This window comes from Hyperoodon ampullatus (genome assembly GCF_949752795.1).
Source record: "Hyperoodon ampullatus genome assembly, chromosome: 10".
Classification (NCBI taxonomy): domain Eukaryota; kingdom Metazoa; phylum Chordata; class Mammalia; order Artiodactyla; family Ziphiidae; genus Hyperoodon; species Hyperoodon ampullatus.
Window position 1 is genome coordinate 78,673,247 of NC_136923.1, and position 144,179 is coordinate 78,817,425.

Below are 144,179 nucleotides of genomic sequence, written 5' to 3' on the forward strand. Positions count from 1 at the left end.
GGATTCTCACATGCAAGGTGTTCATCAAGCCTGTGTTAACCTGGAACGGCTTGAAACAATAATCAAACGCTTTGATGTGAGAGCCATTTATTTCCCCACATACACTGATCACTGTGAAATGTAACATTTTAAATGACTTTTTTGCAGAAAGAAGTATATTTTAATTAGTCTCTGCTAAATGCAACATAAAATATTTTAATGCTGCTAAATGAGAATGGAACTTTCATTATGTAAAATATGGTCTCAATACTCGATGCACAAGAACTCAAAGACAGGATTCTGGCAAAGCTATTCCCCTAAGTCAATATAGTCATCTTTGTCTCCTTTACTTGCCAGAGACATAATTGCTTCATAATGAACCAGGAAGAGAAACAACAATTCTAAGTGAACTGTTAACCAGTTAAGCGGATCTATTTAATTGGCATTTGGAGAGAGATTTTCTGCCTGTTCACTAAAGGGTATGTTCAAATATGGAGTGAAAACTTCCTCATATTTGAGTAGGACTAAATAGTTATTATTTTCAGAGAGTGGAAAATGCAGGACTTTGGCCTAAGACGGACATGTAGCAAGTTATTTAATCAACCTTAGCTGCAGTTCTGTCATTTATAAAACAGGAATAATTAAATTTATCTTGAAGTACTGCTGTTAGTATCAGTTAGAAGATATATAAATTTCTACAACATTGGTTGACACATAGCAGATGGTCAATAAATAGTAATATTAAAATGAAAACTTCTTTGAAAAATGAGGCATAAGTAATACCTTTCCCCAAAACCTACTTGGGGCCTTTAAACACCCATGTAAATAGAGATTAAAAGAGGCCAAGAGAGATTTTGCTCTCAATTCTTATTGTGTCTCTATTGCAATCTGTTCTCACTCTACGCAAAGTTTCTGGACCCCCTGTTAGTTTGTGAGTCAGGCTGCCTCCAAAAGGCCCCTGGAATTTTACACAAATTGAATCATTGCATTTTCACTCACAGGCCATTAGGGGAAAATGATATTTAATGTAATAGCGTTAAATAAGAATATCAAAGACCCCTAAGAAACCACAGATATTACTAAGAAGTGTGTGTTAAGGCTCAACAAATGGGAAATTGAAAGGAAGGCCTGCACATTGGATGAGTTGTCATTTTCTGTTCTTCATGAGTGAGGCTTAAAGCTCAAATTAATTTGAAAAAACCAAATGAAGGATTTAGGTAATCAACTAAGACTGGACTTTTTTTTTTTTAATTACATGCAGACATAATGTTTTATTCAGCTTCATTTAAATTCAGTTCAGAAAACATTCTTTTTTTTTTTTTTTTTTTTTTGCGGTACGCGGGCCTCTCACTGTTGTGGCCTCTCCCGTTGCGGAGCACAGGCTCCAGATGCACAGGCTCAGTGGCCATGGCTCACGGGCCCAGCCGCTCCGCGGCATGTGGGATCCTCCCAGACTGGGGCACGAACCCATGTCCGCTGCATCGGCAGGCGGACTCTCAATGACTGCGCCACCAGGGAAGCCCAGAAAACATTCTTAAAGGTCATTTCTGGGGATGGAAAAACCACCTTGATTTACACTACTTTTTTTTTTTTTTTTTTGCGGTACGCGGGCCTCTCCCTATTGTGGCCTCTCCCGTTGCGGAGCACAGGCTCCAGACGCGCAAGCTCAGCGGCCATGGCTCACGGGCCCAGCTGCTCCGCGGCATGTGGGATCTTCCCGGACCGGGGCACGAACCCGTGTCCCCTGCATCGGCAGGCGGACTCCCAACCACTGCGCCACCAGGGAACCCAGATTTACACTACTTTATATGAAGAGTCCATAGGCAAACACCTAGAAAAGCAAAGTAACATTTGTGGATTTTGAACTGCAAGAAGCAGGGAAGCTTCTAGCAGCAGAGTCCTAGCTCTACCTGTCAGAGCAGTTTCCAGTTATCCAGGACTGCCTGTTCTTTCTCACACTGAATAAAATTTAGATATAGAAAGTAATCCATCACTGAGATTACATAATTATAACACTGTGATATATATATATATATATACACACACACACATATACATATATATAATTTTTCTGTACCTACATTGAAGGCTTTGAAAATTGAGCATTAAAGCAAATAAAAAAGAATTTAATAGAAATCCAATTTTAAATCACTTTAAACATTGTTTGAAGTTTTCATTTTTCTTGGCATATTACCCAATTAATTTTTTAAATAAGTACTGTGGCTTTATAGAGTGGAAGTCTATCTTGGCTGCTTCTCTTTTTTCCAAGTCTAGACTTTCTTGTCTTCTAGTTCTGATGTTTATTGACAAAAGAACTTCTAGTTTCTTCAGTGGCTTCTAGTTTCTTTCTTATCAAGAATAGAATTAGCTATTATTTCCAGACTCCTGCTGACATTCTCTCTGAATCCAGGGGCACGTCTTCCTGCTACAGCGTCATTATCCAGGTGATTTGTTTGTAGAATATTTTTATTTTACAGCTGCTGTTTTACCCCCTTGGGCTTGAATCCATTCATAGAAATTCTGCTTTTACAAAGATTTTCTGATAAGGAAAAGCATTCTACATGGCTTCTGTGTACACAATATTTGCAGAAATAAATAATGAGAAGTATGAGATATTGATAGCTTAGCCAGGCCATCAGGAGCGATTCAGAAGATGGAAGAATCAGGCCTGAGAAGCTGCTGCCGCAACCCCTCCCCCAGAGGAAGCCAGATCTCATGGGACCTTGGGAGTTCCATAGGGGCCAGTGGGAGAGTCCTGGGATGAGGACACCTGGGTGCCCCGGGTGCCGGAGGCCCCTGTCCCAGACTCATCAGGAAGGAGTCTGGCTCCTGCCCCAGTCCTCATCCATGCCTCCCCCACCCGCTAGTCAGGTCACAGTGCAGTGGTGGCTGCCCAGGGACTAGGCCAGCTGTCGGGGACCAAGCTGTGGCCCAATGGCTGTGCTGGGGCCTGACTGTGGGGCAAGAAGGGGGAGTGAACTGCATAAGCTCAGGCTGCAAGTCTGACCTCCAGGAGGCCCAAGGCCCAAGGTCCAGGGCAGCAACTCGGTTTTCTGGTGTGGGCCTCTGGGATCCCAATCCCAGACTGCCAAGGTGCAAGGCTGCAGCAACCCAAATAGGCCTTCTGTGGCACATCCTTGGAGCCAAGTGTTCCTCTGGGCAGTGACCAGCAGCAGCAAGCAGCTTAGAAGTCATCCCAGGAGACCACAGCTCCCTGTTTCTCCAGCCTTTCCCCTGAAGAATAGCCTCAGGCAATTGCTCTCTGTTTCTGGAAATGTAAATTGGTTCAGTCACTATGGAAAACAGTATGAAGTGTCCTCAAAAAATTAAAAACAGAACTACCATACGATCCAGCAATTCCACTTCTGGGATATCCGAAAGAAATGAAAAGAGGATATCAAAGAGATATTTGCACTCCCATGTTTACTGCAGCATTATTCACAGAAGCCAAACAACCTAAGTATTAATCAATGGATGAATGGATAAAGAGGATGTGAGATATATATATAAACACATGCACATATACACACGTTATTCAGAAACAAGGAAACCCTGCCATGTGCAACAACATGGATGGACCTTGAGGGCATTATGCTAAGTGAGGTAAGTCAGAGAAAGGCAAGTACTGTATAATATCACTAATATGTGGAATCTAAAAAAGCCAAACTGGTAGAAACAGAGGGTAGCAACCAGAGGCTGAGGGGTAGGGGACTTGGGAATGTGTTGCTTAACGGTACAAACTTGGAACTAGTATGTATGTAAATAAGCCCTGAAGATCTAATGCACTGCATAGCAGTTATAGATAATAATACTGTATTATAAACTTCCAAGTTGCTAAGAGGCTAGACCTTAACTGTTCCCCATAATTATGTGAAGTGATAGGGATGTTAGCTAACGCTGCCGTGGTAATCATATTCCAATGTACAACTGTATCAAATCAACATGTTTTGCATCTTAAACATATACAATGTTCTATGTCAATTATATCTCAATAAAAACAAATTTTAAAAATAGAACTTATTGCACATTGCTGTGTGTCTGACTCTGCAACACTTTCTGTGCTTCCATGTCAGTTGGCCCCATTGTTCACCATAAGGAACATGACATCTATAATCGCAGTCGCAGTTGAGTCCTTCTGAAATGTACTGATTAGACATACTGATGCATAGATGACGCACCTGGCATCTCACACAGTTATGACCACCCTGCAAGAGCAGGCAGGACCTCCACCCCACATTCGGTTCAGATGTCAGGACATCATGCCACACACACACAGCAAAAGGCTATGAAAAAGGTTTATCACTTACATAATGGAGCTCTCTAAGGAGAGCAGAACAAACCTCTCAAACCTGTCCAAAATGGCGTGAGAGAGCAAGGCAAGGAGACTGGCCTGAGTTTTTACTGTGGTGAGGACATGGGGCTGGACTGAGAGTTCCTGCATGCAGTCTGGGGTTTGTGTGTTTTGAATCCCCCTTTGGCATCAAAGGAGGGAGCTTTTTTATCAGCTAGCCCACTCGTGGGGCAAAGGAGAAGAGGGCCGGGTAAGCTTAAAAGCTGGCAACGGTTCAACATCAAAATATGGAGTCAGAATTGCCATTAAACAGACCAAGCAATATACCATGTGACCACATGAAATGAAACTTTAATAATTATTTTCAAAAATATAGACGTTATTGTAATATTTCTTGATACCATCTATATAATACCTCCATTTTCATACCTCACCTGCAATGACAATTTTGCTGTCCTTTTGCTTGTTCTTTTACTAGTAGGTCAGTAAAATATGACACATGCTTAAGAAAAAATGTATTACTGGCATGCCGTACTCAGTTCATTCATTCACTTAACTATTATTTTTTCTATTTCTCAAACAAAGCTTGACATGTTGTGGAGTGAGAGAAGAGCCAAGGTTAAAAGTGTAGAGTTAGACATGATTTTGCAGACGACATTGAGAGGCTGAGATTTAGTCTCTTAAATAAATATATATATATATATATTTTTTTTTTTTTTTGCGGTACGTGGGCCTCTCACTGTTGTGGCCTCTCCCGTTGCGGAGCACAGGCTCCGGACGCGCAGGCTCAGCGGCCATGGCTCACGGGCCTAGCCGCTCTGCGGCATGTGGGATCTTCCCGGACCGGGGCACGAGCCCGTGTCCCCTGCATCGGCAGGCGGACTCTCAACCACTGCGCCACCAGAGAAGCCCTCTTAAATATTTTTTTAGTCATACTTTATAACACAGGAATGATATGATCACGTTTATAAACTAGAACGTTTACTTTGATGACAGCATGAAGAATTTGAAGAAGCTAAGCAGGCAGATCAGTCTTAAAATAAGTAGAGTGAATGAAAGATTATGAAAAAAATGAAATTTAGGAATTTCAGGAATAATAGAATCATGAAAAGAAAAAAGTTGTATTTGACTCTGGCTTGGATTACTTGGCCATTGTAATATACATGTATATAAATATTTATATATATAAATGTATATTTTTATATATACATTTAAAATATAAATATATGTAGGTATTTTATATATAATTTTATATATGCATATATATTTATGTATATATATGTATAAAATGCTGTCTTGACCCAATATGGGGCCCTCACACTCTGGGGCCATTATACACCTGCCTTAGTGAAAGGAACCAGACAACTAGGGACAGCCCCTATGCCCTGGGGCTGATTAGCCAATTCAGATTAGCCAATCCATGGGACCCGTGCAAAACCCTCCTCTCTTGCCCCCTACAGGTCATGCATGCTGTTACTCTGTCCCACCCCCACCCCCCAATCCCTGTGCCACCCCTGTGGCCCTGTCTGGCAATTTTCATTTGGAGCTATAAGTAAGGAAAAGTTCTGCCTTTTATCTGAATGTCAGTGTGTTGTGTCTGGCCATCAAAAAAATCTTAATATTGTATAAAACTATCACTTACCCAAAAGGGACCCTTGGATAAGAGCTCTAATACAGCACACTTGTCTCTGTTTGAGAGAGTTGAATTAAGGACACTGAGGGTCATTTCACTGCATCATTCTTTGTTTTTTTTTTTTTTTTTTTTTTTTACAAGCTGCAGCTTTCAAGTTGCATCTTGTCAGTTCCCAGAGTTTATGTGAGTCACTAACACTCACTAATTAAATGCAAAATCTTAAGTCATTATTATGCAAATTAGCTGTCATGTGAGTCTCTATTGGTTGGCATTTTCCATGAATCAGATAGGACTAATTTAGTAGTATTATCTATCAGCATACTCAACCACACAGACCAACACATATACAAATTATCACTACCAATTGTAATTGGTGCTAAGTTATAGAAGTCACAATTCATGTATCAGAGCCTGCTTCCCATAGGGCCACTGCAGTTTCTTTAATAGTAGAATTCCATGTCCTAATGTGAAAAATAACCACAGAGAATTTCATTTTCCACAACCACCACATCTCTAAGCCCTATTTTAGACTGTAAAAGAACAGGGATTCTTAACATAGAGTTTATAGATCTATTGGGTTGGATTACAAGGCATCATGAAGCCCCTAAGATGTCCACACACTGCCCACGTTGTTGCTTGCATATTTTACATAAAGAAGGTCTATAACTTTCACAAGGTTTTTCAGAAGATCCCATTATTCTGTAAGATTCACAAATATGACCCATTGGTAGACCAGTGCCATCGTACCATGCAAGTGAAGTATAGTGTTCTAAGTAAGATCCAGACCTCAACCCCCTTTCCCTCTTAGCGAACCCTATTTTACCCATTCTCACTGAACCGCTCACCTGCAGATGCTAAAAGAGCCATTGTTTTGTAACAAACAAGGTCCTGACACTCATGGCTCTCTTATTAGACATAAATACGTTTACTGATAAAATTCAACAAGTATGTGTAAAATCCACGCTATGCTAGGTCCTACGAGCATACACGGCAAAGTACAAGCAGAGCTGTACGTCTTAGTAAGGTGAGTTGGCAAACACCTATGTAGTAGGATTTTCAATACATCTAAAACACTGTTGTGCCCTAAAATACAACTTGTAATCTCACCTAAATTTTGCAAGGTCAGATTCAAGACTTGCATCTTTTTTAAGAGGAAACAAAGTAAGCCAGGAATCATTTTGTGTTTATTCATTTTATACAAGACTTGTTTCCTCTATACAGTGTAATGAGATCAGTTAACTCTGGGTAAATTAAGCCAGTAGTCATTCATATGAAGAAGAATGAATAAGAGTGGGCAAGTTTGAGCAGGATAATAATTAGGAGTCGAAGAGGGCAGATCTCATCAACTACAAGCCGTAGGGAATTTCCAGGCATTCAAAAAAGAAAGAAGTTGCCAGAAAGGAAGAGATGTAGCCAGAAAGGAAAGAAAGAGAATTATCTTGTCTTCCTTCATAGTTTTGCAAAGACCTCCATAGAGAATAAGTCAGTAATGGGTTTTCCTAATACAGAAATCACTCTGAGTGGTAGTTTTCAAGCTGAGCACTGTTCCTCTCCATGGTCCTTCTGAAGAGCAAGGATGCCAGAGAAGCAAGGTATAAAGGTAAAGGCTCTGTCCTGACAAAAGAGCAGTTCTGCTTTGATCTATTTTACATTTTGTTCCTTACCTTCTTTTGAATAACAGATTCATTATGTAGATGATAGATTATTGATAGGTGGATGGATGGATGGATGGATGGATGGATGGATGAATAGATGGACAGATGGATGATGTGTAAGTACAGTGAATATGCCTGGTTCCTGTAGGTGAAGAGGGTACATACTGACCTTCTAATTATTGGGTTTTAATCAGCCTTGTCTTGTTTTTCTCTTTCCTCAGATATGGATCTACAGTCACTTCTTTGAGCAACAAAGTATTATTTAAGAGTGATCTCTGAGCATGTTCTATATAATCACAGTAGATACAGTCTCTATTTCTAACCCTTACCATCTCGTTTCTAATACTGTTTTCCTCTTTATTTACCCTGGAAAATCCAGGCATAACTCTGTTCTAATTTTCTTCCCAAGTTCAACAACCCTATTTAATAAGAACCAAAATTCTTTAAAATGTGTAAGTTATAGTAAAAAACAATAGTTTCACATTATATTCATTTATGGAAGAAACTAATGGTTAAAAATCAATAATGAGAGCAAATACACAGGATAAAAGCCAAAGTTTCCAATCAATAAAAAACGTTTTATTCCTCTTCTTAGGTCACCTAGATATCCATTTAGATACAGACTTCAATGTTGAACAAAACATAATGGTTAATTACTTAAGCTCTCGTACTTTTCTTCTCTAAAGTGAACCCCTATTCAGAAGTCAAGGGTGAATTTCAGACCCACTCTGTGAAAGACTGTCAACTGACCTCAATATGAATGAATTTTCTAGATTTTCTGGTGGTTTGCCTCACCTGCTCGGGAAATTCCTGGAATGAAGAATAAAAATAGATATTCAGAGACCTGTGTGGTTATTTGATTCATCATCTTGTCACCAGAGGAAAATTCACATAATTTAATTCCCCACCCTCCTGTCTCTGTATTTTCTCTGCTGTCTGTCACAAGAAGGCAATGCAGATGCATAATAATGAGACCAGGCTAGGCAGCTACCCAAGGCACTTTTCTCAGTCTGGAAAGAGAGTCTTAATGATATTTACAAAAGACTCTGGGAGGACAGTTGCATAAGCATTTGTCAACTTTCTTAAGCAAGTTTAGGAGACAAAAAATAGAGACAGGTGAGATCGAGAAGGAAGGTGGTACTAAAAACTATGGCAAACAGTATTTATATTTTTTCTCAGTCTAAAATCATATGATATGATGTAAGCTTTGCAATATTGATGTATTTGTAAGGAAATGTCCTTGATCCAGACAGAGTTTTGTTCCAACTATATCTGAATATCAATAACAGAGAAAAATTAGATAAAGATATTTATTCAGAATTGGAAGAAGAGTATATTTGTGAACGACTTTCCATCAAAGACTTTATGCTGTTAATAGAGACATACTTAGAGACATGCCCACTCTCACCACTCTTATTCAACACAATACTGGATGTCATAGCAAGAGTAATTAGGCAAGAAAAGGAAATAAAAGGCATTGAAGTTGGAAAGGAAGAAGTAAAACTGTCACTATTTGCAGATGACATGATATTTATATAGAAAAACCTATAGACTTGACCAAAAAACTAAATGAAATAATAAACAAATACAGTAAGGTGGTAGGATACAAAATCAACAGACAAAAATATGTTGCATTTCTAAACAATGAGCTAGCAGAAAAATTAAGAAAGCAATCCCCTTTATAATTGCAACAATAAAATAAAATACCTAAGAATAAGTTTAATCAAGGAGGTGAAAGACCTATACAATGAAAACTATACAACATTGTTGAAAAAACTTGAAGACACAAAAAAATGTAAATATATCTCATCCTCATGGATTAGAAGAGTTAACTTTGCTAAAATGTCCACATTCCCTAAAGCAACCTACAAATTGAATGAAAACCCTATCAAAATTCTAAGGACATTTTTCATGAAAACAGAATTTATACATATATATATATATATATATATATATATATATATATACACACACACACACATATATATGATGATATATGTGATATATTTGATAAATTCAGCTGGTTAAATCTACTAGGAAGAAAACTAACCAGATTAACATGATAATAATTGAAGGCTAGGGATACTGAAGCATCCCACTTCTATCACTGAGCAGGTGACACATCCTAGCACCTGAACAAACAGGATGGGCCAGGCCTAGGAACCCAATGGGCTTCCTAAATTGGGTATATCCTCCATGTGGTTGGTATCCTGTTACTCATGCCTTACTCATGTCTTACCTATCTTTGCTCTATAAATGGTTCCCAAAGGTAGGTCCCTGATTTCACTTCTGAACATCACTTTGCTGGGCTTTTCTGTGTGGAACATGAATCATTACCTTAAACATACTACATCCCAACCACTGATACACCCTTCAAATAAATTTTTTGTTTTGCCATCTCAATTTCTAATGGTGATATTGTCATTTTTTCCATGTCCCAGGCGAATTCTAGAATTACCTTTGATTTTTCCTATTGTGAATCTTCTATTTGGTTGTTCTTTCATTCCTTTGGAAATCTCTCAGATGCATCTCTTCCTATAACTTCAGCTTCAGTCACTCACTTTCACACACTCATACTACTTAAAGGATTAAGTAAATGGACACCTCAATCTAATGCATTCTGCACATCCCTGCCAGCCTGATGTCCCTTAGTGAACATGTGAACCTATATTAGTTTCGTAGGGCTCCTGTAATAAACTTGCCACATTCTGGGTAGTTGAAAAATGACAGAAATGTATTCTTTCACAGTTCTAGAGGCCGGAAGTTCAAAATCAAGGTGTTGGCAGGCCAGGCTCCCTCTGAAGGCTATTGGAGAGAATCATGTACCCTTCTGTTCCTCTTCCAGCTTCTGGTGGCTCAAGTGTTCCTTGACTTGACAGTATAATTCCAAGCACTGCCTTCATCTCCATATGGCCTTCTCCCCTGTGTGTTTCTGTGTCAAATTTCTCTCTGCCTCTCTTTTATAAGGAATTATGTCATTGGACTTAGGGCCCCCTCTAACATCTGCAAAGATTCATTTTTTGTCCAAAGGTTTTTTCCAAACATTCACAGGTTCCAAGGGGTTAGGACATTGGCGTATCTTTCTTGGAGCCACTATTCAACTCACTACGTACAGTAATAGCATATACTACAGAACATAGCATTTCCTTGATTTCCAAGTGGTCCTTGTCTGCTACTTTGTTTGTTTATCTACAATAGCAGCTGTTTTACAGTAGTGTTGATATCATAGATCAACTGATTCCCTTCATTCTGATTTAAGATGCTTCATCTCCAAACTCATTACAGGCATACCTCGTTGTATTGCACTTCACCTTATTGTACTTGCAGATGTTGTGGTTTTTACAAATTGAAAATCTGTGGCAACGCTGTGTGGAGCAAGTCTATTAGCAACATATTTTTCCAACAGCATTTGCTCACTTTATGTCTCTGTGCCCCATTTTGGCAATTCTCACAATATTCCCAAAATTTTCATTATTATTATATTCGTTGTGATGATCTGTGATCAGTGATCTTTTTCCCATTTATTTATTTATTTTATTTATTTATTTTTGGCTGCGTTGGGTCTTTGTTGCTGTGCATGGGCTTTCTCTAATTGCGGCGAGTGGGGGCTACTCCTCGTTGCTTCTCGTTGTGGTGGCTTCTCTTGTTGTGGAGCACGGGCTCTAGGCATGCGGGCTTCATGAGTTGTGGCTCGCAGGCTCTAGAGCGCAGGCTCAGTAGTTGTGGCGCACGGGCTTAGGTGCTCCATAGCATATGGGATCTTCCTGGACCAGGGCTCAAACCCGTGTCCCCTGCATTGGAATGTGGATCCTTAACCACTGCGCCACCAGGGAAGCCCAATCAGTGATCTTTGATGTTACTACTGTAATTGTTTTGGGGTACCACGAACCATGCTGTATAAGATGGTGAACTTAGTTCATAAATGTTGTGTGCATTCTGACTGCTCCACCAACCAGCCTTTCCTTCATCTCTCCTTGGGGCTCCCTATTCCCTGATACACCACAGTATTGAAATTAGACCCACTGATAACACTTTAATGGCCTCTAAGTGTTCAAATGAAAAGTCCAGCAAACTTCACTGCTGTATTATTTTAAGAAACTGACACAACCAACCTTCAGCAACCACCACCCTGATCAGTCAACAGTCATCAGGATGGAGGCAAGACCCTCCACCAGCAAAAAGATCACAACTCGCTGAAAGCTCAGATGATGGTTAGCATTTTTTAGCAATAAAGTATTTTTTAATGAAAGTGTATACATTGGTTTTTAGACATAATGCTATTCCACACTTAATAGTCTACAGAATAGTGTAAACATAACACATGCACCAGGAAACCAAAAACTTTCTGTGACTTACTTTACTGAGATATGCACTTTGTTGAAGTACTCTGGAACTGAACCCACAATAGGTCCAGGGCATGCATGTATTATTATCTCTTGTCATTGAGCTCTGAGACTTTTTATACTATAATATATGAGAAAGCTTAAATTGTAATTTTTTTTTCATTCCATGACTTAATTTTCTTATTTGCGGAAGGAGATAGCAATAATACATACTTTACACGGTTAGTGTCACAGCTAAGTAAAACAATATGCTTGAGGTAATTTGCAAATTGAAATCAGTGTACAAAAGATATAATTAAAAGTCCAGAGGCTTCCCTGGTGGTGCAGTGGTTGAGAGTCCGCCTGCCGATGCAGGGGACACGGGTTCGTGCTGTGGTCCGGGAGAATCCCACATGCCGCGAAGCGGCTGGGCCCATGAGCCATGGCCGCTGGGCCTGCGCATCCGGAGCCTGTGCTCTGCAGCGGGAGAGGCCACAGCAGTGAGAGGCCCGCGTGCCACAAAAAAAAAAAAAAAAAAAAGTCCAATGACTATAATCAACTTATAAGCCTTTGAAGTTAAGAAAACATCTTCTGCTTTGTGGCAGTTATATAATAGTTGTCTACTCAACAGTTATCTGAACTCCACCTCCGTGCCACAGTTATTTCTGACTGGTAGGGCCTGAACCCATCCAGGGTGCCATAGTCATTCTGGATAATGGAACCCGAGGGAAAGGCCCTTGAGAGATTTGAGGGAAAGATTTTCATCCTTGAGAGAGAGAGATAAACAAGGAAAAACTACTGTGTGTGTGAGTGTGTGTGTGTGTGTGTGTGTTTGTGTGTGTATGCGTGTTATTATAATTGTGTGAATATAAGATACCCTGAGTTGTATCAGCCACTTTGTAAACACAAAGTGTTTCTGAGAAGAAAAGTCAGCAGGCTGAGCTTTCCCCAGTTGAAAGAAGAATAGACTCTGGATTTTTGATGATTTAAGTCACTATATTAATTCTAAAGCCGCACGCTTTCAAATCTCAAGTGAGAAAACACATTCTTATTGTTTAAGCCAGTATTTCGCTATTTGCTGGCCAAAGCATCCTAACTAACGTTCCCCCCCTCCAACTATTTCCTTATCTAGGCACAGATTAGATGCTTAGCATTTTCACAGATTGATTATAATTATATTACTCTTTGTTATATTTGTGTTAGCTGTTAGAGCAGTTAATATTCATTTTGTGAGACAAAGAAATAAAATCTTAAGACACTAAAGAAACATCATCCAGGTTATATGACAATATGCCTAACTGAATTTCACAGACCCAAGACTGGAAGTAAACAAGATTAAAATCAAAAGAAGACATGCTTTAAGTAAGAAAAAATAAAAGCTGATATAAAAATTTTAAGTATGCTCCAGAGCAGAGTTTTGCAATACATGCTTTGAAGATTAGAAAACAAGGTTTCACAGCTTCATACCTAACCGTCCACTATTCCCTGATTGTGGTTACTACTCAGATTTTCTCTAATCTATATTTTTCCCATCCTGACATCTTTTACGTAAGCTCAACACTATCAAATCTAAGGAAATTCTGGCATGTAGTGAACTTAAATTCAGAATCACTGACCTAACATGCTCAGGAAGACTCAGATTTATGGGTAATGCTTTCTTGGGGATGTGGCCTTAAACACTCTCAATTTTATTATTAGAATCTAAGTTACCTAAATCACTTGATCACGAGGGTTTCAAAAACTGTTTTTCAGGCTGTAATCAAGATATAAATTGCATCAAATAAATTTTACCAGGTGAGCAATCACAAGTGCTGAACTATTGCTTTCCAATTCTCTCCTAGCCAGCAATTCAGCTCTCAGCAAGAAGACACAATGTTTCTTGAATGACTGATGAATTCCCTTCTCAAATGATTGCAGGATGCTGGATGCACTGCTTGCAGGAAAGCTGCTGATTGTTTAGCGGCTAAACTGGTCTTATGACTCACAGAATTGATTAGGGACCTAGTGGATGTCCACAGCAGCTGGCCAAGCTGAAGTCAGCCCATTTGTGGTCACAGCTGGAGATGCTGAAAGCCATCTTCCAGATGTCAGGGCGGAGAAACCTGCTTTGAGACGCCAGCTGAAGTGGCTAGTGGAACTGCCTAGGCAGCTGCTGTATAGCCTTGTCTCTTTCCGCTGCTAAATTCAGCAGGATCTTCACTTAGACTTAGTTTGTGTTTTTTGTTTGTTTGTTCACTTGTCTTGTTTCTTAGATTCCACATATAAGTGAAATCATATGGTATTTGTCTTTCTCTGTCTGACTTATTTCACTTAGCATAATACCTTTCAGATCCATCCATGTTGCTACCATTAGCAAGGTACACAGTGGCATATTACTCAGCCATAACTCTTATTTCTTTGAGCCTATTTTCAGTCCTACTCTCCTTCTTTTCTCTAAGACTCTGATTCCATAAATGTCAGATCAGGGTGCATGTCCTACTCTATATAACACAATTCATCAGTAACTTAATAATGTAAAACACCTCAGATGTAGTAAATGTTAATTGTAAAGAAATTCAGAAACAACTGATAAGCAAAAAGAAGGAATTAGAAACCATACCCACCATATCTCCATCCCACTCCACAGACAATATGCTTAACCTTTTCATCTTTACCCTTCTCTCTGGAAATACACTGCTTTCTCTCCGGGAATAAACATGCCCAGGAGTATACATATAGAATCAAATAAAATGAGTTTATAGAATGAACATCATGTATTGTGATCTGCTTTTCCCACTTGACAACAGACCTTAAACTGCTTTCATGGCAAATGTCACAAATATGTTAAACTCTTTGTAAGTCATGAGACAGCATTTGGATGGATTCACCAACTTTTTTGCCCTGTAACCAGCCTTACCTCTTCTGATTCAAATCTGTCTGGGAAAATTCCCTGCAGAATTCTAAGCCCTGCTTTTGCCAAATTTCAAGCCCTGCCATTGCCCCTCAAGGTTAGCAGCTGCCTAACAAATCTGGACATGACCCTTGACATCTGCTCCGCTGCTGTGTCTCCTCCAGAAGAGTAAAATGAAGGGCAAAGTTTTCTTTTAATTTTTATTTTCTCTGCAGCACTTAAATATAGGGGGAAAAAAGAAGCATGTTATCTCTCTCTGGAGAGGTAAAATTCCATTCGATTTTTGCCACTAATTCATAAATAATGCAGACAGTGCCCTGATTTTTTTTTTCAGTTCTTAGAGTCTGTGAAAAAAGGGGTTTATAGAGCAAGTTATCAGTGCAAGTATAGCCATAAAAGGCCAGTTTAATTCCCTTATAGAGAAAATAGTTTCATGTTGTTTACATAGGTCATTTATACAAAAATTGATATTCTAATTAAGATCACTCATGTATTTTTATGAAATCAGGTTCCTCAATACTTTCTACTGGATGCCACTTCTTAACATGGATCCAATGGTTTAACCATATGGGTTGAAATCCCAGCTCTTTCATCACTTCTACACATACACACAGAAACCCACACACACCCTGAAACAAGTCAGTTAATTTCTTTGAGCCTTAACTTCTTTTTTTTAATTGAAGTATAGTTGATTTGCGATATTATATTAGTATCAGGTAAACAGCATAGTGATTCAGTGTTTTTATAGACTATACTCCATTTAAGTTTATTACAAAATAATGGCTATTATTACCTGTGGTGTACAATATATCCTTATTGCTTATCTATTTTATACATAGTAGTGTGTATCTCTTAATCCCATATACCTATCTTGCCCTTCCCTCCTTCTTTCTCCTCACTGGCATCCACTAGTTTGTTTTCTGCGTTTGTGAGTCTGTTTCTGCTTTGTTATGTACATTTATTTGTGGGGGTTTTTTTTTGTGTGTGTGTGGTACGCGGGCCTCTCACTGTTGTGGCCTCTCCCATTGTGGAGCACAGGCTCCGGACGCGCATGCTCAGCGGCCATGGCTCACGGGCCTAGCTGCTCTGCGGCATGTGGGATCTTCCTGGACCAGGGCACGAACCCTGGTGTCCCCTGCATCGGTGGGCGGACTCTCAACCACTGAGCCACCAGGGAAGCCCTGTGTTATTTTTTTAGATTCCAGATATGTGATACAGTATTTGTCTTTCTCTGTAGGATTTATTCCACTAAGCATAATCCTCTCTAGGTCCATCCACATGTTGCAAATGGCAGACTTTCATTCTTTCATGGCAGAGTAATATTCCATTGTGTATATATACCACATCTTCTTTATCCATTTGTCTATTCTACAAAGCTACAGTAATCAAAACAGCATGGTACTGGCACAAAAACAGACACATAACTCAAGGTAACAGAATAGAGAGCCCAGAAATAAATTCACACACTTATGTTCAATTAATCTATGACAAAGGAGGCAAGAATATACAATGGAGAAAAAGCAGTCTCCTCAATAAGTGATGCTTGGAAGACAGCACAGCTACATGTAAAAGAATGAGGACATTTCTTCACACCATGTACAAAAATAAACTCAAAATGGATTAAAGATCTAAATGTAAGACAGTATGGAGTTTCCTCAAAAAACTAAAAATAGAACTACCATATGATCCAGCAATTCCACTCCACTCCTGGGTATACATCCAAAACAAAAAACAAAAACCACCAAAAACAGTAATTCGAAAATATACACTCAATCCAATGTTTGTAGCAGCACTACATACAATAGCCAAGATATGGAAGCAACCCAAGTGTCTATCAACAGAGCCTGAACTTCTTTATCTAGAAATAAAGGACAAAATAATTTCAACTTACCAGGATTTGAAAATCACAAATTATAATGTATTTAGTAAGTTTTTTAAATGTGTGAAACTTTATAAAAGTGGAAGTTTTAGTGGTGTTTTAAACTAGTTCCAGTTATTCTACACACAAACAAAATAAACTGTAGTTGATTTACAGCTTTATACAGTTCAGACGTTCCCTCCATTTTGAAGGAAGTTTGACATTGCAAAGAATTAGTAAAATTATACTTATTTTTAGCAGTATAGTTATATGTGTTTCTTTAGCATTTCTTCTTAATAAATGTCTTTCACAACATGAAGCATCTCTATTTTCCTGAGTATATCACAGACAAACTAAGGCAGGAGTAAGTCCAGGATAGCTGAGTAACTGAGGAAGAGACAGAATGAAAGCCAAACTTTATAATTATGCTCTCTCTCTATATATTTGCTTTCAATGGTTTCTTACATAAAATAGGCTGCAGAAATGAGTTGTTTAAATCTGTAGTGGCCTCAGGGGAGTACCATTTTACTGGTGCTTCTGGTCCCAGATATCTTTACTATTGCTTCTCATAGAGATCCTGTATATGGTTTAGTACATGTGGTTCTCAAACGGGGACTATTTTGCCTCCCAGGGTATGTCTGTAAATATCTGGAGACATTTTGGGTTGTCACAATTTGGGAGATTTCTCCTGGCATCTAATAGGCAGAGGCAACATGCTGCTAAACATTCTGCAATGCCCTGGACAGCTCCCACAATAAAGAATAATCCAGCCCAAAATGTCTACAATGTTGAGGTGGAGAAACTCGTGGGCTGGTGGAATCTCATACATTTGTGGTTGGTTCTGAATTAGAATTAAAGGAATCCTTCTCTCCAGGGTGGTGCAGTGCCAGCCCATCAACTCAAAACTGAGGGAGGCAGTAGCAACAGAGACAGGGAATCCTTCCTCACCTTTGCACTTCAGCGGAAGTCCAAATACAAGTGAGCCAACGGGGACTTTACCTATATTTATGAGCTATCTCCTCTCTATCTATCTCCCTGGCTGCTGTTTGCTTAATAAATCAAGAACGCAGCAACTTCTCATCATCTTGTCTTCTGAGTTTGATGCAGCCAGTGCTCATTTTTCCTTGCTTGATTCAGTTGAGGCTCATTTTGTATATTTGGTTATTATTTAGAGAGAAACTAGATAGACTTGTATAACTTTAGAGTCAGGGAAGAGACTTGCTCATAGTAAATGATGAGTACTCACCAACCAAAATTATATTTCAGACACTATTTTCCTGTCCTCTTCAACATTCTTCTATGTCCCAGTCATTTTATAAAGCTGCCTACAAAATAGTCTTCTTCATTACAGTGTTTATGATAATATTCTATGATGTGTATTGCAAACACAACCTTTCTTTTTTTTATGGCTGTGCCTGGCAGCATGCGGGATCTTAGTTCCCAGACCAGGGATGGAACCCGTGCCCCCTGCAGTGGAAAAACAGAGTTCTTAACCACTGGGGAAGTTTAAGTGGAAGTTTTAGTGGTATTTTAAACTAGTTCCAGTTATTCTACACACAAACAAAATAAACTGTAGTTGATTTACAGCTTTATACAGTTCAGATGTTCCCTCCATTTTGAAGGAAGTTTGACATTGCAAAGAATTAGTAAAATTATACTTATTTTTAGCAGTATAGTTATATGTGTTTCTTTAGCATTTCTTCTTAATAAATGTCTTTCACAACATGAAAGGTATCAGAATCCTCTGTAGGCTGCTGAATATAGGACCAGTCAGGGTTCTGAGCCTTTTTAAACTACACAGGCTACTACGAGTACTAGATTCTGACACTTTAGTTTTGCAAGATTGAAAGTATGTGTACTATATTTTTTGCCAAAAAAAAAAAAATTCTGTATCTACTATGTTAATTAATAAACCCACTGGCATTGACTGGAGATAAGCAAAATTGAAAGTTTTGGTTAAGAGCCCCTTCTGAATTGTTGAAATGTGAATAGCATCTAACACTCTTCCCCAGATTTTATACTCTAAATTAGAGAATATTGAGGGTTAACTAACTATTCCTAGAGTATAAATTAAAATTAACAGATTGAAATATTTAAAATAATTACAGGCAAGTTAGCAAGAACTTAGAATACAAATATATTCACATTATTATGAAAGTTAACATTTTGAGTCAAGAATACTGATTCAAACGCTGTAATGCTGGATAAATGGTTTTATTAAATAAATGCCTAAGGCACATTCATTAATAGTTGCAGTTTATGTTCCATATATATGAATAATGACTTGTTTCCTTCTATTCTCAGAAGTCCTGTAATTTTAGTTCATTAAAAAAAGAAAAAAACGGAGGTAATATTACATGGTTACTGTGAACAAGGCAAGAAGAAAAGATAAGACTGCTTTAAAAGACAACTTGAAAAAACTATACTATCTACCTGAAAAAAGAAGCTTCATCTGAAATGCACAGACAGTTACTCAGCACTCAAGCTATTTCAGTCTGAGTCACTATCTTCGTGGAGTTGGCATTATGAAAATTAAGTGCCCAAACTTTTCAGAGTCCTGAAGACAGGTGACTACACTGAAATGTGTCGATAAGAGTTAGGTAGAATACAACTGAATAGAGAGACTATTTCCTCAGCCTCTGTAACTGAATTTAAAATATCAAAGTATTTATGGTTTTAAAGTTTATATTTTGTTTTTAATGGAAGCCACAAATATAATAACATTGGTGGCACAGAAGAGGAAAAATATTTCCAACTGATATAGTATATTAGCACTGAATATGATTCAGATCTAACAGGTCATGTATGATAAGGTAAAATTGACAAATTAAAATATGTATCCCAAAGCCCGATGTGACTAGATCTAGATTTTATTAATGGCTTGTTATCCCATGGTTATATATTATTGTTCAATTATTAGATCATATCTGGGCAGATGAAATATTAATGTATTAATGTAGATTATTAATTCTTTCAACATTCAATTAACATGTAATAATGCAAACCACTTCTCTAAAACAGCTCATTGATCTTTGGCCATTGCCTAATGACTGTAGATGATTACTGATCAGTTTCTCTTGGATCCCAAATATTAAATAGAGGTGCTTCAGGCTAAAAGAAAGGCAAAGGAGGTGATATGCTTGTCTCTCATTCTATGCTTCTATTTATGCCTACATTAAGCATAAACCTTTCTACTTTTTATCTGTTTTATGTAATAAAGGAATTCCCCATAAAGTTCATTCGTTTATCAAAAATTTTTGAGTCACTACTATGGTGTCAGATCCTGTCTTGTCCCTTGATTTTGTTCAAAAACCACTGACTATACCAACATATCCCTGCATGCCATTTAAAAGTTCTCTCACCATTCATTCATTCATCCATGTATTCATTTGTTTAATATTTACTGAACTCCTATCATGACAAAGGTGTTCACTGGAGCCTAATCACTCTCTCTCTTCCTTAATAAAGGCTTCAAAATTTTTCCCTATTCTACATTAGCACGTTGAATGCTCATGAATAGAATCTTTCACTACCTCCTCAATGCATATGCAGTCTTTAATATTTTGCTTTTTATTTTTAAATAGCTTTAGGCATTGAAATAATATTGCAAAAATACAGAGACTTTCCACATATCCTTAGCCCACCCTCATGTTAGCATCTTACATAACGGTACTGCAATTATCAGAGGCAGGAAATTAACATGGACACAATGTTATTAATGGAACAACCATGGTAGCAATATAGCCAATATTTTATAATAACTATAAATGAAGTGTAATCTTTAAAAACTGTGAATCACTGTACACCTGAAACATATATTATAAATCAACTATACCACAATAAAAAATAATAAAATAAAAATAAATAAAACAACTGGGAATCAAACTTCATGTCTTACCTTCCTTCCTCCGTCAACCAAAGTGATATGAAGAAGTGATGTTGGGCTTCCCTGGTGGCGCAGTGGTTGAGAGTCCCCCTGCCAATGCAGGGGACACGGGTTCGTGCCCCGGTCCAGGAAGATCCCACATGCCGTGGAGCGGCTGGGCCCGTGAGCCATGGCCACTGAGCCTGCGCGTCTGGAGCCTGTGCTCCGCAACGGGAGAGACCACAACAGTGAGAGGCCCACGTACTGAAAAAAAAAAAAAAGAAGTGATGTTAAAGCTGAATTAGCTGCAACCAACAGCAAAATTAGAGGGTTGAAAGAAAGTCTACAGTAACCACAGGGAATCATAGGAGGCTGAGCATCCCTAGGAGGGAGAGTTGTGAGGACTCTTCAGGCAACAGATTTTCTGTTAACAGGAATGTCAAGGGCAGTTGTGAAAGAGAAATCACAATAGTGAGACAGGTACCATCTGGTTGAATAAATAAGAGGGCTTGATCCTATCTGCTCACTGATGAAGTTCCTTTCTTACAGAATGAGATAGTGTATGTCACCTTCTCTCCCAACATTGGTTTCGTTCATGAATTTCTCATTGAGCTCCTTAATTCTAGCATGAAGGTAGGATCCCCCTCCCACCACCTAGGGTTCAGAGAAAACATCTTAATTACAGTACCCTGTAGAGGGTTCTAAGTAGATAAGAGTATCCCATGGAGACAATGTACCTTTAAAAAAAAAACTTTATTCTATAAATTTCTTTATTTATGGCTGCGTTGGGTCTTCGTTGCTGTGCACAGGCCTTCTCTAGCTGCTGCGAGTGGGAGCTTCTCGTTTTGGAGGACGGGCTCTAAGCGCTAAGGCTTCGGTAGTTATGGCATGCAGGCTCAGTAGTTGTGGCTCAAGGGCTCTAGAGTGCAGGCTCAGTAGTTGTGGTGCACGGGCTTAGTTGCTCTGCGGCATGTGGAATCTTCCCAGACCAGGGCTCAAACCTGTGTCCCTGCAATGGCAGGTGGATTCTTAACCACTGCGCCACCAGGGAAGCCCCAAGAGACAATGTACATTAGACCTGGGCAATCACTCTAGGCTTTTCTGGGTCTCCTGATCTCCTGATTAAGGAGAGGGGGCATCCTCAAGTCTCTGCCTGTGACAAAATAAGAAACATATATTTGATCTCTGTCCCTGAATTCTGACACAGAGCTCCTAAAACACTTATAATTTCCTTAGTGATTTGGGCTGATCAGAGCATCTTACACAGAACTCCTAAATTCCTGGGGATTTTCTGGAGCATCTTTTATTTTAATGAGATGACCCCCGGCGGGCTCCTGGATGAGGGACGGTCACCAGAAAGACTAAGCACGATTAGAAGCTCAGAACTATCAGCCCCACACCCCATATTCCAGGGAGGAGAGAGGGGCTGATGACTGAGTTACTAATTGATCATGCCTACATAAGGAAGCGTCCATAAAAAATCCCTGAACTGTGGGATTCAGAGAGCTTTCCAGGCAGTGAACACATCGACGTGCCAGAAGGGTGGTGCCCCCAACTCCACGAGGACAGAAGCTCCTGCACCCCAGACCCTTCCAGACTTCATCCTATGTACCTCTTCAGCTGGCTGTTCATCTGTATCCTTTATTACATCCTTTATAACAAACTAGCAAATGTAAATAAGTGTTTCCCTGAGTTCTGTGAGGCATTAGAGCAAATTATCAAACCTGAGGAGGGAGATATGGGAACCGCTAATTTATAGCCAGTTGGTCAGAAGCAAAGACTTGTAACTGGGCCTTGCAGCTGGCGTCTGAAGAGGAAGGCAGTCTGTGGGACTGAGCCCTTAACCTGTGGGGTCTGCACCAATGCTAGGTAATTTGCATCATAGTTGAATTGTAGGACATGCAGTGGGTTTTCAGATAGTTGGAGAATTGGTTGGTGTGGTGTCCAAAGTATTGAGAGTAGAGTAGGGAAGGAGGATCGCTTTTCTTTCTTTTACTGCCTTAGGCTCTATTCTATTCTATCTCATTTGCCAAATACACACTGAAAAATCTAAAGCTGATTTTATATTTCATTCCAAACCCTGATCTCTACCTTACATAATCAATTCTAAGATATTTTTTTTCATATCTTAACACCTCTAAAATCTGGGTACAAATGCAAGTTAGTTATTTTTCCATTTAATAGCTATATAAAATGATGATTCATGTCAAAACCAAAGTCATTTTACTTCCAAAGATGTACAGCAACAACCTGTATATCTGCTTGGATGTATCAAAGGAAATTCAGACTTAGGTGGTCCAAGATTAACCTTACGTTCCTCCCTTCAAATCAGATCCCCTTTCTTTTTTTTTTGTACTCAGAGGCTTTTATTTTAAAGCAAATTTTATAGACCTCATTCAAACCTCATGCCAAGTTTCTACAATGAATAGAAATACTATTATCCTACATGGAGACTCAAGGAACAGATATGGAAAGGTTAAGGAATATAACCTTAAAGATACAACTGAGTAGAGGCAGTTACAAATAGAATTTGAGCCTTTTAACTTTGAAACTCATCCTATTAAATAATATTGCATTTTTCAAACTTCTATTTCTAAATGTATTACCATTGTCCTCTCTCACATTACTTCTTAAATCTGTCTTAAAATTCTTTCAACAGAAATTTTAAATAATATTAAAGAAAGAGTTGATAAAAATGACTGAAGTTCTCAAAGGAAATAGATTAAACAGAGCCGCGAAAATCAGAGTTTAATTAACCTTATGGCTTTGTGATTTCTTCTTTTAGAGAAAGCCAAAAAACTGGCATATTCAGCAAAGTCACTGGCTTGTTTCTTGACCAGCACTCATCAATGAGGCTAATCCACCCACGGGCAACTTGGAGTTAGATAATTATTTCCAGAAGCTGAAAGTTGCCTATTCGTGCTTGCAGAAAAGAGGAATGTAGTACTTTAATCATATATTTCACTTCCTCTGAGTGGCAGAGATTTTATACACCATCTCTTTGAGAATCAAATAGTAGATGATATCTTTGGGCATGCAGATGCCCTTTCTAAGTCCCCTCTCAGAGAATGGCACCACCATCCCTCAGTTACACAGGCCCTAAATCTGGAATCCCTTCTCTCTCATTCCCCACGCCCGCCTACCTCCTGTTTCTGGCAACTTTACTTTTTCAATATTTACTATTGCCATAATTTTCCTAAGGGGTTCTCTTTGTTTTTTTTTTTTTTTTTTTTTTTGCGTTATGTGGGCCTCTCACTGTTGTGGCCTCTCCCGTTGCGGAGCACAGGCTCCGGACGCACAGGCCCAGCGGCCATGGCTCACGGGCCCAGCCGCTCCGCGGCATGTGGGATCTTCCCAGACCGGGGCACGAACCCGTGTCCCCTGCATCGGCAGGCGGACTCTCAACCACTGCGCCACCAGGGAAGCCCTCTTTGTTTTTATTATTAATTTTTATTGGAGTATAGTTGCTTTACAATGTTGTGTTAGTTTCTGCTGTACAGCCAAGTGAACCAGCTATACGTATACATATATCCCCTTTTTCTTGGATTTCCTTCCCATTTATCCTAAGGGGTTCTCTGTAATCCTTTCATTTTTAAATCACTGTCCCTTTTTTTTTAATCAACTTTATTCAGGTATAATTTACATATAGTCATCTGTTTTAAGTATTCAGTTCATTGAATCTTGAGAAATACATATGCTGATGTAACCACCACCACAATCAAGATACAAAACATTTCCATTACCACCAAAAAAATCCCCTCTGTTCATCTGCATTCACTTCCCTACTCCATTCTCCTGTCACAGCAACTAGTGATCTTCTGTAGCTCGGCTCTGTAGGTCATTTTTATCTGTTCTAGGATTTCATATACATGGAATTATATGGTATAGACTCTTGTCTGGTTTATTTTACAAGGCATAATATTTTTGAAGTTCATCCACATTGTGGCATAAATCATCAGTTTATTTCTTTTTATTGATGAATAATATTCTATTATATGCCTAGACTACTGTTTCTGTTTACTCATTTACCTGGTAATGGACATTTAGTAGGTTTTCAGTTTTTTGCAATTATGAATAAATTTAATAATAAATTTAACAGTGTGATATTAACATTTATGAACAACTCATGTGGTCACATGTTCTCTTGCATAAATACCTAGGAATGGGATTTCCTAGGACATGATTTCCTAAGAATGGATCATATTGTAGGTATATGTTTAATTTTATTAAAAACTGCCAACCTCTTTTCTAAAGCACTTATACAAAATCACTCTCTTTTGAAATATATTTCATATCATTATTTTTGTTATTTGTCTTTTTTTTTTTTTTGCGGTGCGTGGGCCTCTCACTGTTGTGGCCTCTCCCCTTGAGGAGCACAGGCTCCGGATGCGCAGGCTCAGCGGCCATGGCTCACGGGCCCAGCCGCTCCGCGGCATGTGGGATCTTCCCAGACCGGGGCACGAACCCGTGTTCCCTGCATCGGCAGGCGGATTCTCAACCACTGCGCCACCAGGGAAGCCCTATTTGTCTTTTTTTGTGTCAACTTAAATCATTTAAGTCTGTCAGATCCTTATGTATCCATGCCTTTTTCTGTGGTTAAAGTACTCCAACATCACTGTACGGACTTCATCAGGTTATGTTTTGTTTTTTTTTTTTTGCGGTACGCGGGCCTCTCACTGTTGTGGCCACTCCCGTTGCAGAGCACAGGCTCCGGACGCGCAGGCTCAGCAGCCATGGCTCACGGGCCCAGCCGCTCCGCGGCATGTGGGATCTTCCCAGACCGGGGCACGAACCCGTATCCCCTGCATCGGCAGGCGGACTCTCAACCACTGCGCCACCAGGGAAGCCCTGTTTTTTTTTAAAGATGGAAATTTTTACCCTGAAATTAATGAATTTATGTTGTATTACCAAATGTTTAGAACATTTATGAAAAATCAGAGGCTGACTGGTAAGGACTTTGACCCAACAGCTCCATGTAATAAAGAGTCCGACTTCACCTTTATTTTTGACCACTGACAGCTCTCCAGCTCCATCCTTCCCCCTTTGCTTTTTGCCTCACATCTGGGCAGGTCAGTAAGACCTCTCTCACTCAGTCTCGGTCTCTGTCTCAGTCTCATCCTCTGGGAATTCATATCACACAAACCCAATCCCATAGGTAGAGACCCCCCCACAGACACCACCTTTTAGCCACAATTCAAATCAAAGCCAATGCACCACTCCTTTCCTTCAAGCCATTCTGGACCAGCTTGTGTGTGTCCCTCACTCCCCAGAAGCCACTTGTGTGAATGATCCACTTCTTTTCAAACATTTTTGGTGTATGAAGTGTCATTAGTATCAACACACAAACCACTGATTGAAGGAGTCTGATCCCTTCACAAGGCAGCCACAAGAGTCTAGGAGCTGGTGTTAAAACTCAGAGGCAGTGTTTGGGTAGAGGCTAAATGTATATCCAGTTCACACCTTCGTGCCATGGCAGCATTTGCTTTCTTGGCATCCATACAAGTACATAACTTCAGTTATAACAAAGAGCCATATGTACTTAATCTTCCATTTCACAAAAAGTTTTTCTGTGTAAATAAGGCATGATATGAATTTCACACAAACTGAAAGGAGAAGAAATGCTGGGGGATGTATATAAGACAACAAAGGGCAAGAAATTTAGAGAAACAAGTAGCTAAGCATATGGGAATGTCGAGATAACTAAGATCAAAAGTCTTTTGAACAAGGAAATGTTACATAAGCCAGCGCAATTTAAAGTGTGGTCCCCAGGCCGCCATCAACTGGGAATTTGTTAGAAATGCAAATCCATAGGCCCCACCAGCTCCACTGAATCAGGATTCTGGGAGCAGAGCCCAGCTATCTGTGTTTTAACAATTCCTCCTGATGATTCTAAGGAAGCTAAAGATTCAGAATTATTGCTTCAGGTGACATAAAAAGCAACTGATTGACCTAGAGTTGCAAGGGAGAAAGCTTTTGCAGACAAGAGGTTTTTGAGCAGTCTCATAGGCAACCTTTCAAAAGAAGACAGATCCAACAAATGCTGTCAAAGAAAATAAATTATGAAAATAAGACATTACAAAGAAAGACTCTCTTCAGTAAAAGAAATTTAATGCTTGCATATTAAAGGTCAGAGGAAGTAAAGAAGGGATGTGCTAAGGATATTTATGTGCAGGGCCTCTGAGAGTGGGAGTTTCTAAATGGGGATTTGTGAAAGTGAATTAAGTGATTAGCAAAAGGAGGAAAGGGGTTTAATAGATTAATCAGCATGAAAGTAGAATTCTTAAAATTAAAGCACCTTAAGTATTTTAAAACAGATCTATTTCTCACTATAAATATTGAATCCTAAATTGTATATATATATATTTCTATTTCTACTGTCACTATCCTAGTCTAAGTCAACGTGTCTCCCACTTGGTTTCTGGCAACAGTATCCTAACCGGTCTTATTGATTACACTTCCTCCTCCAATCCAAACACAGCCATCAGCGTGAATTGTATCATGTCAATTCCTAGCTTATCACTACCCCGATTTTACCATTATATACAATATAAAGTAAAAATTTCTTACCATAAGATGACCCAAACTCTGCCTACTTTTCTGATCTTATCTCAAGTATGTCTCTGACTTACCTCTCTCCTTTGTTTATTTTATGCCAACAGCAGTGGCCCTCAGTAACCTCTCTCCTTGATTTACACACTGTGGGCCCTGCTCAACATTCAACTCTCAGTTTTGTTAGGGAACCGCTGGCTGAAACCACTAGCCCTGGCCAGGCATGATAATAACTGCTTGCATAAGTTGTCTCACAACAGGAGGTCCTGATAAGGGCACAATACTGACAAGCTACTGCCAAAACCAACCAGAAGAATTCGGGAGTGGCCAAAATGAGGGAGGAGATGCCAGCCCATAATATGTCCTGCCAACTTCCCAGAAATCCTCACACTTGAGTCAACCTTGACTGAGATACACGTGCCACCAGGAAGGGCCCTGAGTCGGCAGACGAAGTATGGGCAGGAGCAAGATTGGCCAGAGACAACTTGGAAGGCTAACCCCACCTCCATAAAACCTGAGACTTTGAGCCACGAAGCACAACAGTGCTGGGCTCCCTTACCCTGCTGCTCTCTGCTCGAGCACCCTTTTTCAATAAAGTCTTTTGCTTTGTCAGTATTTGTGTCTCCTTGGACAATTCATTTCCAAGTGTTAGACAAGAGTCCACTCTCGGGCCCTGGAAGGGATCCCCCCCACCCCTGTAATAGTTTTGATACCATATTTGTAGAGAGGACTTTCCTAACTACTCAACCCAATATAATGTCAATCATTCTGTATTATATCACTTTTTTTCATAATACTATAATTAGCAGGAGTTATTTTATTGATTCCTTTGTTTATTTATTGATTGTGTCTTACACCAATAGAAAGTAAAATGCAACAGCCAGGACCTGTGTGTCTATGGAACCACTTTCTCAGCACTTAAACAATAGAACCCCGGGCACATAAAAGTTGTTCGATAAATGCTTGTTGAAATATATAAAGTTCTATCTTAACACTATCCTTTTATTATTCATACGTCAACATTCCCCACTGGATTGATAGTTCTTTGAGGATAGAGTTCATGACATTTTTCTTTTGTGTGCCTCAAACCTAGAAAAATACATGGAATAAGGTAAAATTCCTGATAAATTGATATCATGGACAAATTTTTTTGCATTACCCAACGAGTGCATTTACTGGTCAATAAAGTAATTTGAAAACTATATATCACTACTTTGGGGACTTTGAATAAGCCCATTTATTCAGCTGTAAAAGGAGCCTAACAAAACTATATTATTTCCCTTCCAGAATATTTGTGTTAATGAAATAAAAGCAGTAAAAGTTATGTGAATAAATCTTATCATCAATTTTCTCTTCTTTATTTAAAAGTTATTATTTTCTTTTATTCCTGTTTCTTAGACCAGGATTGGCAAAATATAGCCTATGGGCCAAATCTTAACCATCACTTGTTTGTGTACAGCCTGAGGGCTAAGAATAGGTTTGACATTTTGAAGTGATTGAAAAGAATCAAAATAAGAATAATGACACATGAAAATTATGTGAAAGTCAAAATTCAGTGTTCATAAATAAAGTTTATTAGCACACAGCCAAAATACTCCACGTATTTCCTATAGCTGCTTTTGTGCTCCAAGGGCAAGGGTGAGTCACTGAGACAGAGACCATATGACTTACAAAGCCTAAAAGGTTTACCATCTGGTCCTTTAGAGAAAAACTGTGCAAACCCTTGGTTTAGACCACACCTCATATACATATCAGTCTACCCCTTGCATTTTATGCCAATCATGTGCTCCATGGCTGCCGATCGGCCCATATTTACTCTCATAATACCCTCTACTTCCCTAACACAACACACACTCTGCTGTATTAAAAGATCGTGGTTTTTTCATTTTCTGTCTTCTCATTTAGACTATAAACTCCACAAAGGAGAGGATGGGTGGTGAAAATCTAGCACATAATTGTTGCTCATTAATTACTATCTGTGAAAAGACTGAATAAAAAATGAATATGTGTTTGTATTTAAGATATACAAATATATAGAGAATTTTTCTTTGCCATTTTACCTAAGGGTAACTTGAAAAGGGTTTTACATTCTTACCAACAGGCAAAACTGTCACATTATTTAAGAAGTTAAACATTCTCCTTCAATTTGTCAGACGTGAGTATTTCATTACGAAAAGAAATTCCAAGTTTCCTTATCACAATATAACTATTGCATAAGAAACAGAGTTAAGTGCTGAGAGCCATCAGCTTAACTTCTCCCTTATTAATCCCATTCACACATGTAGGGCATTTAATATCTCCCTGTACTGAGCCACTTCTAACTACAAGACACTTGAATACAAGAACTCAGAATGGACAGATTGGTGTATCATTGATTATTCTGAAGTATGGTCAAAGACTGAGAGTTAAATCTTTGCAATAGAAAAAGAATCCAGGGAGCCCTGCATCCTGCTTTTCTTTTACAAAAATTATTATTTCTCATTATTAGAACTGGAAATATAATGATTTCAGCTAAAAACAGAGTTAAAGTTTAGTCTTTCTTTCCCTATCCAGAGTGACAATGATTAGTGGGGCATCTTTCAGACAATACTAGGGTTCGATTGTAAAGAAAGAGGTGAAGTAAATGAGAAGATTAAATAATTCAAAGAAATGTCAAAAATTTAGATAAATTTACTAAAGAAAGTATAGGCATCTTGAGTTTTTTCTGATACTGAGATAATGTATGGTACTATTATTCAGATATACGTATAAGTCACCTCTGAAGCTATCTTTTTTAACTTTTGTAGTACACTGGGCCTTGGACTTGACCTTGGGGTTTCCAGGGAACAAGTGAAAGTCTTGATTTTTCTGGATAAGATAGATACAGTCTATATGGTCTAATCTGTGGATTGCTAGATATCACCTAACTTGGTTAGTATGAGTACGCTCACATTCTATCCTGTTGACCAAAAATACCTACATTCTCATTGTTGATGTGAATTCTAATCTCAGATGTACATACAAGGGTAAATTATATGAAGCCTATCACACCAATAACTATTACTTTCATAGGATTTTAAAAAATATTTCCTACTCCTCCTAGTGAGATGAGCACTCTTGAGCTCCATGTCTTGCTTCTCTAAATAAGTAAGCTGAGCACCACTGTTATTCTGTCTTCAAACAATGCATTATTCCAAGTGACACCAACTTATGTACAGTAAGTCCCCTACATACAAATGAGTTCCTTTCTGAGAGCGTGTTCGTTAAGTCCACTAACCTTAAACCAGGCACCCCCATACTCTACTCATCTCTGGGCCTAGCACACCTTTCAGATCTTTTGATAACACAACACCTTGCCTAACTGCTGGTTCTTTCCGTAGATCAAAGTAGTAGAAATGAAGAATAAGTAATTAACAGATGACCATATCTCTTCTCTAGCTTCCCTTTCAGTAGTCTTGCGAACAAACTGTGTGAACAAGAGAGCATCTAAAGAAAAATCACGAGAAGTCGACAAGGCTGCACATAAGCCTGCACACAGTGGGGGATGGCAATGACTCTGACCCCCCATCTCAATGACTAACTGAGATTACTTCCATTTTGTCCCTTTAAAAAACTTTCATGGCTGAGCAGAATCTTCGGAGGTGGCTTCTGGGGGACACTGAGTGTACCATCTCCCCAAATTGCCAGCATTCTGATTAAAAGCAACTTTCTTTTCTACCAATATTTGTCTCTCTCTCTCTCTCTGATTGTTTTGAGCAGTGCACAGCTGGACCTGAGTTCAGTAAAAATCATCGGATCTAATTTTACAAGTGAGGGGAAAAAAAGGGGCCCAAGCAGGTTTAGTGACAAATGCCACATAGTAAGTACACAAACTAGAATTATTTCTTCCTATTTCATTTCAGTGCTGTCAGTTCAATGTCTAAAATATCTACTGGATATGCACCTGGTAGGCACCTGTCCTACTGGAAGTGAGTCTGCTTGTCCTAAAATTATGCAAAAACCACTACATTCATCTTATTGTGGATGGGTTTTTTTTAACCTGTGAAGCTGGGTTACAAACAAAAGGTCCCACAGAGTCAAAGGGAAAAAGAACTTACCTCTCTGTGAAGTCCAGCACTTTCCCCCGACTAAATTTTTGATTTGAGGTAAGATTGAGATTGATAGTTTTCTTTTTTTAATGTTTTAATTGTGCTTTTTGTTTATTTTTTAGTTGTCCCTTAGAACGATCTCTTTATTTTCCTAATATAAGTTAGGAAACAAAGAGTTACCATTAGATAGAAAGCCTGCTCTGCCTCTTGCTAAAGTTAGGATCTTGGACAAGTTACCTTCCTTCTTTAAGGTTCATTTGCAACGTCTACAAAATACTCAAGTGGGTATCTCAAGATTTCAAATGAGAAGAAATAGGAGGGGATGAATAGAAGATATATGCCAATAAATAAGTATCTTAATCATGAGGATGATAATGAGGAGGTGAAGAAGAAGAATGCACAGCAGATAAATAGTTACTGAGAAAGTTTAGGGTGCCTTCTGTTCTGTTCTTGTTTTTCATGACGTCTCTAGAGTTGCCTGCTTCAAAGTGACCTCCAGCTAAAACTGGAATGCTCACTTCTCTCATTTAGATTGGGAAATCAGGATCTAATTTGGAAGTCAATAGAAGTCATGTGTGGCATAAAAATTATAGAAAGAAGATGCAAATACAAATAGATCAGCTAGAAAACATATTAACTGTTCCTCAAACAATTCACAAAATGGCTCTGTCAATGCAAACTTATTTAGGAGTGACTATAATTTCTCAAAAGTTAACAGGATTGTTACTGTCCATTAATTTTGGCCAATGGTTTTTAAATGTCCTTTCATAAAATAAAATGAATTTAAAGAGCAGTTAAATTACTAAAGAAACCTGTTAACTGGGAATTTTTTAAAAGTTAATTATAGCCAGTGGAGTATTTAAAAAACTCATTTGTTCTGCTCAATTGGAGTAAGAAGATTTTGCTCCACTTTATAATTTAAATATCCCATAAATTTGTTTCTAAATGTTCAGAACAATAAAAAGGTACATTACACATTATTATAAAGGCTCCAAATTATGGGGTGAATACATGAAAAAAAAAGATTACATGTGGTAAGGAGACATCTAAGATGGTTCTTAACGATCCCACCTTCTCACTAGTAATCTTTATTTATTAAATAGTGACTAATTGTCTCTTTCACAATGTTTGCATACGAGTAAATCCAGAATGTTTTTCAAAGTATTTGTTATGTATACAGGAAGTGAAGCTAATTTTGAAATTTTATTTTGGGGAATGACATGTCATATTTGAATATGAAAAGAAATGAAGGGGCAAGTTAAAGGTTGTATCCTATTTCAAATGTTAATATGTGACAGACTGAATTAAGAAAAATGCAAATTTATTTCAACTGAATGGAAAGCAAACAATGGGATCTCAATTCTAGTTTGGTAAATCCCATTATGTTTTCTCTCAAGGGCTATTTAAATTTTCCTGAAATTTCTCCATAGCAAGTGAATTGTAATTTATTTTAAGTTAGCACCCGTTCATAAAACAAAAAACATATTTAGTGGAACTAAGATCATGGTCACAAAATCGAAATGACAGAAATAGGAATTGCTTCTGTAAATGACTTTACAGAATGAACGCCCTGTGATAGGTAACCTACCTACACTATTCTTATGCATATGATATATTTTTAAAACTCTCCAGAATTTCAATTATACAAAGAACTCTTTTGTTATACTTTTCGTAGGTTGTCTTTAATGAATGAGTGAGTTGTCTGAATGATGAGATGCTTTCTAGTTGCATTCTCAATTGAGATTATGATAGGACTGTCATCTGAAAGAGATATGATTTCAAAATTGTTGGATAACAGAGGAGGGAGAACCTGGTCCAGGAAAGCACAAGATACAATCCACCTTGGTTCTTAGTGACTTTATGATGTGCACTTCAGACTGAAGCCATTGCAGATTGATCTAAGGGCACTTCATCTATTCTTAGCCATGCCAGAAGATCAACTAAGCTTGAGTCCATGAAAGAAAAAAGGCTTTATTAATCAAGTGTATTTAAGACTGTTTTATTTCATTCTCTGTGTTTTTAAAGATATCACAGATGGCAATCTTGAAGGTTTTCCAATAATGAAAAATATTCATTTACAGCTGAGCCAGTACCCACTGATAAAAGGTGAGGCCTTGAGAGTTAGAAAAGCTGTCTTCTCTTAGGCTCCAGACAGTCATCAGTAAGACTGAGCAATGTTATGAGTGATAAAAATCCATTCAGACTCAGGTCTGTGGCAAAACTCTAAGTGAGGATATAACCTTTCCACCTATTAGTTATCATGGCTTATAGTAGCATGGGAAAAAGCAAAGCGCGGGAGAGAGGAAATAAAGAAATAAATGAGATTTGAGAAATCTACACAAGGATGAACTTTAATACATACTGGCTCATGGAACTGTGTGGAAATAGATCAAAAGCCAAATAAGTATTTGAGGCAGTTTTATTGACAGTGAAACCAGACACATGAACTAAAAAAAGCTTATGATTGTTGGAGCCTTAAGAAATCTTTACACCCACTACTGTGCTCCAGATTAGCATGGGCCGGACACAGGTTGTGAAAGCTGTGTGGCCTTCAAGAAAGGCTTCTTCCCCTTCAGATATTAACATGATATCTCAGATATTGATCAACTTCAAATATTGACATGAGAGGTGGAGAGTCATTTTCCTCATAATTTATAGAGTACAGGACCACAAAGAGGCACCTCCAGGTCTTGAGAGAGAGAGAACCTCACATTTATTATGAGATGTGGGCCCTCAATTGGGATGCACCAACTAGATGGGAATTTGGAAGATAATCCTTCCAGAGAAGGTAAGTGCGTTTTATGTCTGGGAAGAAGATAAATTTGATAACAAAAAGGTGGGCTAAGGAAGAGACTGGCCAGTTGATCACAAAATAATTTCCATTCTCTCCTGGGCACAGTATTAGACCACATTTCTCAGTCTGCCTTTCAGTAGGTTGTACCTGGAATGAGTTTTGTCCACCGGAACGTGGGCTGAAGTGATGTACACCATGTCCACATCTGGCCTCCATGCTCTCTCCTCTCCCCACCTACTGGTGGATGTTGATGACCTGGGTGACCTCGAAAGCCAAGTGTGGGAGATGCCAGAGACTGCATCAGTTTGTGTCCCTAAATGATTGCAGAGAATACAGCTTCCCCTACTCCTACCTTGACCACGAACTGGATTTTACGTGAATGAGAAATTTAGTTGTGTTATACTACAGAGATGTTGTGGGGTTGTTTTTTTTTTTCTTAGTGGCAGCTATCTTCACCAGAACTAATATAAAAACAAGTCATTTGTGGGTATATAGGTCCCAAATATTATATCTCCATGACTTTTATTTTTTCTGTATATATATAGTGCTTTTTGATTAGCGACAGTTCTTAATTTTGACATAGTTGAATTCGTAAATTTTCCCCTGTGGAGTTAATTCTGTCTGGCCTGCAGAGAAGAATCATCCCTGACCATTTTGGTGATGTTGGTGCTCCTCTCACCATTGCAGCCCCAATATATTTGGTGAATGGTTTGGCCTCTGGGCCCTCCTGTGGAACATAATCTTCTGATGGGTCTCTTGGCCTCACATAATATATCTGATTCAGGATATCCACTTTCGGGGGCTCTTGAATCCTTCCCCACCACTTACAATGGCAATTCAGGCAGCTGCCTTTCACTCACCATGGGTTACCATTTTCTCCAGGCACCCAAGGGCCACCCTAGGAGTAAACAACATATCCCAAGATATATATTCAAAACTAAACATCATATTATAACTTATCGTTAGTTTAAAGGACTTGGATAGCATGTCCGGGCTTAAAGCATTGGAATCCTTTCTGTACTACATATTTGGTTGGGGTGATGGGGTAAGGGATGGAGACTAGAGATTAGAATAGTTTCATACTACTAGTGAGTCATGTATATTTAATGGAATTTGATGTAAAGTTGAGTTCATAAGGAATTGGTAAGGTTATAGTAGAAAAACCTCACTATGATACCATGGAGGCTTATGTGCTTGGTGTTTGTTTTAACTAAGTGAACACTGATGGGTTCACTGAAATTAGCTATACTCACTTGGACCTCACTAAAATTTTGTTATGATTTGTGATAGTTATTACTGTTATATTAAATCAGTAAGACCAATCGATTTTCTCATTCCATATAAATACAAGTTTACTTTTGATAACATTAATTTTTATTCTAAGAGTTTGTCTGACTAAAGAAGCTATACAATATGAGAATTAGAAAGGAGATACAGTCCAGGACTCAAGATCTATTCCTGGTAATTCATATGATGTTAATAGTCTTCATACTTTTCAAAATAATTTTTTTTAAAGATTTAAAAAAAATCTCCTGCTGCCAATTAAATTGCCCCATCCCTGCAGATGCTGTTTTTAATTTATGAGATGTCTAATAGTGTTTTTAAAAGTATTAAACGTGTGCTTCATCAGAACCTATTTGTAATGAGATTAAAGCAATTAAGTAATTGGAAAAGCATGTCTGAACATGCTGAATAAACTCTTCTGAAAGAAATAATAACTTGTTTAATATTAATATATTAAAATAGGAATACATAGCTCATTTTTGTCAACCTCACAGTTTTTACTTACTTGGCAACATAAACTTATCCAAATACTAATATCCAAGGTAAAAGCTGGTTCACCACCCTCATCTATTTATCTCACTTCAAGTACTCACCTTTTTTAGCCACTAAGGAAACAATGTATAAACAGAAATAAGCTATTGGTACAAATACTCAGTGTTAGTATTTCAAGCCCTTTCTTTCAGGCTTATGACTGCCAATGCAATCAACAATTCATCATTCTGGATGTTAGAAATAAAACATCCAGCTTTTAACCATTTGCCTGTGGTGAGGGGAAAAGGTGGAGAAGTATCACCATATTGGAAATAGCAACATTGTTTACAAAGAGAAGTATAGCGAGAAACTAAAAAGTACGAAAGTGGTTTGTTATTCTCCTTTGCCTTTTCTGGTATCCTGAAATGGCCCTTGAACCCACATCAGAGACTACCAAGTCCTAGTAGCAACAGTCTAGTTCTTTAATGCTCTAACCTGAACCCACTCAAGTGTGTGAAACATTTTTTTAAATGATTTGTGTTTAAGACATTAAGTTTGTACTTCTGGGAACAACTAAGAGCCATACTGAGAAGGAATATATTACGGTAATGAAATGTGAGGTAAGAGCATTTTAATGTAAGCATCTAAATGTAAGACTCCTCAATAAAATTTTCCGGGAACTTCTGCAAGTAGAAACATGGGGAGTTCATTTTTATAGATCACTGAGATTCTCTATACATCGTAATGAAGAAATGTCTAAGCTGGTTGAGCTCTAGGGAGTGATTATGTGTCCTTGAAGAATAATGTGAATGTGGGTTCTTCAGTCTCGGGTAGTGGTCCCATCCGATGCCCATTCACAATCCACAACCTTTACGACGGGTCCCAGAGCAGGTCCTGAGCCAATCCTGACAGAGGCAAGAGCCATCAGTGTGTCAGCCCTAGCTTCTGATGGGGCTTCATTAACTTATCCACTTGGATTTGGTGCCTGCTGACTGATATATTTATTTTGGTCTTTGCTTGTTTGCTTCATAAGGTAATATTACTTTCGAAAATATTAAGAAATTCCTGAAAGAGAAACTGTAACCATGTTACAAGCAGAATAGTATTACTTTTACTATACTCTATCCTGGTCAGATCCCATCCCAAACATTGTGTTGAGAGTATTATGAAATAAGGAGTATTCTATAGTTGGATTTTGTTTCTAGTTAGATTAGAAAGGCTTCCTAAGTCTGGAATGTTCTGCCTATTTTTCACGCTATTTGAAATTTCTCCCATTTTACTAGAGGTCCAGATCCAACTGTATCCTCTGTGAAGCCTTCTTATTACTTCTAGCCCACAGTTAATGTTCCTATTTTTCAATTGCTAAAGCACATTCTGTTTCAACTTTTAACTGGATAATTATTAAAGAGTTTTCATTAAATTTTTATATGTGTGTGTCATCTCACAAGTGAGACTTATGTGCTAGTCTCTATTATTTCTTTTCTTCTTATTTTTTCTTTGCTGTTGCAAATAAGCAAAGCCCAAGAGAATAAATAACATATTAATTAGCGGGGACCAGATCTGAGTGGGGAAGTGAATATGAAGCCCCATCAGAAGTTAGGCCTGACTCATAGAAGGCTCCAACCTCTATCAGGATTGGCTCAGGACTCACTATTAGGGTTGTGGGTTGTGAATGCATGTAAGATGGTACAACTACCACAGGCTGAAAACCTAATTCATATTTACCTTTAAGGATTCACAATCATTCCCCAGAACTTAACCAGCTTAGATTTTTCTTCATTAGGATTTATAAAGAACCCCATGATCTTTAAAATGAGCTACCTGTGTTTCTATTTGTAGAAGTTCCAAGAAATTTTCATTTATTGGGGGGTCTTACATAAAAAAGCTCTTACCTCACATGTCATTACCATATCACGTCCCTTCTTAGCATGGCTCAACAGACTTTCACCTAAACTGTATTTAATACAGGTCTCATATATGAGTAAACGTCCTCCTATGCATTTAAATCTATGATATTTCATTCCTGGTTCTACTTACTAATTCTATAATTAAGAATGTATATGGAAATTACCTAAGGGAAGTCTATTCAAATTTCCAGAATTAACTTCTCTTATTATTGGTACCAAGATGGAAAAAAAGAGGAGAAGATCAGCCATCAAAGTGGGAATAAAATCATTTGAAAGATGTTAAAAACATAGCTCATGGTGACGGATTAAAAAAGGACCATGAATCCAGGATTAAGTTCAACTTCACAGCAAGGGACAATCACTTTTAGGTTTGTATACATTGTTTCTTATTGCTTCTAGCTTTTTGGCTATTCCACCAATTCCCAGCAGGAAGAGAAAGAAAGATAAAGGATATTTGTAATTTCACTGTGATTCTGAGAGACTCATTCTCTTTTTACCATGAATAGCAGTGTTTCTCAGACTTTAAAGTACATAAAAATGCCCTGAAGAGTTTAAGAATCAAACTCTAAGGTCCTACCCACATCGATTCTGATTTGGCCAGTCTCAGATGGGGCCTGGGAGTCTGCATTTTAACAAGAACCTGAGAATTTGAATGCAGGTGGTCACCATTAGCTCGAAGGTTTTTGCTTCCAAAATACTTCCCAAAATAATATTATTTCACGTATGACTGAACTGGCTGCACCACTGCCTGGGTATGTCAAAATATATATATATATATCAAGGATTAATTTTTTTCTTTGGTTATCTGTACGTCCCATGTGCTCCGCGTCGCAATTCTTTCTGAGGCTCAGATGGCTACCATGGCGTCAGTACAGAAAAAAACAATGAACTTAGAGTATGCTTGGTATGCTTGGTAGACATTACAGTGTCATTTTGTACAAGCCATAGATATTGCTTTTCCTTATGTAAAATAGCTAATAACTTCCCTTGCCTGGGTTGCTGAGACTAAAATAAGAAAATGTGTGTGAATCATTTTAGTAAATTTAGTACATCAAGTAGTAAATTTACAAAACATAGTAAAAGGAAAAATATTCTCCTTTTGAAGAATATAGCCCCTCTGATTAACAATGGCAAGTTTAAAGACTAAAACTTGTTTGAAAACTTAACAAAGCAACAGGTGCCGAAAATGTTCCAGACTATATTATCTGATCAACGATTAAGTATTTTACATCCAGGAAAAGTTTCCTATTACATTTTTTAAAGAGAAGCATTCACCTTAGGAAAAAATCTCTATTTTTTTCCCCCTTTGGGAATTTGCATTAATCTACAATTTATCCATTGTTATATTTTTCTATTTGAAAAAAATAATAGAGTACATAAATTTCATCAACCTGAGAGCAATACCACAATATGTTGAAACAGAGCTGAATACAGAATACACAGATATTGTTTTAACCTAATTCTTTAACCCAGATCTTCACTCTTAAGACTACTTTGGTTTTCACTTTTGAACAACTTTAAGTAATTTCTGCAAGCACATTACCAGACCAGTCAATGCACAGCTCAGGGCACAGAAAGGCCTCTGTTATAGAAAATGCCAGACCAATCTGTGGCATCCACAGAGAAGCCTGAACAGTCTTCATAGTCACAGTGAAGTACTTCTAAGAAGCGGATGAGTCTCAAAGTGACTCAATAAGGCAAATGCCAACTACCTGGCCTCAACACAGCAGGATCATTTCATATTTTGAATATTTCCTAGAGTTGTGGCTTTTAGAACAGCCCTCACAGACACATCACTTGCATTTACATTTTCATTCCCCAGACCTTTACTGTATGACCTAGGTAAGATGTCTGGGGCAGGGCTTCCCTGGTGGTGCAGTGGTTGAGAGTCCGCCTGCCGATGCAGGGGATATGGGTTCGTGCCCCGGTCTGGGAAGATCCCACATGCCGCGGAGCGGATAGGCCCGTGAGCCATGGCCGCTGAGCCTGCGCGTCCGGAGCCTGTGCTCCGCAACGGGAGAGGCCACATCAGTGAGAGGCCCGCATACCGCAAAAAAAAAAAAAAAAAAAAAAAAGATGTCTGGGGCATAGTATTCAAAAGCAAAAAAAATGAAGACAATATTCTAACAAATGTTCAAAATAAGAGCTATCTTCAGAGTAATGTTGTCTGTGACTTCAGCTGCAAAAACAAAAGCCTTAGCAAGATTTTACGAGGTGATAAGTTGATTATAAGACAACCTTTCTGCTTATAGAAGAAAAAAACAATATCCAAAGAGATTTTTAAAATTTATCCAAAAATTAAAATCTGATTAGTGATTAGCCTCTCTTGAATCTTTCTGGTTTTTTTTTTTCCTTCTATAAAGATGACTAGAAATTATTCAGGAAGTATGTAGTTTAATTTTAACATTCCAAATTCTTTAGATGAAAATTCTTTTGAATTCCACTTCTAGTATAAGTTTTACACAATTTGAACTCAACGAAACATGTTGAACTAGAAGATCAAGGCTGAGCTATTGAGTCAGAAGTTCCTGTTTTCAAACTCCAAATCCCTGAAACTGAGCTTCAATTTCCTCATATGTAAAAAAGACATACTAATCCATATGTTCTGGCATAATTTTGAGGTCCAACCGAGATAATGTATCTGAAAACATTCTGAGGCCTGCTTGATACATTGCAGGTAATAAGTGGTATTTTTCTATTTTTTACACTAATGATTGATGAAAAATTGAAAGTATAATGGAGGAATCATAGTTCAGGCATAAAAAAATGCAGCCATTGAGGATCTGGTCTCAGACACATCCCTGCACCACTGAGAACTTGCATTTTCTCTGAACTGCATAAAAACCAAGGACATCACAAAGAGAGTTTAGAACAACATCCGCCAGCTGCCACCTTATGATCTCAAGGTCCTGCCTTGTAACTTAGCAACCATTTCAGAGCCCAGCCAATCCTTGCTTAATAAGCACCCTTACTTCTTGCCAGCTCCAATTATGATCCTTGACAAACAACTTCTGTAACTAACTGTGGCCTTGCCAGTTTTGCCTTTATAAGCTTCCTCCATTTTGTAGTTCAGTGGAACACAATTCAAGTGCTTCTTGAACCTGTGTCCCCTGGGCTGCAGTCTTAACAAACCTCAAATAAAAGCCTCTTTATTTCAGTCGGGTCTCTTTCTGAGATTTTGGTTGATATGATCATATTATCAGATATAGATTTCTGTCAACATATTCTGTTTTAAAGTATAACATAACTACAGAATATCAGAAAATATAAATGGCCAATATATGTCCAGTAAACTGAGAGGAGGAAAATTTAGTAAATGAAATTCAACATAGAGAATGCTTTTCTGAAACTGAGATATGAGTGGCAGGGAAATGAACCAAGTGTGCAGGTTCCACCATTTAAGAGCTCACACAGCATCTCTGAGCCTCAGTTTTGGTATCCATAAAACAGTAATGATAATATTTACCTCTGTCATCAATCAGAAAGAAGGAAGTCTTTGTTAATTGGATACTGCTATATGAATATGCTAATTTTACCCATAATTTTAAAACTTGCAGAGTAATTTAAATGTAGGTGAAGTGAAGTAAACGTCTGCATTTCATACATTTGGACTCCATAAAATTTTTCTTTACCTCACCCCCTTTTGGGGGATTTTGTAGAACTGTAAGGGGAGTGAAATATTAATACATTTTAGAAAACCATATTTCATTATAAATTACTATAGCTCTTTATGTACAAATACAAGTTGAAATAAAAAAGTATATAAGCTTGGACACTTGTGTATCTCATTCAGTCTATTTCATAGTCTTAAGGAATGTGGTAGGTTGTATTTTCCAAAAAGCTCACAGCAATAATTTCCATCTCATATGTTCCTTTACAATGTGACCTTGACTTGGCCCCATCAAGATGGGGAGTTTAGCCCTATCTTCTTGAGTGTGGGCAGGCTTGTAACTACTTTGAGTAAGGTGGAAATGACACAGTGTTTCTGAGACTAGGTCATAAAAGGAACGAGGAGCAGGTTCCCCTTGCCTGCTGGAACACTTATCTTGGAACCTTGGCCCCCATGGACTATCCTCAGGCCAGCATCCTGTGGGGAAGTCACAAGGAGATCTTGTCTAGGTGTTCTAGTCAGCATTACTAGCCTTCGAGTCATCCTAACACGGGTGCCAGACATATGGATGAATGAGCCTTCAGAGGATCTCATGCTCTAGCTGCCAATTAACCCCCACCTTCAAGTCTTGGAAATGGAGCTCCCAGGCATTTTGGAAGCAAGCCTTGGTGTTGTGTTTGATGCTTGTTGCCTCAGGATTTGCCAGCCTGATAAAAATGGCTGTCTTCAGTTGCGAATTTTTGGTTACTTGATTATGCAGCAAGAGTTGCTGGAGCAGGATATTTAAGCACCCTAATGTTCTTCTAATGAATGTAATACAAATGCAATACTGAAGTTATTAATAGAACAAGAATGTCTTTTACATTCGCCAGAGCTAGGTCAGAAATAAATGATAAACTTACTCACTGGGTTGTGAGTTATTAAATTAGGAAAAGTGATTCTGAAATAATCAAACAAGACACATCTGAAGATTTAAGTGGTCTCTCTGGAAGGATTCAAGGAATATCTTATTAGTTAGAGGATAAATTAGGTTAACTCTAAAAATTCCTCCCAAGCTTGTGCTCCTCTGACTGTTACAGGGAGTGTGTCAAGGATCTATGGTATTCACCCGTAATGGAATGTAACACCAAGCTCTGTTTGGTGGATTAAGAAGTATAAGAGATATCCCGAAGTGTCATTTATGCTGTATCCTCAGGTGTCTCAGCATTGGGCCTGCTGGATAATAGATAGAGGGGATTTCCTTAGGTAAATATTTTCTCCTCTAGAGAGGAACTGAGCTACAATTCAGACATTTCAATAAGTCAGGACCATACATACAACATCTTACAAAGTTCACATGAGAATTGCTAGCTCAATTTGATTTTGAAAACTAATAAAATTGCAACCTCAATTTGATTTTGGATCTACAACATAGAAGAAAATTGCTTTAGGTGATGTGTATTTATTCTTTTATTCAATATTTACCCTTTACTGGCATAAAAACAGAAAGATAGATCAGTGGATCAGGATAGAAAGCCCAGAGATAAACCCACGCACATATGGCCAACTTATCTTTGATAAAGGAGGCAGGAATGTACAGTGGAGAAAGGACAGCCTCTTCAATAAGTGGTGCTGGGAAAACTGGACAGGGACATGTAAAAGTATGAGATTAGATCATTCCCTAACACCATACACAAAAATAAGCTCAAAATGGATTAAAGACCTAAATGTAAGGCCAGAAACTATCAAACTCTTAGAGGAAAACATAGGTAGAACACTCTATGACATAAATCACAGCAAGATCCTTTTCGACCCACCTCCTAGAGAAATGGAAATAAAAACAAAGATAAACAAATGGGACCTAATGAAACTTCAAAGCTTTTGCACAGCAAAGGAAACCATAAACAAGACCAAAAGACAACCCTCAGAATGGGAGAAAATATTTGCAAATGAAGCAACTGACAAAGGATTAATCTCCAAAATTTATAAACAGCTCATGCAGCTCAATAGCAAAAAAACAAACAACCCAATCCAAAAATGGGCAGAAGACTTAAATAGGCATTTCTCCAAAGAAGATATACTGACTGCCAACAAACACATGAAAGAATGCTCAACATCATTAATCATTAGAGAAATGCAAATCAAAACTACAATGAGATATCATCTCACACCAGTCAGAATGGCCATCATCAAGAAATCTAGAAACAATAAATGCTGGAGAGGGTGTGGAGAAAAGGGAACACTCTTGCACTGCTGGTGGGAATGTGAATTGGTACAGCCACTATGGAGAACAGTATGGAGGTTCCTTAAAAAATTAAAAATAGAACTACCATATGACCCAGCAATACCACTACTAGGCATATACCCTGAGAAAACCATAATTCAAAAAGAGACATGTACCAAAATGTTCATTGCAGCTCTATTCACAATAGCCCGGAGCTGGAAACAACCTAAGTGTTCATCATCGGATGAATGGATAAAGAAGATGTGGCACATATATACAATGGAATATTACTCAGCCATAAAAAGGAACGAAACTGAGCTATCTGTAATGAGGTGGATAGACCTAGAGTCTGTCATACAGAGTGAAGTAAGTCAGAAAGAGAAAGACAAATACCGTATGCTAACACATATATATGGAATTAAAAAAAAAAAATGTCATGAAGAACCTAGGGGTAAAACAGGAATAAAGACACAGACCTACTTGAGAACAGACTTGAGGATATGGGGAGGGTGAAGGGTAAGCTGTGACAAAGCGAAAGAGAGGCATGGACATATATACACTACCAAACGTAAGGTAGATAGATAGTGGGAAGCAGCCGCAGAGCACAGGGAGATCAGCTCGGTGCTTTGTGACCGCCTGGAGGGGTGGGATGGGGAGGGTGGGAGGGAGGGAGACGCAATAGGGAAGGGATGTGGGAACAGATGTGTATGTATGACTGATTCACTTTGTTATAAAGCAGAAACTAATAAAAAATAAATTAAAAAAAAATATTTACCCTTATTGCTACTTTCTCCTGATAATACTTCTAAAACTGTTTCTTTATTAAGCCCTTACATTATTTCTATTTTTGTGTTATAAAGCATGTTGCGAAAAATAATACTATCTGAATTGTTCACTTAGTATAATCATTGGGAGGGGAATACAGGGTCAAAGCTTAAAGTCTATTTTTAGTCTATCAATTTAAATATTGTTCTATGATGCTTGCAAATGAATTCTGATTTCTTTTTAGGGTCCAAAAGCTAAACACAAATTGGAAATAGACAGATTTCCCTCCACTCTGTAGAAGTTAATGACTATTTCTTATGCTTAGGTCCTAGTAAATTTGGGGTTCATGAGTATTCTATGAAATAAAAACCCAAAGTTCCTATAGTCCAGCCCAAAATACTGTGATTCTTCTTCCTTAGCTCTGATGAATGATTATACGGTCCAGACAAACCTGGAATACACATTTCTATAAATTGAATCACAGGCCAAAGTAAAAATCTTCATGATACTTCAGTTCTATCTAACTGGGTGCCTGAAACTTAACTGGGACTTCAGTGATTTTTAAATTATATGAAAGTGAAGAATTTGTATACATTATGTATTAGTGAGCACTAAACCTAAAAGACTGAGTTTGTTTCTTTATTAAATGCAGTATTTAATATAAAGATAAATGGTTTTCATTAACCAAAATTATCTGTTAAGAAATAAAATAGGATATATTTAATAATAATAAGTCTGCTAAAAACATCAATAGCAGCGCAGCAACTTCCTTTCTTACCAAAGGCCAAGAACCCTTCTAATCACATACTCATTTCATCCTCACAACAACCCTAGGGGATAAGTTACTACCCATATTTCACATATTGAGGAAACTCAGCCAGAGAGAAGTTAACTTGTACAAGGTCACCCAGTTAGTAAGTTGTGTGGCCTGATTTGATGTCAAGGAATCAGGTTTCTGAGATTACACACCCTGTGGGGCTGACTCATGGAAAAAAATGTAAACTGACAGATTTGGACAGTTAAAAAAAATCAACTACTAAGGGATAGCACAGCATTTCTCAATTGAAATTGACATTTGTTGAGGGAATTAAACCTTAAAGCCCTAAGGCATTCATTGATGCAATGAATTAACTTCTCTCCTATTCATTTAGAATGATACTAATTAGGTATCATCTTTGGAATAAATTGAGAGTATAGTCACTGCAATCACTTCCTGTGTTCTGCAACTCAAAGAATCCTTATTGAGAAAGGTGGCAGGATCTTTTGAATTAGTTGATAATTCCAGTTCATCTTCTTGATTGATGTATGTCAGGGATCTTTTAGTTACAAGTGACAAAAACCCAAAGGAGATTATGCAAAACCAGTAATTATCTGGTTCATATAGCAGGCATGAATACAGTAATTGCTCACAGAATTAAACGAAGAAATACAGCATCAAAGACTTCAGAGTCTGAAATGAGGGATTCAATTCAAAAGGAAGGTAACTCTCCCCCACCATTTCTCATTCTCAGTTGCCTCTGATCTTCTATAAATCTGCTTGTGCAATTTACTGTGTTAAATGTCCGTGATAATCTGTGACCAGGGCAGACATTTACACCTTACTACAGAGTTTCAGCAGGCTAACATTTTTTCCAGAGTGTATTCATATTCAGTTTAATCTTTACTTATACAATAAAAAAAATGTTTTCCTTGTGGATAAACAAATCGAGGAATCAAAAAGCAGATGGAAGAAGCTGTTTGGGTACATTCTATTTGTCATGAAATCAGGTCACCTTCATGAGGCCAGCACTGTTCCAATAAATGATAAGGCTTCAGTATAATTTCAGTACTTCCTTGCTAGAAGGTTCCAAAGAATATTACTCACACTGATAACTGCTCGTTAAAATTCACTGTAAAAGTATATATTTTCCTATAGACATATAAAAAGTCCTTCACCTTAACAAGTTTAATATGCCGAAGTTTATATTTGGGACTGTGAGAAATAGTAATTGGCTAATGTTTTAGGACCTGAGAATCATTTTACACTAAATGATTCCAAAAGACCTAATTTGATTAGTACCTAAATGCATGTAATTGAATGGATTTAAGGCTGAATAGAAAGAAGAAAATCAATGTTTGTCAAGCCATCTATTTATGATTATAGGGAGGGTGTGAGTAAACCACAACAATAAAAACAAATCAGAATAAAGCAGAACAGATATAAGGGTAGGCTGCTAGAATAGCATTGTGCCATTAGAGATTAGGAAGAATCCTGAACCTGAAAAAATAAGTTGTTTTGTACCATCCAGATCACAGCTTAAAAACATTTACACACAGCTCCAAAAGTTGTCTATAATTGACTTCGCTTAGTCCTCTGTGTTTGTTCATTTTAATTCATATTAATGGAATCTAGGGGAAACAATTTAGCCCCTTAGAGTTTTGTAAATACAAAAGTAGCAAATAGAACATAAAATAGGACCTAAAAGTAGAGAAAGTAGAGTTCTTCCAAAATGCCCCAATATAACTAATAAAGAGAAATAGAAAAGAAACTAATGAGAAGGAAACTTTTACCACAAATTTCTTTTAACAGTGGTAGAGTGGCATCATATACCTAGAACAATGTAATTTTTAAAGCACCTGAGCCAGGTTGTTTGGGAGGATACTGCAAGTTTGTTACACAAAATTATCTGTTTGCTATTGGAGCAGATTTTAAAAGGGAACTATTCTTCTGAAACTGGCATTAGCTATAAGATAAGCACAAATTATTCAGTTTAGGGTACAAAGATCTGAAGACAACCTGCTTTGTCATGTATTCCTTCCCCTCATTTATTCTCATTAGATATTATATTTACAGTCCTCTAACATCCTACCATCCCCTATTTCAAATCTATGGCAGATGATGCTAATCAGTCATGGTACTCCTTCCAGAGAGAGCCTAAAAATAATTTTCACCAAAATTTTTAGCAAGGACTCAGCAAGTTAGCTATGGAAGCATCAAAATAGAAAAGGCAACTAGAATAACAAAAGGAATAACACACATCATCTTCAACAAACTTAATGACAAAGTGTCCACATAAAACCCACAACAGGAAGAAGAAAAGTCCACCCACTCTCACATGGAACAGATTTTGTGCAGAAGCAAGCAGAATTAAGACAATAGAACTTATGATAGTCCTTACAGCTGAGACAGCCAGGCATTTTTCCAAATTCTCATGCTGCAAATGAGGGTATTCCCCCCACAGACAGTGAAGAACTTAGCAGAACAATCTGAGAACAACGGTTAAAACTGGGAGTAAACTTCACAAACAAGAATATCTGGGATGATAGGGTACTCTGGGCATTGGTAGTCTCCAAACTAGTCAGCAAAAAAAAAAAAAGTTTCACATTGAGGAGAAACTTCCTGGAATAAAACTCAAGTTCTTCAAGACGGTCACTATGGTTGCGGGGGGGGCAAGGAGGGGAATCATTCAGATAGAAGTGGGGATGTGGAAGAACCATAAGAAATCGATTTCAGAAAATACAAGAAAGGCAGAAGTAGTGAGACACACACTAGAAACATTTTGATGTGCTAAACAGAAAGGAGGACAGGAGCTCTAAAGCTTTGTCTTTGGACTGAGTGATTGTGTCTGCCTGAAATATGTAAGTTAAAGCCTTAATCCTTAATGTGATGGTATTTAGAGGTGGGGCCTTTGGGAAATAATTAGGTTTAGATGAGGTAATGAGGGTGGAGCCCTCATAATGGGATTAGTGCCCTTATAAGAAGAGGATGAGACACTGAATTTCCTCTCTCTACCCTCTGAAGATACAGTGAGAAGGCAGCCCTCCACAAGGCAGGAAGAGGACCCTTACCAAGAACCCAACCTTATTGACCTTGGCCTTCCAGCCTCCGGAACTGTGAGACAGAAATTTCTATTGTCTAAGCCACCTCGTTGTGGTATTTTGTTATGGCTGCCTGAGCTGACTAAGACATCTGATGCATCCCTTATCCTCTTAAAAGTAAAAGAAAACTCATTTGAACAATGTCAAAGTAATAAAAATCCCACACAAATATATTGTAGGAAAAACAAAAAGAGGATAACAATAATCTGAATAACTCACCCACAAAATGTACAAACAGATAAGAGAAAGATGGAGATAAATTAGAGGAAAACTGTTACCTAATACCATGTAATTAATAAGTTAAGGAAATTAAGAAAATAACAAAAATAATAGCATAAAACTATTAACATCAGAAATGGGATATCTAGACAACAAGAGGACATAAAATGAGCTCAAAGAGCTAAGGAAAAAATTAGAAGTAGAAGAAAAACCTTTCAGAAATGAAGATTAAAATAGTATTAAGACAAATATAAAGGGATAAAAGTACCCTCATAAAAAGAATGCAAAAATAAGAAAAAAATTAAACAGAAATGAAAGGGAACACATAGGATTCATAGAAAGTGATAGTCAAAAAATATCAAACGTTCGCATATGAATTACTGAAGAAGAGAAGCAAAGCAATGAAACAAAAGAAATATTAAAATGTATAATCCAGTGAAGCTTCCTGAAATAAAACATGACTTAAGGCTACACGTTGAAAAGATATATATGAGACCTTCTAAAGCTGATTCACAATGTTCAACATGAAGATATATTTTAGTAAAACTATTGAAATTTAAAGCAAAAATTCAAACAGAAAATAATGTCTCTAATATATAAACAAGATGAAGGAAAGTGAACAAACCAACTGCATATCCCAATGGGAAAAGACAAAATTCCAAAAGAGCTATGAACAGACAAATTCATAGTAGTTCTATCCCTTATGGTATTCCTCAATTGGCTTTCAACTTTCTAAATCAATAATGTCTTCCTTAACTTTGAAATATATTATTTTCACGTTTCTAATTTTTCTTATACGGTTTTGATGGAAATTAATAGCAGTTGGCCCAGATTTGCTCTATTTTCACATATCATTCAATGGATGTATCTAAAACCATGCTTTAGAATGGGGGCTATTTATCACATAATGTCCTCAACTTTGGGCTTTAGCTCAAATTCCCAAATAGAAAAACTGGCAAGTCCATATCACATTATATACATATACATATATATATATATTCATATATATACTTATATCCAAGGATATGCAGTGGGTTTGGATGCCAGTCTCCTAATTTTTCCCTTAATAAACTCCTGAAAATCTTTAACCAGGGTGATGAAGAGGATAGAATTTCTGTTGTTCTACCTTCTCCCTTGAATTCCTAACAATAATTAGGGCCATTATTATTTAATCACTTCAGACCAAATGTTATTTGGATTATATCTATCTACTGTAGACTAAAAAACCCAAGTATTAAAAAACCAAACACAGTGTCAAAGGTGCACCTCTGGTCTGATTATGCATAAGTATAAACAAGGCAAAAGTAGCATAACAAGACAAGGAGAGTATAAAAATGTGGCCTCCTTTTGCGTCCAAGCTCCAACACAAATTTGCTCTCAGTTTGGATTGGTCAGTTCACTGTGTCCACCCCTCTTCCCTTCTGTAATGGAATTCCCCTCTGCCACTCAGGACTGAGATGGGAAGTTTTGGAAATTTCTTTTATTATTCTGTAGTTGTATGTCTCTTTCCAGAGTTACAGTCAAGATCAAAATCAAGAAAAAAATGTGAAGGCAATTTTAAAAGGGATTGAAGCCCTGTATAATTTTAAGGTATTAACAGTGTTACTTTGACAGAAGGAAAAAATAATAAATTGGTCAAGTCCTAAGGATATGGCTTGGGTCTTCCTTTTTTCCACTTGGTGTTTCAGGCCAAGAAGAACACAAAAGTGCTTGTGATTAAGACTTTATAATATAAAACTAAAGAATAAAATACCACTTTTAAAGGCCTTCTTAGAGGATGCTTTTTTAACAATCTCATTAGAAGGTCATTTATACAGATGTCCTAGGTCTCATCTAAGTGATCAATAAATGCTGATTTCACTGGAGCAGGACTGGATTACAGTGATAGGCAATAAACTCCTTAATAACTTAGGTTCCGATACTTCACTCTTCCTGAAGCTCCTAAGAACATGAAGAATATAGATCCAATAAAAGTGAGCTTGTATTTTTAGTCTTGTTTTGGTACTCTTACTCTTCAGGAAAAACACAGGGGGTGGGGGTCAAATGTCATGGTTTAACATCTGGATAAGAGTTGGAAATGGATTTTGGCTGTGTGATGAGAGAACTTTTCCAGATGCAGCAATATACTGTTACAGATGACTTTTATGCACCTTCCTTGCTGTTACCCAGCAAGGATCTCATTCAGATTCGATGGAGAAATCAGAAGCTTTACAGAAAAGCAAAAGCTAAGAGAATTCAGCACCACCAAACCAGCTCTACAACAAATGCTAAAGGAACTTCTCTAAGTGGGAAACACAAGGGAAGGAAAGGACCTACAAGAACAAACCCAAAACAATTAAGAAAATGGTAATAGGAACATACATATTCATAATTACCTTAAACATGACTGGATTAAATGCTCCAACCAAAAGATACAGGTTTGCTGAATGGACACAAAAACAAGACCCATATATATGCTGTCTACAAGAGACCCACTTCAGACCTAGGGACACATACAGACTGAAAGTGAGGGGATGGAGAAAGATATTCCATGCAAATGGAAATCAAAAGAAAGCTGGAGTAGCAATACTCATATCAGATAAAATAGACTTTAAAATAAAGAATGTTACAAGAGACAAAGAAGGACAGTACATAATGATCAAGGGATCAATCCAAGAAGAAGATGTAACAATTATAAATATACATGCACCCAATATAGGAGCACCACAATACATAAGGCAACTGTTTACAGCTATAAAAGAGGAAATCGACAGTAACACAATAATAGTGGGGGATTTTAACACCTAACTTACACCAATGGACAGATCATCCAAACAGAAAATTAATAAGGAAACACAAGCTTTAAATGACACAATAGACCAGATAGATTTAATTGATATTTATAGGACATTCCATCCCTAAACAGCAGATTACACTTTCTTCTCAAGTGTGCATGGAACATTCTCCAGGATAGATCACATCTTGGGTCACAAATCAAGCCTCAGTAAATTTAAGAAAATTGAAATCATACCAAACATATTTTCTGACTACAACGCTATGAGATTAGAAATCAATTACAGGGGAAAAAAAACCGTAAAAAACACAAACATATGGAGGCTAAACAATACGTTACTAAGTAACCAAGGGATCACTGAAGAAATCAAAGAGGAAATCAAAAAATACCTAAAGACAAATGACAATGAAAATGCAATGATCCAAAACCTATGGGATGCAGCAAAAGCAGTTCTAAGAGGGAAGTTTATAGCTATACAAGCCTACCTCAAGAAACAAGAAAAATCTCAAGTAAACAATCTAAATTTACACCTAAAGGAATTAGAGAAAGAAGAACAAACAAAACCCAAAGTTAGCAGAAGGAAAGAAAACATAAAGATCAGAGCAGAAATAAATGAAATAGAAATAAAGAAAACAATAGGAAAGATTAATAAAACTAAAAGCTGGTTCTTGGGAAGATAAACAAAATTCATAAACCATTAGCCAGACTCATCAAGGAAAAGAGGGAGAGGACTCAAATCAATAAAATTAGAAATGAAAAAGGAGAAGTTACAACAGACACTGCAGAAATACAAAGCATCCTAAGAGACTACTACAAGCAACTCTATGCCAATAAAATGGACAACCTGAAAGAAATGGACAAATTCTTAGAAAGGTATAACCTTCCAAGACTGAACCAGGAAGAAATAGAAAATATGAACAGACCAATCACAAGTAATGAAATTGAAACTGTGATTAAAAATCTTTCAACAAACAAAAGTGCAGGACCAGATGGCTTCACAGGTGAATTCTATCAAACTTTTAGAGAAGAGCTAACATCCACCCTTCTCAAACTCTTCCAAAAATTGCAGAGGAAGGAACACTCCCAAACGCATTCTATGAGGCCACCATCACCCTGATACCAAAACCAGACAAAGATACTACATAAAAAAGAAAATTACAGACCAATATCACTGATGAATATAGGTGCAAAAATCCTCAACAAAATATAGCGAACAGAATCCAACAGCAGATTAAAAGGATCATACACCATGATCAAGTGGGATTTATCCCAGGGATGCAAGGATTCTTCAATATATGCAAATCAATCAATGTGATACACCATATTAACCAACTGAAAAATAAAAACCATATGATCATCTCAATAAATGCAGAAAAAGCTTTTGACAAAACTCAACACCCATTTGTGATAAAAAGTCTCCAGAAAGTGGGCATAGAGGGAAACTACCTCAACATAATTAAGGCCATATATGACAAACCCACAGCAAACATCATTCTCAATGGTGAAAAACTGAAAGCATTTCCTCTAAGATCAGGAACAAGAAAAGGATGTCTACTCTCACCACTATTATTCAACATAGTTTGGGAAATCCTAGCCATGGTAATCAAAGAAGAAAAAGAAATAAAAGGAATACAAACTGGAAAAAAAGAAGTAAAACTGTCACTGTTTGCAGACGACAAGATACTATACATAGAGAATCCTAAAGATGCTACCAGAAAACTACTAGAGCTAATCAATGAATTCGGTAAAGTAGCAGGATACAAAATCAATGCACAGAAATCTCTTGCATTCTTATACACTAACAACGAAAGATCAGAAAGAGAGATTAAGGAAATAATCCCATTCACCATTGTAACAAAAAGAATAAAATACCTAGGAATAAACCTACCTAAGGAGGTAAAAGACCTGTGCTCAGAAAACTATAAGACACTGATCAAAGAAAGCAAAGATGACACAACAGATGGAGAGATATATCATGTTCATGGATTGGAAGAATCAATATTGTGAAAATGACTATACTACCCAAAGCAATCTACAGATTCAATGCAATCCCTATCAAATTACCAGTGGCATTTTTTACATAACTAGAGCAAAAAATCTTAAAATTTGTATGGAGACACAAAAGACCCCGAATATCCAAAGCAATCTTGAGGGAACAAAATGGAGCTGAAGGGATCAGACTCCCTGACTTCAGACTATACTACAAAGCTACAGTCATCAAGAAAATATGGTAGTGGCACAAAAACAGAAATATAGATGAATGGAACAGGGTAGAAAGCCCCAAGAGAATCCCACGCACCTATGGTCAACTCATCTACGATAAAGGAGGCAAGGATATACAGTGGAGAAAAGACACTCTCTTGAATAAGCAGTTCTGGGAAAACTGGGCAGCTACAGGTAACAGAATGAAATTGGAACACTCCCTAACACCATACACAAAAATAAACTCAAAATGGATTAAAGACATAAATGTAAGACACAACTCTATAAAACTCTTAGAGGAAAACATAGGAAGAACACTCTTTGACATAAATTACAGCAAGATCTTTTTTGATCCACCTCCTAGAGTAATGGAAATAAAAACAAAAATAAACAAATGGGACCAAGCGAAACTTAAAACCTTTTGCACAGCAAAGGAAACTATAAACAAGAAGAAAAGGGAACCCTCAGAATGGGAGAAAATATTTGCAAATGAATCAACAGACAAAGGATTAATCTCCAAAATATATAAACAGGTCATGAAGCTCAATATTAAAAAACAAACAACCCAATCAAAAAATGGGTGGAAGACCTAAATAGACATTTCTCCAAAGAAGACATACAGATGGCCAAGAGGCACATGGAAAGCTGCTCAACATCACTAATTATTAGAGAAATGCAAATCAAAACTACAGTGAGGTATCACCTCACACCAGTTAGAATGGGCATTATCAGAAAATCTACAAACAACAAATGCTGGAGAGGGTGTGGAGAAAAGGGAACACTCTTGTACTGTCAGTGGGAATGTAAATTGATATAGCCACTATGGAGAACAGTATGGAGGTTCCTTAAAAAACTAAAAATAGAATTACCGTATGACCCAGCAATCCCACTTCTGGGCATATACCAATAAAAAAACATAATTCAAAAAGACACATGCACCCCAATGTTCACTGCAGCACTCTTTACAATATCATGGAAACAGCCTAAATGCTCATCGACAGATGAATGGATAAAGAAGAAGTGGTACATATATACAATGGAATATTACTCAGCCATAAAAAGGAACAAAATTTGGTCATTTGTAGAGACGTGGATGGACCTAGAGACTGTCATACAGAGTGAAGTAAGTCAGAAAGAGAAAAACAAATATCGTATATTAATGCATATATGTGGAATCTAGAAAAATGTTACAGATGAACCGGTTTGCAAGGCAGAAGTAGAGACACAGATGTAGAGAACAAACGTATGCACACCAAGGGGGAAAAGCGGTGGGAGTGGCGGATGAATTGGGAGATTGGGACTGACATATATACAGTAATATGTATAAAATAGGTAACTAATAAGAACCTGTTGTATAAAAAATAAATAAGATAAAATATAAAAAATTAGGCAATATATTTTGTGTGTGTGGTTTTCGATATCTGATTTGTTTTACAATAACAAATGTAAAAATAAAACTTAATTCATAGTACTCTTTAACATTTTTGTAAAGAACATAAAATCTGTAGAAATGATGGGTTATTTCATGGTCCCGCCCAACTCCTAAGTTTAGAAAAGTGAAGTGACACATGAGATCCACAGTGTTAGATGGCACATGCAGGGTCACGTAGATGGATAAGAACGGATACAGTCCTCGTTTCCACTTCTCATTTCAGTGCTTCCCCTCCTACCTTATGCTTTTCCCATTACTCCCTTCCCTGGATGAGCAGGGAAGTCTTTTCTGCTGAGTAATATGTGAAAACGCGTCCAAGTTTAGAGTGAGGCACCGAGCGCTGAGCCTGTCACCCACCACTGATCACACTGGGGTACTGGGAGACCTAAGGGGTATTCCAAGAGTCCCAGAGCCCAGCTCAGCTTCGCAGACTAATAGAAAATGGGCAGCTGTTTCAATCTATGTAATCTCTGAAGCAGGACCATGCTATTTGGGTAAAATGGCAACTTTGCTGAAAAAGTTATTTCTACAGGTCAGTAGGGGAAAGGAAACATTTAAAGTCATTATCAGGGACAACATGAGAGCGAAATCCAGGAATGTTACTAAATGGTAGATAGTTTCAGGTTAGCGGCAGTAAAACTTCTTTTATTTGTTACTAAGGTTTTTGGTAAAAGAAGAATTCCAACTCCCTACGGCAATTATTTGAATTAGTACTTACAGTTTCCATATTAACATGCAGATGCTTAATTTGCATCCATCTTTTCTGAATACCTGCCCTGTAGGTCATCACCAACTTTCCTATACCCACTCTGTTTGAATATCAAGGACAGAACATGATGAGATCTTCACTGCTAACCCCTGAGAGTCCATTCTGAGCCAGGAGGCAAGGAAGCTTAGGGTGGCTGAAATTTGTGTTGTATTTCTTCTACCGTCCATGATAATTTACAGGATTGTTAGAGAAATTGAAAACTGCACCATAAGTTTGTACTGGTTTGATTTCAGTAAATAGGACAAAGTAGAAGAAAAGTCAGGAAAAACTAAGACTAGAACAATAAGCATCCCTTCTGAAGCCAGCTCTTGCAGTTCTGGTAAGTTTCTGAGGGTACATTCCAGATAAGAACTAAAAGGTTGCCACCACAGGGTGCAGAAGGGTCCTGCTCCTTGCTGTAATCAATTTTCCCTTTTATTTAAAATGACTTAAAAGATAGACATTGGTAACTTTGGTCTGGATCCTGATTCTCACTGCCACCAGAGTGCCTTTTTTTCTAAATGAAACCTCCAAAAGGCTTCATTTCCGTCCAATGAATAAGCATTTTCTTTTCATTTCTTTGGTGGTATCCTTGATTTTCCTCTTTCCTTCCAAACTTTGCCTCCTTTTTAAAAAAAAAAATATATTTATTATTTATTTGTTTTTGGCTGTGTTGGGTCCTCGTTGCTGCGTGCTGGCTTTCTCTAGTTACGGCGAGCAGGGGCTACTCCTCGTTGCAGTGCAGGGGCTTCTCATTGCAGGGGCTTCTCTTGTTGCAGAGCATGGGCTCTAGGTGCACAGGCTTCACTAGTTGTGGCACGTGGGCTCAGTAGTTGTGGCTCGCAGGCTCTAGAGCACAGGCTCAGTAGTTGAGGTTCACAGGCTTAGTTGCTCCGCGGCATGTGGGATCTTCATGGACCAGGACTCGAACTCGTGTCCCCTGCATTGCCAGGTGGATTCTTAACCACTGTGCCACCAGGGAAGCCCCAAACTTTGCCTCCTTAAATATGTTTTATGTGGCCTGTTGAAGAACTTTCATGTTCTTTAAACATCTCCACCTTTACTGTCCAAGTCCAAACTTTCAGTAAGTCACACTTAGACTTTGTAGGAGTCTTCTGATGCAGGCCTGCCTCCAGTCACCCACTACCCCAGGTGTTGCCAAACCATTCTTTACAGAGCTGCCAGATCCATGGTCTTAAATGTCACAACAGTGGAATTCGTAGCAGATGGCAGAGTAGGAAACACCAGGAAGCAGCCTCTCCACCTAAACAGTTGCACTGGAAGAATGTCTGATGTATCCAGTTTGCAAGTTCTAGAGGAAGACTTGGACAGTAAATTGCTAGTTAATTTTCATCAATTTCAGCTCTTAGCACAGTAGCAGCTAACCTATCCCCAAGCTGCATGCAGCTTCCAGGAGCCAGGGTGGGCTGAAAGGACCCAGTCCTCCAAATGTGGAGGATCTGTGCTCTCCTAGCTGACTGCTACTTCTGATCACAGAGGTGCAGACAAAGAGGTAGGCCGCCATTGTTGTTGTACCTCCCCTAGGTGTTGCAAGCCCCTCCCCCAGTTGTTGCAAGCCCCTCCCCCTCTGGCTGCAGTGACTGCCAAGGGATTTAAAGGGCCAGCACCCTCTTTTTCCTCCCTTCAATTTTCTCTTTTGAGAACCAGACCTTAAAGACTAGGAGATTCAAAAACAACTGCATATGCAGGGAAAATTAGAAAGTGACCATGCATGCCCAGGGAAAGGCTCAGAAAAGACCTGAGAAGACCTTAAGTTTACACCTCAGACTGACACTAGGCAAAGAGACAGCCTACAATTTAAAAAAAAAATCAAAAAACAATAAACACAAAGACTAGCAAAAACAGCAAACCCTGGGAAAGAAGCAGAGTCTGATTTCTAGTGCCTCCCTACGAATGGACACCAATGGAATGTGTGCATGGGATGCAGCAGTCTTTTCCTACTGGGGTCATTTCATCCTGCAGAGCCAGTGAACTCTACACAGGAGCTTCATCCCCGCCCCCAGGGTTCCTCTGGCTACACAGGTTAGAGGCCCTAAGGACAAGTCGTCATATATTTATAGATCACATACCAAGTCATCCCTTGGTATCTTCAGTGGACTGATTTCAGAATCCCCAGCAGATACCAAAATCCAAGGGTGCTCAATTCCCTTTTCATAAATGATGCATATAACCTACGCACATCCTCCCATATACTTTAAATCATCTCCAGATTACTTATAATGCCTAATACAATGTAAATGCTGTGTAAATTGTTGTAAATACAATGTAAATACTATGTACGTAGTTGCCTACAGCAGCGAATTTAACTTTTGCTTTCTGCAATTTTTTTCGAATATTTTCCATCCATACTTGGTTGAATCTGCAGATTTGGAACCCATGGATACAAAGCCCTGACTGAATTTAAGAGAACTACAAGACGTATAAACAGCAACTTTCTCCTTCTTAGAGGAAATATTTTGAGGAAATTAGAACATGAAACAGACACAGAAGTGTGAACATCTAATTCAGTAACTACAATTAATGTGTTGTTTTCTTTTAAAAAAAATAGTAGGTCAAACTAGAATAGTGGCTCTTTATTTTGAGGGGATCAAGGATACCTTTAAGAATCTACTGGAACTAGGGATCCTTCTGCTCAGGAAATGCTACATCTTCACATATGCACCATTTACATACAATTTACCTGTAATTTCAGGGGATTACTGGAATTAGCTTAAAGTTGTCTTCCTTCTCTGACAATTTTTTATTCTGCCATCCCATGATCAGTGATGATATTTCCAGGTAATTCATGAGGGCAGGAGATATATTCCCTAACAATATAGATTAAATAGGATTGAGAGCCACTCAAATTGTCACATTTAGCTAGAAAAGGCAATTAGGTCCTAGAAAGTTGACCTGTATGCTCTACTCTCCTCTTCCACCATATTCAGTGATTCACCATTTCAATGGTAACCAGAAAAAGCAATACAGAGTAGGTGGGAAACTTTGAAGACAATGGAAAATGAAAAAAAAAAAAAAAAACCAGAATGTAATCTGAATACAATTACTGAGTATATTAAGGCCATGTTTTCCTTGCCAAGTAATGAGATTTGAGGTATACTCATTTAGATAATCCAACAGCACACAGACACAAACCTACCAGGCAGTATGAAAGCAAATGTCACTACTGAAGGTCAGGAAGAAAAACATATTATATTACGCAAAGTATCTATTTTTTTAAAATAAATAACAGCTGTTCTTGATGTTTTGGAAGATAAATATACAGGGAGATAGATCCCTCACTAACTCTGACCATAAAAGAATGTAAAAAGACATAAAAATGCAAATGCAAATCATCTATCCAATGAAAGATAGCTTATTGTACAGACAAAATCCTAGTGTCAGTGGGTCATATTTTATAGAAGACATATATGGCAACAAACTAAAGATTCTTACAAAAATAGCTTTAAAGGAGGATTGAGAAAGAAGATAAGCTAATGGTAAAATCGGAAATGAGTCAGGATGTAATACAAGAATCTCTGAAGAAAGGCAAAGACTGAAAATGATGTGAAGCCCTTCACCAATCATTATAAAAATTTTCTTGGTAATGAGTAAACATCAGGAAACCTATTTATAAAGAGCTCAAATTCTGCAACCCAGGCAGAACTACCTTTAAATATGTCTTTAAAATGTACAGATTAGATATGCAACTACTGATAATTTAACATCATCAATGAATGAACAAATATTTGCAGAACAAAGGGAGGGAAGGAAAATGAAGAGGAGTTCAGTTTAGTAAAAGGTTATTAAAGCTACCTTGTTTTTGACACTGTACTAAGCAGGGTATCACGTTAACTTGTTCACCAGGATTTCCATGCTTAGCATAGCATTGGGCTTTAGTGTGTCCTCAACAATTCAGTGAATGAATGCATAACTCAAAGAGCTACAGAAGTGAAGACCTGTGTCCTGTGCTCTAAGGAGCTTACAGCCTTGGCATTGGAGCATTTCAGCCAAAACATGGATGCCTTCATTTACACAGCGTTGTTCCCATCACTGGCATCTTCCAATACTGTGCACTTATTTTTGGGAATCACAACTCTGAGTAGTTCAATTTTAGCTTTTTTGGGTTTTATCGATTTCAATTTTTCTACTCAAGTCCTCATATCCACACATATTATATAGTCATTGGTAAACAAAATATTTATTGTTAAACTGGCTTGCTTCACAGACACTGTTAATGCTTGTGATCTTAAGCAGCTGTCTACTCTGGCATCTGGAGACGTGCCCATATTCCAGGCAGAAGCAGCACCCATCTCAGAGAGACAGTTATCTGAAATATTTTGATTGATGCCTAGTATTCAAAAAACCATTTCTGCTAAATTCAATAAATTTACAGGAATAGGGATGCCCTGCTAGTCCCCTGTCCCCTGTCTAGAAATAGGACCATCTATGTGATTCTGATACCCACTTTCCCACACTGAAAATCTCTGGCTTAGATAATGTCCACAGTCCCCCTCCTTGACATCTGGGTTAAGACGGTAGATATCTTAAAACTTAATTTAACATGCTTTCAATAATAACAAAGTTGTAAAGGTTCCTAACATACTGGACTTCCTAGGTTAGTAAAATTTCAAAAAGGGAAAAAAAAAATCTTTATGTTACATCCAAAACACCTGCAGGAACATTTAGGAAATGCTCCTGAAAAATTCCAGAAAAAGGCCTTGTCTTATTCACAGCTGATCATGAATAGCTTTAGAAACCATAGGATGCTGCAAACATCTCTAAAGGAATTACTAGAACATCTTGGAATGAGATAGGAATCAAACCTCTCAGCTATAATGCCTTTCTGGCTTTTGAATATAATTATTACTTTTGTTATTATTATTATTTCTTTTTTGCTGATACGAGTCTTCTGGAACTTGGTAATTGTAAAATAGCAAAAAAAAAAAAAGTGGTAGAAACACTGTATTCGACAAAATTTTAACTTACGTTCTTGAGTGTTATCTTCAATATTTACAAGTTCTAAATTCTATTTTATTCTTTCAAGTAAAAGAAAAAGAAACACGTATGTAACATGTTTTTCGTATGAAATAGGTTCGCAGTGCCATAATAACAATGATAAAATGGGATTCTTCTGTTTCAGGGGCAGTTTGGGGAGCTTTTGCAGAGCTGGCATTCTTCTGAACTGCTTGGGAGGCCTCCAGGGGCTGTCTCCCAGGTGGTCATGGCCTCCTGATTGCACTCATGGGATCTATCATCTTCCTTTTTCTGATCCTGATGTTGGCTTCGCAGGAAGCTGACCAAGAGGTTGCCACCCCCCCACCATTCTCACAACTCCTTTCTCTGTGATGCGAAATGTGTCTTGCTACCTCTCCTCCATCCTACAGCTTAATTTATTTACTTCTCGGAGGCAAAGCAAATATCACCAATCTCTATACAAAGGTGGCTGAGAGATCAATGCTGTCTAGGTCACTCAGCTCTTACAAAAATACTAAGGATGTGGCTCTTTTAGTCTTTCTTGAAGAACCCTCTCCTGAAGACCCTGGAATGAATCACAGAGAGCTTGGCTGGCAAGTAAACTGAGTCACACACGATACTCTATGGTAAACATCCGTCCTTCTCTTGGCTAATGACCAAGCTTGTCTTAGGACAAGCTTATGGACTAAACCATATGCAAATGGCATAAACCAAGCTTATGGTTTCCATTCTGGTATAGAAGAATTTCTTTCCAGAATTTCAAAAAATAAATGATTAGGGGATCTACCCTAAAAGTTATCCAGACATCCCTGGGCATGCCCACATTTACAGTGAATGTAGAATGACCCTTTACTTCAACAGACTTCAATATATTTGTTTTAATCTATTTACCCCTTTTATGTACAGTCAAAATGTAAATAACACTTAAATGAGCACATAAACTCCTCTATGTCTTTAGATTTACACTCACAATCCTAGCTACATCAACCGGCTGAACCTAGAAAGAGGAAAAATGGAGTTCTGGTCCCATGCCTAATATGAATCATCCACACATAAAAACCGGAAAGAACTGTAAAATGTAATACAAAGAAGAATATGGTTTCTAAGAAACTCTCTCTTCATTTCTGACAAAAATCAATGTGAATAGAATTTGGATGCTTGCAAACCTCTGGAGAACTGATCCATCAATTTACCAAATAGTCCCAGGCCTGTATAAAATGGAGTGAGATTGAAGCACAGGACAGATACTGTTCTGGAAGGGCCAGGAAACATTCTTGACTGCCAGACAACTTAAGCATCTGAAAAAACTGATATTCCACAATGTGTGACGGCAACCTGTAATTGTTTTATTTCTGTAGCAAACTGACACTTGACATGTGAGATCTATTACTGGACATCCCTAAATAAAAACAAATCACAAAGTCCTGTAAATACAGTTTGACAAGAAGGGAAGACACAGCACAGTTTTAAGCTTATGGTGGAATGCCCCTCTGCATTTAAATGTCCATTATTGTATAAAAAATTGGCTTCGTCTGCTATATAGATGGAGTAAAGTTTCTAGAAAGCAAAATGTTGAAATGTTTTCAGATGATCTATAGTATAGAAGATCTTCCTCTCCTTCCTTCTGTTTTTTTTTTTTTTTTTCTTTTTTTGGCTGCACTGTGAAGCTTGTGGGATCTTAGTCCCCCCACCTGGGATTGAACCCGTGCCCTCGGCAGTGAAAGTGTGGAGTCCTAACCCCTGGACCACCAGGGAATTCTCCCTTCCCCCTTTTTAATTTTCCTGGTTCTTACCTTTTACCCTCCCTCCATACCTTCTTTCCTTTCTTCTTTTCCATTTTTTGTTTGTTCCAGAAAGGACGCAGAAAAAAAAAAATACGCACAAGATGACCAGATTGCGTAATTGAAATTGCCCAGAAAGAGAAAGAAGGAAAAATAGATTGGGATCTGGTTCTGGGTAAGAAGGAGTAAACACACATGTCCTGTCTGTCCCACTGAATGCAACTACAAAACCTGGAGAGAATGCCTGGAGCAGCAATGTGAGGGCTCTGACAAGTAAATATGGCAGGTGGGCTGGGGAAGGAGAGCAGAATTCCAAGTAGCACTGGACCAGTGGTGTGTTACCATTTCTGTATTTGTTTTCTTTCCCCCAGTTTCCTAAGGCTTCCACTCAACGCATGCGAAAACCTAAAAGTGGGCATCAGTGTCCTCAGAGACCTCAAAGAGCAGCACTTTAGTTCTGACTTAAGGAACAGAAAGGGGTCCTTTAACACTCAGAGAGCGTGGGGAAATCGCTCCTGTGTTTCTCTTTTCTCCATTCTCTAGTGCCCCAGCCCCCAAGCTATCTTTTGGTAGCAGCAGGAGTGACAGCAGCAGCAGCAAGAACTCATAGGAACCTAAAACACTGAAAGAGGGAAACTGTCTTCTCTGATGAGAGGCACTATGGTCCCACGAGGATGAGGTGAAACCATGTTGCTTTTCTCTTTTTTTTTTTTGACAAATGCTTACCCCCATCACCACCCTCCTTCCCCCCAGGGAGAGGTATTTCACATGCCTAAGTTCTGAGTTGGCCAAACACAACAGCTTTGCAAGTGGTCTTCCAAGGAACCACGAGAGAGGTCAAATAATAATTCTCTGGGAACAGGGCTTTGAACAAGCTGGAGCTGACCTCTGCCCCCATCCAGCGCTTCTAGGCTTCCAGTTTTCACCACAGTTGTTGGCTCTTAGTTTTTGAGCCTCCTGATAAACCTGAAAGCAAGAGATGGAACTAGGGTTGCTGAAAACACCACACTGCTCACTGGTGTTATCCGGCTTCAATCACTTTGCTTGATTAAATGCTCTCTAGATTGCTGCAAGCCTTGAGTGAACTTCTGAAGTTCTAATAATTTCAACTCTGATCATTCTTTTGCAAGATTTATTTTGTTGCTTTTATGGAAGAGGGGATTTTTAGATGTCCATCCTCCTCCATTTTCACTAACATCACATATATAAAGACTTATATCTGTCATAAAATTTACTGTTTTTACTATAATTTAGGTCTTCTTTCTGCCACTCTGCGTCCTCATCTTCTTTCCTAACTTCCATTTCTTAGACTGAAATCTCTTCTACCAGCCTAAAGTTACATATGATTTTGATTTTCTCCTAGAGTTTACCCCTAACTTACCAAGAATACAAAATAGGACTTTTTTTCTGCCCTTTTTCTAAAGTTTACTTTTTGATTTATTTTTTAACATTTTTTGGCTTTGCGGCTTGCAGGATATTAGCTCCCCGACCAGGGATTGAACCCTTGCCCTGGGCAGTAAATGTGTGGAGTCCTAACCACTGGACCGCCAGGGAAGTCCCTTTCTGAAGTTTTCAATGTTCATTTCTTCCTCACAAAAATGGCAGATGTAACACAACTGTACTAAACTACTTTTGTTAGCTGACTGTAGCGCATGACCAGCCTGAGCTGTTTCCATGTTCTGCTTCTCACCTGGTGAAACCCCATCACTGACACCTAATCAGGACCATGCCTGTATAGTCACCTGGGTTTCCCAAGCTCTAGCCTCTGCCAACCTCTTTGATGTTATTGCCCAAGGCTCTCTATTTTTTTGCTCATGGCACTGGACCTCATTCACCTTCCAATCTGATGGCCAAATACTCTAGTTCTTTGCTTCCCCCATGGTCTTTGCACTGTTGTTCCCTCTGCTTGAATACTTTTCCTCTTCCCACTGTTACCTTATTAACTGATTCTGCTACCCTGTTCAATGCTGAGATATGACAGTAGTCTTCAGATGGAAGAAATTTCCCTACTCATTACACTTATAAAATAGCACCATTGAAACCATACTATGTTCCTGCAGATGAGATCCAGTCCTCTGGTTTGTTCAGTTATATCCTATATGAAATAGCCTATTTCATGGTTACTTGACTCTGGAGATTACTGTCATCAACTCCCGATTTTCAATAAACTTTTGTTTAAAATTAAAATCATCTCTTTCATTTGTTCTGCATTACCAAGATGCAGATCAATGTCCAGTCATAGACTACGTCTGATATTAGTGTCCTGCGATCGAAATAAGCATTTTAAGACTTTTCTCCTTAGAATTCTGTGGAAAATTGAGGTATGTATCCAGTTAGGACACTACTAGGTTTTGAATGCTGTAGCTTCTTTTCCTCTATTTCTTTTCTAAAGCTGGATTCTGGAACCAGAAAAAGCAAAATGCAGCTACCTGATATATTTTTTCTCTTGGCGAGTTCACACAAACAATAATTAACCTGGACAGGAGATATGTAGCCACAACCAGAGAATATAACTCTTTCTATCTATCAGGGTAAATGTTAAGTCCTTCATTATTTAAAGTTGTCTCTCTATTTTCCTAGCAGCCTGCAAACATTAATTTTAAATGCTAATGGGAATTACTAGAATGCTCCTAGATACAGAATAGATTCCAAATTTAGTCTTAGCAGCTGTAGGCAATCATCAAACTGAATTACCTCGAGGGATCTGGGAAGATGGCAGATGCTGGTCAATTACCATAACCTAATTGTAGCAGGGCGCCTGGTTTAGACAGGATAGTAAAACTTTTATTAGGCTGGAAAAGAACTATCATTTGGGGGATCTCAAGCAGTTTCTGTTTACCAGGGAGGAAACTAAAATTTGCATTTGGGGAAGACTCTTCTGAGAGAGCTCTTTTTGTAATGCAAGTAAGTACCTACTTATTATTGGGGGGGGGGAACTTCATATACAGGCGAAAAACCCAAATATATTATAGATGCTTCAGAATGAGCTTAATAAAATGAACTGAAGAGCTTTGACAGGACTATAATGCATGAGAGTTACAGATGTGCTTTTCCAAATCTGAATTATAGCTTCCAATTGCCTTAAAATTTTTTCTTGTTCTCAGTAAGTTTTGTGATTCCTATTCAAGATAATTATTCTCTAGAGATCAGGAATACGGATATTGAAAGACGAATGTAAAAAGGAATTTACTTGGCTTGACCCTGAAGACTCTAATCGCAATGCTGTCATTGAAGGCTGAATAACCTAGATTTGTAAAATGTACCACAGTGATTATTCTGTCTGGGTCATTGGGAACTCACAGGAATGGATGGGGTTTGGGTTTCTCTGAGAAAGGATAGATATTTTAGTTGTCAATCACGCTCAGAAAAGTTTAATTATGAGACAGAAAATAAAGGACTAAGGAAGAGAATAATTTCCTTTTTCTGCTGCTGGTTGGGAACAGTTCAGCCTGTACTCTTACGTACAGAGATGTTAGAAGCATTCTTGATTGTGGGGTGTTGACCTTCAGCTGAAAGTAAATCAAGAGCAGGGAAAGAGGTGAATTCTCAAAGGACTCCATGGTCAGCGTTCCTCTCAGCTTGACTAAACTTTAGAAAGGCTTCTCCCAGATTCTAGGTCCTTCCTCTCCCTATTTTAGAGCATTTACTTTAGAAAATGTATAATTGTATATTCTTTCTCTGCCTCTTTGAAGTGTAAATATTTTAAAAGCCTCTTACTTGTTTTGCATCCCAGGACTATCTTTCTCAAGGACCTGGGAGCCATCCATTTGAAAGGTAACCATCAAGGAAAATGTGGCCTCTTCCAGTTTGTGGGAGAATAAGAGCCCAACTTCCACAGGAGCCTTCCTCCAAGTTTTAAACCTTCCTTCTGTCAGTAAGATAGGGGAAAGTTTACTTTTCCTTTGAATAAGGCCACTTAGGGAACACAGATGGCCTATGATGGCCTCTCCCACCAACCCCAGCTCTAAAAACCTCCCCTGCTCTGCCCTTTGTTTCTGTGGAGTTGAGCTCAGATTGAGTTCTGATTTCTCTCCCCTACAGCCATTGCTTTGATAAAGCCTTCCTTACCTGTTGAACTTTGTCCAGTGTAATTTTGCTTGGACCAGATTGGTTCTTTCTAATGTTAGGATGATACTATCTAGCAGTGTGTGCAATTCACTAGTAATGTTTAGTACTTGCTTTGATAGGGACTGGATCTTATTTTACAGCTGTGGAATGGCGATGCTGGCCACATGCATTTAATCTGGGTTTGTCTCCAGGGTACTGCTGACACTAGCAGACTCAGAGTCACTATGCACTTGGTTTTGTTAAACTATTTAGGGATTTTGTACAAAAGGAACTTGGGCACTGGCAAGCACATTCTTTCAACTTCACTTTTCAAATAACTGCTTAGTAAATATGACATCACCATCGTCTCTCAAAATGTGCGGCCCTTGCATGAAAGGTTTTAGGTTGACGGAATTATTGGGTATCTTGATGACATTGTTACATGGATGTTTACGTTCCTCATACTCACTGAACTATACAATTAAAATAGGTGAATCTTATTGTATGTAAATTGTACATTTTACTAAAGTATAAAAATTTTAATAAAGTAGAAAATAGATTTTTTAAACTAACAAAAAGCTACGAACAAAACAACAGAACAAAAAGTTTTAGCCTTTGTTGTGTTTCTTTGGCTTCTCTTTCCTCAGGTATCGATATTTTATAGAAGCAATCAGAATAAAACCAGTTGTCATGTCTCTCCAAAAATACTGTAGCAAGTAATAAACAACGAATTTATAGGAACTAATTTCCAATTTTTTAATCTATTGTAATTCTGTCTGTGAAATGTAAAATAAATAGCCATCAGAGAAGATACTATTTAATTAATTTGAAAATATGCAGTTCTCACTTGGTTCTCTATGATAAGGAACCATAATGATAAGATTATGTTATTTCTCATATTCAGCAGCTTCTCTAGAAGAACCATGGTAAGTCAGCATCAATTTTTCAGTATCTTCTGATTTCATATTTGGTAAATAACACAAATATCTGAAAAAGCAGGGATAAAAAAGGTGCTTACCAGTGCCCAAAGCACCTTTCTTTCAAAATTAACAGATATTATTCCCATTTTTCAGGGTTGTTCTTCCTATGTCCCAGCTTCAGCAAACAACTTTGTCTGTCATTATTTTTCATTTTCTTTCTTGTAACCTTTCATTTGTAACTGAGGGAAGTATGTTATGTAAGAACTCCCTGTTTAAGAGCCTAAGTGAGATATATGCATTTTGCTAATTTATGTGGCATATGTCTAGATGAATCGTGCCTAAAATTTTCTTAGTTATGACCTTTCGTTTTGATTATGTAAGTAGTTAAAAGCACGATCTATTCAATTTTTAATTTCACAGACTACTGTTGTATGTTTTTGATTATTCTAGAGACACAGCATCCTCTGTAGTTTCAAAAAACTAAAATACAAAAATTTAAACTATTCGTAGATTGAATTAAATTGCATCATTAAAAATATTCGTATTTTTAAAAAGAGCAAAGGAAAGCTGTATTTGTTATTTTGTTTGCAAATATAGTAGAAAACGACCACATAACAATTTGTTTTGGAGGAAATATCTCACAATAGGGTTTCAGGTATGGAGACTGGGGATTTAAGTCCCCTGTACTGATATATGCATAACAAAACATATGAATTTGAAACCATAGCATAAGGTGCTAAATAAGATATTACAGGGTTTACAAAGAGTGACCAGAATATTGTGGGGAACATATTGTATGAAAAACATTTGGCAAAAGTTGAGAGAAGAAAAGACGCAGGAAGAATAGACATGGCAAAAACACAAATGTGTTCTGTGTGGGCACAAATGATAGATGAAAAGAAACGAGTGTGAGTTATAGGGAAGCAGATGGCAGCTCAATATAAGAGGAAAATTTTAACAGAACTTTCCAAAGATGGAAATGGCCACCTCAGATGTTGATAAATTTTCATAAACTTCCTAATGCTAAGGTATTCAAGAGAAGTTTGTATTGCTACTTATTAATGTTATAGAGAAGATTCAAACATTGGATTCTGTATAAATTAATGTCAAACGGACCCTCAGCATTCTAACAACCTCTCAGGCAGGGTTGCCCAAGCTCATTTGTTCAAGTGCTCTGAGACTATTTCCTACTGTCTTGGAGACCACGATGAGAACGCCTTTAAGCTCCGTGCTTCATCCAGGAAAGAAGAAATGGGTTCAGACACCTTAGATGGCAGCAGATTCACTATCTCCAGTCTCTGCTCTGAACTGCATAATTCTATGTCTCTTGTGAAATCCCCTATCCTTTTTCTAGTCAAGGAGTACCCTGAAAATGGACTAGTGCAATACCCATAGCTTACCAATGCTTAGGTTCTATTTATTTTTAATATAGCATAAGTAGATGTCAATTCCCATATGAGCTGTTAATTGAACTTAGTTCCTCTAGAGATGACTATTAGTCATATACAAGCCAAATAGATTTGAGTGTCAGGTTCACCCAAACCAGACACATAAACAAGACCTGGGCTTCTGCTCTTTTCCTCAATCATCTCTCTCTACTCCTCTTTCTTCCTTTCCTTCTGCCATCCCATTATTCTTTTCTTCTCCCAAACAAGTTCACTTTTCAAACCAAAAAGAGAAAAATAAAAACATTATCTCTTCTTCCACAACATTCCATCTCCAGTTCATTTCTGTCTTCTTTCCTATGGATGATGTCTTCACATTTCCTTATACTTTTCCTAGAGTGGATCTAATTTCCTTCCTTTCTGCCTTCCTTCCCTGAACACTTAATACTGTTCAGGTACACAAAGCGGGTCACAGTACACCTTCCTTTCTCTGTGCCCTTATGTGAGGGAACACTTTTAAAAGATTAGAGTGGGAAGAAACAAGCCCATGGGCAGCAAGGTGTGGGCTGACTTTTTAGTGCAAAGAGCAGTGAGCCCCAGGCTTGCCCCATAAGATAATGATTCTTTTTCAGGATGTTCAACATTGTGTATTGCCTCAGAGAAATAAGTTCCATGTTGAAAATACAATGCATTCTGTGCTTGGTTAAGTAAATCAGCGTGGGTTATGACAGATAACTTACTTCCTGCCCTGTTCTTAACTTTAAGAATAGCATCACAGAGCTCTTGAAGATGACTTGTTTTCATTAAAATCACTAAGCAAGGAAACTGAACTATCTCTAACCGACACTGAAGATATAATTAAGTTGCTAGATGTAGCCTTGAGCACAAGGACAACTGTTAAACTGCCCTGGCTCTCTGGCTATTTTCAGCACCACAGAGGATGAAAGGGTAAATGAAAAACCAGTAGGTGGTTAAACCTCATCAAGGAGAAACCTCCATTCTCACTAACTTTAGTCTCTGTCTTTTTTTTTTTTAAGTAACAAAACATTTTGTTTGCCTCTCACATTCAGTATTCACTAAGCTCTGATGCACTTACTCTCCAAGTTTTCCTGTCTTCATTGCCTTTTCTGCACTCCTATTAATATCCCACCTGAATTCTTTATCTTCATCATCTCATTCTTCTACATAATCTTTTGCATTATCAACTAAGCTCTAGTCCAAAAAGTCTTGAAATATTTCATTCTAAACATCAAACCTTTCATGACCAGTTGGTGTATGAAGTTACAGGTCAAAATCCTTTACAGTATTTGCACTCTACAACCTCAACCAGCAAATGTTTACTGATTATTTTAATAACTATCGCTCATGGTGCTAGGCCAAGGCCAAGGCAATGCAGTAGTGAGCAAATAGACACAATAGACTTGCAGGCTAATGTAAGAAAGATACATTAATCAAATAATTGCAAAAATAAAATTTAACCAAGAGAAAGTACTTCCTACTTTCTCCTAGGTAGGAAGGTATTCCTGAGGGAGTGATGCTTGATCTAAGAGCTCAAGGGAGTAGGAGTTACTCAGGGGCAGAAGGAAAGGAAGGAATTTCCTGGCGGGAGAAGCCATCAGACTGCAAAGCACACCACACAGTGCCCCCAGCCCCCGCAAAGCTCTGGAGCAAAGACTGCTTGTTAGAGAAGTTTTTCATGGGAGAAATGATGAAGCTCTGTTACCACCTCCTTGTTCATCATTAGCCAGGAGCTGCCCCCTTCCCCCAAAGATAAAGTGTGACCACGGTCCAAAAGCTGAAGCAGACCCTAAAACTGTGAACAGCTGGAGGCTCTCAGATAGCTATGTTCCTGGTAGGTGGACAGGGAGTCCTTTCCTCAAGAGGGATCTGAGCAGTGCTTCTCCGTGTTGTAAAAAATAAATAAATAAATAAACGGAGTAAATTTTAAAGGTCTTATTTGCCCAACGCATAGCAAGGCAAATGCTGAGACGCAGAGGTTTACAGCCAAGAGTTTATTCACAAAGCAGCCAAGTGAGGATACAGGAGGAGTCTCAGATCTGCCTCCCAGAAGGCGAGGGGGGTGGGATATTTGTGGGATAAGCAGGGTGGTCTTAGGCATGGGGAGAAGTGATTGGAGGCAGGGAAAATGTGGGGTAACTGGTGTTCTGAGCAGGTGCATCTGCATTACTTGCTTCTCCATATTCAAGACGGAGGGGTTAGCATGATCTGAGGGTGGTGTTTTCCAGTGCTCTAATGTAAAAAGCTATTCCTCAGATGTCTACACAGGCCCAGTTTTAGCCCCAGCCGGTTCGCACAGGCCAGGAGCTGACACCCAAGTTCCTGTAAAACAACTGGGCTGCGTGAAGCTGGGAAGGTCATTTACAAGCCAAGTAGTTTTTTAACAATCTGTTCCCTTACCTACTGTTCAAGAATCTCTATTAGTTACTGGCTTCTGTTAACTCTATGGGGCATGGTGTCAATAGAAAGGAGCTCCAAGGAGCTGTAAAAAACGGAACACTTTTACCGGGAAGCAGGAAGAAGAAGTTGTACTGGGCAAAAAAAAGTGGATTGTTATGGCAAGGTTACTTTCCTTTATGGGATGGCACAGGGGTCAATCAGGTAGATGACCTAACTAGTGCCGATAAGGTGATTCCTGAATGACTGGTTTAAGATTCCATTTCTGGGAGAGCTGAAAATGTAATTAAGTCTCGGTTTGGTGATGTGGGGCTTAGCATAAGCGACTACATTTTGGGAGTCCTTTTGTCTTGTTTTTAACAGTGCCTCCCACAATCCCCAATAATATACAATACCAGAGAGCAGGAACATTTTAATAGCATAATAGGTGCATTTATAAAAAAAAATAATAAAGGCTTAAACCACTGTTTAAAAAATCCACTCTGGTGGTTAAGTGGCAAAAACTCAGGACTGAACCCAGATCTACATAACTCCAAAGTCCATCATCTTTCCTTTGTTCAAATTCAACATGTATATATTCTGAGCACCTACTTGGTGCCCAGCTCTGTCCTAGACTCTGGGGATACCACAATGAACAAAGAGGCAAAAAGCCTGAGTTGTGGAGCTAAATATCTTTTCCTTCAAGATACTAACATAACTTGCAGGTATGTTCAGAGCCACCATTGCAATCATTTACAGCCCATGAAGAATAACAGTGTAAGTAAAAGTTAAAGGTGTTAAATTTTCCAGTTCTCATGGAGAGGAAAAATAAATGTAGTTAGACAAGTAAGCTTGACATTAATTTATGAAAATATTCTAGAATGCATTTTAAAACAGATGGTTAAAGAGCACAAAATAACCATTAAGTAATGATAGGATTTCATTAAGAAGAAATTATTCCTAGCCTGTCCACTTCCTATTGGAGCAGGGAAATATAGGCAGAAAGGATCTTCATTTCAGTGCAAAAGGACACGTTTCCTATCTTTTGAAGAAGATTAAATATCAACTGAAAAATAATACGGTCAACCAGATTTACAGCTGGTGGTACCACTATTCTGCAAAATATATCTATAAAGAGAAAGTTGTTCCACCTGACAGACGGCTTTACATCACAGGCTGAAAAAGCTTCTTAGTAATCTTGCTCAGTATCTTTATCCAAATGTAAATGAGTATAAGTTATGCTCACTACATACGCAGAGTGGCACAAATCTAGGAGGAATGATTAACCTATTGAGGGATAAAATAAAGCTTAAAAATTAGCTCAGTGCACTGGAATAATGAGCCTATTTGCACAGGATGGGATAGGTTCTCACAGGGCTGCAAAAAAAAAAAAAAGAAAATCAACTTTCTTAATTCCGAATGGATGATATCTGGTTTGGCAAAATTCATGTGAAAAAAAAATTGCTTAAAAAGTTTTAGTTGGGGCTTCCCTGGTTGCGCAGTGGTTGAGAGTCTGCCTGCCGATGCAGGGGACACGGATTCGTGCCCCGGTCTGGGAAGATCCCACATGCCGCGGAGCGGCTGGGCCCGTGAGCCATGGCCGCTGAGCCTGTGCGTCCGGAGCCTGTGCTCCGCAACGGGAGAGACCACAACGGTGAGAGGCCCGCGTACCGCAAAAAAAAAAAAGTTTTAGTTGACCACCAAAAAAAGGCTAAGGTGACTATTTACTATGGGTACTACAGCAGCATGTCCTAAGCTGCATTCTTAGAAGTGTGGTTGAGTCTGTGCCAGTCAGAGAAGAGTAGTGAGTTCGAAGTAGAGAGCAAGATGCCTACCCTGTAAGGCTCCTATCCTCCCATAGAAACTTGGAGACAGGGTGCTGTCTCCCTTGATGTGATGACTCTCAGGTCCTTGAGAAAGCCATTCCTGACTTGTAAAACTTGCAATGGAAACAGAGCAGGACCCTGTAGGGCTTTCCTGGAGAAAGACCCCCGTGTCTCTCACCTCTTGTTTATAGAAAAGCTTTTGCCTCCTAGGTCTTCCCCTAGTTCCAAAGAATAAATTTAATCAGAGAAGTGAGAAAATGCAGAAAACAAAGGAAAGCAGTCATGCAAGACAAAATAATAATAGTGTAGCCATAAAACAAAGTCAAGGGCCTTTTGTTCCTCCTCAAGGGCTATAGATAATATCCAGGGCCATATCCTTGAGTTGTTTTGCAGATACTAAAACCCCTACCAGGTGGAAGAAGTTAACTGCATGCTCACCACCAGCACATAACCCCAGACCGGTTGGAACCAGAAGGTTGACGACTGAAATTCTCAAAACATCACCCTGTTACCTCACCATCAACCAGTCAGAGAACTGTGCACAAGCTGATCATGCACCCTGCGACCCTCTCCCTCACTCTGTCTTTAAAAGCCCTTCTGTGAAAGACGTTGGGGAATTCAGGTCTTTTGAGCATAAGCTGCGTGATCTCCTTGCTTGGCCTTGCAATAAATGCTATACTTTCCTTTGCCACAACCCCGATTGGCACTGCTGAACGTCCGGCAAATGGACCCAAATTTGGTTCAGTAACATAACAGGCATTTTTAAAAAGATGTACACACATCTCAAAGGTGCAGAGAGTTTATAAGTTTACAAAAGAAAATGTTCTGAGAAAAAGGAAGAAGGAACATCTTTTCCCTTATACTTACTGGGAAGAATTAAGCCTCTTATGTTTAATTTTTGTATGTCCTTAGAGTTGATTGGGAATGTATATATACACTTTAACATAATCCCTCCCTTTTTATATTTTCCTCCTTTTTTAAAAAATTTCAGTAGGAAAAACAATTCATCACTTCCTCTCCCCTTATATTCCTTCAAATTTTTCCAATTAAAAAAAAATGAGGCTAAACAAAACAAAAAGACAACATACAAAAAGACAACCTGAGGGGAAAAAAAAATGAAATAATGCCATTTGCAGCAACATGGATGGAACTAGAGATTATCATACTAAGTGAAGTAAGTCAGACAGCGAAAGATAAATACCATATGGTATCACTTATATGTGGAATCTAAAATATGACACAAATGAACCTATTTACAAAACAGAAATAGACTCACAGACACAGAAAACAAACTTACGGTTACCAAAGGGAAAAGGGGGTGGGGGAGGGATAAAGTAGGAGTTTGGGATCAGGAGATACACACTACTATATATAAAACAGATAAACAACAAGGTCCTACTGTACAGCACAGGGAACTATATTCAAAATTCAGTGATAGACCATAATGGAAAAGAATATGAAAAAGAACATATATGTATGTACAACTGAATCACTTTGCTATACAGCAGAAATTAACACAACATTGTAAATCAACTATACTTGAATAAAATAAATTTAAAAAGAAAAAAGAGGCTACCCAAAGGCAAGGGCTTTTTGGGCATAATACCCTGCTTTGAGGCAAGCAAGAAATGACCTTACTTCTCTCTTTGCTAGTCAGTTCCTCTGGCCCCTAAGGTTTTTCCTCCACAGGGAGTAGTTCCTCTTTGCTGGTTGGCTACATTCACTAGGCAGTTGTAAAGGTGTGATATTACAGAACTACCTGATAGTGTAGGGGGCCAACGATAAGCTGCTGCAGAACAGGCTCCACTGCAGACATGCTTGCCTGATGTCATGGTTTTCTTCCTGATGAGATTTTAGTGGGACGGAAGCAGCAACTGAGAGGTGGCGGTAAGGAAGCAAACACTGCTGAGAGCTCAAGAAGCTTTCTTAGGTCTGGGATAGGTTTGCAGCCATAGTAAACTGAGACACAATACATTGACTCAGAGTAGTTAGATGATTGGAGGGAATGAAAGAGGCAAGGGTTCCAAGTGAAAGCTCAGACCAGAGAATCACAGTGACATAACCAGTGAACTGTTACTATGAGAAGGAGGGCAGTACAGCAGTCACTGGCCCAGTCCGGATACTGCAACCTTGACTAGTGCAAAATAATAATCTTTTTCTTTTGAATCAATTTCTTTTGAAGTCACAAAAATAAAGGATTCTGTTACCCCAAGACATAAAATAAATGTATATGAGAAATCAATCAAATTTAGTATTAGTGTTTTGTAAAAGTTAAGCATATGTACAAAAACAAATTTTGTAACTATTGTTATGACTTTTGTTTGTCTTATCTGAGTTCATGTTGCTGAAAGCACTTAGGAGAGAGAAGGTGGTATGTGAGACTCAATGTTACTGATATGTTTAGAAGAATTTGACTAGTTCAGTTTGCAATGTTTAAATTCTTAAGAGATTTAGCTTTACAAAATATTAGTTTCTATTTATTAATTATATAATCAGTATTAAATATTGAGAGGAATAATTTAATATATTTTAAGTGAAATACATTGAATTTCCAACAAACACAAAAATTCAAAAGCCCTTTGGATGTTTAAGGTTTCACCAACATAGTTAAGCCAAGACTGGCACTCCTACCTGCTGAGGGGTCAATTCTAAGACCCCAGGTACCTTCTTTGAGGACTGAAGTTCTCACACAAAATCAGTCATTTGTATTTCTCCAAGTATTAGCAGTATCAGAGCCAGCCAGCACAGCACCTGGCACAAAGCAACTGCTCAATTAAAGTCAGCAGAATGGCTTATTTTACTTTAGACATATTATGTACCTGAGCTCCTTATTCTGAGCTAGAAGTCAGGAATACAGTAGCTGGGAAAGGTCTCATCACCAAGAATGGACATGTCAGGACTAGAACACATTTGTGGTTTCAAGTGCTGGTGAGAGCAAAAGTTGCTTCTGTGAAAAAAATGTAAAAGAAGAAACACTCAGTTTGGCTATTTCTCTTCCCATCCCAGGGGTTTCAGGATCTAGGGCCCAGCCCAGTGAGACCCCAACTCCGATCTCCACTTTCGTCCTGCAGGTGCAGACATGGCCAAGTCCAAGAACCACACCATGCACAACCAGTCCCCAAAACGGCACAGAAACAGCATCAAGAAACCCTGATCACAACGATATGAATCTCATAAGGGGGTGGACCCCAAGTTCCTGAGGAACATGTGCTTGGCCAAGAAGCACAAGAAGGGCCTGAAGAAGATGCAGGCCAACAATGCCAAGGCCATGAGTGCACTGCTGAGGCTATCAAGGCTCTCTTAAAGCCCAAGGATTTCAAGCCCAAGATCCCAACAGGCGGCAGCCGCAAGCTCAGTTGACTTGCCTACACTGCTCACCTCAAGCTCGGGAAACGTGCTTGTGCCTGCATTGCCAAGGGTCTCAGGCTCTGCCGGCCAAAGTCCCAGGCCAAGGCTCAAACCAAGGCCAAGGCCGCAGCTGCTGGTGCAGCTGCAGCTCCAACTCCAGCTCAGGTTCACGCTCCCAAAGGTGCCCAGGTCTGCTCAAAGGCTCCAGAGTGGAAGCCTTATCTGCCAATGTGAGGACAGAAGGACTGGTGTGACCCCTGGGCTGCTGTCTGCATGGGGCTGGTGTCCTCCTGGGCTATTTGTACAAATAAACCTGAGGCAGGATCTGTCAGTAAAAAAAAATAATAAAGAAAGAAATCAGTTTGATTCGGCTATTGTCCAGTTCAACTGCAGTCCTGTCTATTGTCTATCTGATTTGATCATTTACCTTGGGCAGGAGCCTCCCATGCTGGTAACTGGGAGTGAGTATGCTCGTTGTACAGTTGTGCATAAACTTGAGCAACTCCTAGAACTGTACACTGTACACACTGCAGACACAGAGGGTGTGAACCCCTCGCTAAAGGTTGGAGATAAGAATAAAAGAATCCAGAGAAAAGGCATAGAAAAGCGAGTTTAAACCAAGTAAAGTAAATGACATGAGACTGTATCCTTATAACTCTGATTATCAACAGTTTGATTCTTGATGCCCTCACACTGGTCTAAAAATTAGATGTGCACTGGAAAAAATTCTGAATGCCGCATGGAAGCAGACAAAGATGAAATTACTGTGAATGTGTGCACATCTTAAATCTTAAATTGAAAGCATTACCTGTTTTATACTTGGAGTTGCTCTGGGGGCAGAATCCCAAAAGTAAAGTGTTCTGAAGCCCTCAATCTCCTTGCCCTCTAAATCTGTATTCCCTGGCAAGGGCCAGCAAAATTTACATGAAACAAGTCTGGTGGAACCAGAAAGAGAAGATTGCTGTCTCCCGGCAGCCTGAGTGCCAGGAGATAATTCCCAGCTTATTTACCCTGCATTATAAGACAGTCACAGATGTATTACAGTTCTCCTCAATCACTTAGTTATGAGCTTATTAACTTTCCTAGCAGCTGGAGTAATATCTCACTAGTTGAGAAAGAGAGGAGATGTGTTAGTGATTAAATGACTTAATAAACAATCTGTCACTTTTTCAAGTTTCATAAACCTGAGCACATTTTTGAAGGACAAGGAGGTAGGTTCCTTCATGTATTCGATATAAAGCTTATGAGAGGTGAAGGAAGGATAATTTCAGGGTCTCTCAGATTCCCTTTCTCATTTAAATGTACAAAGCAGGTAAAAGTGAGACCTATTTAGAAAATAGGTTCCATATTTGCTATTGAGCAAATAAGGGAAATAACAAGTCCTATACACTCTTATATTCATATTACACACACACACACACACACACACACACATATCATTGAAAGTGTCTGGAGTGGGGAAACAATCATTTTTAGCTAAGGAGAAATTGCTGGCCCCAGAATGCTCAATTCCAGCTCTGCCATTTTACTTGCTGCCTGTGTGACTCTGGGCAGGTTACATACATCAGCGCTGTAATCCTCGGTTTCCTTCTCCATACAATGAGGGTAATAGTAGTACTTTCCTCATAGGGTTGTTGGGAACATTAAAATGATTTTTTAAAACATTTGGAACAGTGTCTGGCACACAAAAAAGCATGCAATAAGTGGTAACAATTTTTATTAATCAAAGGTAGCCCCCAAATTAACTTTACGACGCAAGTCAGACTTAAGTAAATTTACCATTAATTTGTGTCTACTGGAGAGCAGAGGATATTTATTTGCAATATCCTCGGTGCTACTTTGCTATTTCTCTTCAGTGGGATGAATTGGGGCCGGATCTGTTCTCTCTATAACAAATTAGCAGGGAATCTCCTCTGCTTCCTTGCCCCATAAGATCCTAATGGTGTGAAGTCAGGAGAAAACATCATTTTCCACTTTCTCATACTCTTTATAAACCAGAGGTTCTTGCGGATCTGTTAACTTTCCTGCAACATCTTTAACAGTCAAACAGAGGGGAGAAATCTTACTTCATGAGTAGGACTTTACTGTTTCTTTCTTCCACAATTGAACTCTGCTGGTTAATACAGAATAGCTGGAAGAATGAGTCCTTGAGTTACGACACCACTCTGTGCTTGAAGGACGTTTTCCAACCAACAGCAACAGCCCTGATAGTAATTTTAAATCTGGTTTCAGTGAACACAATCACGGAATCTCAAGGGTCTAAATTAAGCTGATTGTTAATTTGAATAAGAAAAAACAAAAGCATTGATCATATATGCTACTTCCTGTGAAACGTGCGACTGAGTTCCAGAAGTTCTGCTGGATCTCCTTATGTGGCTGTGATTTTTCTCCCAACGTGTGGTCAGTGCATCACTGGAAGCACAAAATTCCTCACTACGTTCCTTGCAGAGCCTGTGACATGAATGCCAATGAAGGAAAAAGGATCCAGATAACATTGCAAAGTGTCACGTTGCGCAGAACCTTGAGAGTGTGATTATACGAGAAACTGCTTGACTTCAAATCATCATGTTTTTTGTGTTCACCTACACTTGACAGAATTCCTGATAAATCTCTCTTCCTCATCTCGATGTATTGCTTAGTCGTTATTTTTAAAGATCCAGGTTATTTTATGAGATACAAATCTCAGGCACTTCCTCAGACGCCCTCAGCGCCGGCAGCCTCCTGGACCCTGGCTCACGTGTACAGCTGCCTTGCTAAATGGAGTTATGGGGTCTTCTCAATCCCCTGTCTGGGGCCAACCAGTCACCTGCCCTCGGGATGCCAAGCCCTGTACCCTTGACTGCACACGGCCAGAGTTTCTGCCTCCTCCTTCTACATCTAAATTTGGATGAAACACCATATCACAGCAGAGGATTTAAATTCTGAATTTCTACAGTAAGACCCAAATGATGCATCCCAGAATATGAGGCAGTTAACTCCCACAAAGAGTAAACTTTGACTTGTGGGAAGCAAAAGACTAGAGAGCTAAGAAGTTCTTGCTCCTTCCTCCCTCCCATAGATCCCAGTCACAGTCAGTTGCTCCTTGTCATCCTCCAGAGCAGCCCGTGTGTCCAGCAATGTCTTGCCTCTGTGCAGCCTGCCATGAAGTGGTACTCAGTCTGGCTGTGCATTCCTGCTGCTTCACCCCTGCCATTGCCTCACTTCGTTTCCCTCATCCATGCCATGCTGGGCTGGGTTTCACCTTCAGAACTGCTGCATTACCACTTTTTTTTTTTTTTTTTTTTTTTGCGGTACGTGGGCCTCTCACTGCTGTGGCCTCTCCTGCTGTGGAGCACAGGCTCCAGACGCGCAGGCTCAGCGGCCATGGCTCACGGGCCCAGCCGCTCCGCGGCATGTGGGATCCTCCTAGACCGGGGCACAAACCCGTGTCCCCTGCATCGGCAGGCAGACTCTCAACCACTGCGCCACCAGGGAAGCTCTGCATTACCACTTTATCTTTGCCCCAGGCTCTCTTTTCTAGGGAAACTGGGCAATGACAGTTCTATTTTTCTTGTATTTTGAGATAATGAGACACCTTATCATTTTACACTTTTTGTCTTCCTGAATAGAATTGTGACTTTTGGGGAGTAAGAATACTAGTATTGTAAATCAAAGTGAACTAAAATATTGCTATGAGCAATAAGAACAAATAACTTGATAGGGTCTGGAAAAAAACCCATAATTAAACGTCTACTTTCACCTTATTGGGAGACCAAGATAATTCACAGCAGAGCAATGCATCTGCTTATAAATGCTCTTAGGAGGAAAGAAAAATAATATTTGTTCAACAAGGCTCATGCCTTTTACTCTTCCAAGAAACACGGGAAGAGGCTAGCACCTGGTGGTCAGAGGAAGGATGGTTACAGAAGCAAGGATGATCATTCATAGTGCACAGAATACACTCGGCGAAGGTAGAAATAAAACGTGATTCTAGACAACGGTAAATAATTATTTACGAAAAACAATAAACACAATTTACTGACTCTACAACAAGACCCCAGTCTCATAGGCCTGCAGACGTTTGTTAGCTTGTTTGCTTTTTTGTTTCTGTCTGCCTCTGGTTTGTTTCTTGGGAAAGAAATGTAATGCGATTTGCAATCCCCCATCTCTTCCAAGTCCACTCCTTGAAGGAATCAGGAGATTCTCTGCATGGTCCTTCAGTTCCCACCCCCATCCCAACACAGAGAACCTATAAGATGGCAGCCCAACAACTACCTTTTAAAATGTCTCAAATACATAATTTAAAATGACATAACTAAATATAGCCTGACGATCAACTCTCTTCTTTTAACTGAACACAAACTATCATGAACGTCAGAGAAGAGCAAGAGGAAAACGCTCTTAGATTTTCAGGTTCACTGCTGTTCCTTATTTATTTAATAGGCAGTGACTCTACTGAATGGGCTTGCAGGAGGGCAGAATACACTACCGCCAAATATGTTACTTTGGCATAAGGATTATTTTGAGCTAAAGGCACTTAAAAAACAGCAGATGAGAGAAGGCCATTCTAATCTCCCCTCTGCATCCTGAAAACCGATGGAAAAACTCCCGTGTGAAAGATGCCCTCCCTGTACCAAGAGAACATTCTTCCATGGGGAGTCAAGGCCAAGAGACTCGTGTAAAAACAGACCTTCTTAAAATAATTCTCATCTTCCTTTAATCTCCCCATATATTTTAATTACTTTTCCACAATTGCCTCTCTTTGTTCAACCTAGTAAAAAAATCTTTAGGTTTCATCATTGCTTTGGGTCCTCTTTGCCTTAGGAAGGCTCCCACATCGCGTAAAATGTATAAATGTGTAAGCTTTTCTCCTGTTAATCTGTTTTATCTCAGTTTCATTCTCAGGTCCAGACAAAAAACCCTAAGATAGGTTTCCCTGGTGGCGCAGTGGTTGAGGGTCCGCCTGCCGATGCAGGGGACACGGGTTCGTGCCCCGGTCCGGGAAGATCCCACAAGCCGTGGAGCGGCTGGGCCCGTGAGCCATGGCCGCTGAGCCTGCGCGTCTGGAGCCTGTGCTCCGCAACGGGAGAGGCCACAGCAGTGAGAGGCATGCGTACCCCCCCCCCAAAAAAACCCTAAGATGGTAGAGGTAAAATGTTGTCTCCCCTACAAGTTCCATCTCCTTTCTCCTTCACCTTCTCTGCAGCACAATCTGACTCCTGCTAACCTACTGCTTGGGGCCGAATCAGTGACAACAGCTGCTCCCGTGAACAACTGGCATCCCCAGCAGCTGACCCACATAGAAGAGAAGCCAATCCATTGACATGGGATGCAGCAATCAACTAAATGTTCTTTACAATTCTGTGTAGGCTGTTTAGCACTAAAGATTATTTCACGGTTCCAGACTGACTAGTGGAACAACAGCGATATAAAAAGGAATCTGCAGCTTATGTATTCACATAAAAATGAAAAGTGTTTATGGCTACCTGAAATGATAAATACTTGGTCTTCATCCTACTGCAGCACTGACACTCCTGCCTTCGAAATTTTTTATCCCCACTCCCTTAAAAAAGTTCCCTCTCCTGTGCTCCCTGTAGCATATAAATGATCATAATGTATTTGCCACTAAAGCTAGAAAGGTTAATATCCTCCCAGAATCTTTCATTTCCTCCTTCCTCTTTTTTTACTGCTACTGGTCGATTCCATTCCCTGTAATTTCTCACCAGGACAATGGCTTCTAACATTTGGCCCTGCTTCCTGATTCCCTCAACCCCAATGTATGCATCCCAGTATATCAGAATGATATTTTTATAATCCATTCCCTATCATCCTACACATCTGCTCAGAAGTCACCTAGAGCTCCTCATTGCCAGTCCCACTAGCTCTCTAGTTAACTGCTCATGATACACCCATGTCACAGCACCACTGCTGATGCTATTTCTCCTGCCTGAAATACTGCCTCTCTGATTTGATAAAATCTGTGTCACCATTTAAGCCCTGATTCAAATTTCTTCTTTTCATTGAAACTTTCTGAGACTTTCTGGCTCAGGCATGATTCACCACTGCTTTCTCTATATTCCTGTAGCAATTCATCAAACCTTTTACAGATTTTAAGAAATGTATGTGATTCATGACTACATTTCAGTCTTTCTTCAATTCCTCATCAGCTTAAGTTATTGCAACTACAACCCTTCCTGAGCTCTGTAATTGGCCTATGTATATATACCAGTCTCTCTTCCTTTCTCCGTGAGAAAAAGGGCAAAATCCTCGCCATGTTCTTAATATTTATTTATTTATTTACTTTATTATTGGCTGTGTTGGGTCTTAGTTGCGGCACGCGGGATGTTTGTTTTGCAGCATGCGGGATCTTTCGTTGCAGTGCACGGGTTTCTCTCTAGCTGTGGCTCGCATACTCAGTAGTTGCAGCACGTGGGCTTAGTTGCCCCGAGGCATGTGGGATCTCACTTCCCTGCCCAGGGATCAAACCCGTGTTCCCTGCATTGGGAGGTGGATTCTTAACCACTGGTCCACCAGGGAAGTCCTTTGCCATGTTCTTACACTCAGTGTCTGCCACCAATATCTTGCTCATAGAGGGTCCTGATAATATTATTTCTCAATAAGTTTATTACACAAGAATTCAAATTAGGTAATTTGGCCTATTGTGTAGCACCCCACTTATTTTTTGATAATTCCACTTGATTGCTTAATTGTATATCTCTTACTACTCACACTTGGAAACAGACCCCAGCCTTTCTAGCCCACATGAGAAGCAACTGAATTCGATGAATATTGAGGAAGAATACTAATTTAACTAATCATATCATTCTTTGTCTCTTAATTAGAAAATGAGCTAAAAAATGCTTCCCCGAGGTGATTTTTTTTTGTATTTCTTATTTGATGCACTAGAAAAAAATTTAAAATGCACAGTTAAAATATTACCTATCTGTTTACTTACGTAATTTTATTAATTTCCTTCAATATGCCAGATATGACACCGTGGTGTGGTGAGGGTTAAAGTATGCAAAGTCAAATAAGACATGACCTCTTCCCCCGAGATATTTACAGGCTGGCACAGTCCCAGACACATCAACAACTCATATCCAAAACTGATGAATCAAATGATAAACAGGGGCACAAGCAGTGCTGTGAAAGGGCAAAATAGGAAAAAGTAGTTCAAACTGAAAGACCAGAACATAAATATTTCATGGAGGAGGTAACCATTTAGAGGATATTTACCAAATCAGGCCCTGATTGTAGGCCTATTTGTAATGATGGTAAGCTGACTTTGGGTTCTATCAAGATTGGTTCTTTTTTCCCCCCTGAAACAGCAACTTGGTTTCCTTCTGTTTCATCCATTCCATCATTTCATAGAATAATGGAAATGTGCGTATCATTTTTACTTGTTATTTATTGTTTAATTATTGCAGAATACAGTTATCTGCGGAGTTAGGCACTATTAAGCACAACTTAGCAGGAAGTGTAAATCTTTCATCAAGTTAATTCCCTACACAATGCTGTTACCTAGCATCTCTGAACTCAGGATCATTTGCAACAGCGGTTTGGAGAATAATCTCAAAGAAACACTGCAGACTTCACTGACCATGTTTTGTGAAAAAATGCCAGTTTTCCTTATGAATTGTTTAAATGCTAAAAAATTTAAAAAAATTTTTTGAGATAGTTAAATTCACTACAAGTAAATAGTACATAATATCAATCTGGTGTAAAAGTTAGTTATACATAAACAGCCATTCATTTACTGATTATAATTGGAACATTAACGGACTCACTGCTTTTGTAGACTACCTAAAATTGCTGTCCTTTAAAAAATAGGTATTTTAAAAGGGATTTCTCTAATACTGATTTCTAAAACAATTAAAGTAGTCACATTACTACTCAGTATTTTATGTCATCAGTATAAGTATATTAAAATGTTTTGAAAATGTCTCAAATTACTTACAACTTCTTCTCTGCATCCCTAATACCCTCCCAATTCCCACAATATAATTTACAACCCTTTCTCCTATAATCAATAGACAGGGAATCTTGTTCTTAGAATAAATTAAAATCTAGAAATTTATCAATGCTTATGAAATTGCTAAATTAAAAAACCAGTCTACTACAAACTTGAAAGAGTAATTATTGTGGTGGAGGAGGTGGAGAATAGAAAAAATATGCTGTGCTCTCTAAATGTATTCAATTATAAATTCCTTTGCTAAGGCTCTAAAAGTTAAAAAAAAATTCTATGTATCAGTAATGTATTTATGCCAAGGAAAGGTAAACAGTTACAGAAACTTCCTAGACAACACCCCCCAAGCAATATAAAATACAATCACTATTATTAAATAAAGCATTTGCTTCTCATTATAGGCAGTGTTGATTAACAAAAGTGTTATTTGAATCTCACTTAATAACTCTGTGTTGAGCAAAATCTGTTAAGTCTCTGCCTCGGTTTACTTAAACATAAATCATGTAATACAGTGTTGCCAAAAAGCTTCAAAGAATATAGCACTTTGTGCAGGTTTTCTAAGAGAGAGCTGCAACTCATTACAGTAGAGATCATGCAATTTTACAATAACACTCTATACAACATTTTACAATAACACTCTGTGATATCACTGCTAAGGAGAAAACTTCTTGGTAGCTTCTAATGGGACTCAGAAAAGGAAAACCAGAAAATCAGTCTGTGATAGCTTTAACATCAAAACAGAAGGAAAATATAACCAAGTTTGTATCCTGATCCTGACATCTTCATGCCATCCAACCTGTATCACATTTTTCTAGGATAGTGGTAAAATTAAGGACTTTGCAACAAAGTCACAGCTAAAGTGACAGACACACAGAGAGAAAGACAGGAATAGAACCCAGCAGGTCTGACCTTTCATACTCCTCCAGCCATAAGAAGATTCCAGAGAAAGACAAAGGGCCCATTATCTATAAATAATTATTCTTATTATAATCCATATTTATAAGGCTGTGAGGTGTTGCAAATGATTTGAAGTCATTAGTTATCTTTTTTAAATTAAATTTTAAGGTGAATTAGGATAGCCAAAATTTCTGAGCTAACCTACAGTTAAACAAAGGAAAACAAAATTTAAATAACAACCTCCTGGTCAAACCATTTGTCTTAACCCTTGGGAAAAACCATGACCTAGAAAAGCAGAATCAACTTGTGACATTAGTTGAAAAGAGACAGAAAGAGTACCCCTCTTCATTCTTAATGATTTTTTCATATTAATTTTAAGTCACCATCTTGAGATATTCTCGAATAGGAACTAATGCACAAAATTATTATCTGAATATAACTTTTCTCTTACTGCAGATGAAAAGAACTGTTGGGAGGCTACGTGATTTGATCTTTTGCATCCTTACATGCTCAAAAAATAATCTGTATGTGTGAGAAACCGCTGAAATGTTACTAGGACAACATGAAATAATATAAATAATAAATAATATACAAAAAATAATAGCAATGGCCAGGTGGTACAGACTATCTATGAAGCAGTGCAGATTCTAATCCTGAGTGAAGTTTACTCTCACCCCAGTAGGAAGCCAAAATTTTATCTAATATAATACTTATCAGAATTACAGCTTTTTGTAGCTGTCTGCGTATTCTCTCCTTCCAAAGTTAAGGCCTGTATGGAGTTATCCACAGGGGAACCAAGTCAAATTCAATTTATCCCCTTTTCCAGAAGGTCACCAAAAGCCCTCCCATACAACGAGAGGAAAATAAAAGTTAATGTGGGCATTTTTATTTTGGGGGGATTGCAAAGAAGTATACAGTTAACTCATTTTATTTGAAGAGGATGTATTCCAACTACAGAAATTTTAATTACTGTAAGGAGAAAGAATGTAATAGTTACAGAGAAATGTCCTAGTTTAGCAATTCATGGAATCATAGATTGTTAGAGCTGTATGGGACACCAGGGACCATCTACTGTCAACCCTGAGTTTATGAATGAGTCAATCAGAAACAGGGAAATTGAAAGAACATGTTTAGGGTAGAAAACTTGGCAGGTGGGGACTAAAATGAAAATTTCCTGACTACAAGTAATTTTGCTTTCATTACATTCTGATCTTTAATTCACTTCTTCAGAGCACCATCCCTGCAATACCTTGGTCTGAGCTCTTGAAAACTACTTTGTTGAAATCTTCGAAAGTTCCTTGGAAGAATGAATAGATGTGAAGTACTAATGCCACATCCAAGGCAATGGAACTGTCACAATATTCTCTGTGTATGTATGTGCGTGTGTGTGTGTGTGTGTGAATAAAATCACTGTAATCAAATCAATGTGCTAATGACATAGGACGAGAAAGGCAACTCAGTGCGACAGAACAGAGAATCCAAAAATAGATCTCAATATATATGGTAATTTAATAAATGACACTGACGGCATTTTAATTGAGGGGAAAAGATAGATTATAACACAATTAGCCAAACATCTATGGAAGAAAGTATATTTTGGCCCCCATACCTGAGAGGATTGTTTTCACTTTGAAGTAACAAAAACCTCGTGATACAGTAGCTTAAACATAGGAAGGGTTGTTTTTACAAGTAGGTCTAGGGGAGTGTAATTCAGTCTATGTCAACTGCTCAAGAACACAATCTACTTTCTATGTTTCTGCTCCATCATCCTCAGTGTTTGGGCTTTCATCTTCATCATTGCAAGATGACAGCAGAAACCGAGGGCACAATATCCACATTACAGACAAGAAAGTAGGGGGAAATGATTTTAAAAAGGGGGCTTAATGGGTTTTTTATTTGTTTTAAACAGGCTTTTGTTCTTACTCAGAGAAGAATGCCTTCCCCATGGACTTGTGCCTATAGCCCAACCAGGGTCATATGACCCCCAAACTGCAAAGGAGCCTGAGATATAAACTCTTAGCTTCTAGCTTTGATAACAGAGAAATGTCAGAGGGCAGGATTTGGGACATTGTTGTGGAATAAGCCAACCCACTGAGTCTACCACATATTTAAAAAAAAAAAAAAAACCACCACCAACAAAAACTAAATACATTAAAGAATTAAATGTAAATTAAAATAAAATTTGCTTTTTAAAAAGAGACTATACACAAATAACAAATGCTTGAGAGGGTGTAGAGAAAAGGGAACCCTCCTATATTGTTGGAGGGAATGTAAATTGGTGCAGCCACTATGGAGAACAGTATGGAGGTTCCTTAAAAAACTAAAAATAGAGTTGCCATATGACCCAGCAATCCCACTCCTGGGCATATATCCTGAGAACACCATAATTCGAAAAGATACATGCACCCCAACGTTCACAGCAGCACTATTTACAATAGCCAAGACATGAAAGCAACCTAAATGTCCATCAACGGATGAATGGATAAAGAAGATGTGGTACATATATACAATGGAATATTACTCAGCCATACAAAAGAATGAAATAATGCCATTTGCAGCAACATGGATGGGCCTAGAGATTATCATACTAAGTGAAGTAAGCCAGACAAAGACAAGTACCATATGATATCACTATATCTAAATCTAAAATATGACACAAATGAACTTATTTATGAAACAGAAACAGACTCACAGACATAGAAAACAAACGTATGGTTATTAAAGGAGAAAGGAGGTGAGGGAGGGATAAACTAGGAATTTGGGATTAACAGATATACACTACTATATATAAAATAGATAAACAACAAGGTTCTACTGTATAGCACAAGGAACTAGGTTCAATATCCTGTAATAAACCATAATAGAAAAGAATATGAAAAAAGTATATGTCTATATGTATAACTGAATCACTTGGCTGTACACCAGAAACTAACACAACATTGTAAATCAACTATAAACTTCAATATAAATAAGACTATACATCCATGTAGGAGCAAGGGAGACATTCTTAAACAATACTGGAAAATTATACATAATAAAATTAAAATACTTATATATTTTTTAATTTACAAAAAAACAGAGTTAACAAATAAAACATTCAGAAAATGTTTGTTACGTAGTTGCAAACACATACATAGAAACACACACACACAGACACACACACATAGACACGCACATGCACACAAACCCACCACAAAGAATCCTCACAAATTTACAAGATAAAAAGCTCAAATGAATAAATGGGCAAAGGGTATTGGTTGGGTAATTCTTAGATGAATAAACTGAAAGAGCAAAATAACATAACAACTTCCCTAGTTATCAGCAAAATTCAAATTAGATTAACAATAAAATATCACTTTATATTTATGAGACCCACAAACATTTTCTAAAGAGAGACAGAGAGATACCTTCTGTAGCAAGAACCCTAGCAAAAGGATATTCTTTTCCCTGGTGGTGGAAATAAGTTTTATACCCTCTTCAGAAAGCAATCTGGCAGCATCTTTTAAAATCTGAAATGAATACATCCTTGACCTCAGAAATAACATTCCTGGGAACCTAGCTCATAAAATTAGAAACATTAAGACATAATGATATAGCTATAAGAATATTAATTGCAATATTGTTCATAGTGGCAAAATACTGAGGGGAAATTTAACATCAATCAACAGGAAAATGGTTGGCTAAATTACGTTATATTCACATACTGGAATAATATGTAGCCTACTATTAAAAAACAATAAAATTTTACCAAATTTTACCAGATTTCTTGCACATCCTTAATATCTTTCTTTTTTATAGAATAGATAAACGATATCCTGGGTTCCTGACTGAGGAAAGGATTTCTATGTCACAACCTTTTTTTTCTCAGCAGTCTTCTGATTTATTCCACTATTTTAAATTTTGATATTGCAAATAAGATGTCCAACACAATCAGATATTTTCCTTTATGCAAAAACTTGTCATTTTTTTCTTGAAATGCATACATTTTTTTCTTCTTCCTTTGAATTCATGTCTGGATGTCCAGTTCATGCATCAGGCTATGTCCAGATTCATGTAATTTTAAAAAAAATCTCCCAGATTGGATTGCTAAAGCTTTTAAATTTTACACTCAGATCTTTTCTCAGCTTACCCTCTAATTGTTTAAATATTGCCTTTCCTTTACCCTTTTTTCTCTTTTTTCCTCAATCTGTATCACCCTTTTTACTCATATTGGGTCTCCTGAATTTCTTTTCCAAGTATTTTGTCTTTTTATTTGTGATTTCTTTTTCTTTATCTTTTAACACGCTGCTAGGAGGGTTTTTTTTTGGCACATGAACTTCTCACAATGATTATCTCTTCTAATTCATCTACTGAACTTTATATTTAAAAAGTTCATGATTTTTGAACCCCCAAACTGTCTTATTCTGCATTACATTTGGTTCTTCTTATATGATCTTTTGTTTGTATTTTCATGTTCATCTCCTTCCTCTGGCAGACTTATTTGATTGTTATTATAACCCAATTGTTTAATCTGAAACTCTCTTTGAAAGATGCATCAGTTTAGACCAATGATTTTTTTCCCTCTGTGTGCCAACTGAATTTTTATATTAAAAAACTGATAGCTGGATATCCTTACACCCTTTTTATATCTGATAGCTGGATAAGTAGAGTAATGGAGGTGGAGAAAGGCAGTGTGCTCTCTAGTTTTGTGTACAATTAGCTCTACCTGAGGCCTGTCTGCTTTTGAGAGTCCCACATTCCCCAAGCCTTTAAGGCAGGGAAGACTCACCCCACTTGTTCAGTTTCCCTCTAGGCATTTGAGCATCAGGAACCACTGGCACTCACATCCAGGTCAGCATCACACACACACAGATCCAAATAACAGGAACTTCCTATGATTAAACTTGCTGGTCCACGCCTTTATCTCTGCATCCATCACCAATCAATTTCTCAGCATATAAAAGGATGATCTCTGAACCAGTTCAATAGTGAAAAAGAAACTCTTCCAAACATAGAAGCCAGTAGGTCTCTACAGGTCCTGGGCTTAGGAGAGGCAAGTTGCTTGGCATCGAAGATAAAAGGAAAGGAAATCCTGTTCAAATTGCTCTTCCTGTTACTATGGAAATTAAAACCAACAAACAAAAACAAACCCCAAAGCCCAAGACGATATTATTTTTTTAAAAACATTATAGGCTTCCTATGTGTTGAATTATAACTCACACCATTAGACAAAAATCACACCCACTTTTCTTTCTAAGACATGTCCTTCTATATCTCAGGTTGTGTGTGTAGCTGTTATGACAAAATGCACCTACGATTCTCAAAAGCACAATGAGAAATGCCTAAATATTATTAGTATCCCTATTGCTTACCTGGAGGCACAACCTTAAATCTTTCTGAGGTCCTAACCAAGGGTATTGCAGCCATACCTCATATTTTTTTTTTTTTTTTGCGGTAGGCGGGCCTCTCACTGTTGTGGCCTCTCCCCTTGCGGAGCACAGGCTCCGGAGCACAGGCTCAGTGGCCATGGCTCACGGGCCCAGCCGCTCCGCGGCATGTGGGATCTTCCCAGACCGGGGCACGAACCCGTGTCCCCTGCATCGGCAGGCGGACTCTCAACCACTGCGCCACCAGGGAAGCCCCATACCTCATATTTTGATCTCTGCCCTGAGGTCACTCCTCTTTGAGAGTATTTTGCTGGCTGGCAAACCCGTTCTGGGACCTCTGTATTTCCTCTAAGTTCTGAAAACTAAACATTTCATTTTTAGTCCATCTGGCTCTCCTCACGTTTATCATAGCCAGTTGGCAATTTTAACATTCTACCTGAGATTAGCAAAAACCTGAGATTAAATAATATTTTCTCTTTCTCATGTTATTGCAAGCAGGAGTTTCTGTTTTGCCAGTACATAATTTTTCTCCAGCCTAAAATAACAGTTGTTTCACTGTCCCTCAGATTTTCACCAACCTTCTCCACAAGGCCCTTCCACTTTCTCTATTGAATCATCACCTTGAGGCTCTTCCAGATTTTTCTGTTGCTGGTCCTCAAGCCAATGCCACAGGCTTTAGTTTTGTGTTACAGCAGCACTTCACTTTTATGGCAGCATCCCAAATTCTGTTCCAGTTATCTACTGCTATATAACAAACTACTTCAAACACAGAGAATTAAATCAGAAGCAATCTTTATTTTCTTCTTGCAAACCTGCAATGTGGATAGAGCTTGTGGAGGAGGACTTGTCTAGGTGGCATGTGGCACAGGAGGGCTGACTTCAAATGGCTAGAGGTTAGGACAACTTGGGGCTTTGCAGGAATCTCTCTCTCTTCATGTGGTCTCAAGTCCTCTCCATGGGGTCTCTCCACATGATCTTTCCAGCCCACCACTTAGAGTGATCTAATTCCTTCCGTGGTTGTTCAGGGCGCCAAGAACAAGTATTACAAGTGACCAGGCAGGATGCTGCAAGTTATTTTACAGAGCGTTCTTTGTTATACAGGGTCATCTCTAATTCAGTGAGAAAAGGGGACTCCACAAGGCATGTACAAGGGGACAAGGATTATCAGGAATGAGGGTCAACCTGGAGGCTAATTACCACAACCAGCTCTCCTCCTCCTGCACCCCAGCCACATGTCTTTAATTTAGTTATCACATATTATTGTAAACATTCATTTTTTTATTTCCTCTTTTATGTCAACAACCTTTAAAGAGACTGTGCCTTTTTATTTAAATGACCATAGTTGCAGTTTGCCTGTGTTATTCAGGCATAAACTATTTATAGCACCACTTTCAAAGGGATGTCATTTTGGTGATGAAATATTTGGTCACTCTTCTCATTATTATTATAGCTCTAGCAATGCAAAGAGTGTCTGGAACATACTTGGTAATAATGTAATAAATATTACATTACATTTATTATGTAAAGTAATAAATGTCTGTTGAAATAGTTATTTTATCAATCATTATTTCTATAATAAAGAATGACACTAGAAATAATGAGTAGTGTGTTAACAACTGCAGCATGAAAGCAAGAGAGTTCATGCTTTTGTGTGAAGAAATCACTCTGATGTCCTTCTGGAGGTTACTAATTTCTCAAACTTAGAAGTCAAATCAATCTGCATATGTGATGAGTAGGGTCACTGATTTCTAAAATAGTCAGCTCTTCACTTAGAGCATTCAAAAAGCATTGACCTTAAAGTCTCCCAAAATAAACACATATGAATATTTTCTATTTTCCAAGCCACTTCCACAAGGCACTTAATTTTTTTTCCCCACTGATCATTGTCAGAGCTTCCTTGTATTTTCCCCTTAGAGAACAAGGGAGCAAATGTAAGGGTCAAGAATTTCTAATGACATACTTCCAATTCCCTTTTAACACACCCATAAAAATGATCTTTTAAAAAATAAAGACTTCATAAGTGGAACAAAAATGTTCTGATCTATTTTTGATGACATTTACTTTTCTTAAACATTCCTTCAAATAAAAAAAGATAAACTTCAAAGAGCAAAAGAAAGACACAAGGTCACTCTTGAGATTCCATCCTATCTATCTATATTTCCAGGACCAGGAGTTTTCAGTTTATATTTAACTTCTAAGAATACAAGGACATATAAATTTTAATGTATTTACCAGTTATAATTCTTGCCATGGTGTCCTGTAAGTGGTTATCAATCAATGAATATTTGTTAAGCAATTGTCTAATTTCACCTGCTGTCGTTGTACCAAAGCTCCAAATGAATTTTGTTTATCAATTCCTCATATTCTTACTGTGTCCATCAATACCAGCAATGATATTTATTTGCAATAGGTTTGACATTCCTGACAGTGCTATTAAGCACAGAAATCCAAACATCAAGGGCTTATAATTTATTATGTTTATAACAGGGTTTAGTATAATTTTTATAATGTTTATAATGCAAACAAACAATATCTACTTGATTTACTAATGTTTAACATAATTAGATTTAAGGACTCTCCTGCCTAAAATAATACCTTTATAGCAGTATTTTGCCAAATGTATCACAGTACACTGTCTTTGCCACAGCTCAATGTTAGTAAGACCTCACCACTGATAATATCACTTTCCTAACTACAGAAAAAATGCATAGAGTAAGCAACAAAAGCACCAATTTAAGCTTCAAATTAGAAGACTCAGTGTTTATATTCCAGTTAGGATATAGAGAATTGCCAAATATCATTGCTCTTGCCATAACAACCAAAAATCATCAGATAATTTTTTAAAAACCACAATTTTTATTAAAGTCATTGAAGCGAATGATGATCAGAAAACAGTGGCACTTTTATTCCTGGAGTTAATTTTCTAGTCTGGGTATTAGCACTTGGAGGAGGTTAAGAGACTTAACTCTAATAAGGAAAAATAAGCTAATTTGTAAAAACAGAAAAAAAAATTCTTAACATGTAGAGCTAACAATAGAGCATCAAATTACATGAGGCAAAAGCTGATATAACTGAATTCTATCACATCAACAGGCTAAACAACAAAAATCACAAGATCATATCAACAGATGCAGAGAAAGCATTTGACAAAATCCAACAGTCATTTATAATAAAAACTCTTGGTAAACTAGAAATAGAGGGTAACTTTCTCAACTTGATAAAGACTACCTATCAAAAGCCTACAGTTAACAGAGTACTTAATGCTGAGAAACTCAAAGCTTTCCTGCTAAGATCAGGTACAAGGCAGGGATGTCCCTCTCCTTTTCAACACGGTACTAGAAGTCCTTGCTAATGTGGTAAATTAAGAAAGGAAATAAAAAATGTATACAGATTGGGAAGGAAGATATAAAACTGTATTTATTTGAAGAATACATTATCTTCTATGTAAAAAATCTGAAAAAAATGACAAAAAACTCTGGAAACTAAAAAGCAATACACTAAGTTTATAGGATGCAAAACTAATACACAAAGGTCAATTGTTTTCCCATATACCAACAACAAAAATGTGGAATTTGAAATTAGAAGCACACCATCATCTACATTTGTACCCCAAAAACAAAAAACCTGAAGCATAAATCAAACAAAATATGTATAAATTCTATACAAGGGGAAGTACAAAAAGTAAAAAAAAAAACTCTAATGAACAGAATAAAAAACTAAATAAATGGAGAGACAATAAAACAAAAATGAGGGGGACTTCCCTGGTGGTCCAGTGGCTAAGAGTCCACGCTCCCAATGCAGGGGGCCCAGGTTCGATCCCTGGTCAGGGAACTAGATCCCACATGCCACAACTAAGAGTTCACATGCTGCAACTAAAGATCCCACAAACCACAATGAAGATCCCACACCAGCAATAAAGGTCCCACATGCCACAACTAAGACCCGGCACAGCCAAATAAATAAATACATAATTTTTTTCTTTTTAAAATGGGGAAGAAGAAAAGGGCGAAATTCATATAGACCTATGAAGATAACATGCTGTCAGCAGAAAATGAGTATTTTACATATGAAACACTTTATACAAACCTCATGGTAACCACAAAACATAAATCTAGAGCAGAGACATGAAATACAAAAACAAAAACAAAAAGCAAAAAAAATAAAACAAGCAACAACAAAAAAATAGGAAACTGAGAAAAACATCATAGAAAACCACCCAACTAAAATGGCATGCAGAAACACAAGTAAAATAAACAATGGAGATATAGAGCAACCAGAAAACAAAAGATAAAATGGCATTACTAAGTCTTCATTTATCAATAATTACTCTAAATGTAAACAGATTAAATTCACCAATCAAAAGACACAGAGTGGCTAGAACTGTTAAAAAACAAGACCCAACAATATGCTGCCTTCAAGAGACTCATCTCAGCTCTACAAATAAACATAGGTTCAAAGTGAAGGGATGAAAGATGATATTCCAAGCAAATGGCAGCCAAAAGAAAGTGGGTGTAGCCATAATCATATCAGACAAAATAGACTTCAAGTCTAAAACAGGTAACAAGAGACAAAGATGGGCATTAAATAAAAATAAAGAAGACAATTCATCAAAAAGCTATAATAGTTATTAATATACATATGCCCCTAACATAGCACCAAAATTTACAAAGCAATTATTAACCAACCTAAAAGGAGAAATTCACAGCAACACAATAATAGTAAGGGACTTTAACATCCCACTTACATCGATGGACAGATCATCCAGACAGAAAGTCAACAAGGAAAGAGCAGCCTTAAATGAAACATTAGACCAGATGAAATTAATAGATTTATAAAACAATTCCATTTACAATCTCAACAAAAAGAGTAAAATACCTAGTGATAAATTTAACCAACAAGGTGAAAGTTGGATATGTCTCCTCAGACAAGGGAAACAAAAGCAAAAATAAACAAATGTAATTATATCAAACTAAAAAGCTTCTTCACAGCAAGGAAAACAATCAACAAAAGAAAAAGACAACCTACCAATACCATATGAACACCTATGTTCATTGCAGCATCATTTACAATAGCCAAGATATGGAAACAACCTAAGTGCCCACTGACAGATTAATGGATAAAGTAGATATATATGCACACACACGATAGAATACTACTCAGCTCAGCTATTTAAAAAAAGATGAAATCTTGCCATTTGTGACAACATGGATGAGGGTGTTATGCTCAGTAAAACAAATAAGATGGAGAAAGGCAAATATTGTATGATTTTACTCATATGTGGGATATAAAAAAATTAAAAATAAATGAACAAACCAAACAAACATGTAGCTACAGAGAACAGACTAGTGGTTACCAGAGATGAAGTGGGTGGAAGAAAGGGTAAAATGAGTAAAGGGAGTCAACTCTGTGGTGACGGATGGAAACTAAACTTTTGGTGGTGAACACACTGTAGTGTATACAGAAGTCTAAATATGATGTACATATGAAACATATAATGTTATAAACCAATGTCACCTCAATTTAAATAAAAACAAACATCAGATAAATTAAAATTGGGAGGCATTATACAAAATAATTGGCCATTTCTTGACAAACGTGTAAAGGTCATAAAAGACAAAGAAAAACTGAGTAATTGTCTCGGACTGGAGGAGAGTTAAGAGACATGACAACTAAATGCAATATGGTATCCTGTATTGGATAATTTGCACAACTGGCAATTAAATAAAGTTCATAAGTTAGTAGTATTGTATCAGTGTTAATTTCCTACTTTGGATACTTGTACTTTGCTAAACTATTAAGCTTTGTGCAAGAACTTCCAGTTCTCTTTTTGCAACTTTGTATATGTCAAAGATTATTTCAAATTGAAAAGTTAAAAATAAACAAAACATAAACCATTTTTACAATGATCTAAAGCTCTTTTTAGTTAATATGCAGCTACAAAATAATGAGCCAAATCTTTTAATAAGCATACCATAAATTACATATTAAATAATTCTTTATACTTCACAAAAGTATCTTCCTTCAGCACTATTTTAGTGATGACCTTTTGTTCAAAGTACCTTTCAAATACTTTTTCTGGAATTGCCACAAAAGTAGATTGTGTGCCACTGAGAATATTAATCACTTTATCTAAAAAGTTGGGGATTTTTTCACTATTATACAGATAGGATAAACAGATAGAAATATATATATATAATATATACATATCCATACATTAATGAATCTATTCATATATTCATTCTACCATCTTTACTACAAAACAATTATACCTGTTTTTAAATATTATGATTATCCACAAAGAACAGATTTCCCAGCACTGAGGATATTTAAAACAAAATCCATTGTAATAATTTTTAAAGAAAAGTCACAAAATATTTGGGGCAACGATAGATGTGTTGGAATTGATGCACAGACTTCTAAAGTGACAGCGTTAAAGTGTGATAGCAGCCACAAACACTGTAAGGACCCATGGGTGCATTCTAAAAGCTGTAATTCAACAGTGCCAGGCTAAAAGTGCTTCACTGACTTGTCAAATAGGATTTGGCTTATTATAATTGCTATGATTATAACATAAATCAGTACAACTGAAAACAATTTATTTTGGTTGTTTACATTTGAAAAGGCCAAAAGAGTTATGGATAATAGCAGTAACTCTGAATGTCCCTATAGAAATCTACATTATGGCTTCCTCTATCCAATAAAATGGTAATGACTGGCTTTTGCATTTCAATTATTGCACAAAAGCATTTCTAAGGTATTAACATCCAGCTGGTAAAGGCTCTTTCATTTCATAGCGTAACACTGTTTAATTTTAGAATAATAATCATGTTTTATGCCACTTTTTGCCATCAGTTTTTCCCCTCTACCCTCATCAAGCTGGTAATTATTATGTAAAAATCTACTTATAAATTCTTTATGGGTTAGTTGCATGATGCATCAATTTAGCATTATTTATATACTGTAGAACATAAACTCATTATCAGTTAACTCAATTTTATTAATCTGTCATAACTGCGTATTAGGAAATATTGCCATCTTTTTTTTTCTTTTTTGTATTGAGTTTGTTCTATATAAAATTTACAATAATTATATTATTCCAAACCCCACAAAAAGCTTGAGATGTCATTCATTTTTGTTCAAAATGCATTTATTCACCACATTTTATGGTATTAAAAAATTTGGAATATTCTCTCAAAAAGATGTGCTTTTAAACACATCAAAAATGGTAAAATTCTACACTGGTTTGAAATAATATTATGTTAAAAATACATTTTGTCTTCTCTCATTTAATATTTGGCTTCAAATTTCAGGTCAGTTCTAGGTCTTAGGACCTGGAAGTAGAATCCACTGTTTTTGGCTCTACATATAACTGGAAATATTTGAGTCATTTAGATAATGAAAAGAATAGCTTATATTTTAAAAGTGCTTTATGGTTTAGAAATAATGTATTATCGTGTCATTACATAGATAAGAAAGCTAAGTCTCAGAAAAGTAAATGTTTTAGCCAAGATAAAGCAAACAAGCGAGGCCTAAACCTGTCTTCAGTGTGTTCTTTTCCCCAACAGGACATAGTTAGCTGCCTTTATAAGGCAATTTGACAAGTCTTCCACCTTATCCTGGCTGTGGAAGAAAAGCATCCAAAGGATAACTGGGCTGAAGAAACTATTTTCCTGAAGAAAAAAATATTCTATAGCTAAAAGAGCCAAATTATAGGTTTTATACTCCAGGTATAAATATATGTAGGAATCAAGATGAACTAGAGATCAACCCTCACTCATTTTCTGCCTGGACTTGATGGTTTATACCCTTCTTAGGCTACATTAACTTGTTTAGCCCAGGATGTCACTGGATATGGCAGCATTGCACAATAGGTATATGCTCTGAGCTCAGAAGTTGGGCAATCAGTACAACCATCTCTTTGCAAGTGGGACTGTTCCTGTTATACCACCCATAATCAATCAACTGGTATGATTTTGAATCTGGTATGATGTTAAATCTTTAACTTAATAATGATATTGTGTTATCTATCAAGTTAGCAAAGGTATTAAAATAAAAATACATAATGCTAGGGAAGATGTGATTACCGGTATTTGCATAGACTGCTAATGGAGAGAAAATTAAGCAAATTTTTTATTGCTGTAAACCATCAATAGACTTCTGTATGTTTAATTTTTTTTTCAATGCTGTTCATTACTTTTTAGTCTTCTGCAACACCATCATTTTCCTTCAGGCAGATGAAGTTTCCTTAGAATTTCACATAGTGCTGGTTGTTGGTGACAATGGCTCTCAGCTCTTGTTTACCAGGTAATGCTTTATTTCAGCTTTGCTGGGAACAGAATTCTGGATTGGCAATTATTTTTTTCCTTTAGCACTTTAAAATGTCATTCCATTGTCTTCTGGCTTTATATTTTCTCTTCAGAAATCAGCTATTATTTTTATTACTGTTCCCCTAAATGTAATGTGTCTTATTTTCTTAACTATATTTAAGATATTTTCTTTGTTTTGGAAGTTTGAACATGGTGCCCCTAGGTGTGGTTTATTTGAGCTAAGGGTTTGAATCTGTGGGTTGATATCTTTCATCCAATTTGAAAAATGCCTGTTTGTTGTTACTTCAAATATTACTTTTCTCCTATTTTCTCTCCCTTCTCTCCTTTCCTGTCATCAGTTGTACCTATATAAGATATTTTGACAATAACCTAAATAAAACTTGAGTCTCAATATTTCCCCTGCAAGCAGTCAATGTAGGCTATTTTCTGCATCCCTGATTTCAAGTTCACTTATACTGGCTTCTGTTGTATCCAACCTATTTTTAAACATCTTTAACAAATTCCTTATTTCAGGTATTGTATTTTTCACTTCTAGAATATCCATTCTTTATTTATAATGAAATTTAATTCTCTGTTAAATATGACAGATTTTTATGTCTTTCGGTCATCTTTTTCTGTTTTCTTCTTAAGCCCTTCTCTGCTAACTCCAACATCTAGATCATCTTTGGTCTGGTTCTTTTAACTTCTTTATCTCGATTATTGGTCACCTTTTTCTGATTCTTGAAATTAATATAGACATTGCAAAGGAAACGGTATTGAGGCTCTAAATTATGTTATTGTCTCTAAAAGATTATGGAATTATGTTATAATAGCAGGCAAATTTCCAGCAAATCATCCTGATCCTCACAATGCTTGGTATTGGGATTTGGTAGGATAGGTTCATTTCAGTTTTGTCCTCAGTCTGTTGGTGTAATCTTCACTCTTAAAGTGTGAGGCTTACTCCTTGAGTATGGCATTTCTGAGATCTCAATTGAAAGGCTTGTTATTCGCCAAGTTCTCTCCTCACTAGTAGAGCAGGAGCTCCAATATCTCCCAAACACCTGTAGCCTCTGAGATCTTTGTTTAGCTGTCAGCAGCTCTCCTCCACCAGAAGTTTCATAGCCTCACTCTGTGAATACACAGCACAAAAGTTTCCCAAGGGTTTGAGTGGAATTTCTGCACAGAATTATATCTATGGCAGGACTGGGATTTATCCTTAAAGTTCTCTATTTTTTTCACTGTTAGCAATGTCTTCTCTCTAGTCAGGTTACTTTTCTCAAAGTGTCTGACATTGGTCCACCTACATGCACTTGCTAATGATTTTCTCTCTTTCTATACCCTCAAATTACTCATACTCCTAGGCTTATCATCATTCATAATTTTTCTATGAAATAACCTAACTCTATTCACATTAATTCCTCTTTCTTTGAATCTTTAATGTAGTTTTGGACAATAATATTCTATTTTATTGTTGTCTAATTTTACCATGATTGTTAACATAAAGAAGACTATTGTAGAGTCTCTAGATAGTGATTTTTGTTCTAGTATAGTTAACTTGAATAAACTCAAACCCTAAGTCTTGTCTTCCATATAATGGACAGCAGTTGACATTTCTGTTTAGTTTTTCAGGTTACAGTTGCTGATTTTTTTCACTGGGTCCTTGATGTTTTATCTTTATCTGTATAATATAGCTGTCAGCCAATTATTTGGGCATATTGGAGGACTCAGCTCCCCTATGACTCTTTCCCTTCGAAGATTTTCTCCCCTAAACTTTTGACTGTTCCTCCAGCCCTTAACTCTATCCTTTGATACTTCAAGCTTATACACCTATGATTTTCTGAATCCCTAGTTATGTATGAATGAGGGAGTGCTCTCATGCAAAAGACCACAAAGTCAGAAACTGTTCCAATTCCTCTTTCAAGGGTAAGCTGCTGTACAGTTTCTGTTTGCTTGTTATTGCTCTCTAGTGCCTAGAAATAGTGGCATTTTATAAATGTTATCTTTAGGAGGATCGCTGCATCCAACCAAGCTACTCTGCCATTAGCAGCAACTGAAACGCCAGTATTTTTAAATCGAGAGAAATTTTCTTATAAAAAATCAAGATCATAAAATGTTTCATCTTCTTCTTTCAGAAATTTTGTTAGACAAGGTGCTGCATTTTCCTAACTTAAATCTCCCAAGTTGTTCTTAGAGTTTTCACAGCTAGTTTTGTTTCATGGTCCACTGGTTTCAGTCTTTTCAGCATATAGAATGTTCAAACAATTAAAATCATATTTGGTAACAGAGAAAAATCACGTGTATTAAATTTCTAACCTGTGACAGGTGCTGTACTAAGCATTTTGCATGTTATTTCTTTTAACATATGTCTTACACCAAAGTGTAAGGTGGCACTCCAATTTACTTCCAGATTGGATGTGAATAATATTAATAATGGTCACGGGACTTCCCTGGTGGCGCAGTGGTTAAGAATCTGTCTGCCAAAGCAGGGGACACGGGTTTGAGCCCTGGTCCGGGAAGATCCCAAATGCCACGGAGCAACTAAGCCCACGCACCACAACTCCTAAAGCCCATGCGTCTAGAGCCCATGCTCTGCAACAACAGAAGCCACAGCAATGAGAATCCCATGCACCGCAACAAAGAGTAGCCCCGGCTCGCCGCAACTAGGGAAAGCCCACACACAGCAATGAAGACCCAACACAGCCATAAATAAATTTTAAAAATAATAATAATAACGGTCACAATGACTGCTCTTGGATCTGACATCTTATCTTCTGGGACTCTTATCCCTACCAATCACAGGGTTGTTCATAAATTCTCCTTTGTATATTAAAGATTTTTTTCCCTGATGCAACCAGTATCCTACACCATGTCACTTACTAATACCTTTACACGCTGCGTAACTATGAACTAACCTTAGAATGACTTTGGACTTTGCTACATTGATATCACTCTTTCTGTCTTTACAGTTTACAAATGTATGTGCTGCTTGCTTTTTGAGAGCACTGACTCTGCTCAGAAACTATTTTAAATTTCAAAACCAAATGACCTGTTCTCTTATATTTTGATAACACCTCTAGTATTATTAGCATTTTACTTGATAAACGCTTCTAGTTTCTCGAAGAAACTTTGGACAAATTTCAGAACTGACATTAAAAATTATCATCTAACTACAAAGTAGCCTCCCTGAGGAAAATCAATTAACATTATTAACAGACAATGATTAACTTAAGAGTCATCTGCTTCATGACTCTCTGCATTGCAAGGCCATTTCTTGGGCTTACAGGGAACAGATTTTACCCCTCTTAATTTAGTGTCAATGTCTAGTCTTTTGGGAGTTGATTGTTAATTGCAAAACTTGTTCAAATTTTTTCCCAGGGAGGCTATCAGGTCCTCATGCAAATGCAACCTCTGGAGACTAAAGTGCAGTCTCTGCTAGGGTTCTTGCCGTTGATAGTTCAGGGTTCACCATGGATATTTGTTATAGACTTAAATTTTGAGTCAGTAGCTCCAAGGAATGAAGGCATCAAACTTTTAGGGTGATATGGGTACTCTAGGACAATGAAAGGATTGGGCAAGGAGCTATGCAGCCAGGAACTTCCTGTAAGTTACTCCGTAACTGGTCCAATGCTGCTAAGGTTCAGCACCGGTGCCACAACTTACACCACTGATGGTGGGCACTACATGTCAACATTATAATTCAGGATGCTTCTACAAGCTGAATGGTTTGAGGCCAACCCAAAATGAATGGATTCCAAGGCATCTGCTTCTTCACACTCACTGTTGAATCAAAGTCACAAATGGCGGTGTCTGGTGGATACAGCCTGGGTCACACATACTTGTACCCCAGCTGCTAAGGAAGCAGGGGAAGTGTTTTTGTTTTCCATCTCGGGAAAACACAAACGAGTGACTTGTGAAATTCCCCAGACAAAGGACAGATTTTCAAAGGTTCTGTTTAACCAAAAGCCTGGCACATTTCTACTAGATGGTCATCAGCACCTGAGTGGAAAGTCAGCCATGGATTTAGAGGCTATTGGCCAGGAAAAGTGGACGGTCTAGCTATTCACCTTGCTTATTCATTGTAATTTGTGTCTTATGTTATTCCTAAAAGAGAACTTGTGTATTATTCTACTTTTGAAGGCAAAACTGATTCTACTGAAATATGTGAAGACTTAGATATAAAAAGGATTATCTACAGAGTTGTGGTCCATGCAGAAACCAGTGCAGACACATATTTTACATAGACTAGTCTGTAGGTCTCTATATTCCTAATAGCATCCTTATAAAATGTAATCATTTATTAGAGGCAATAGAGTGGGATCTCATTTCTGGAAACACTGGGAGCTAGAAGAGAAATTCAAATGGAGATTATACTGCAGAGTTCAGGGGCAGTTGTTCTTCTTCTAATTGTTATTCCCTTCCTCAGACAAGTTTCACATTTTGACAAATGGAGTGTGGGTTTTTACAAGCACAGTGGAAGAAAGCCTAAGCACCAACAGTGACAATGCACAGGGCGAGAAGAAAGGAGCAGCAATAACATTAGCTTATCACCTTGTCACTAGCTGAAGTATTGATGCCTCAGATACGCCTGAGTAGAGTTCGGGGAGTATGTAAGCTTTTTGCAGAGTTTTTATTTTATAAATCTTGAAGACAAAGGCTGCAGTAAAAAGTTGACACATTTACCTCTGCTATGGAAAATATTAAAAATCCAAGATCTCCAAATAAAGAAGAAGTTCGCAACCCCCTTAAGAACTCTAGAGTCCTGCAGACACATTTGTTCTTTAAGAAAAAAGAGCATTCATACATAATGTGAGATAAAATTTAAACTTCCTAGAATTTTTTTTATGATTCTCTATTAAACCTTTCATAGAAACCTCTGTAAAGAAAAAAATTACAAGGAAAAGTCAAAATCTGACATGCAGAGTTGTTTATTTGCTTAATGTTGGTGAGTTTTTTTGTTTGTTTGTTTTGTTTGTGTTGGCTAGGTCATTTCAAAGACCCCTTAGTTTTGTTCTGACACAGATTTTCTTTCGATAAATTGCTACAATAGTTCTTCCCATGGGCTTGCTGTATTACTTCTAGGGGTCTTTGCATCTATCTATCCATACCATCAAACATATCTTTGATCCTTAATTCCATACAATAATATAACAGATTTCTTATATATTAATTCCTACATGTAGGAAATGCATAGTAGATTCAGATCCAAAACTAGGCAAACACAGGAAGTAGAAACTCAGAGTTAGTTAAAATAGGGAGCAGATGGACAAGTGAGGAAAGAAGCATAGCCGTAGGAACTCATTTACATCTATCCATCTCCCTTAGGAAACACAGACTGGGGTTCCTGATTCCTTGACGTCGTCACCACCAATGGACTGTCCTTCCATTCAGCAATGTTCACAGATCACTAAAGACCACACAACACTACCTAGCACCCTTGTCCATTTTCCTAGCATGCTTGATTTTCCACCGTCCAAAATAACCCTTTTACACTTTCTCTTCTGTTGACAAGTCTACCTCCCATTTCCCTCTCCCCCACCATCAAAGAGCTTTGTCTTGTACTTAGGAGAACAGAAGCAGACAACTAGTAAGCACACATCGATCAACCCATCTCACTGCATCTGGCTCCACGGCTCTGCCTCCATATCAGAGGTGAATGCTGTGTCTTTGCTCCTCTCAAAGGCTCACACATCCTCTCTGATTAGAATCCCATTCCTCTTGCAGGGAATCTCTCTTTCAGTGCTCTCTCTTATAGCCTGCAATACCAATTTCTCTGTCTCTAGTGGATCATTCTCAATAGCTGCATACATACTTATTAACTCCCCCCCTTAAAAAATTAACAAAACAAAATTCTTCTCATATCACATTTAGCTGCCATTTCAATAACTCACAGCAGTCAATGAATAAATATAACTGAAAAATCGTCTTCCCATGGCACGTTTAACACCATATCTGCTGATTTTTTATGCTGCCTATTTTGGCTCCTTTGCCTCCTCTTCCTCGGCTTCATATATTAGTGCTGGGATGTTGTCCAAAGCTGTCTGGGCCTCTTTCTCTTCTCTCCTCATTACCCATCCAAGGAAGCCTATCCACTTCTCTTATTTTAAATGCTACTTACATATCAGTGAACCCCAAATTATTCTAGCAATGACTTTTCACACACGTCATAATCTTTATAAAACTGCCTACTTCTAACTTAATATGGCCACAAGGGAATGCCCATCCTCCATCACCAAGAACCAACCTTTCCTTCTCAAAAATACTATGGCCTTACGTGCAGTATTTTAAGCCAAATATGCAGAGATTATTCTTGATTCTTTTTCTTTCACCTCATCTGCACTGTAGGCACCAGGCTACCTGAGCTAGACTGCATAAGAGGTTCATGGACAGTTTTTAAGCAAATTAGAAACAGGTATTAGCTTAGATAAAAGTCAGGCTGGCTAACTTCCTTGGCCTCTTTCCCAGGCCAGTTCTTTTGTATAAACCTGCTCAATACTGCCGCCATGAGTAGGATCCAATAAATGAAGACTGAAAGGAGGAGAGTCCATTTGACCCATCATAGGCTTATTCCCTATAATGTCTTTTATTGATACTTCAGTATATTATTGTTGCTTCAGATAAAGCTTCGTCTGGTACATACAGACCAGATGGCCCTGACCATGCCATTTGTTCTGGGAAGTGGAATGAGAATGGGGCCTGAAATCACCCCAAAGACTAGAGCTTGCTACGCACACAACAACTCTTCAAATGTACCAACACACACACGCTCTCTCTTAGCTTTATTCTATTTACTTTTCTTTTTTTTATTGGAGTAAAATTGCTTTACAATGTTGTGTTAGTTTCTGCTGTACAGCAAAGTGAATCAGCTATATGTATAGACATATTCCCTCCCTCTTGGACCTCCCTCCCATCCCCCCATCCCACCCATCTAGGTTGTCACAGAGCACCGAGCTGAGCTCCCTGTGCTATGCGACAGGTTCCCACTAGCTATCTATTTTACACATGGTAGTGTATTTATGTCAAACCTAATCTCCCAATTCGTCCCACACTCCCCTTCCCCCACTGTGTCTACATGTCTGCTCTTTACATCTACGTCTCTATTCCTGCCCTACAAATAGTTTCATCTGTACCACTTTTCTAGATTCCACATATACACGTTAATATATGATATTTATTTTTCTCTTTCTGGCTTACTTCATTCTGCATGACAGACTCTAGGTCCATCCACATCTCTACAAATGACCCAATTTTGTTCCTTTTTATGGCTAATATTCCATTGTATATGTGTACCACATCTTCTTTATCCATTCATCTGCTGATGGACATTTAGCTTGTTTCCATGTCCTGGCTATTGTAAATAATGCTGCAATGAACACTGGGGTACATGTGTCCTTTTGAATTATGGTTTTCTCAAGGTATATGCCCAGGAGTGGGATTGCTGGGTCATATGGTAGTTCTATTTTTAGTTTTTTAGGGACCGTCCATACTGTTCTCCACAGTGGCTGTATCAATTTACATTCCCACCAATAGCACTGGAGAGGGGATGTTATTGCCTCAAGAGTGCTGCAATAAACTCAAAATTATTAATTTGTTGGCTTTGACTTTTCTGAGTTCTAAATTATGCTTATTTTCTATTCTTTTTCATTCTTTTTATCATGTTCAAAATCATGGAGCTGTCAAGTTTGATTTATAAGATACAGTGCACATACAAACTATACCTATGTCAGAGTAAGGAGGTGAAAAACACACTAAAAGTCAAAATCATTTTTCTGGCCCTGTACAGTACCAACTGCTTTAAAGAATGTAGTTGTGCTTAGGTGTCTCCATTTTCTCATCTCTGCCTGAGCTTTTACTGGGCTAATAGGAAAAGGACAGGGAAATACATAAGTAAAATGTACTAACAAAAAGATTTGTACTACGACTGCTAGGGGAAAAAGCAACATTTCCCTATCTGCCCTGACTTCAAACAGCCTAGACCTGTCCTAATTCTTCATGACTTTGGTTTTCTATTATATTTTAATGATAATATTTTATAAAGAATATATATCTTTGACATAAGTCATTCTAAAACACTTTTTGAAAATGAGTGCACATTCTAATAAACTAGCACAATAATATATTCATGGCCACAAATTTTCTGTTGAGCAGAAAAGCCATACTGCTACTATCTGTTTTCCATTGATCTTTCTAACACAGGGATTCTCAACCTAGATAATATAGACATTTTGGGACAGATAAATCTTTGTTGCTGGGTGTTGTCCTGTGCCTTGTGGAAGGTTCAGCATCTCTCTGGCCTCTACCCACCAGATGCCAATAGCACACATACACCCCCAGGTGTGACAACCAAAACTGTCTCCAGACACTGCCAAATGTCCCAGGGGTACAAAATCACCCCTGGTGGAGAACCACTGCTCTAACAGCATCTAGAATGGCTTTCCTTGGAGATGACTTTCCTGAGAGTCAAGGAATAAATTATGTTTTATTATCAATTATATGGGTAAGACTAGGTCAATTTCGCGGACCTCTTTCCAGAGCAGAATGGAGAAGAGGGTGAAAATCATGGAAAATCTTAGTGTCTTATGTTTCTTCCTCACCATCTCATTGAAAATACCTCAAATACTTTCTATTGCATGTTTATTATGAATTTAGAAAATTCTTAAGTCCTGCACATGAGGTAAGAAGAAAAAAAGAACTACATTTATTTATGGAAAATGTACTGGGGTTCAAGCACTATGTTTGGTGTTTTTCATATATTCTGTTATCCCACTCAATATAGTAGGTAAAGCATGGGTTCTGTGGAACACAAACCTCAGTTTATCCCATCTTAGTCACTTTCTAGTCGTGCAACATTGTGCATGTTGTTTAACTTCTTTGAGCTACAGTTTTCTCAAGTATAAGTATGGTTAATCATAGTTTCTACCTCGTAAGATTATTGTGAGATTTAAATGTGACAATGCATGAGCAAAATCACAAACTCACACTGTAAACATTCCCAGATGTGAAATAGGAAACCTTAGTCTTTCATCATAGTAAAACTGGGCAATTTACAGGTCCTCGAACTTTGTCTTTTAAATAAAATTTCAATGATTTTTGTTTCTTCTCCTTATCTAATTTCTTTTTGCATACATTGCAATTTTTCATTTTTCAGCCTCAGGAGATAAATGCTGTATGACAAGTTCTGTCAGGCTAAAAGTGATAATGTCCTTTGGCTTATTTGCAGTAACAATTAACAAGCTATTCTGAGACCCAATGTCATCTGTAAAACAAAAGTCCGAATACTCAAGAGTGGATGTATTTTTTGTGCACTCTATGAATAATAATGGATTATTAACTGATAATATGTCAGAGAGGGGAAAGTAGAAACCTCTTCATTCCCTTCCTCATGTTTTTTATTTTATCTTTGACTGTATCATATTTATATAATTTTTAAAAAGCAGAATTTTAAACACCATGTTTGCTTTTATTGAGTATAATACAGCCACTTGAAGCGCTCAGTTTTTATTAATTTTGTTATCACAGTGACACATAAATAAGTTAAGAGTGATAACCTAGTAACTGCACACATAACTGCTTGACTTGTTTTCTGTCTCTAGAAAAGCTAAACTAGATCTGGAAAGTAAGTGTAATATCATTAGGTTATCTCTTCATGTAGATGATTCTTGAATAGCAAATATTGGTAGGGATTCTAACAGCTGAACATGGAAGGGACCTTGGGATATTATCATAGACCACTGAGGAGAACTGAGCAAATTACATGCTTCTATATAGTCCATGTTATATTTCAGTGAGAAATGTCCGATTTTATATATATATACACACTGCACTTAATTCCTACTTTGATTTAAATATGTTGTTTAGGCTCATACATTTAATCTCAAATATTTAAGGTTTATAAATATTATATAAATTAAAGATCAGATCTACAAAACTACTACTTGCATTTAAATTAAGACAGTATATAATTCCTACAGAATCCTTATTTTTAAAATGTCTATATAAAAAAAGTGCTTAAAAAATTCAATCACTGCATCAGGAGAATATGGATAACTTTTAAACACCAAATCAGTTGCAACCATGGTAGCTAACTATCTTGAATGTACAGAAATTATTTGATAATGGGGAATGGTTGATAGAACAATGTGTTACTTAACTAAAAGGCTGAGCTTAGACTTCTCGGATCTTGACCTTGAAAATGTGCTTGGAGCCCCAGCACATTTTCAGGGTCGAGATCAGAGAATGATTCCTTTGTGCACCTTAACAGAGGCCTGCCCTCAAACAAAAACTATTTTACCAGAGTCTAACTGGCTTGAATTTTACTAGAGCTCAACCAACCTGGAGGAAGGGAAATACCCAACCTCATGCCCCTCTAGTCCAAACAAAAACAAAAACAAACAAACAAACAAAAAACCAAGAAGCTCTTGTGAAAGTCACAGCCCAGTAGCCCAGGTCCACTAAAAGGCTGAGACCTAATCATAGGATTATGTAATATTTGTTCTGTCCTCACACCTTATCATCACATCAGTCATGTTCCTAAAAGATAACAAGGGATTACAGCTAAAAGAACGGCAAGGTTCATACCCAATTTAAGAAAGAGTCTCTAAGGAAATCCAAGAACAGGGGACACTCTCAGAAATTTTAACCTCTGATACCTATGGCTACAGCAAAGAGTAAACACAGCATAATTCCTAGCCAGATAAACATAAAACCTTCCAAAAGGCCTATTTACTTCAATTTCTTTTACCTGATATATGATGGACAGCTATCAACAAAAAACCTTAAGGCATGCTAAAGGGCAAAAATACCATATACAGAGACAAATCAAGTATCAGAACCTGACTCAGTTATGGCAGAGATTTTGGAACTATCAAACTGTAATTTAAAATAACTATGATTAATATGCTAAGGACGCCAATAGACAAAGTAGACATGCAAGAACAGATAGGCAATGGAAACAGAGAGATGGAAAGTTTAAGAAGGAATCAAAAGGAAATGCCAGAAATCAAAAGCATTGTAAGAGCAATGAAGAATGTCTTTGATGGGTTCATCAGTAGACATGGGTAAATAAGAAGAAAGCAATATTAATATTTGTATTAGTTATCTATCGCTGTGTAACAAGATACCACAAACTTCGTGTCTAAAAACAACCCACTTTTTTTATTCCAGTTTTACTGAAATATAATTGACATATGCACTGTATAAGTTTAAGATGTACAGCATAATGATTCGACCTACATACGTCATGAAAGGTTTACCACAATAAATTTAGTGAACATCCATCATCTCATATAGACACTAAATTAAAAAAAAATTTTTTCCTTGTAATGAGAACTCTTAGGATTTACTCTCTCAACTACTTTCATATATAACATACAGCAGTGTTAATTATATTAATCGTACTGTACATTACATCCCTATTTACTTATCTTAAAACTGGAAGTTTGTACCTTTGATCACCTTCAACCAATTCCACCTCCCCTCACCCCCTTGTTTCTGGTAACCACAAATCTGATCTCTTTTTCTATGACTTTGCTTGTTTTTTGAAGTAGAATTGACCTACAACACTATGTTAGTTCTTGATGCACAACATCATGATCTGATATTTCTATACATTTCAAAATGATCACCACAATAAATCCAGTTACCATCTGTCACCATGTAAAGATATATTATTGTTGACTACATTCCCTATGTTGTACATTTCACCCCTGTAACTCAGTTATTTTGTAACTCGAAGTTTGTACCTCTTAATTTCCCTTACCTATTCACTCAACAACAACAAACATTTATTATCTCACAGTTTCTATGAGTCAGAAGTCTGGGCATGGATAGCTGGGTTCTCACAAGGCTATAATCAAAGTTGGAGTCAAAGCTGCAGTCTCATCTGAGGCTCACCTGGGGAATGATCTGCTTCTAAGTTTATTTGAGTGACTGGAAATTTTCATTTCTTTGCATGGAAGGCTTTAGGCTCTTGCTGATTCTTGGAAAGAGGCCACCTACAGTCCTACAGTCCTCTCACAGTTCCTTGCCTCTTGGGCTTCCCCAACAAGGGGAACCTTAACTTTATCAAGCAGCAAGGAGAGCCTTTAGGGCAAATCTGCTAGCAAAGTGCATCATATATCAAAAAGTAACTATGGAAGTGAAATCCCATCACCTTTGCCATATTCTGTTGACTAAAATCAAGCCACTGGTTTCGCCCACACTCAATGGGAGGGGATTATACAAAGGCATGGATACCAAATCGGGGGCCACCCTCGAGTCTGTCTGCTATAATGTCTAGCTCATAATGCTAAAGAGGTAGAACTGAAAGAGAAGAGTGATGTATGAGTTGGCACTTGGGTAACTGGGGTTATATTTTTCTAAGCTTATATTGTTTGGGATATGGATAACTAAATTGATGTCTTTATTTGTGAAGTTAAGTATATATGTTAAATACATTGGAAACCATTAAAAGAATAGAAATAGAGAAGAAAATGGAAAAAAGGAAACAAGAAGGAAGGAAGAAAGTGAAGAAGGGAGAGAAGGTGGAAAGAAGCCCAAATAGGAGTATGTGATAGCTTTAAGAAGTTCAAGTATATCAGTAACCTGATTTTTTAAGAAATGGACAAAAACTCTATAGTTAATAGAATAAGATAATCAGAGTAATTTTTTTTGTTTGTTTTTTTGCGGTACGCGGGCCTCTCACTGTTGTGGCCTCTCCCGTTGCGAAGCACAGGCTCCGGACGCACAGGCTTAGCGGCTGTGGCTCACGGGCTGGAGCATGTGGGATCTTCCCGGACCAGGGCACGAACCCACGTCCCCTGCATCGGCAGGCAGATTCTCAACCACTGCGCCACCAGAGAAGCCCCAGAGTAAGTTTTTAAAATCCTCAGTCATATGTACATTATAAGAAACACACCTAAAATATAAAGTAAGAAAAAGTTTGACAATGGAAATACAGAAATGAGATCAGACAAATCTCACTGAAAGAACACTATAATAGCTTCAAACCAAGGGAATTTTAAGGTAAAAAGAATTGTTAGGCATAATGAAGTTTTCCACAATGAAAAAATACTTAATTCACCAGGAAAATATAAAAATCTGAATTTCTATTCCCTTGTAACATATATTCAAACATACAAAGAAGAAATAGATTAAAAAATCATAGAAATAAATTGGCAAATTACAATCTATTGCAGGACTTTTAAAATACCTATCAGTAACTGAGATAGTAATCAGTTAAAAAATCAACAATAATATCAAAGAATTGAAGTATAAAAATTAGAAAGACTTGAAGTAATTGACAAGAATATGTTACTATATATATAAACATCATGTACAAATATAATAGAATATACATTTGTATCAAGTACAGACTTTATAAAGTGGCAACATAATAATGGGTGATAATGGGAATTTAAGCTGTGGGAGTGGATAGACTCATCCCTTATGTATATGGGTAGAAAGAAAAAAGGAAAAGTTTCAGACAGAACCCTGATTATGAAGCTGAGCATAATGACTAATGCTTGATTCCTTGTAAGCCTGTATCCCTCGGCTTAACTTTTTTTCCAGCCTCAACTAAGAACATCCATCTGGATTTCTATAGGCAGCAAGTAAATTATTTCCCAAATTTAATTATCTTATGTACCAAATGAATCCTCTTCCTATGTGCCCTGTTTCAGAGGCTGAAACTTCTATGGACTACATTACAGAAGCTCTCTTGCCTCTGACTTCCTGTTGGGTTTAATCGATAAAAGACTCTGAAAGGAGATCGAAGGCTGGGAAGAAGAGGGGTGGGCTATTCACTGCCCCGCATCTCATCCCACTCCCAGCTTAACTGTGGCAAAGGCTGCTGCTCCTGCCTAAGGATTCTAATAGCCTCTGCAGCTGCTAGCGCTGGCTGCCTGATGAATCCTCACCGGTTCCCACTGCTCTGAACTCACCCTTGCACATAGCTTTTCATTAAATTATTTCTAGGTAAACCCTTTTGAGTGTGTTCTTTCCTGCTGGGGGACTGAGCGATCCCTCACCCATAAATTCCAAACTTAATTCTTAGACAAACGCAAAAGTAGTCTTGTATCCCTAATAAACAGAAGCTGGCAGCCAATCTTCAAAAATACAAATATAATATGTGTTGAAAGGCAGGGGGTTTTCCTCACAGAGGAGCATAAATAATTCAGAAATTATCATCCATTCCTGAATAAACAAGTGCTCAGCTGCATACTGTGATTTATATTCCCTTGATTTCTTTTCATACAGGATTCGATAGTATCAAGTTTCCTAGCCTCTTTCATGTGAAGTCTGTTTAACTAACAGATAAAATAGTAAAATAGTCTCCTGATGTTTACAGCAGTTTCATTTTATCTCTAAAAGATGTGTATCTTTGAATAGTAATTGTAAACACCAAAGCTATTTTTTGTGGGGTTTTCTTTCTTTTAGGCAACTCCCTCAACTTTTTATTCTTTATGTTGTTCATTTCTCTTTGTCAGTGGGAAATCCTCAATGCCATTTGTTTTTAAGAAATCATTTACCTCTAGTTTGCTGTCAGGACCCTTATCATCTGTGGATTAAAATCCATGCCTCCCATAAATCAACTTGATTTAAACTTCCTCCCTGTCTCCCTTTGCTTCATCTCTCATTCTTTCTCTAATCTTCCTCTCCCCACTGTCTTATCGCCTTTTGACTATTCATGGGACAGATATTTAGTCTGGCCATAAAGTTATGTGTTAAGGATATTTTCCCAAGTGATTTGTCTTAGCCATTTAGTATAATATCCCTGAAGTTCTAACAAGGCAGCTCCTCAAAGACTAGCTCACTAGCTAGGTAGTAGCTCTATCGATAGAAACTTGATAGGTGAATTGTACAAAATCCTCAAAACCCTAAAGTGTCTTGTTTCTGTTCCTTTGGGAGGTGAGGATAATCAGCGCAGTTTTTGGAGATGCAGGCAGGTTGACTCTGATTATAGCCTGCCAACAGGAAAATGTTGAAAGACAAGAATTGGGTTAACCAGTGCACTGACCCCCAGTCCCAGAAAAACAGGAGAAACCTGGAGAAAAACTAGGAGCATATAGAGGTGTCATCCTTCTTCCCTCTAAGGAAACAGAATACTACTGGGCAATATCCATAATGTGAGTACACAGAAGGTCACTTTTAAACACACACACCTGACAATGTAACATCAAACAGATGAACGTTCTATGAAAATTCACAATTCTTCCATCAATTTATATTCCAGGAAGACAGAATGGATAACCTTTATTGCCTGGGCATTTAAAAAGTAATGCAATATATGATCAAAACAAATTCTAGTGCTTTAGAGTTCCAGCCTTTGCTGAAATGATTAGTCCGTTAGATCTATAGAAAAAATATACTACAGAGAATACCATCTTATATACCAGACTCTTTGTAACAAAAGGCTTTTTGAGTACCCGCAGGCTTAATCACTGACTCTGTTAAAAATGACTTCTGCTTCTAGGTGATTTTTCATCTTGAGACTTCGACATTTTTAACAATAAACGAGATAGAAACGCTCAACTAAAGAAAGTCATATTTGTAACATTTAACTAATGGTCTTATACTGTTTCCTGTTTTCTGAGTATAATTGGTAATTTTCTTACTTAGCCAAACTCAACTGTCTTATAGCTTCCTGATTTCCACTGCAACCTTGGAGAATACAACCAAAACTATGGACCTTATTAATAGTAGTTTGGACACCCACTAGAGAAAACAATACAAGCAGAGTCGTCTTCATCTCACCCTATAAAAGCCCTCCTACCCCTGGCAGAGTCTCAAAATAGTTCATCCAGTCTCCTCAGTGGATACTAAAACCTTTCACTGTTGACCTGTAGGCCAACATTCTCTTCCTGCATCCCTGTACCCTAAACTCTGATGCTCTGTGATGGCTCCAGCGTATGGACTGACATCGGCATTGTTTTGGTCTATGTAATGACTTATTGAAGGCATTCATGTGATTTTTTTCAAGGTCTTTTTCTGTCTGTAAACCATTTTTTCCCCCTTACCACCTACTTTAATCTAGCTGAGAAGTCTTGATAGTTTAATGGATTTTCTTACAAGTCCACAAAATAATCTCTCAGTTTTTTGAAGTGATAAAGGTATAGCTCTTTTTAGTCACTCTTCCAGTTCTCAGGCAAATAGAAACTGCAGACAGATATACAAGGTTTGGTCAAAGATCAAAAGCATAGCAGCTCGCAAGAAAAAAAAAAAAAAAAGCATAGCAGCTCAAAAGTATCCTTTCCGGGCTTCCCTGGTGGCGCAGTGGTTGAGAGTCCGCCTGCTGATGCAGGGGACGCGGGTTCGTGCCCCGGTCTGGGAGGATCCCACGTGCTGCGGAGCGGCTGGGCCTGTGAGCCACGGCCGCTGGGCCTGCGCGTCCCGGGCCTGTGCTCCGCGACAGGAGAGGCCACAGCAGTGAGAGGCCCGCGTACCGCAAAAAAAAAAAAAAAAAAAAAAGTATCCTTTCCTACTTATAATCAGCAAGTCATTCTAGGCAGAATTCTTCTCTATTCCACAGCCTTATGGTGATGATTAACTAAAATAAAAACATGGAACTAAACACATAGTAAATGTATAATAAATACTATTATTATATATTATACTCTTATTATAGGCTACTTGTTAATAAGAACAAGAACATTGGATTTCAATCATGACTTTAACTCTCCTTCCTGTGAATGATAACGAGCCACTTAACCTCTATTTGGCCACCCTGAACCTAGTTAAGCTTCACCTACATAAACACTTTACTAGCTCTCCCCGACAGCACAGTGAAGTCCAAATTCCTATGCAGAGTGCATAAGGCCCTTGACAATATGAGCCTTGAGTTTCCATTCTCATACCACACTGACATACCATTAAACACCCATCATGCACTTTAAACTGTAAATCTCATGCTGCTTCATATTGTGACATTTCATATGCCATTCTTCACTTAAAATGACTTTTCACCACTCCTTTTCAAATCAAAATAATTCTAAGTCATTAAGACTCACTTAAAATACTGTGAAATTCTCTCAGAATCCTCTGTTCAGTTACTACGTGTAATATGCTCACATACTGTTCCAATATATATTTATATTTTAGTACCTATGTTGCTCTGGGCTTAAACATTTACTGTTCAGATCCTTACTGCAGTTAAGGTTCTCACTAAAAGGCAGAAATTTTATCTTGCTCTCTCTGTAACCTCGGCAAGTGGTGCTGCTTTTAGCACAAAATCAGTCCCCAAACACTGGTAGAAAAATAAGTAAATGAACAAAATGCCTTAATTCCAGGCCTCAAAACTCTCATTTGTAAAATTACAAAGTTATGGTTAATGATCATTTATGTAAGCTCTATGATGTTATTATTCATAAATAATTTTATTTATAAAGATGAATGCTTCATTTTTATTAGAATTTATGCTTTATTCAACCTAAAGAAATATATTACACAATGTATTAATTTTGTTACACATCCACAGTGCTGTCGCTACAGAACAGACAATACTGAGCACAATTTTTATAAAGGTGTTGCTTTAAATGACATGATTTGGAGACCTTCCACTTCAAAATGGGATAAAGCAGTTTACAGTGAACCAACACTCCTGCCAAGAAAAGCCAAGAGATCCAGATACAATTTAAAGAAGTCATCAGTTTCAAGTAACCATGGAGCTGCAGAAGTAATGAGGACCACAGGGACTACAATTACACAAAAAAAGGAGTTTCAGAAAAATTATTCTATGGACAAACTACCTTTTCTGTGCGGGCATTTGCCAGTTCTGAAAACAGGCTAGTGCCTAAGAATTCAGACTTTGCTTGGATTCGAATAGGACTGCCTCTATAGGACCTAAAACCAATCAAACTTTAGCGGTCATTGGAGCTAGAATGATATAACTGTAGAATTGAGAGATCCTAACACACAGCAGGCGTTTCAAGAAATGTGCTGAATTATTAAGCTATGCAAAACAAGGAATTAAAGAAATGAGCTTAAAAAAACAAAACAAAATAAAACAAAAAACCTCTGCAAGCAGAATGGAATGCCCTACAGTCTCACAGCACTAAGATGAAAGGCACCAGGAACCTTCCAAGGAATGGGCTCCTAGGAACATACCAGATGATCGGCTGGAGCCCCTGGAGGGCTACGCCCTCGGAACAGGGAATGGAACAGATGCAGATGGAGGCATGCTAAAAGGCAAGGAGAAACACAGTCTGAAAAAACAAAGCAAGCATCAGAACCAAACTCAGATATGACACAGATTTTGGAAATATCACATAGGGACTTTGAAATCAGTGAGATTCATATGTTAAGGTTACTAATGGAAAAAGTAAACAATAACCAAGAACAGATGGATAACATAGGCAGAGAGACAGAAATTCTCTGAAAGAATAGAAAGAAAATGACAGAAATCAAAAATACTGTAATGGAAATGAAGACTGCTTTGATGTGCTCATCAGTAGACTGGACACAGCCAAAGAAAGAATCAGATTGCTTAAAGATACGTCAGTAGGAACTTCCCAGGCTGGTTATCATAGAGATTGCATGTACTGATCCTGTGACACCAGTTCATGGGCCCAGTCAAAGAACTTACACAAAATGAGCCAGATATAAATTTAGAGTGGGAGGAAAGAATGAAAAGCAAGTTTAGTAACTGAGAGTATAATAAGGCTAAAACTTAGGAAAATAATCTAAGAATAAATCACATAGGTGGGAAATGGTATGGTAATATATACAATTATAATAAAAATCATATTCACTAGATAATTATACAACACATTGCTCCACTTGCTCCTTGGAGAAATGAGCCTAATCTTTTTTAAGATGACAACTTAAAGATAATGACATTTTAGGCCATTGAAAAACATCTTATCCACTGATTGCAATGAAACATTAAAAAAATTATTTTAATTCTGTGATTCATTCTCTCTCTCTCTCTCTCTCTCTCCCCCTGCCCGCCCCACTCCCCCTGCCATCAGCATCTATTTCCTACCACCAAAGGGATCAGGGTTTCCTCTTCACAGACCATATCTTCAAAAGGTTCCTTTTTCTCCTCCTATCTTTAACACTTGCTGACCTTTCAAATACTGTTTGTGGCAATAAAAGCCTATTCCTAGTTCTTCACAACAACCAATATAATCCCCTTTATACAAATGAAGACACTAATGAGCAAAGAGGCAAAAATGACCTCTTTTTTAAGGTCATACAACCAGTAAACAGAAGAACCAGGACTTGATGCTAGTTATCTTAATCCCAAATTCATGTAATTTTTGTCTAACTGCTTGCATTCCACAACTCGTATGGGGTTCCTTTTGTCACTTTGTCATCCTCACCATCATATACTAAATCTAGACTTTAAAATACCTGACTTGTAGAAATAAATTCTTAGTTTTGTCTTATGAAATTCCAATCAACCTATTGTGTATCTGTGAAAGTCAAGAATATCTTGGCTATTTTGGAAAACGTTATTGAAACATATTTAGTTTTACCAATCCTTCATGCACACTGTGAGTGCCTATATGAGGTCGTCCCGATATACAGGGTTGGACACGTTTAATGTCACTAGGACAACTCTATTCAGAGCTAGAAGAAGCTAGCAGGACACTTGGACCTGGTGCCATCCACCTTTCAAACACTCAGCTACCTCCTACAGACAGAAATATGGCCACAGCTTTTTCCTCTCCTGAGGATGAATGGAAGATCCCTCACATCTTATCTGAAATAAATTTTAACCACACATTGTTAAACTCACCTCCTCACTTTGTAATATTAATACTATATATTTCAATTAAGTATTTACTATTTATAGGCTCTATTTCTCAGTTTATCTCAAGCCAGAGTCATAGAGTTTCCCTGACTCATCATTATTTCATAAAGCACTTAGTATGTTCTATACACTGTGTTCAGTACTGTGGATAAGAAGTAAACACAGCTCAATCCTTGCCCAGAGATTCAAAATCCACTGGAGAAAATAGACATGCATAGACAATGCCAATACTGGATTACAAATTTCTTAAGAGGAACAGACCAAGAATCCAAGGGGTTTTCTTCCCCCACACACTCTATTTCCTTTACCTTAATATTTACTATCCTTGAGGATACCAAATTTAATTTTGCATGTTAAACTTCCAGGGCTATTTCAGCATCAAAAATTAGTATAAAATGGCCATAAATTTAAAAAGATGATATTTCATTATTTTACTTCTTAACCAGACTAGATTAATCTTCATCCACATAAAGATATTGCAGAAAGGGAGAAAAGCTTGCCATACATACATCACTTTCAAGCTGTTCCTAAAATATGTACAAATTAATTGAGTGAGCTTAGTTCATACATGTGTTTTAGCAGTAAGACTTCATTCAGAATGATAAATATAATGAACAAGAGAATACCAACAAGGCATGTAGTATCCTACAGTTTCTACCCATTTGTTTTTATTACTCGTTAAAAAAACCCTAAAATTGATTATCTCAAATTTTCATGAAATTAAGTGATTATAATTCAGAGCTCAACGGCTCCTCCGTTTGCATGTTAAAGAAAATCTCCTGGGCCTCACTGAAGGAGGAATGATCAGAGAACTGCTTTACAGGAAAAATAACAGGCTGAGCAGATTTTCATATCAAAAATGTTCAGTAGGGCCTCCCTGGTGGCGCAGTGGTTGAGAGTGCGCCTGCCGATGCAGGGGATACGGGTTCGTGCCCTGGTCCGGGAGGATCCCATATGCCGCGGAGCGGCTGGGCCCGTGAGCCATGGCCGCTGAGCCTGCGCGTCCGGAGCCTGTGCTCCGCAGCGGGAGAGGCCACAACAGTGAGAGGCCCGCGTACTGCAAAAAAAAAAAAAAAAAAAAAAGTTCAGTAAATGTACCAAACCATGAATAAAAAATACGATAAAATTTAAATGAAAAAGATAAAGATGTTTTTCTTATTTTAACTTCATTAACTATTATCTGCCACTAATATCTAGGATGTTCTGCCCTTTGATAAATATGAGGGTTATTTTCAAAAGAGTAGACTCAGCAAAATTTGTGCACTGACTGAAATTTGAGTTAAGGGACAATGTTTATAAAACTATTCAGGAAAATTTACAAGAGAAAATTCCAAGGCTGAAATTCAGCTATAGGGCAATGATCTTATCGGAGTTTCATGACTAATACTTAGAAATGCATACAATCTGCCTTTGTAATTCATTTTAGGTTTCAAATGTCTCGTGATTCTGAGTATTGTTCCTGACCTGTTCCCACATCCAATGGTGGCCACTGCTGCTATAATGTGATTGTTATTAGTCCAAAGACAAAATAGTCAAAGAATGAAAGATTGGTAAGCAAATGTTTTAGCTAGAAACTATGGCCGAGAAGCAAAGAGGTAAAAATTACCTCTTTTTTTAAGGGCATATATACATAGAATCATACATGTAATAGTAAATAGAAGAGCTAAAATTTAAAACTAGTTATTGTAATCCTAAATCCATGTGATGGCCTTTTCCAAGTTGATCCCCAATGACCTTTGCCTCCTTGTATTCATAACCCTGCATAACCCCTGCTCATGTTATACCAGCGTTGTTCTGTGTGATCAACAGAATATGGCAGAAGTGATGATATGTAGCTTCTGATATTAGGTATGAAAGACATGACAGCTTCCATCTTGGTTCTTCTATCTCCTGGATCATTTGCTTGGGAGGAAGCCAGAAGTCCTGTCATGAAGAGCTCAATGCAGAAGCCCATGTTGTGAAGAACTGAGGCCTTTTGCCAACAGCCATGTAAGTGATCTTAAAAGCAGATTCTCCATGACCAGTCAAGCCTTTAGAGGACTACAGCTGTGGTCGACAGCTTGACTGCAACCTCTTGGGAGACTCTGAGCCAAAACTACCCAGCAGCCACGCCTGTATTTTGAGATTCAGAAACTTGTGTTTTTTAAAATTTCTAAATTATGGGATAATTTGTTATGCAGCATTATATAACGAACAAAATGACCTTAGGTCTATTATTTATTTATTTATTTATTTATTTTTGGCTGCATTGGGTCTTGGTTGCTGCGCGCAAGCTTTCTCTGGTTGCGGCGAGTGGGGGCTACTCTTCATTGCGACATGCAGGCTTCTCATTGCGGTGGCTTCTCTTGTTGTGGAGCACAGGCTTCTAGGCGTGCGGGCTTCAGTAGTTGCAGTGTGTGGGCTCAGTAGTTGTGGCGCATGGGTTTGGTTGTTCCATGGCATGTGGGATCTTCCCTGACCAGGGCTCGAACCCGCGTCCCCTGCATTGGCAGGCAATTCTTAACCACTGCACCACCAGGGAAGCCCTCTTAGGCCTATTTTTAATAAAATCTCTAAAAAATAAATGGGTTGGGGGACAGTGGTATTATATACTAATATCTGAAAAACAAGAGTTTTGAAGGCAAAGCTAAGATCAGTGTCCAAGGGTACTGAGCCACATAAGAAACATAGGCAAATGCCAGTATCTTCGGACTTGAGTTCAATCGGGGCAGGTGAATTCTGATTGTAGGAGAAAAGAACTAAGTGTGATATTCACGGGAGATGAGGAATCAGGCAGAAGAGGTGTACAGACCAATTCTTTTGGAATACAATGACTTAGCCCCGCCTACAAACCCAACCTCATCTCATGCTAGTCTCCCTCCCACAGATCATCATTTTGTCCTAACAGTGGCTTTCCATCAGTTCTTACGGAAGGCCAAGCTCAGTGCTATCTCAGGCAAAGCTAAGATCAGGCACCTTTCCTGACCACATTACGTAAATAGATCCACATTCTGATAGCCCTCTCCTAAACCTTATCACAATCTGAAATCATTTATATATTTGCTTGCTTCTGAAATTTCTTCTCATTAAACAGTAAAATCCATGAAAGCAGAGATTTCACTTCTCTTCACTCCTGTATTCACTGAGCCTAGCACATTGCCTGACATGTAGTAGTTACTCAGAAAATAACTGTGGAATCTTGTTAGAATTCAGAACAGAAGATTCCATACAACCAGACGGATAACAATTGCTAATCTCAGAAATGAGGCTGTTTGCCCTCTGCCTGCATTTAAAAAAAATGCATGGGAGCAGACGAGATTAGCAGGTGGATATGTTTCCCAAAGGAATTGGATTCTCCCAGGCTGAGGATTTCAGCAAGGAGCTGTTTTATCCAAGGTAAGGTAGTGGTTCTCAAATGTTAGCACGTATCAAAATCACCTGGAGGGCTTTCTAAAATGCAACATGGCTAAACCCAATCCCAGAGTTTCTGACTCAGTAGATCTGGGGTTGGGGCCTAAGAATTGGCATTGCTAACAACTTCTGAGGTAATGCTGACGTTGCCTGTGCAATGATAACAGTCGGAGAACCACTGATTAAGGGACCGTCACAGTGCCTGTTAATGTTTCCATATGCTCTTTACCACCCCCATACTTGGTAAAATGGAGATAGGCAGATAGTACCATGTACATGGCCGCAAGCTGGACTCTGTACTTGTTGAACCTGAAAAAATTAATGGATCTCTCAAAAAGGGAAAAACAGAAAATAATAATTTTAAGCCAGGACAAAAAAAATGTTCACAGACTATTCCATTTCTCAGCAAAAGAAATAATGCTCCAAGAAAGCAACCCACATAGAATTGATGTTGTGGCTTTTGGAAATATCAACAAAGAACATCGTGTTTATTCTATGTGCAAACTATGTTTGAGATTTGGGTTTGAGTAGAGTCATGCATTACAGAAAATTTTGCAGAAAAGCATATTTCTTTAAAACCTATGTATCTATTCCTTAAAACTCCATAATTCTGTTCTAATTATCATGGAGATTTTACCCTTATTATAATTAAAATATTAAGGTTATAAAATTACAATTACCTAGGATAGAAGCACTGGACACATTCCAAGTGTGAGGAAGACCTCTATCTTGACATCAGTAACTAGGACTATCTGGGACTGGACACACATGAACCACCCTGTACATGTAAGTTGGTGTTATTGCTGGGGTTTCCCAGGAGGCCCAAGAAATAGGATATTTTTTCTCTCTCCAAATCCTGAACACATTTAGAAATAAGAGAAAAGGAATCTGATAAAGACCAAAATATCACTGTGATAATCCATAAAGACTAAAGTGGACTGTAGAGCTTAATGTGAGAACTAAATGCCTTTCCACAAAGAGAACCTGCCCAGGTTCAGACTTCCTGAGTGAAGGAGTACAGGGTATTCACCCCTGGTTTAATGTCTTCATAAATTTGCCAGAGATAAGCCACTCCTTTCAACTAGAGTAAAGTAAGTGGTGAAGAGGCGGGGGGGAAATGTAGTGTTTCCCCAGTTCAGCCCCCTCAGAAACATCAGGAGGAAGAAAGACATGTGCCCACACTACTACTACTGCTGTTACTGTACATTTCAAAGGAATCCATTTCTTTAGATGAAGAGATATTTCTGTGCTTAGTAGTTTTCTTTAAAAATGGCCTTAACTTCCCCACACCGTGATGTGTGTTTCCCCAAGCTCCTCGGCATACATGCAACTTTCTGCTCCAGCCTGGACTAGGAAACCTTCTTTATTCCTCAGGAGTCAATCTCTCCACTAGCTCCAGGCCTCCCCAACACAGAACTGTAGACAATATTGATCAGGGAGAAAGCTCTGACCCTTCCCCCAGGCTGGACCCTCACTCTGTGGAGTACTACATCTCTTCAAAACAGTACACTTAAACACAATCCCACGTCAGCTCAGATTTTGCGGACTAATCAACTACAGCAGAGTACAGAAACCAGCAGTAGAAAGTGTCTATGAACTGTGGTTCTGCATATTTATTATGGGATAACTGTCATAAAAATGTAACCTCAGCTAAATCCTGGGTTCCAGCTGGAACTTTCTGAAGTTAATGCTTTGGGGGATAGCACTTGAAAATCTCTTTTAAATTGAGTCAGCCAGCTAATTAAGTTTCCATTGCCCAGAACTGTTTTAATAAGATGTATCAAAGCTATTAATAGACTGTGCAGCAAAACACATTTACTACTATCTTGCAGGCCCACAGTATAGATCTTTTGTTTTGATGAATGCCTAAAAAGTCACTTAGCCATGAAAAGTAATTTTTATCACTTGTGGGTTTTCTCAAAAATGTATAGATACCATAAAAGAGTTTTTCATTAAAGCATTTTCATTTAGAGATATTTCCCAAAGTCCTCATAGATGGTATATCAAATAGTTAACACTTAACTACTCCACCTTTAAAATTTCTCTAACAGTTGACTAAAAATTGAAAAAAGATATTCAAAATATCCCAGATCCAGGATATGGTTGATTAACTCTTAAGATCACTATAACAAGTTGCCCCTTTTACCAGGACGCCATTTGGGCTGCCTGACAAGGTAGTAAGTTATAACTCAAAAGAGAGAAAACTTGGGCTTCCCTGGTGGTGCAGTGATTGAGAGTCCACCTGCCAATGCAGGGGACACGGGTTCGTGCCCCGGTCTGGGAAGATCCCACGTGCCGCGGAGCGGCTGGGCCCGTGAGCCATGGCCACTGAGCCTGCGCATCCGGAGCCTGTGCTCCGCAATGGGAAAGGCCACAACGGTGAGAGGCCCGTGTACCGCAAAAAAAAAAAAAAAAGAGAGACAGAAAACTTGCTACTGATAAGATACTGGAATCTAAGTCTCCTTGCAGCAATGAAAATTATTGATTTTAGCTAACTTTTAAGTTAATAAAGAAAGAACCCCAACAAATTGCCATGAAATGATAAATGAGCTGGTAAACTACTTTACCTAATAATAAATACACAAGGATCTATAAAGCAAAAGCATACTCAGGAAAACTTCAGACAAAAAATTTAATGACCAAGATAGAGTCCAGGAAATTTTTGTGTAATTTATCAAATTTGGAAAGTGAAGTTGGGAACTTACCTGGACCTCTTGGAAGACCAAATTTCTTCCAAAACCCTGAATAATATAAAATATGTATTTCTCTCAATATAGAAAGACTGTCTTCTTTTCATTTGGAACTATATTCCATTAGCTTCTTTAGAATACTTTAACAATTAGAATTTATATATTTGCCATTAATATAATTGATGTTATCAAACATATGATGTATTTGAATGATCATAACTATAACATATAGAAGTTGAGTGAGATACAGACAAGTTACTTAATTGTCCTAGTCATACATGAAATTGAATGTTTCTTTTAATGTTCCTTCGTATTTATTTTTAGCATCCCAGTTTTGTACACATACAATTTCTTAAGCACCTAGCGCCTTCATGCTGCCCATCGCTGCCTACTTCCTCTCATTTTGCTGCCCTACCTAGACCTATATTTCCAGAACAGTTTCTCTAGCTTCAGAGCTCTCTGATTTCCAGTTGTAAACATAGAAGCACTATGCTTTCTAGCACCATAAAGTATTACAGTTGTAAAGAACCTTATGGGTCATCTGGCCCAACATTTTTGTAGATGGGGAAAACAATTTACTCATTGTTAGTGAGTAACAGTTTAATTTTCTTTTCTCTTATGTTCTGGCTTTGAATACGGGAAAATTATTCCTTCTGCTAGGTCAGGCACATGTTTCCTAAAGGAATCCAAACATAAACAATGTGTATTTCTGTTTACATAAGTTGAGGGGAGCCAGGCAACCATTCACACGATGAGCAAGAAGCAGAAAAGGCATGTGAACAGAAGTCAACATCTACTCATGAGAAAGACTCTCAGAAAGCTAGGAGTGCAATGCTGTAAGACTGAATGCTTTCTTCCTAAGTTGGGGAGCAAGACAAGGATGTCTGTCTTCAACCCTCCTAGTCATCATCATACTAAAAGTCCTGACCAGTGCATAAAGGCAAGAAAAATAAATAAAAGACATGCATGTTGGAGAGGAAGGTAAATCTGTCTCCTTTGCCTGACTTGATTGTCTAGGTAGAAAATCCAAAGGAAATTTTTTTAAAAGCCTTCTGAAACTAATGAGTGTATTCATCAAATTCCCAGGATACAAGATCAATATACAAACAAAACAAAATAAAACCAAAAAAAAAAGTCATTTTTCTATCATCTAACAATGAACAACCAGAAATCAAAAACACTTAAAGGACCATTTATAACCCCACACAAAAATTAAATAGGTAATGATCTAACAATATATTTAAGGGTTCTCTATGCTGAAAAGTACAAATCATTAAAGAAGATCTAAATAAATAAACACATTTATAACGTTCACAGATTGGAAATCTCAATATTGTTAAGATGTAAAGTATTCCCAAATTGATCTATAGAGTCAATGCAATCTCAGTCAATATCCTAGCAGAATTCTTTGTAGATATCTACAAGTTGATTCTAAAATATCAAACTATCAATGGCATTTTTCACAGAACTAGAACAAAAAATTTCACAGTTTGTATGGAAACACAAAAGACCCGAATAGCCAAAGCAATCTTGAGAAAGGAAAACGGAGCTGGAGGAATCAGGCTCCCTGACCTCAGACTATACTACAAAGCTACGGTAATCAATACAGTATGGTACTGACACAAAAACAGAAATATAGATCAACAAAACAGGATAGAAAGCCCAGAGATAAACCCACGCACATATGGTCACCTTATCTTTGATAAAGGAGGCAAGAATATACAATGGAGAAAAAGCCTCTTCAATAAGTGGTGATGGGAAAACTGGACAGCTATGTGTAAAAGAATGAAATTAGAACACTCCCTAACACCACACACAAAAATAAACTCAAAATGGATTAAAGACCTAAATGTAAGTCCAGACACTATAAAACTCTTAGAGGAAAACACAGGCTGAACATTCTATGACATAAATCACAGCAAGATCCTTTTTGACCCACCTCCTAGAGAAATGGAAATAGAAACGAAAATAAACAAATGGGACCTAATGAAACTTAAAAGCTTTTGCACAGCAAAGGAAACCATAAACAAGATGAAAAGACTACCCTAAGAATGGGAGAAAATCTTTGCAAACAAAGCAACTGACAAAGGATTAATCTTCAAAATTTACAAGCAGCTCATGTAGCTCAATATCAAAAAACAACCAACCCAATCCAAAAATGGGCAGAAGACCTAAATAGACATTTCTCCAAAGAAGATAAACAGATTGCCAACAAACACATGAAAGGATGCTCAACATCACTAATTATTAGAGAAATGCAAATCAAAACTACAATGAGGTATCACCTCACACCGGTCAGAATGGCCATCATCAAAAAATCTACAAACAAGAAATGCTGGAGAGGGTGTGGAGAAAAGGGAACCCTCCTGCACTGTTGGTGAGAATGTAAATTGATACAGCCACTATGGAGAACAGTATGGAGGTTCCTTAACAAACTAAAAATACAACTACCATATGACCCAGCAATCCCACTACTGGGCATATACCCTGAGAAAACCATAATTCGAAAAGAGTCATGTAGCACAATGTTCACTGCAGCACTATTTACAATAGCCAGGACATGAAAGCAACCTAAGTGTCCAAAGACAGATGAATGGATAAAGAAGATGTGGCACATATATACAATGGACTATTACTCAGTCATAAAAAGAAATGAAATTGAGTTATTTGTAGTGAGGTGGATGGACCTAGAGTCTGTCATACAGAGTGAAGTCAGAAAGAGAAAAACAAATACCATATGCTAACACATATATATGGAATCTAAAAAAAAAAAAAAAATTGTTCTGATGAACCTAGGGGCAGGACAGGAGTAAACAGGCAGACGCAGAGAATGGACTTGAGGACACAGGGAGGGGGAAGGGTAAGCTGGGACGAAGTGAGAGAGTAGCACTGACATATATACACTACCAAATGTAAAATAGCTAGTTAGTGAGAAGCAGCTGCATAGCACAGGGAGATCAGCTCGGTGCTTTGTGACCACCTAGAGGGGTGGGCTAGGGAGGGTGGGAGAAAGATGCAAGATGGAGGGGATATGGGGATATATGTATACATATAGCTGATTCACTTTGTTGTACAACAGAAACTAACACAACATTGTAAAGCAATTATACTCCAATAAAGATGTTTAAAAATAAATAAATAAATACTGCTTTACTTAACAAGAACAATTCTAATGCCTTTCTTTAAGAAAAATTGTTAACACTGTAATCTTCTACCGCTAAAATTTCCCTCAGGACCCACCCAAATCTATACCACTTAATAATGACAAACCAATTTAAAAATTGTATTATTTTAGTTGCAACATTTTACCCCTAGATTTTTTCCTTCAGTAAATAAGAAATCAAAACACTTTTATCTTTGGATCTGAAAATGCCATGAGCTTCTGTTTGACTTTTTTTACAATCCATCTGTGACAGTCTGAGTTGGTGATGGCAGTAAACAGATATTGAACTTCTTTTCAAGTGTCTCCTTACCAGAGGACTCTTAGCAATCTGGGAAGTTTGTCATTTGAAGCTTTCCTCCTTTGGAAGAGCATACCAGTGAAATTCAGCAAGGAATTAAGTCATTTAAAACTAAGCAAGTCATTCTATTGCCAATGAAGCTAGAGATATCACTTTTGTGACCGAACCACAGGAAAATTAAAACTGTCCTTACCAACCTGAGGATTAATAGGTGCAAGAAAAAATACATTTCATCCATTTTTAATAACAGACATATAATCATATAGGGTAAAGATGATTTCTCTGGTCCAAGGAAAAATTTCATTTACATGGCACTGATCGAAAGGTGAGTTTTCAAAGTTAGTTAATCAGGAATCAGGCTTAATACAATAATTTTCTTAGTAGTGAAATATTATTACACATTTGGCGGTACTATTTAGAGGATAAATTGGCAACCTCTTAACTGAAAATGGCTCCTCTCATAAAAATGAGTACCCAGAGAGATTTTCATGCATACTCGAAATCCATTTCATATGCAAAGAATTACTCTAGAGAAATACATCACTTTTTAGTGTCAGAGTAGACAACAGTGTAAGTCAACAAAATCTAGCAATGGCAGGCAGAGTTTAGGGAAGAAAGGTAAAATACAGTCGAAATCCATTTTGTTAGAACCACTGTTTGCCTACCTAGTATCCATTCTCCCCTTGCTTCTTACTCACAGCTTTTTTACCTACAGGCTATTTGCCAACTAAAATCAACCTTTTTTAGCTTCCCTTGCAGCAATGATGGCTATGTGACACATTTCTGGACAACGAGATACAAGCCATATTCGGCCAGGGGTTCTACAAACGCTTTGTATTACTGAGATAAGCAATTCTCCTACTCTTTCTTTTTCCTTCCTTTTTTATGCTTGGAATGTGGTCTGGAACTAAAGCGGCCATCATGAAACCAAAAGTATGAGAACCACATGCCCAAGGTGATGGGACATAAAGCTATAGGAAGACTGAGATATGGATGGTCTCAAGGGGCTGCTACCTCAGACCTGGACCACAAGCCTCCATAATTCTTATACAAAAAGTAAAACTTTTTTGGCTTAAGCCACTGTAGTCAGGTTTCTGTTACATCATGCCAGATGCAATCCCTAATTGATAACAATCTTTAGTGCAACTACCAAAAAATATAATAATCTCCTTGAATGAGGACAACTATTTGTATGAGCATTTATGGTGGAAGAAAATTTTACACATAAAATCATGAGCTTCTGACATGGTATTCTCCTATGATTTTTATGCAGAATGTTACAGAATCCATTAGGCAATAAATAAAGTAGGATAAGTTAATGTAAAATGAAAATATCACCCAGCAGGTGCCTAAGGTACATTTGCTACAGAACTAAATGAAAGAAGAGGCATCCTGATGAAGCATCTTAAATGGTCATGGTTTACATTCCTTCCATCCTTTTTCATAAAATCCTTCTTCAGTTAATTATGTTACTCTTTCTCAATGTGTATGTGACAACCATCTGGATCTCAGAGGCTCTGAGAGTCTGTCCTAACATTAATAATACACATGCTTCTCGGAAGTCCTAGGACTGTTGATCATAGGCAATGACGACTATAGAGAAAGTAGCTCACCTTTCCAAATAAATGGATTTGTTATGGGCTCTATTTCTCAGCAAGATTGGAATCGACAAGTCTTACTGTATTCAAAACAACCTCTTTTAAGTCTTTTTTAAAACTTCCTTAATTTTGCCAACTGTGCAAAATTGGTGCTTACAAACTGTTACAATTCATAAACAAAAACCTAACCATTTCTAGGTAGGCACATCTCTTCTGAACCATGAAGTCAGCCTTACCCAAATTCTGAAATGCATATATTCATATAATCAATCAAATTATCAAATATCCTGTTATTTGTTAACTTGACATGAAATAGTCAATATTAAAAAATAATGAATTTAGGAACTATTAGAGTCATTTTATCTGTGGGATCTTTGTGTTGATAATTCTAAAGAAAGAAACAGTACAGTTTAAACAGAGGTCTCAGCCAATTCTACAGGAAGTTCTGTATTTGGGGACCTTCAAAGTTTTCCTAAGTTGAGGTAAAGGGTGAGGCTTTACCACTACATCTACTAGTAATTGGACGTGGACTGCTCCTGAAGAGGGGAACTATTCTTGAATGAGTCCATTGCCATCAACTAGGGTAATTCTGGCAGGAAGAAACAGCCAACACTTGCCGTAATTGTGGAAATGAGTATCTTGACTTGAAGGTGAGTCTGGACAGTGCACCTCTAAGACCCTTCTCATCGATTGAAGACGTCTGAGAAACATTTATATGAGATATACATCTCATCACACTCTGTGCCCATACTACAAACCCCTCACCCAAACACCTTTGTTATCAATTTTCCAACCTATTCTTTCCATGTCCTTGACCATTCAACCAACCTATTAGTCTCTGCCCTTGAATCACTGTAGATCTGTACCTCCAGCCCCCTTCCAACTTGAAGTAAATGACCAAAGGCACAACCCAAAGTGCTACCCATTTAAAGGAGTTCTTTTACTATGTTCAGGACCAACGCTGCTAACTGGCTAGGCAGATAACATATAAAAACTAGTCCTTACTTTTCCACAGCTATAAGTGGAGGGGAAAGCAACAGCACAGTAGGAAATAGTACAATGTGAGTCTAAAGCACCTGTTTTTACTTCTTTACCTTCTGGATTTGCTCAGATCAAATCACATTACATCATTTCCATTTTATACTGAATACTGCTGTGTACATTGAGCTGTGTGGGGCTGTCAAACAGATAATTTTCAGTTCAATATGGACATAATCACTTCACTATGTATCAAGAAAAGAGGTGCCTTTTAACTGGTTGCAGAGGATGGGAAAGAAAGACCTAGACACCCTTTTCTCCAGCCCACTCTGAATGAGAATCAGAGTGAATTTCTTGAAAGTAGACACAGGTGGTGGGAAGTTGAAGTGTCCAAAATATATGTATATAAATGACATTTGTAACTAAATAATGTGCCCAGAAGCTATAAAAATAATTTTCTTTTCAAGAATCTATTACTTTCTGGACATGTTTATATTATTAATTTTCTCTGTAAAAACCTTTTTTGGGGCCTCCCTGGTGGCGCAGTGGTTGAGAGTCCGCCTGCCGATGCAGGGGATACGGGTTCGTGCCCCGGTCTGGGAGGATCCCATATGCCACGGAGCGGCTGGGCCCGTGAGCCATGGCCGCTGAGCCTGCGCATCCGGAGCCTGTGCTCCGCAACGGGAGAGACCACAACAGTGAGAGGCCCGCGTACCGCAAAAAAAAAAAAAAAAAAAAACCTTTTTTGCATAGACTATGAAAAAGAAACTTCAGCCCTGTTTCTGTCTGAATTAGTTTGGAATATAAGCTAGTGGAATCAGTTAAGATTTTACAAAAACTGTAGAGGTTACATGTTCTTTTCTCTGTGTTCTGAGTGCTGCAGTGCTAAAAAGGATGGAGTGAGAGGAAGAGCAACCTGGTCCTATATTTCATCTTTTCTGGCAAAAGGGTCCGGCTACACAGCAGAGCTCAAACGTGACATTTAGAGTTCTGGGAACCAAACTTGACAGTGCACTGCCACCACAATCCGTCACAACCAAGCCCTGGCAGGAATTACCTTCGTAGAGAGAACAGTGAATTCCCTCTGCAAGACCTTGAAAAAGGAAACAGAAACGGCGAACTAGAGGATGAGAGTATCCAAAATACAGCATTTTGGCCCAAAATAAAGGGTGTTTAAAATGTGGCTCTGGAAAGTAAGTCCACTGTTGAGGGGAAAAGTAAGTTCACAAAATGCAGTATTTAATGTGTACCCCTTTATTTATAAACATATAATATCTAGATATAGGTAAATATAGAATACAGAAGAAAAGTTGGAAAATGAATATAAGATCTCAGCAGTGCTCAGTGGAGTATGGTTCTTTTTTCCCTCTTTTTGATTATCTTTAATTTCTAAGATTTATGATATATAAATATAGATAACTTTTGAGATTTTAGTTATTTAGAAATTTTAGTTACTTAGAAATTAAGTTATTTGTCAAAGTTATGGATAGGCTGATGAACCAGGACATGTACATAAAGGCTTGCACCGTGTATAGCTCTAGTAACACACGGCATTACACCAATCAATGCTTATCATCTCTTCTCTTCAGTAAACTCGAGCAACTTGAGGTCAGGGATAGGATCTGATACTTCTGGATACCCCAACTCCAAATAAATAAAAGAGAAGAGTGTATGTCTTTAGTAACGTGTATGTAGTTAACAAACTTAATTCTTAAAACAACTCTGTAATCATCATCATCCCCAATTTTACAGATGAGAAACTGAAGCTTGGAGATATTAAGTAACACAGCTCAGGTCCTTCGGTTAAGAAGTGAGTGAGATTCGGGTGCACATCTGTCTGATCCCAAACTGATGTCGGTGGTAAAATATCAAATCTGTTAAATGGAAGAGAGGAAGGGAGAGGGGCAAGCCATGTGGACCTGGAAGAAGTTCAAAGTCATTAATGTAAAGCAAATGAATAGAATATAAAGTAAAATTTACAGTAAGCAATGGTTTAAAATATGTATAGAAAATATGCATCTCGTGAGCAAGAATGTGCTCCCTGGCTGATATATCCAGATGGGAACTGAATTACTAGCACTCGAGAAAGTTGCAGTAGAGATTGCTGTCCTGAGGGCAGATGCTTTTAGGTAACATCCGGGCTTATCCATCTTGGTTCTCCTGTATTTTATTAGGGTCAGTCTCTCATTTTTGTTTTGTTTTGGCCATGCCACGTGGCATGTGGGATCTTAGTTCCCCGGCCAGGGATCCAATCTGTGCCCCCTGCAGTGGAAGTGCTGAGTCTTAACCACTGGACTGCCAGGGAAGTCCTTCTCAATTTTTTAATGAAGGTCCCAGGTGATTTTTAAGGACAGAAACTTGTTCCTTTCTTCTGACATCCTCTTTCATTTGGCAGCAATCCATCCCGATGGTACTTGAAAGAAACAGCAATCAGAGGAGATTCATGATGATTCTAATGAATCACAAGAGACAGGCCCTTTGCTTCAATGCATTAACAAAAATCATGGATGTAAATGCAGTCCCACAGGTTTTGTGGAGTTTTTTAATAATTAAAAGTTATTCCATTAGTGCTATCTCTGGAGCATTATGCTTGACTTTATGATAGCTCTAATCAAAGAAGATATACCCATAGGTAAATGCTGGGACATACTCAGAAAGTAGGACAGGCTCAGTTTATCCAAAAGTGTAGAGGAAATAATTGATTTCCTCTTTGGGACTTAGAATAAATTTGATAAAACCAGTTACCATATAACTCAAGAATGTGGATATGAATTAAAGATCCCTAACAAATATTGCAATTTAGAGTACCTATTGTCTAAGTAGTTAGTCCCAAGTTTGCCCTGACTTTGAATTAAGGCCTAAGGTATGAAGGTTGGGATGAAAAATGGGAGAATCCAGGTTGTTCGTTCCTTGAATATTTTTCAGGCACATGGGTAAAGAAAAGTGTTCCATTCAAAGAATGGAACTTGATATTTTTTCCTACACCATGAACCGCATAGATACTAATATTAGAAGTACTAGCTATAGATTTAACAAATAGAAATGGCAGTATGTTATGACAGTTAGTTTTGGCATTCCAAAGGAAAACAAATATCTTGGATTCTCATGATATGTATCCACAGAAAATAGTACATCTTTCACCTATCTTATTTTTTACCTAATCTCTCATTCCCTATTTGTAGCCTCAAAGCCTTTAATCTTTACAAGTAGCACAAAATAAATGTATCTGATAGAATTCAACAGTTTCCAAGTTCAAAAAGGTCTGCCAAAATGAGACAAAGAGAGGTGATTTCTCCTAAGAAGTCTTTTTTGGGAGACAAATAAAGGATGAACTAAACTGATATTCCAAGCGTTCTGCTGAGCTCAGGGTACAGAAACATGAATAAATAGCTTCTTCTCACAAGGAACCTATTGTCTATGAGGAATACAGACCATCACAGACAAATATAAAATTTTGAGGTAGGTATGCTGATGGAGATGTGGACATGCATTGTTATGTTCACTAGGATGTGGCCGCTAACTCAGGCCATTGGGTACAGGGGTACAGGAAGGGCTTCCTGAGTAGCTACTAGAGCTGAGATCAAGGTGTGTAGGTGTTAACCAGGCAGAAGGGTGGAGTGGAGAGAAGAAGAGTAGGGAAGGACATGCCAGGCAGAAGGGGTAATATGAACGAAAACACAGCGGGGAACTATGAATAGCTCTAAAATGACAGATTGTACATTATGAAGCAGAGAAAGAAGAGATATGGGGGGATGCAGTTAGGCAGTGGACAGATCATAGATGAGGATATTTGCACACATGGAAGAGTTTATCCTTGTGGAGTTACTGAAAGGTGTAAAGCAACCAAGTGGTTTTACCAAACCCGAATTTCTCTTATTTATTTATTTTTATTGAAATATAGTTAATGTATAATATTATGTTAGTTTCAGGTATAATAATTATGATTTGACATTTGCTCTAATCCTCTAGTTTTTTAAGAAATAATGATTACGTCCCTAGCACTGTTGCATCCCTCCAGACACCTCACACTTTCATTCAGTTACAAGATAAGGATAGCACAAGGACACTACAATGGATACACAGAATACAGATGGAGCTAACTCATATATGTTGAAATGATGAAATGCACCATTTCTATATTCAAGCATTCTTTCCACAGATGTCCCAACCTCTCACTGCTCAGCCTGGAGTCTAGTGTGTGAATACTGTTACCTCCTTCTTATGAAGATAACCTGATTAAGTCTTACTTCACAATGGCACTTGGTTCATCCTTAGGGATACACTGGGGAGGCTGAAGATTATTGGATTTTGGACTGTTCACTTATAAGAAGTCTCATATAAGAAATGTTCACATATATTTTTTCCTACTCCAAAATCATAACTTCAGGGTTATGTGTAGACTCATTTGAGATCTTTTTTTTTATTCTGTGTTCCAGGCACTGTTCTAAGTTACCACATTCAACCCTCACAACATCTCTGTGATATTTTTTTTAACATCTTTATTGGAGTATAATTACTTTACAATGGTGTGTTAGTTTCTGCTTTACCACAAAGTGAATCAGCTATACATATACATATATCCCCATATCACCTCCCTCTTGTGTCTCCCTCCCACTCTCCCTATCTCACCCCTCTAGGTGGACACAAAGCACAAAGCTGATCTCCCTGTGCTATGCAGCTGCTTCCCACTAACTATTTCACATTTGGTAGTGTATATATGTCCATACCACTCTCTCACTTTGTCCCAGCTTACCCTTCCCCCTCCCCGTATCCTCAAGTCCATTCTCTAGTGGGTCTGTGTTTTTATTCCCATCTTGCCCCTAGGTTCTTCATGACCTTTTTCTTTTTTTTTTTTTAGATTCCATACATATGTGTTAGTATACAGTATTTGTTTTTCTCTTTCTGACTTACTTTGCTCTGTATGACAGACTCTAGGTCCATCCACCTCACTAGAAGTAACTCAATTTCGTTTCTTTTTATAGCTGAGTAATATTCCATTGTATATATGTGCCACATCTTCTTTATCCATTCATCTGTTAATGGACACTTAGGTTGCTTCCATGTCTTGGCTATTGTAAATAGAGCTGCAATGAACATTTTGGTACATGACTCTTTTTGAATTATAGTTTTCTCAGGGTATATGCCCAGTAGTGGGATTGCTGGGTTGTATGGTAGTTCTATTTTTAGTTTTTTAAGGAACCTCCATACTGTTCTCCATAGTGGCTGTATCAATTTACATTCTCACCAACAGTGCAAGAGTGTTCTCTTTTCTCCACATCCTCTCCAGCATTTATTGTTTGTAGATTTTTTGATGATGGCCATTCTGACTGGTGTGAGATGATATCTCAATGTAGTTTTGATTTGCGTTTCTCTAATGATTAATGATGTTGAGCATTCTTTCATGTGTTGGTTGGCAAACTGTATATCTTCTTTGGAGAAATGTCTATTTAGGTCTTCTGCCCATTTTTGGATTGGGTTGTTTGTTTTTTTGATATTGAGCTGCATGAGCTGCTTGTAAATTTTGGAGATTAATCCTTTGTCAGTTGCTTCATTTGCAAATATTTTCTCCCATTCTGAGGGTTGTCTTTTCAGCTTACTTATGGTTTCCTTTGTTGTGCAAAAGCTTTTAAGTTTCATTAAGTCCCATTTATTTTTGTTTTTATTTCCATTTCTCTAGGAGGTGGGTCAGAAAGGAGCTTGCTGTTGTGATATATTATTTATTACACTTTGCATAAAAATAAATCAAGGAGGTTTAAAAATTTATCCAAGTATCTATAGTTAGTGACAAAGGAGGACCCAGGGAGCCCAGATGACCAGCTAATTAAAGGCAGAACCCAACATAAAACTCAAGTTCCTGAGTTGGCAACAACAGTGGGCTCAAATAAATATCCAATCCCTTGATAGACTTACAAATTCAACATCTCCAAAGAGCATTCCTGACATTGATTGAAAGTGACATTTCAACACTGAGGATGCACTGTCTTTCTTCTCTGGAGACTGAATGCTCTGAAGCATGAAAATGATGAAACACGGAGTGTATCTGGGGAACCCGCTATGATTATGCCCCAGACTGCACTATCCCAGGCTCTCTCAGGGAAAAATACCCCCTGCTAACAAACATATATTCTTTCCGTTTTTAGGGTTTTTATTCCCAAAATATCTGCAGCCACCTCAGGGATGCTTATACATGTAACCTGGAGAACACTTCTGCTCCAGTAGCTTTGTAACATATGGTAACTCGTGGGTGTATTTTTTTCTTATGGAATCCGAGCAGCAGTCCCTCTGCACCAATACCTGGTATTTGAGCTTCTTGAGCTCTTGCTGAATTTGTTTCACCAATCTTCTTTTCTTCCCCCATGGGTGAGGGGACATGACATGCAAAGCACATACAGGTGTTAGAGTGCTCTAGCCTTGTCTCAGCAGTTTCCACAACAGAATGTGTTGCACATGCCAGGCATTCATTTCAGTTATGGTGACCTTCATGGTGATTTTTTTTTCTCCTTTTCCCCATAATTCATCCTCCTGTTATGGACAAATTTGGGGCCTGTATCATTTAGGAATCTTTCAGGTATGAATGAATGAATGTGACAGCCTTTAAACAAACAAACAAACAAAAAGGGCGGTTCACTTGCCTAAGTCTGATATCTGACTTCAGGCACCAGCTTGATTTAGAATTCAAAAGACATCTCGAGAATCCACCACTTCGTTCTCTTTGTTCAGATTTGGCTCCATTCTAGGGGGTCTACTTTATACAGCCCCCAATAAACTCCAGGCTCCCACTTCTGTTTACCTCTCTGTCTCTAGGTGACCAACAACATCTCATGCCCACTAAGCCATCTGGCTATACCTCTTTTCTCCAGACAGAAAAATGAGAACAAGGGAAGGAAGTGGGAAGGGAGAAAGAAAGAGAGCTGAGATTTGTTGAGCAGCTACTATGCACCAAGACACTTGGTAGGTACTTGACCCTCTTTAATAATTAAGCCCTCATGAAAGTCTCCTAGGAACATAATCTCCATTTTTAAGCTCATGCTTTTACCGCACCGTCATTAAGGGAAGGGTTCCTCCTGTAGATCACTTTCCAGGACATTCTATTATTCCTTGCTCACCCCATCAGTGCTCGCCCTATCCTGTGCTTCATCTTAGTTTCATCTCTCCTATACTCCACCAGCCAACTTTCCAGTTTCAAGTTTTCAATGTGCCACGGGAGTTTTGTTTGTCTCTTTTTGTTTTCTCCTCCGCTCTGAACTTTAGGAAGCCCTGCTGCCTCCGCTCTTCTCCTGATCCTCGTCCAGCTAATTCCTCCTCAATTTCGGATCCTCATTTACATGTCACTTTGACAGGGAGGCCTTTCCCAACATCCCAAATTAAATAAGACCACCTTAGTACCTACCCCTATTTGTTGCAGTCTGTTTTATTTGGCTAGAGTTGACACACGCAGTGTAACTATGTGTGCAGTGATGGGCTTATGTCTCTAAATTCTGTCCCCTAGCTGAACTTTAAGCTCCATGAAGAAAAAGACTGTCCTTATTTTTTTCATATGTGTCTAGCATACTGCCTGGCACAGAGTATGGCTCAAGACACATCGACTGGATAAAATTTTAAGATTAGTAAATGGATAAAAGAATAAAGGAAATTTTCTCCTTTCTGAAATCCACCTTTACTTTGTTCAAGGTATATGTCGCTGTGTGTGTTATATCAAAGTTATTTATTCACATGCGTTATTTTTTTAACTAGGCTGTAAGCTCTAAAGAGGAAAAATTCTACAATTTCTCTATGTATCCCCCCCACCCACCTTCTCTCTCTCTCTCTCTCTCTCTCTCACACACACACACACACACGTGTGCACACACCCCCCCCCAAGAAAACCCTATGCGGTAGATACCAAATAATAGTGTCTTAAATAAATGAGCGGGGGGGAAGTAAGTGTCTCAACATAAGTGGAGAAAAGCTAACTATGGTTTCACATGTTTCCTTTCCCAGGAATATTTGAACTGAAAAGAGCATCATTGAAGAGTTATGCCTGATAAGCTAATGGGGTTTCATGGAGTTCAGAGACCATTTTTTCTCTTTTTTCAAATCCCATTCCATAAATAGGCTTCTCCTATTGGCCTGAACATGACCTTGGCTCTGTTTGTAAAAAAAAAAAAAAAAAAAAACTGTAAATAACCTTAGAAGGTACCCCCCCCCCACCCCAGTCTCCCACTTCCCTGTTCTTCACTTCAGAATGTGATGGTGCCCATAAATGCAGCATTTATCCTCAGAGGGTGTCTTGATCAGCATCACCCAGCTCTCACTAGCAGCTTCCTGGTTCAGTTCAGGATCCCCCTGTTCCATCTTAATAATGGAATCCTCATTTAATGCCCCTCCAGCAAGATTCAGAAGCATTTCCTCTCTTAAATAAACACGTATCCAACCATTTTAAATTTCCAAGAAAAAAAAATGCAGGGTTTGATTTAAAATGTGAGAGGACGATTATCCTGCATTCCTCTGGAATCACAGAATGAGCTCATTCACTCCGAACAGCACACTGGGAGACAGCCTGGATGTTAAGTAGTATCATCCTGTCACCAAAAGACGAATGTGTCCAATTATCAGCAGCACCTTGCCCTCAGTAGAGTATAACCTGAAAGGTAACAGAGGAGAGCTCCTCAGCCCTGGGGCCAGGATTTCCTGACCTAAACTCAAAAGCGAATTCTGATCAGCACAATATGAGATGTCCAGCTCTCTCCCTAGTGTTCTGGGGAGGCTTCACTGTGCTAAATCATGGAGCTTAAGGTAATCCATTCACAAGCATGCACTGAATACCTCAATTGCTGATATCTCCCTGTGCTAGAAGAGCTTAGATTTGTACCTCCCTCTGACTCACCTTCTAAATCCCACCCTGGGGCTGGGGAGGGTCTCCACACTCGCTTTCCCAGTCCACGTGGGTATGTGTGTTGAGAGTGGAAGGGTGCTCTAAAGAGGAAGAATTAATACAGAAGTCTGGAACTCAGTGAGGATAAAAGGGGACCTCTGACTTTTCTGAGACGGACTGTTACTATCCTCAACCAGCAGCAGGCAATGGCTTTGAAAAGTAGAAAGAGAAACTCTTTAGCATTTGAAATATATTCATATTCATGCCACCAGAAGTCACCCTCAGCACTAACACTGGCATACTGTAATTTAGGTAGTAAACCTCTCCTCTGCCTACATTGTTACCCCAGAGGCACCAAAGAGGCCGCACATCAAAGTGAAAATGCAAAACAGGGTGTGATTCAGTTCACCTTATGAAATAAAAAAAACTTGCCCCTTTCACGGTATAATTCTGTATATGCTTATAAATATGAATATGAATACACAACACAAAATAATGACTTCCAAAATGTGGCTGTTTCTATGGAACGTTAAAATGAATATCTGTCATTTTGGGATGTCTAGTATGCAAACATTTTTTTCTGTTTGAGGGAGTAGAGGTGGAGTTCCATCTCTTACTACCTAAAAAGAAAAGGAAAAGAAGTGTCTTTCCCAGCCCTCTGGCAGTTGGGGCATGGCTGTCAGACATAACATTAGCCAGCAGACGTCCCAACTGAATTTTTGAACCTTGAGAAAATAATACAAAAAATTTCAGAGAAAATTAAGACCTCAATAAAACACTAGAAAACAGAATCTATAATATATAAGAATTGTACGACATGACCAAGTAGTCTAACATCTGAAAATCAACCAATGTAATACACCATATCAGTAGAATAAAGGACAAAAGCCACATGATCATCCCAACAGGTGCAAAATAAAAGCATTTCACAAAATCCAATACCACTTCATGATAAAAAAACAAAACCAAAAAACAAAAAACTCAACAAACTAGGAATAGAAGGAAACTTTCTCAAGCTGATAAATGGCACCATGGAAAACTGACCTTATATCATACTTAATAGTGAAAGACTTAATGCTTTTCCCCTAAGGATCAGGAACAAGATAAGGATATGCACTCTTGCCACTTCTATTCAACATCGTACTGAGGTTCTAGCCAAGGTAATTAGGCAAGAAAATGAAATAAAAGGCAACTAGATTGGAAAGAAACAAGTAAAACTATTCCATTTTCAGATAACATGATATTGCATATAGGAAATCCTAAAGAATCCACTAAAAAGCTAAGTGAATAAAACGCATTCAGCAAATTTGCAAGGTACAAGATCAATATACAAAAACCAACTGTGTTTCTATACGTTACCAGTGAGCTACCTGAAAATGAAATTTTGAAAAATTCATTTAAAATAGCATCCTAAAGATCAAATTAGTAATAAATTTAACAGAAGAGGTATAGAACATACACTATAAAAACTATAGAAATGTTGAAAGCAATTAAAGAAGGAATGTGTTAAAACCTAACATTTATGATACCACACATCCTGTTTTACTCTAGATAAAATCCTTATGAAGTTTTTCCGGTGGAAAGCAGTGAACTTTTTTAACAGCTTTGGGAATTTTTTTGTATGATAATTTTTAAAATTGAAATGGGTACTCTTCAAACGAATTAAGGCTTGAGGTTTTCCAGGAGTCACCTTTTAAAAGTGTTTGTACCCATTTTAACACTTTGATATTTTCTAATTTGGTTTTGTATATTTTTATGTGTACACAGTGTACAGAATTTTTTTCTTGTAAATAAAACATGTTTTCATTTGTCTAAAAAATTTTTTTAAAAGAATCTGTTTACTCAGAACAGCTGTGGTGAAATTAAGAGTTAAGCACTAGCAGAGCATCTAAGGATGAAGATGCTTCTGACAACAGGGACTGACTTCCTGGAGGCCAGTCCAGTGATAATGTAGAAAGGGATGCTCCTATTTGCAGGATGAAATTTTGGTTGTGACAGGACCTCAAATTTTCGTCAGCTTTCTTAGTCTATTTCTTCGGCCCTCCCTTAAATTCAGAGATCTGTGTATTACCCTTTCAATAAATTCCATTAGCCAGAATTGGTTTCTATTTTTTTGTAACCAAGAACCCTGACTGGTATGGGTATTACTGCTGCTTAGTTTTCCTCCTCTCCTAAAGATTTCGCTTAGAAAGGAAAAGCCCTTATAATTCCTAAAATATATATACATTTTTAGCCCTAAGTGCCATTGTTTTCCCAATGTTTAACTCATTTTCACAAAAACATTCTAACTTAATAATAATAACCTCATAAAGCATATATGATTAATCCTATTTTTATAGGTGATAAAACTAAAGTTAAAAGAGGTTACATGATTGTCTAAGAGAAGGTAGACCTCAGATGGAAATCTAGATCTGCTGAGTCTAAATCCCAAGCAATTTCTACTATAATAAGCTGCTTCCTTAATTTTCTGTGCTCAAAGCACAAAAAGCATGTTAGGTGGCCTCTCCCTAAGGAGAATGGCATTGAGCTTAAGTAGACCCCCACACTAAACAACATTAAAAACTCAGCAATAAAGAAACAGTTACATGAATTACTTATATGCAGTCAATGGAATAGGAAACAATCATTAACAGTTACGCTTTCAAAAGTATTTAATGACATGACGATATTAGTTGCAAATTTTAGGACAAACACTCAGAAACAAATCCAATTTGCAGGCATATGTGTATTTATCTGTCTTACATATGTGTGTATGTGTATTTGACAGACATAAATATTATAAAAAGTCCTAAGCATTAATAACAGAAAGATAAGGAAAGAAAAGAGTATATTGTGTATCTGAGGAGAAATAGCAGGAGATAGGCAATTATAAAGACAATAAATAGCTCTAGACTTGGGCCTTGAAAAGACTGGGCCCATGCAATCCTACCATGCTATACTCACCAAAAACCTACTGTGTGCTCAAGTCCCTGAGAAAGCCACACCTTTCATTGCTGTGTCGGAGATCCCCATCACTTTTGGATTGCTTCTGACTCTCCCAGCTTCCCCAAACAGCCAAGTCCTCCCATAGCTTCCTGAATGCTGACCTCTCCTGGCCATTTCTGATATTGCACTTCTTCCAATTGAGACACATTTAATATTGAGGCAGCTGTCAACCTGTTTTCTTCACCCGTTGCAGATGAGCTAAAATGACCAGAGGTGCCTAAGAGGCTAACGCTGCTGGAGACCCACTGACAATAATCCTCCTTGGTGTCAGCCTTGCCATTACCCAAATCCAAGTTCACCCTGGGTGGGCATTCTTAAGAGCTCTCTCACCTCCTAGCCCTGGGCCCTGGAGACTTCTCTGCTGTGGACATTTTTAGACTCAGGGAGTTTTTCCAGGCAGGGTTTCCATCACTGATTTGAATTTTCTCACTCTCATCTGTGTTCCCTGGTTTTGTGCCTTTCTGCTCACATCTGTGTCCTCTTTCTGCCTCATTGAACAGTATGACTGGCTTTGATCATTAAGAGTCTCCACAACAGCCGACAAAACTGCTGAATTTGGCAGCAATATCAGGTATGAGATGAGAGAAGGAAGACTGGGCCCTTGGATGACTGAAATTCCATCTGTCACTCTGGGGGACTCTCAATGTTAGGAGCTGTGTCCTCACATCTAAAAGGAGGCTCCACAGGTCTCCAGCTGTGGTGGAAAACAGAGCCTCCTTGTGGTCGGTCGTTAGGGTCATCACACCACCACCAAGCAAACTAATGGGTCATAAAACTGTTGTGGCCACTAATGACCAGTGGGCTCTCACACAAGCAGCTCAATACAAAATCACCTGATGAGGGCATTTGTCAGTCTTTCAAGCAATATTTTCTCTTCATGCCGAGAGTTAATGGCTGGCTAGGATAGAATTAGAAAGCAAAGCTCTAACAATGAAGACTATCCAACTGGTAAAATGCATCCGATACCATTTATATTATGGTCATAGCCTGACAAACAATGTTAGATGGATTATTTTAGATGATACAGATTTTCAATGATAGCCTTGGGATTTTCTAAGGGCCGTTCCCTTAGAAAGCATACACACAATTTTGAGTGGTTCTGAGCGTATCTGTGACCAGTCTTTCTGAATTTAAACTGTTATAGGGCCCACTAAATCACACACATTTCACCCCAGGGATGAGAAAGAGGAGTAGGAAGAAGTGGAGAAGAAACAGCACTCACCACAATGAAGCAAGTGTGGGCTGTTGAAGTAAGAGGCTGTGAAGCTTTGCATTTCCAGCCTGCAGAGTCAGCTGGAAGCACTGTCCTCAATCATGGTCTCCATTTCCAGTGAATCTTTGTACCTTGCCTACAGCATGTCTGCTTTCAATTTAAGTCAAGTTTATTTCAGGCCTTGGGCCTGTGGAGTCCTGCTAAGGACAAGGTCGTATAATCTGAACAATCTGTCTTTGTTTTCCTAGGGTGCAATTTCTTTGCCTTTGCAAGGAGCCTGGGGCCATGAGTACCCATTTTACACAAACATGTGATGAAGAGAAATATAATCAAACAGCGAGTATTTAAGAAACTAAACTTACACGGATATAGAGAACAAACTAGTGGTTACCAGGGGGGAGCTGGAAGGGCAAGACAGGGATAGAGGATTCAGAGGTACAAACTACTGTGTATAAAATAAGCCACCAAGGATGTATGATACAGCACAGGGAATATAGCCAACATTTTATAATAGCTATAAATGGAGTATAACCTTTAAAAACTGTGAATCACTATGTTGTACACCTGAAATTTATATAATATTGTACACCAATTACACCTCAATAAAAAAAGTGTTTTGAAAAAAGAACACAAACTTGGTCTTGACATTGTGAAGGATATATTAGAAATATATAGTAGCTAGAATGCGTTCAGTGCAAGCAACTGAATACACAGCTA

At 38.0% G+C, this 144,179-nt stretch overlaps 1 pseudogene across 1 annotated transcript; it reads left to right on the top strand.

The window, feature by feature from the left end:
- The first annotated feature begins 75,778 nt into the window (after window positions 1-75,778).
- On the top strand, window positions 75,779-76,284 carry LOC307058961 (large ribosomal subunit protein eL29-like; annotated as a pseudogene). Its single transcript has one exon. The product of its transcript is annotated as a large ribosomal subunit protein eL29-like (transcript).
- The last annotated feature ends 67,895 nt before the right edge of the window (window positions 76,285-144,179 follow it).